At 51.4% G+C, this 116,297-nt stretch overlaps 3 protein-coding genes across 12 annotated transcripts; 1 reads left to right on the top strand and 2 right to left on the bottom strand.

Moving 5' to 3' along the window:
* Positions 1-1,268: 1,268 nt before the first annotated feature.
* GTF3C4 (general transcription factor IIIC subunit 4) lies at positions 1,269-24,099 on the bottom strand. 4 transcript variants are annotated; one of them, XM_045467356.1, is made up of 5 exons: positions 23,608-24,099; positions 14,973-16,793; positions 11,558-11,688; positions 9,501-9,589; positions 1,269-7,502 (listed from the first exon to the last, which is right to left on the bottom strand). In XM_045467356.1, the coding sequence occupies exons 1-5, from the start codon at positions 23,962-23,964 to the stop codon at positions 7,438-7,440; spliced, it is 2,463 nt and encodes an 820-aa protein (XP_045323312.1). In that variant the 5' UTR covers positions 23,965-24,099; the 3' UTR covers positions 1,269-7,437. The 4 variants fall into 4 exon arrangements, with proteins under 4 accessions (XP_045323312.1, XP_045323313.1, XP_045323314.1 ...); XM_045467357.1 differs by having other exon boundaries at positions 1,269-2,752; XM_045467358.1 differs by lacking the exon at positions 11,558-11,688.
* Positions 24,100-24,537: 438 nt separating this feature from the next.
* Positions 24,538-97,508, top strand: DDX31 (DEAD-box helicase 31). 7 transcript variants are annotated; one of them, XM_045467349.1, is made up of 21 exons: positions 24,538-24,828; positions 29,743-29,999; positions 30,106-30,181; positions 31,131-31,174; positions 32,551-32,621; positions 33,599-33,663; positions 39,742-39,786; positions 41,152-41,193; positions 41,917-41,981; positions 43,552-43,671; positions 43,779-43,885; positions 44,914-45,149; positions 45,986-46,162; positions 50,023-50,082; positions 59,119-59,169; positions 60,767-60,906; positions 65,976-66,057; positions 67,699-67,830; positions 72,671-72,782; positions 79,358-79,526; positions 95,944-97,508. In XM_045467349.1, the coding sequence occupies exons 1-21, from the start codon at positions 24,637-24,639 to the stop codon at positions 96,167-96,169; spliced, it is 2,469 nt and encodes an 822-aa protein (XP_045323305.1). In that variant the 5' UTR covers positions 24,538-24,636; the 3' UTR covers positions 96,170-97,508. The 7 variants fall into 7 exon arrangements, 6 of the variants coding, with proteins under 6 accessions (XP_045323305.1, XP_045323310.1, XP_045323311.1 ...); XM_045467351.1 differs by having other exon boundaries at positions 24,548-24,747; XM_045467354.1 differs by lacking the exons at positions 67,699-67,830; positions 95,944-97,508 and adding an exon at positions 66,905-67,029 and having other exon boundaries at positions 79,358-79,518.
* A 3,290-nt stretch (positions 97,509-100,798) lies between these two features.
* Positions 100,799-108,133, bottom strand: BARHL1 (BarH like homeobox 1). Its single transcript, XM_045468723.1, has 3 exons — positions 107,651-108,133; positions 103,443-103,665; positions 100,799-101,807 (listed from the first exon to the last, which is right to left on the bottom strand). The coding sequence occupies exons 1-3, from the start codon at positions 108,114-108,116 to the stop codon at positions 101,513-101,515; spliced, it is 984 nt and encodes a 327-aa protein (XP_045324679.1). The 5' UTR covers positions 108,117-108,133; the 3' UTR covers positions 100,799-101,512.
* Between the last annotated feature and the right edge of the window lie 8,164 nt (positions 108,134-116,297).

Genomic DNA, 116,297 nt, shown 5'->3' with positions numbered 1-116,297 from the left:
TGTCCGCCCGCCCCTTGCCCTCCAGCTCTCCAGTCCTTGCAGCTTCTTGGATCTTCCTTCCACCTCCCCCACTCACCACCACCCCCCCCCCCTTAGCATTTCCTTTAGTGCTGATCTGGCGGTGATGCGTTATTTCCCGTTTTTGCCTGAAAACATCTGACTTTTCATTTCTTTAAAATTTTTTTTTAATTTTTTAAAATGTTTTTAGTTATTTTTGAGACAGAGAGAGACACAGCATGAGCCGGGGAGAGGCAGAGAGACAGGGAGACACAGAATCTGAAGCAGGCTCCGGGCTCTGAGCTGTCAGCACAGAGCCTGACGTGGGTTCGAACTCATGGAGTGTGGTATCATGACCTGAGCTGAAGTCGGACGCTCAACCGATTGAGCCACCCAGGTGCCCCTCTTTAATAAAAACTTTAATGTTTATTTGTGAGACAAAGAGTGTGAGCGGGGGAGGAACAGAGAGAGAAGGAGACACAGAATCGGAAGCAGGCTCCAGGCTCTGAGCTGTCAGCACAGAGCCCAACACGGGGCTCGAACTCATGAACTGTGAGATCACGACCTGAGCCGAAGTCGGACGCTTAACCGACTGAACCCCCCCCCCCCCCCAGGCGCCCCTGTACTTTTCATTTAAAGGGCATTTTCATGGAGTTGCGGATTCTAGGTTGGAAGCTGCGGTCTTCCCGCCCCTCTGCAGCCCTCCCACTTTCCCATCCGCATCCGGAATTCTTCTTGAAGCCTTACTACTGCCCCTTTTAAGGTACCTTCTCTTTCTGCTCCTTTTAAAGTGATGTCTTTTTCTTTGGCTGCTTCAAAGTCTTCTCTTTGCCTTTGATTTTCAGCAGTTTTACTCTTACTTTGAGGAGGGTCATTCGTTTTCTCATCCTGTTCCATCTGTCGCTTTGCTCTCGGCAGGGCTCCGAGTTACGAGTTTGTCGCTGCTGAAATCCTGCAATCAGAACTTCGTTTACAAACTCGCCAGGTCCTACGTAGCTGACGTTGCCGAGGACATACGGTGTCCCACGCCACACCGAAGCTCTGATTACTTCCTCTTACGTTCCTCGTACCTTTTTCTGGAATAAACCAAAGGCACACTGAATGGATTCTGCCGTGCTTGCTACTGGCGTTTCTTTAACACCCACGGCTCTTTCCTCCTCCTCTGCTCGTGCCTGGGCATTACTTACCGCTGCTGGTGATGGTGCTGGGCCTCAGGACGTTTCTAGACTTTGCTACAAACCATGTGAACCTGACAAAGTATGCACACAATATACAAACAATTCTGTTATTTATTTATTTTGAATAAAAAAGTGGCCAAGATAATACTGCGGCTCTGCATACAAAACACCACATGTTCGAGGTCGTTCCACATTTACAAAACTGCCGTTATGTACAGCACCGGATATTCACAGCAACTTTACTAGAAGCATACGAGCAACTGAGGGGCGTCCAAAGTGGGAAAAAGCTAAAAACCAACCATCTTTCATTAACTGGAAAACCGGCCAACCAGCTGACCGGTAAAGGAAACGAGTACCTGTTAGGTTTTCCTTCTTCAGCAGTGACTAAAGAAAGACTGGCCCGCAGGGCTGTATGCCGACAACACACCCTCCACAACCTCCTCTTTGTTTTTTCTCCGCTCTTCTCCACTTCAAACTTGTCCCAGCAACCTTTGCCCTAGTATTAAATAAAAGCTCAGGACAATGGGATATGATCTTCAGGAAAAGGCGGCGAACGAGTGCTGATGATATGGCGTGGCCTGGTTCAACCCAGGAAGCCCAGTTCGAACCCAAGCGGGACTCTGGCCCTCTTCGGGTCGGCAGTCTTTGCAGTTTCGAACGCGCTGGAAAAAGGGAACCATGCTCCGTCTTGAAGGTGGCAGGAAGTGACTCATTCTAAGCATCAGGAGCACCTACTCCGTGCAAGGCACTTGACATTAGGTGCTGCAGGAACTACCAAGATGAAGCAGACAGTCCCTGCCCTTGAGGAGCTTACAATCTAATCATGAACACTATGTACATATATACAGTGCAGAGAAGCAACCAATTTTTCTGGATGCGGGGTATTCCAGGCCAGAGGTGTTTGTTCCTGTTCTTAAAGTTTCCTTTAAATGCCAAAAGTCGAAACCACACCACCCAACCAGATGGTAAGCACTGAGAAACTCTCTCTCTATAACCTTAAGATTTTAGATGCCTGTTCTTTTCTTTAAAAAAAAAAAAAAAAAAAAAAAGTCCTGTGTGAACATACATATAATTCAAAGCTGAGCACGAAGATTAGCACAGGCATTGGGTAAACATAAACTATGTATCACTATACACAACACACTAATTTTTCTATGCGGTCTTGTTTCTGTATAAACAGGTTTGATATTCATGTTCCTTTTGTAAAGTACAAATCTGAGTCAAAGTCCTGAAGAAGCCATAATAACCCATTTTTGCTTTTAATTTTGCATTAGCACCCAGACCAAAGCGCGCGACACCCCAGCAGTCTGGTCGCCAAATGTAAAACCGATAAAGCACGAAAGCGTCTCGTAGCCATTTTGCCACCTCTTCCGGAGTCCAGCCTGACCACCTTATGGGATCTTTCTGCGAGAGTAACGGGATGTCGTGATGGCGAGGGAAGCAGATTTTTACCATGGAAACGAACAAGATTTAGAGTGCCGAACTTTAAATGAACCTCCCCGGCCCAGTTACGGCAGCTCACCTGGACGCCCTCCGCGGCGGGCAACATCTTGCCTTCTTTTCAGCTCCTGCCCAGCCTGGAACAAATGGCACCGTGTTGGCCATCTGAACAATCCTGCCCTGAATAAACTCATTCACCGACTGGGACCTCAGGCTGTATATTAAGACCCGCCCCACCCCAAGTATAATTATAACTCAAAAAAAAAGCGAGGTAAGAAAAGCTGAGTCACCTAATCAGATAAAGACACTGGGGGAGAAGCAGTCATATTCTAAAAGGAATAACTTCTTTATAGGATTTTTTTTTAACAGCCATTCGCCCCTTAAATTGATTGGTTGAAACACAGCAAGTTTTCAGAAGCAGCCCTGCTGTAACACAGAGTACATTTGCAGAGGGAGGCCGCAGCCTGCCTACGAGACTCAGCCTGGCTAGGAGGCTTGATACTGATCTACAGCAGCACCTGGGAAACGAGTGCCCAGTCTTCTGAAAAACCCCCCTGTTTCATCAGGACAGTGACGCTACAGTATTTCAGACCATTAGAAACAAGTCTGTATTTTGCAAATTTGACTTAATTCCACTTAAGGACAGTCAGATTTCACATGCTCTGTAATCACTTAAAAAGTTTTTTTTAACGTTTTTTATTTTGAGAGAGAGAGGAAGAGACAGAGAGCGGGGAAGGGAAAGAGAGGGAGACAGAATCCCAAGCAGGCTCCGCGCTGTCGGCACAGGGCCCGATGTGGGGCTCGATCCTATGAACCGTCAGATCATGGCCTGAGCGGAAATCAGAGAGCCGGACACTGAACCGACTGAGCCACCCAGGCGCCCCTGTGATCACTTTAAATAGCAGGTATCATCTCAGCAAATGTGAAGATCATAACTCCCCAAACCTTTCTTAGCCTCAAGAAAGAGCGGTTTGAAGTTTAATAACTATCAGACCTAAGACACACACCTGCTCTGCTCGAAGCTGTGCATGCTTCCACTAACGACTAACATGAAAACAAGTCACCGCAGTTAGATCTTTTAGAGGCACCCGTAAAACCGACAACCTTGAGGGATGAGGTTAGATTCTTGAGACACGCTGGAGCCTCACCGAACTGTGCGACTCCACGGACACACAGAAGGGGAGCGTGTGAGCAGAGAGGTGTGTTCGTGATTGATCACGGGAGCCACGTGGACGCCCTCAAGGGTCCACGGGGGGCTAACATTAAGACATTCATTCATTTCTCTGCCTATTGGCTGTTTTCGCCGCCCAATCTCTTTTAAAAAAAAACAAAAAAGGGCACAATATACCTTTCCCTTAGAAAAACTTAGGCCGGCTGACTTCTCCTACAACCCGTTCAGCATGGCGTCACCAGAAGTTCTGCTTGTCAGGACAATGCTGGCTTGGGGAGGGGGGTGGGTAGAGTAAGGAGCTAACATTTAGCAGACTCTACCCCAAAGCCCAGCCAGGAGCTGCTGAGCACTCTGCCACGGAAATAACCAAGAGTTTCGAAGAAAACCAGATACAGTTTACCAAGCTAACAACTAACACTGTTACCCTTAGAAAGAAGTCACTGTGTGATGCCGTCTCTTCTGGGAAGGGAGACCTACCGTGTGATTTAATTTGTACAGATTTTATCACTGATCTGTCGTTCTTTCAAGCATGAAATCTGCTAGCTCTGGACGTGTCCTAAAGCTGAGAAAACCAGAGGAAGGGAAATCAAGAGGAAGGACAGGCAAGAGAGAGGAATCAGGAGCAAGAAGGCTCTGGACCTGGACCGGTGGCGTTAATTCCTGCGGTAAAGTCACTAAACTCAGAAGCGGTTTGACTGTTGCAAGCGGAGCAGGTGTTCCTTAATACTCCCCGTGACAAGCACCAATAACCACCAACTTCTTCTGCTTCTTAGCTGATAGTGTTATAGTTACAACAGAATATATTTTAATATTCCATTACTACCCTTTAACATTCCATTCACCTGATTAACCCACGACACTCACTACCAGGTCCAACCCGCACGTTTCAACATTAACATTCCCAAAAACTTCTTAGAGAGAGGCAGAAAAATGTCACACTCAACCACACGCTTCGCCAGTGGTTCTAATAAGTCCTGACACTGGAAAATAATTGGTAGTTCTGGCAGATACAATAGAGGTAGAGGCTGCTTGAAGTCTGGGTGGTGGACACATGAGGATTTCAGAATGAATCTCGAGCATACCAAGCTATCAATTTCTTATCTAGAGTAATGGGGACAAATTAACCCCGGGCGGAAAGAGCGCGATCCAGGTGTGGCTGTCAGACTCCCGAACGCAACGTGTTGTAGCTGAAAAGGCCTAATTGCACACAGTCTTTGCCCCCGTGCTCCCGAGCAGTGCGACACCGTGGCTTCTACCGCTTCTGCCACTTCTGAAACGGTTGTTACAGTGACAGCCGAGAGAAACTCAAAATCCACTCACCAGATCAGGCAGATGTGAGGAAGCAGGGAGGGCATGACAAGTTTAAGCCGCGAGAGACAATGAGCCGGAAGATTCCAGGGGTCACCCCTGCCTTCCCAAGGTCCCACTGACCGGCGCTCTGTCATCAGGTGCTCTGGCTCTTTGTGAAGTCGGAAGCAGACTGCGTTTGTGATGCTGCCACGAGGTCACAGCAGCCTCCGTGGCTGAGGGGGTGGGGCTGGAAGAGGGGGAGACCGCCCAGCTCCACGCAGAAACGCGGGCCGAGCAGGGATCGGGTGGGTTTCGGAATCTGAAGAATGCCCCCGGGCCTAGTCCCGCGCAGAGACGAGCCAGGTTCTAGCCCAACAGTTGCCATGTTTACTCCTACATAGACACACAAAATAATTTGGGAGACCCTTCTAGTTAACTCCCAAGAGTTAAATTCCCCCCAAACGTACAACTGTTTTAAATGAAAACTTAATGTAAGTTTTAAATGGCAGCAGCACAGAAGTCCCCAATCGGAACAAATTGAACACTGACCCTGGTTGGAACCAAAAATATGCGAGACTAAGCATCCCATGATTATGAAAACTGCAATAATTCCTTGACATGGTCTCAATTTTTACCCTCCTATTTGCTGTCATGTCAAACAGCTACAGGCACAAACGACCACGGCCACACCGCCTTCTGAGCTGTGTCACCCACCCGTGACCTTAATGCCGCCTGATTCTTTCCTGAAAACCAACTTAACATGCCAGACGCTGGCATCTGGATCAACACTATTCTTGAAGTCACCAAGAGGAGAAAGATAAGCAGAAGACTCCAGAAAATACAGATTTGAACACAGGAGACAAAGCAAGATTAGAACAGGAAACCAAAGACATTTCAAGGCAGACTGGCAGCACCTCTGAAGGGCTCTTGGCTCTCAACACGTGAGCGGAGGGGCAAGAATGCAGTGGTGTGGGGGGCGTCCGGGGGCATCTCGTCCAAACAGCAAGTATTTCCGAAGCGAGGCCAAGATGTCTTTCTCTGAGCGATCACAAGAAAGGCAGGAATAAATGTCAGAATAAAGGCCAGACAGCATGTGACAGAAGTGGCAATTTCACATTTTGTATTTCCTATCCAACTTCCCAGAAATCCGCACCATTTCGAGCTGTGGGCATCGCAGTCCTGTTGAATAGCACCAATCCCTAGGACACTTACTTTGTAATCTGGCAACACTGTAATTCCTGAATGTCCATCTTTAGTTTTAGACTTTAAGGCCAATTAATGTCTAACATCTCCTCTTAACAGCCCAGAGGAAAATACCAGTATTACAAATACCAAGGACCTTTATACTGAGAAGAAATTCCCAGGCTCCCGTCAACTGAGCCGCACACACCTGTGGCACCAGAGCACATCTGGGCTGCCCACTGCTTTCTGGAAGTTTCCTGGAAGTCTTTAGATGGACTGCACGTTCTCATACTGGATATAAATGAAATGTCTGGACATGTCAACATTAAAAACACTCCCAAGTTTTAAGGAGAAAATATTCTTTTTCTTCTATGTACAAAAACCTCACGTAGGCTGTGACAGTCAGTCTGAGGCAGGGAGGTGTCACGCGTGAACGGGAATACCAGATGTCCTTTACACATTAAGGACAAAGGACAGGAAACCTGCTAACATGGGAGCTCACTAAAAATAAGTCACAATTATTAACTTAGGAGAATGACCTGATCTTTTGACACATTAAAGCCAACTTTAGTCTTGGCTTCAACCTCTTAAAAATCCAGTTCTGTGAGAATGGTTTCAATATGCATGAGAAACAGGAACCCTCGGGATACAGATCTGTGGCTGTTTGTTCGGAACAAAGCATCAGGACCCTGTGCTGTTTCCGACACTTTTAACGTGTGCCGGAATACCGCGTACCATGCACCGCGCGCTTAAGCTCTCTGGAGCAGCAGCTCGGCACCAAGGCAAGCGTTAAGCCCAACTTGGTCCAGCGAGGCCCTTACCCCAGCTCTCTAGAAGAGATCGTTCTGTTCCCAGAGATGATAGGGCATTCTTGTGGTTCAAACTGCTTCAGTCAAAACACTTGAAAAATAAGTGTTCCTCACTGGGTGAGGAGGCGGGGGGCTAATGTTCATCTCAGAATGACTTAAAATCTCTGCATTCAGTTGTTTTAAAGAAATCCCGTAGTCCCCGGAGACAGAGACCGTGCTTCAGAAATGAGTTCCCAGGGCCCTATCTACACTCCTGGAGAGAGCCTCGCCACCCGAAGGCCGGGATCAGCCAGCGCGTCCTACGTCTTCAGGCCAGAGGGCGTTTTCTGTAACAGAGTATGTGCCCTTCCCATCTTCCCACCGCTGACGTTCAGAAGACGGGAGAATCGCAGAAAGGGCAAGGGCTTTGCAGTAACCTCTTAATCCAGTCAGGATCTGCAAAGGAAGACAAGTGGCATTGAGTGTCGGCTTCGGAGCGGGTGGGCTGAGGCCTGGCCGGACAGCATGAACGCACAAGAGGCCTGGTCCTGGCTCTGCGTCCTCAGAGCACCTCGCGCCAACATCCTAGACCAGCTGGACTAGATCTGTGCTTCCCAAAGCTAAGTGTGCGATGAAATTTTCATCCCTCTATGATGGAACAGGAAGAGAAGGGTAATGAATGAATGATTCATACAGCTAAACTTATTCAGTTCAAGGAAGGGGACTGTACTTTGTTCTGGGAACATAGCCTTAGTACACTGTTAATGCTAAAATTTTTTTTAAATGTTTATTTATCTTTGAGAGAGAGAGAGAGAAAGGGAGAGAGAGAGAAAGAGCACACAAGCGAGGGAGGGGCAGAGAGAGAGGGAGACACAGAATCTGAAGCAGGTTCCAGGCTCCGAGCTATCAGTCAGCACAGAGACCGATGCGGGGCTTGAACTCATAAACCTCAAGATCATGACCTGAGCTGAAGTCGGACACTTAAATGACTGAGCCACCCAGATGCCCCTAAGATATCCTTTTATAAAATTACAGTAATGGTATTTTTTTTTAATGTATTACTTGGAAAAAAGCATGACCACACTGGCTCAACACCGTCTCCCCCTTTAAAAACTCCCCTAATCTGTAAGTGCTTTATTGTACGACTGCTCTCCAGACCCACAGACTCTCATTCTTCCTAAAGCTGTATGTAGCTCAACTCAAGGTCAATTTGGCAGGTGTATTTGTTTCTTTGATTTGTCTCAATCTTTTCCTGATTTCCTGTCTAAACATACCAATTCTCAACTGTAGTGAGTGTTTAAAGTTCCCTCTAATTTGTTTCAAAATAACACAGTAAGAGGAGGAAAGCGAATGGGGGACTACAGATGAAAGAACAAAAAGCCACGAGCTGGGGTGCCTGGGGGGCTCAGTCGGTTAAGCGTCCCACTCTTGATTTGGGTTCAGGTCATGATCTCCCGGTCTGTGAGATCGAGCCCTGCATCGGGCTCTGTGCTGACAGTGTGGAGCCTTGCTTGGGATCCTCCCTCTCTGCACCTCCCTTGCTCACACTTTCTCTGTCTCAAAATAAATAAACATCAAAAAAAAAAAAAAAAAAAAAAGGCATGAGCTGACAATTTCTGAATGATGGCTACATGAGGATTTATTATACTCTCTACTTTTGTATGTGGCTACATTTTCCACAGTTGTTCCATAGTAACAACTTAAAAAGAACACAAGCTGCCAGCACACCAACTTCTCAGAATGAGACGTTAGCCAGTTTGGAGTAAAAATCAAGAAAAAGGGCATAGTTTTGTGGAGAATGTTTTGTTTTAGTTCATCGAGACCACAAATTTCCCCCAAACATGTAGATAATTATATACGCTTATGTCTAGTTAGCCTTTTTGGTTAGAGTGCGATGTGATGTGAATGAGCTTTGGGTCATGAATCTGACGTTCATGTGACTATTTAAGTCACTAATTCCTTGCCCGCCTCTATGATCTTACTTCCAACTCATCATCTCAGAAATGTGGGCTTTGTCACCGGGCCCATCAGGAAAGAGAATACAGGCTAACCAGGAAAATCCCGTCATGGCTTTTGGAAGAATGAGTCCAAGCACACACCGAGTATTCTGGCTTAGCAATGCTGTCTTCGTATACCTCATCATTTGTAGAATCTCCATCCAAATATAATCCACACGTGCCATCTAACACAAGCTCTGACATTTTTCTGAATGAATAATTTGTTTGCAGTAACGGAACAGCAAACTGCAGCCCTACTCACACGCCAACATGCAGTAACTATATCCTTCCACGTGACATATTCCAGTTATCATTTTTTCATTCGTTGTGGTTTCATGATAATACTGCAAAGAGCAGAATGAGCCTGCTGACGGTCCCTGGTGGCCCAAGATCCTGCAGATTGAGCCTGACCCAAGCTGAGTCAGTGCCACCCTCCCAAGGCTGGGCAAGCACTCACCTTCTGGAGCTGGGTGGCGGGCGATGCTGTCATGGAGCAAACACCTTCTGTAGATCAGACTCTGGCAGGACTGGTAGGTTAAGAAGCACCTGAGAGAATACAGACTGGATCGTCAGGAGCAACTCGCCACACAGTTCCCGTAAAACCATCCGCTAACCAAGTAAAGCACGTAAACGGTGCTCACGCGCATGGCAACAGGGTAGCCCTCTGCACACCTGCGCTGCCCCACCCTTAGTGAGGGTCCCCGCTCAGGGGCAGGTTGCTGAGCCAAGACATACAAAGCTTCCAGTCCAGTCGCTGCCACTTCTTGTTGGCCATTTGCGTCACTGGGAAAGCGTTTACTCTGTCCATACCTGTCCATATTTTGAATTTCTGACATGTTAAAAAAGACGATCAGGTATCATATGGCAAATTATTCTTGTATGTGATTTTGAAGATTAGATCTAAGCACTGTGTTTAAGGATGTGACAGTACAATGGGGAAAACCTGAAAGGTACAGAAGACAAAGTTAATGGTGCAGACAGACGGGACGTGAAGAGACGTCCCCAGGTTCGGCCCTGTCCTGTGACCACTCGCTAAACACCCATCAGGACCAGGCTACAAAGGGCAGGTGGAGTGGGTACCTACCAAGGACCAGGCATTGTTCTAGGAACAGCTGTGGACACAAAATTCCCCATCCTCATGGAGCTCTGTATCCCAGAGGAGAGGGAGAAACAAACAGTAAACATCTATGAAGAGGCGGTGACTGCTAGGGAGGACAGCAAGGCAAGGAAGAGCGACAGGAAAACCAGGAGGCAGGGGACGCCAGCAGGGGTTACGGTTCCAGGTAGCGTGGCCAGGAAAAAGGCCTAACCGAGAAAGGAACGCCTGAGGAAGCCACGCGGACACCGGTTAGAAGAGCATTGCCAGGCAGCGAGAATGGCAGTGCAGACATCCCGGAGGAGGAGGGGTGCCGTGTGTACCTGAGGAGCACTGAGGCCCGTGGGCTGGAGTGAAGCAAGCGAGGCGGAGAAGCACAGGAGAGGAGGTCAGAGAGGGGATGGGGGCCAGGCTGTGCAGTCTTGGTCACTAAAGGGGTTTTGGTGTTTACTCATCCCAAATGGGCAGCCTCTGGAGAGTTCTGAGCGGAGAGAGGGGTGACATGAACGGATGAAGTCTTAGTAGGATCACAATCATGGCCACACTGACGACAGACCGGAGGGCATGGGAGGAGGCGGGGACACCTGCTGGGAGATAACTATGTCACCCCGGCAAGGGAGGATGGTGTCTTCACCAGGACCGGGGAGGCGGAGGCCGTGAGAACAGGCTGGATGCAAACCGGAAACGCCTGTTAAACGTCCAAACACAGACACCGCACAGGTGGTCGGACACGAAAGTCTGGCTTTCGGGGGAGAGATTCAGGCTAAAGCTCTCTCCGTTTAAGTCACCCGCGGACAGGTGGTGTGTGACCGCCAGGGAAGTGCTGACAAAGGAGAAGCAGGTCCAGGATGGATCTCCAGGGGACGAAGCAGAATCAGCAAAGACAATAAGAACGAAGCGTCAGAGGCCGGAAGGAAACCAGGGAGGACGGTGTCCAGGAAGCCGGGAGACGCGGGCGCTTCAAGGAGCAAGCCGGGGAGTGACGCCCGGTGTCGAACGCGGCTCACGGGTCTGTCGGATTTGAGCACGCCCAGATGCCCTCTTCCAGTGAGAGCAGGAAGACTTCCACCTTTCAGTATGAAGTCAGACCCAAACGAGCGCACGACCTCTTTTATATTCCACTAACTTCAACAGATACTACTTTTGTAATACTTTACAATTTTAATGCTCCTTCAAAGGAAAACCGTATCGCCAGAATAAAGAAAGCCCTCTGTATGTCAGGCGGTAAAAACATGGTCTTTAGAGAGCGTCTGGCCTTAGTAAGACCGATGAAAGAAGTCTATGCCTGGTTTTTGCTAGTGGCTTTTCTCCAACCGAGTGGCAGGGGCGACACGTTTTAGACACACACTTTACCGCGCTCAGTGCGGCACAAACCTGGAAGAGGTGCACAAAGCAGGGGCTGGCTTACAATGGCTTACCGGAGCCAGATGTGGCCATTGGAGCAGACTGCCTGTTTGCGATCTGTGAATGGCAAGATCTCTTTACACAAACTACAGTGCTCAGGGAAGGTCTGTTTGTTCATCTTCTTTGAGATGTGTCCAATCAGCACCTAATGAGACAAAGCAGTCGGCAATGTTTAGTGGGGTGAGTGTAAGACTTGTCAAAGAAAAAGCCTACTGACCCAGTGGAGGAAGGAAAACATATGCCGTATGGATGGGAGATCGGCATTTCCACGCAGGCCGCTCATGGTGTCTGAACGTGACAAAGCCAGACCTTCTCCACGTGCTGACTAGCTGAGTAAACTAAATTCATTGAGGGACCCTCTGATAACAGGGTGAATGCTAACCACTAAAGAAAAAACTGTTCTGAAAATCAAAATCTTACCACTTGCCTTGTTTTAGCAGCTTCTGAAACCAGGAATTCAGAGTTCTGTTAGAAGACAAAGTATTTAGCTATTCTTTTATAATAACTTAAGAAGGGAAAGCATAAAGTCTACGGGTGAAGTATTCTGTGAAATGCTAACTTTGTAAGATTGTACAAATGTCCGTTCTTTAAGAGAGGCTTACAAAGTATAAGCAGGATTAAAAAATAATAATTTCCCTTTTTGATAGCCCCAAGACCCATGACCAATCTGATCTAGCAGCCTGCCATCTGTGAACCACTGGGCCCCCCTGCAGAGGGGCGGTGGGGCCCCCCGTGGAGAGGTTGACAGCACAGGCTCTAGAGCTGGTCCCTATTTCGGCTTTTCTCTGCTTCATTAGGATCATAGCACAGGAAAAATCAAAGTCTAAAAAAAGGTATCTACTTCATTACTTTGTTGAAAAAAACCTTCACTGGCTACATCTTTTGCAGGCATGGATACAACGAGTCTTTAGAACTTCCTCGTCTTACTAGGAGATAAGGTCCTTCAAGCTTTTTAATCCATTTATACTTAAGTTCTGGCGGAAGAACTCACATTCAGCCACTCACTAAAATTAGCTCCCTGAAGTTCTGAAGGGTATCTTAACAGCTCCAAAGGGTGTCTGACCTACTCAGTACGTAATTTACAAATCTAAAGCCCATTACCTTTTGGCTTTCTAGGTTTTTTAGCCTTAAGAATTCTAATTTTTGGTCCCTCATGCAGCGACAACCACCCCTCCCTTCTTTTCCAGACAGGTCAAACACGCTGACAGTGGTAGGACAAAACCTACTCTGGACTCCTTCAGGAGAGACACACTCCAGTTTTACACAAGGAAGAAGTGCTTCTCACTAGCCTTGATTGTGCAAGCCCAACTGTATTAGTGTAACTCCTACATTCCCAATGGGGGAGACACTGTTCCTTCCAAGGGACAAATACTTATTCTTGGGAGGACAAGAATTCTTACCCTTTTTATGCATAAAGCACATTGATGTATGTAATCTGTATCAAAACACATGCACAATGTAGCTGTATTATTAGTAGGTTACAGGCAAGAACAATTAGGGGGAAAAATGCCTAAAAATGCTGGGGGTGGCGGGTGGCAGTGATAGTCTTAACTACACCAACATATCAGGCTGAGAATCTCAGAAACAATTTGTAATTACTAGATCAATGCGCTAGGTTTGAAAAGGTTCGTTTCATGTATATAGTGGGATTTTTTTAAAGACATGAAATGTAGTGTTTATTTTTTTTTTTTAATGCTTATTTACTCTTGAGAGAGAGAGAAACAGAGCTGGAGCAGGGGAGGGGCAGAGAGAGAGGGAGACACAGAATCCAAAGCAGGCTCCAGGCTCTGAGCTGTCAGCACAGAGCCGGATGTGGGGCTTGAACTCATGAGCCATGAGATGGTGACTTGAGTGGAAGTGGGACGCTCAACCGACTGAGCCCCCCGGGTGCCCTGAAATGCAGCGTTTCTAATCAAAACTCAGTTTTACCGATAACAGAGGTGCCATCTTCCCTCCTTTCCTCTGGCTCTGTTGGAAACACGTGACTATGCCAGTAGCTTCCTGTGCTCATTGCCCACCTGGACAATTACCTAAACTACGACCACCAACTTCCACCACGTACTTCCTAAAATGTTTTGTTAATCTTTCACCGACTCTTGTAACACTCCTGCTAGGTCCAGAAAACTTCCTCGCAATTCGCAATTGGAAGCACAATGGAATACTTTTTAAGAGCGGACTTTCGGAGATGAAAAATCAGTTACATGAACAGTACATTGTAACTACTCTTGAAATTTTACTGCAGATATCCTAGGCGTAGTAATTTCGGGGTGGATATGCACACTTTCCAACAAGAAAATGCAGCAAGGAGTTTGTGAGCAGTTTAACATTAGGCATGAAGATACCTGAATTTACTACCTTCGATTTTATTTTATTTAAGCTTATTTATTTATTTCGAGAGAAACCGTGCACGCAAGGGGTGCAGAGGGAGAGAGAAGATCCCAGGCAGGCTCCGTGCTGATGCGGGGTATGAACTCACTATCCGTGAGATCATGACCTGAGCTGACATCAAGAGTCAGGTGCTTAACGACTGAGCCACCCGGGTGCCCCTACTGCCTTCAATTTTAAGACTCTGGGCAGTGAGAAGGAGTGTCAGTCTTAAGAGTAAAAAGGAGCACGGGCTTTTGTAGTTCTGAATACGTTACTATAAAGTATATTCCTTGAAACAAAAGTTCTTCAGGGTTTTAGCAGCTGTTACTTCACAGAGAAAGGTTCCCTGATGTCAGGGTAACAATGAAGTACACAAAGTCAAAGGGTTTCTTCTCTGCAGGAATTCCCAGAACCATCAAAAGGATAAGGTACACTGGGAGCCTCTAAGAGGAGGACAGAATGTAACCCTATCGTTCTATCAGGGAACTTGAATTCTGCGGAATACGTTTCGGATAAGGCTCTAAGATGCTTCTAAACCAAAATAAAGATTAAGCCCAGTTTTTGTAAAAGTAAACATTATGAGTAATAATCTGCTTACTTGACATGCCCTTCTTGACTACGTCAAAAGGCCTCGTCAAGTCTTCCCAAATGTGCGCAGTCCCTGTGCGGCCACCGCCGCCCCGTCTCCCAACCCCAGAACCTTCTGCAAACAGGGAGGGAAGCAAGCAGGGTGTCACATTTGCCCTGCTGTCACTGCCCAGTCACATACGACTCGCTAAACGAAGCCTCCTCCGGCTCATCCACAGCCGGGGGATCTCAGCCCGCAAACCTTGCTTATCCATCAGGCCGCGGTGGGAGGAAACATCGAAATGTTTTTTGTATGATTTGCAAATGTCCTCTGCATTAATCCACGTTTCCTATTTATTCTCCTGCACCTCACGCCAATCAACTCCTTACAAAATATCGAAGTCAAAGTTGGGTTAGGAATTGGTTCAGACCACTTCCCCCTCATGCAGAAAGCAGACCTCTTACCGTTCTCGTGCTTCCGCTAGAAACACCTACCCGTGCCGTGCGGTCATCGTACTCCTCGTCAGACATCAGAAAGTTGCAGAGGCCCCTGGTGGGGATGCTCGTGTTCTCTGTGATCCAGGTGTGCAGGTACACTTCTCCTAAGACCCGCTTCATGTGCTCCCTGGTCAAGTGCATTTCCACGCCTTCGATCTTCCCTTGGATCTCCAGGAGCTTCTCTTCCATCGGCTCCCGGCCCCCGGCGTCTCCAGATGGGGTCAGTGAGTCGTCGACGGGGTCCTCGGGATCGCCCTCTCTGCTCCTCTCCTGAAGGCCCTGCCTACTGGCCTGTCTGGAAGTGCCTTCCTCTTGTTCCTCCTCGGCATTGCCCATCCCAGGGGAGTCAACGAGTAAGATTTTGGAGTCCTCGTGGGACGGTTTCCATAATGCTTCTGAAGGGGTTTTCTGCATCGACTGATACAAAATCCTCAAGAGGAACAGTTTGAAACGCCAAAAATACGTGGCCCCGCTGCTTTCGATCTTTTTTTCCAAAGCTTCTTGTAAAAACTGCGGGATGTGTTTATCTTTTAGAATCTTCCAGCGAACCAGATCTATTAAGTCAACCTGCTTGAAGAGATTCTGGACGGAAGACTCCAGGAGCTGAGCAGCTGCCTCTTCAAAGGTTTTAAGAGTAACGAACTGGACCTGGTGGTTTTTGTTAACGGGGTGGAGGCCGTTGACCATGCCCTCGGTCGTAATGACGGCCAGGTACGCGCCGCAGGGGCTCACCGCTATGCCGTGCGTCCTCACGGAGCCAAACACATCCGAGAGCTTAATTAGCTGGTGTTCAAACTTTAACGCCACATCTGTGAAAATGGGAATCAGCTGCCTCACCTTCCCGTCACTGGAACAAGTGTACACCGTCCCGTTCTGCTTGTCCGCAGTCATGGAGACGATGGGCAGCGAGTGAAGGCCCGTGACGTGGGAATTGTGAACGTTGAGGCCTGCTTTGGAGATCAGAAGAAGACACCAAAACACATAGGACCCTCTTGCTGCCACCACCAAGCTACAACTACACTTCTGGTAAGGGTGGTAGAGCGGGACACACTTAATGCTGTGCACTGGCAGCTGGTCCATCTCTTTCCACAAGACAACAGGCTGCCTTAGAGTGAAATAGCCTTTCACTGCTTTGAGATTGACGGGCAGGATTTTTACAGGCCCAAAAGCACTCCCCACGATGAGGCCGCTCATTTTCCGATTATTGTGCTCATATTCCCACCAAAACAAAACACTAGGAGAGTTGATTCCGGACTCGATCGTGTTGCATGAAGAGATGGATTCCTTCCCTACAAAGGGCAACTGAAACTGCCACACGGCAATGTCGCCGTTCTCAAAGAGGACCGCCAGGAGCACGCTGCCTACGTCCCGGCACTCGTTGTTATGCTTGACCTGCTGAGTGGTGCAGATGCCCGACCACTCCATCCTGACCGGAGTCTGCATGCTGTGTCTCCTCTGAAACTCCGCGAAGTCCCCGAGATTCCCTTCCGGAGCCTCATTTTTAGAGAGTCTGTAACTGGTCTCGTAAAGACGTTCTCCATAAATCTCTGTCAGATCGACCAGCTGGACCCACTGGAGTCTGTTGAGGTTAGCCTGGATGGTCAGGCGATTGTCCATGGTCAGTGCCGCCAAGAGGCACCTGCCATTTGCATCACAACCCATGGGGGACCAGCTAGTATATTTGAATCCCCTCATCGGCGGCAAAGCTTTCCCCTCAGGGTTGAACACCCTATCCAACATGAAAGTCTGACTGACTGTGGGGTCTTTCGAGGTGGCAAACTTCTCCTTACACTCAGCAACTTCTGCTTTAGAGCCAACCTGAAAATAAGAGATATAAAAACTATCAGATAAATATTTCACTCTAAGAGGAATATATTTACATTACTTAGGGTACTGAGTTATTCATCGGTGTCGACTAAGTCACATTCGCATATACAGAATTTTGTATCAATTCTCTTAATTTTGAAAGACATACGTTTAAAAGATCAAGTGTGTGTCTGAAAGTGAGTACTTACTCAAGAAATAAAGATTTTTGTTTTAAGAGTCAGAATAAACGTTGCCAGGATTCATAGCCTGGCTCCCACATTCTTTTTAGAACTGCCATAAATAATGGCCATAACAGCAATGTACTTGATCTTTAAAGCATTTAGAGCACGCAGCTGAACTACTCACAAAACCATAAACACGTTACATATTCATGAAAACACATACCCATATACATCTTTGATACAATTGGATATTTGGGTTTTTACAATTTTTTTGTGATACAAACACCAGCTTTAGGTTCTATCTAAAATTTCATCCAGAAACTATGCCAAAAGCCAACTCCAACTGCTACATCCACTGTTTCTATAGAATAATGTCCACTCTGGTTAGACTACTTGCCATTCCTTGAATATTCCGTCCTCTGCCTCCCTTGGCCCCTTGTCTGGAATGCTGTCTTCCTATCTAAATCCCACCTGTCCCACCAGATCTAATTCTCTCTCTGAAGCCTTCTGAGATCATTCTGGCTTTCACCCATCACTCCCTTCTCCGAGTTTGTGACATATATCAGTGGTGCTATTTATTTAGTGCTTAGCTGTTTGACTACAAGCTCTTAACAGAGACTTTAAAGGGACATTAAAGACAAAGGAAGAGATAAATGACCAAAAGAGAGTGGTTCAGAGCCAGGAAGGCTAGAACAAAACAAAGCAGGAGTCAACTGAACTGTGCTTTCTGTGGATATGTGAGGCCGGAAGAGGAAAGGACTTGACCCCACTGTCTTCAGGGAAATGGATCCAGAGAAAGAAAGAAGAATCTTTCAGATTTAGTGACAATCTCCTTTTACCTAGAGGCTGATCTTCAAATTGGAAAGGGTAGTTATTAGATGATTACAAAGGAATTCAAACCTAAGACATATGTAGACCTAATAAAAGTCACTTTAAATGAGTTTAAGTCCCCAAACCCAGAGGAATTACACTCCAGGACACAGGAAAAACTTGGAAGATGTTGCACTCCAAACCACTAACTAGTCCTCGGTAAAGTTTGAACTGGGAACGTGTCAGAAAACCAGAGTGCAATTAACAGTTTTAAAGTATCCCCTAAACGGTAAATGGGTAACAAAAATCGCAGACCACTCAGTCCGCTAGGGAATAAAATTCTTCAATTACTAACAAATAAAAGGTTTGTGTAGACAGAAGCAATCATTAGAAACCAGCACTGGATAACCAGAAAACTCTAATCTTATTTTCTGTCGAAACTGCTACATGACACAATAAATAAGCATAGAAAGGTAGATACCACGTTGTCCACCAAATGAATTAGACGACTAACTTTTCCTAAAGTGTGTTACGAACAACACCACCCCCTAAACTGTCCCTTGAAGTACGGCTGTGTGGCCAAGTCCTGGGAACGCTGTTTGCTACACAGCATCTCACTCTGAAGAGTCTTAGGAGCACGTTGGATGCCTTGGCCAAGGAGCTACTGAGAGCCTTACCTAGAGTTTTTGTTTTGTTTTTTTAAATTTTTTTTTAATGTTTATTTATTTTTGAGACAGAGAGAGAGAGAGAAAGAGACAGACAGAGCTCGAGAGGGGAAGGGCCAGAGAGAGAGGGAGACACAGAATCTGTAGCAGGCTCCAGGCTCCGAGCTGTCAGCACAGAGCCTGATGAGGGGCTGGAACCCACGAACCACGAGATCATGACCTGAGCTGAAGTCAGACGCTTAACCGACTGAGCCACCCGGGCGCCCCATTGTTTTATTTTTTTTAAACAACAGAACTTTTTCTGGGTGATGTCCTCCTTTATTATCCTAAAGAATACTCTGGAATCATGATTTAGAAAGGCATTTAAGGTAGCCTCTTGGATACATTTATGAACATGCTGGAGAAATGCAGACTGGAAACTCCAATTAAACAGAAGTGTAGCTGGCTAGCCTGTTGATAAAATAATGCTAATCAGAGCCCAGAGCTTTGTATGGGTAAATAAAATTTGAAATATGGCAGAATGAAGCACAACATAACGACTGAAAAATCTGTGCTATGAGGCCAAGACTACCTGGGTTGAAATCCTGACTCTATCACATAGCTTGGTGACCTTGCACAAATTCTTAAAACTTCTGGCCCTAATTTTCTCATTTATAAATAGAGAACAATAATACGAGTCTCATAGAGTTAGGAAGTACAAATAAAGATGTAAAGTGCCTTTTTTTTTGGTGATCAAGAGTCTCTACTGACTGGGGCAACGGGCGGCACAGTTAATCCTGACTCATGATCTCAAAGTTGTGGGCACGGAATCTCTGTAAGATTCTCTCCCTCCCTCTCTCCGATTCAGTCAATCAATCAAAAGAATCTCTACTGACTGAGCCAATCAGATGCCCATAAAGCATCTACTAATAAATGCTCAATAAATGTTAGCTATGATGATGAAAAATACTCTCTCAGGATTAAGTGTTAATGAGACCTAATAAAAGGATGCAAAATGCAGAGCAGATAGAAAGCTGTCCACCAAATGAAGGGAAGATACAAAGTCATTCACAAACCTTGTAATACTGTAAGCTAAGCAATAATTGTTAGAATAGGTAGATTTGCTACAAATAAAAGCTACTAAAGAACTACAAGTAAACAGCAGCAGAGGATGAAATCAAAGCAACTCTTGGTCCCACTCACTGTAGGAAGAACTCTTGAGAGGAGAGAGAGCAGCTTGGTTCTCAACCAATGGAGAAAGCCCGTGCGGTTTTGTGTGTATGAGTTTGAATGAGTACGCTGCCCCTCCGAGGAAGTCTCCAACTCACAAAACCAGCCATCAAATTAAAACATGCAGCCAGATGCTCAAGGAACACACACCACAGAGAGGAGCCCAGCTCCCAGAGGACCACACCCAGCCAATCATTTAATTATATACCATCCTGTTCCCAGCTGGCCACTATTACTGCTAATAGCTAATTCCTTTGTAAGTACCTAATGAATAGAAATTCACTTGAAGTTACTCAACAGGAAGCTTCTTGAAGGCAAGAATAGGATTCCAAAGACAGCCAATAGTTACTTAATGTGGAGTTAATACTTTCCCATACTCCTAAGGATTCATACAGAATAAAATTAGTTATACAAACATTAGAATTTGCAATTGTATCCAACTAGATGATTCACTGACTCAGCAGTCTAATGGGAAGAGAAATTGCAAATCGTTCTTTTTTTAAAGTTTGAGAGACAGAGATAGCATGAGTGGGGGAAGGGGTGGGGGGAAGGAGGGGGAGGGAGAGGGAGAGAAAGAGAATCCCAAGCAAGCTCCACGCTGTCAGCACAGAGCCTGACACGAGGCTCAAACTTATGAAACTGCAAGATCGTGAAAACCAAGAGTCGGATGCTTAACCAACTGATCCACCCAGGCAGCCCGCAAATTATTCTTAAATCCCAGTTTTATTTTTTCAGATCATTCACTTCTAGCATTTTCCTTTATATCATACAACCTCAGTGCCCAGGACAGTAACCTGCAAATAGCAAGTAGTATTTGAACTATTATATAACTGCATATGTTCCTGAAAGAAATTCATAATCTAAATAAAGGGTCATAGAGCAAAAGGTCCAGAGTGGCTCAGCATCTAGCCTTGTAGCAGTGCCATACCTTAAACTGATCCAGGCTGCAGACTGGCCCACCTTTTGAATCAGAGCAAAGGCAAGCTGGACAGCACTGAGCAATTAAAAAAAAAAATTTTAATGTTTATTTTTGAGACCGAGAGAGACAGAGCATGACTGGGGGAGGGTGAGAGAGAGGGAGACACAGAATCCAAAGCAGGCTCCAGGCTCTGAGCTGTCAGCACAGAGCCCGATGCGGGGCTCGAGCTCACAAACTGTGAGATCATGACCTGAGCTGAAGTCGGCCGCTGAACCGACTGAGCCACCCAGGCGCCCCAGCACTGAGCAATTTAAATCCTTAGGCACTGCCAATGGGTAGAGCCATCAAAGTACTGATACCAACTTCTTTAGAGTCCTACCATCATACCCCAGGGATTTATCCCACAGAAGCCTCTTTCAGAATTTCAGGGACAACTCAGCATTCACTCACCAGACGGTCGCAGTCTAATAAGACTGCTGACGGATGGTTTGTGTGATGTGCATTCCAAAGAACAGTACAGGAGGAGAAGACGCCACTAATTAACTTTGGACAACCCATCAATTACAAGAGGAACACAAAAGATTTGCTATTACTTGTTAGACAGTTGTGCAACCAACGAGAGTCTAATTTTTATCAGAATATTCTGGATATCTTCGTGTCCATAGCTACAGCGTTAATCCAGACCTGTATTCCTTCATACCTGTATGACCGCATTTATTACTTTAAGTACAGCATGTTGGGACCTGTACTAAGTGATTGTATGTGTGTGTGTGTGTGTGCATATATGTGTATCCATATATCCATACATACATAGATGTATTTAATTTAATCTGCCAAAAAGTCTAAACAACACAGGTTTCAGCAACCCCCTTGTTGAGAGTGTCCTATCTTGCTATTTTGTACCAAAGCCCAATCTCTTCACCTCTATTTTATACTGACCCCAACAATCATTTTCTTGATTCTGGGCCCACCAGATTCATAGTCCTGAACCATCCCAGGTCAGTCCATGTTTATGAAACTGTTACAGCCCTTCGGGCTTCTTAGAGTGAAGCCAACTTCTTCAGACCGTCAAAGTTCCCTAATGGGCTTCACCTCAATTTCCCTCCCTAGGAGAGCTCGGTCGACCCACCATTACTTACACAAACAATTAAGTACGTGCACGACTTAATTATGTGTGTAAGATGGACAGCTCATTCTGTTGCTTGGAGGCCCCTCTCCCATGTTCCTCTTTTGAACCAAATCCTACGTTCTTTCAGGACTGCTTCAGACTCACCAGCAGATAACATTCCCTGATGAACGTGCCTCCCTATTTCTTCCACTCTTTAAATTCTCTCTGCTAAAGTATTCAATCTGTGTCACTCTGGACACACACACTTAAGGTTTTCTCTAGTTCACGTGCACGTGAACATCCTTAGAAACAGTAGGGATGTACCTTTTAAAGCCCCTTTCTTCTGCCTCCCTCCCTGTTTCTCAATTTCACAGGAGTACCAGGGTCTACCCGATTTGTTTACACTCGAACCGATTTGTTCGTATCTTCTCCAAGATCTTACAGGGTTTAGCCATCCCAGTTTACCAATGATCTAATTCGATGACATGTTGTTTGCTTAAAACTTTCAAGTACGCTAAAAAAAAAAAAAAAAAAAAAAAAAAAAAAGTGGTGTGGGCTCCCTGCACCCTACCCACAGTGACTGATTCATATTTAAAATTGCTGGTGCAGGGGTGCCTAGGTGGCTCAGTCGGTTAGGCATCTGACTGCGGCTCAGGTCATGATCTCGCAGTCTGTGAGCTCGAGCCCCCCATCGGGCTCTGTGCTGACAGCTCGGAGCCTGGAGCCTGCTTCGGATTCTGTGTCTCCCTCTCTCTCTGCCCCTCCCCTGCTCATGCTCTGTCTCTCTGTCTCAAAAATAAATAAAACATTAAAAGTGTTTTTAATTGGTGGTGCAGAGGCGGCTTCCAAACCCTGTATGCGAAAGTCACATAAATACATTCTCTGGGCATAGACACTGATCTTTACAGTGCGTATCACTCTCTGTTATTACAGTAGTGCCTGTTCGCAACTTGCCAAAGAACGTAAGCTCCATGAAGGCAGGGACCTTGTTTTGTACACAGCTTTATTTCCAGAACCTAGATAGCACTAGGCCGATACATGGTGCTATTCAAATATCTGCTGAATGAGGAAATACACGTTTTATAGATCCCATCTAGGCATAAAGATCTATAAAGGAAACAGGGCAAGTTTTTGTACTTGAAACCACTAATGAACGATAAGATTTCCTACTCGGGGAATAAAAAAAAAAAAAAAAAAAAAAGGAAAAACAAATTGGAAAACAGTGATCTCCAAACAGTAGAACTTAGGAACCCGAAAGTTCTGAAGGCAAACTTAGTTGGTATGAAGTTGAAAGCACTAAATCTACAGAGACCTTGAAGTTTAAGAACTGCATTTACTTCCAGAGGCTTTTCATGCTACATCCCAAAGATGTTCAGCTACAAAAAAAAAAAAAAACGAAAGTGCTCAGCGGCTCAAGGTGAGAAGGACCATCCATATAATAAAGTCGCTAAGACAGCCGACACCCTGAAAAGGACCAAATTTTCTTCAGAGCTGAAGAGGCACCAGAGGAGGGCACATCACCGTAAACAAAGCGAGCGGAGGGCCTCGGGGGAGCCGATTCCAGACAATAGGAGCAACTGTGGAGGCAAGGTCTGGGGTTGGGTCAAAGGGGGTGGAGTCTCAGAAAGCACCAGAGAGTAATCAGCGCCAGCAGTGGGGCAGACGCAGGGCCGCAGGCAGGACCTGGCTCGGAGGAGAGCTCCCGGGATACGAGTGTGTGTGTCGGAAGGGGGTGGGTGATCTGGAAAGCCGGGAGCAAACGGCCGTGAGGTTTTTTGTTTGTTTTTCAAAACACGGCGACCCCGGCCACTCTGGATGCGACGAGGGGAATCCCCGGAATAGGCGCAGGCCGAGATTCCCCAGGGACCCATAACGCGGCCGCGGGAGCGCGGCAGGAGGAGACCCCGGGGCTGGGGCCCAGGGGGTGACTTACTTTGAGGAGGCAGCTGTTGAGAGGAGCGGGCACCGAGGTGCGGTGGATAACCAGGTCCTGGCCCGGGTTGTGCACGTCGCAGATGAGCTCCAGCACGGCGATGCTGCGGGCCGTGGACACGGACACGCGGTGGTCCTCGGACCAGGCCAGCGGCTCTAAGCCGCTCACTGCATACTGCAGCTTCACGGCCGGCTCCCGCCGAGTCACCAGGAAGCGGAACGCGGCACTGGGCCCGGGGGCCGCGTCTGCAGCCGGCTCCTTCCCGCCCGCCTCGCCGCCCCCCTCGCCCTCCTCCTCCTCGGGCGGCGCAGGCCCGTCGGCCGCGAGCCCCACCCGGGCCTTGTCAGCCGAGCTCATCTCCCCTCAAGTGCAGAGGCCGGATCCCAGGGCGCGCCAACCTCGCGCCGCCGTCCCGTTGCCGCCACTTGCGCCGCCGCCGCCGCCGGCCCCCAGCGCCCTCCGCAGCGGCTTTCTCCCCTCAGGCCCGGAGCGCCGCCGAGCCAGGAAGGACCCCGCCGTTGCTAGGCGACCCAGCCCTGCCAGGTGGCCAAGGCGCTGCCTGTCTGGAAAGCGCGCCTCCTCGGCGGGCCGGACCGAGAAGCGCCCTGACTCGGCCGCAGTGGCCGAAGGGCAGGGAGCCTCGAGGGCAGCCGAGCCCCAGGCCCCTGTAGAGGCCTCCCGCGCCACTGAAGTGCTAAGGGAGCGGCAGCGCGGCGGCAAACGAAGGAAACGTTGGCAAGATGGCACACGGCCTCCGGTCTCTCAGAGACGCTCAAAGAACTTCACAAGCGCGAACGCCAGAGTGTTCGGTGGCATCGCCCGCCACGGGCCGAGCCGCGAGGGACTCCCCGCGCAGCGGCCGCCGCGGCCCGTACGCTCGCGGACGCCTCGGCACCCGGAAGGGACGCGGCCGCAGGAGCCGGCGGGGCAGCTGCGCGGGGTCCTCGCGCGCCGCCCACGTGGGCCCAGGCCGAGCCCGGTTCTCCCGGTCCCGCCGCGCCCGCCCGTGCCCGCGCCTCGCCGCGCGCCATGGCCGCCGCCGGGGGGCTGCTCCTCCGCGCTGCCGAGTCCCCGGCCGCCGCCGCCCCCGCCCCCGCCCCCGAGACGCTCACGGGACCCCGCCGGGCCCAGGCGAGGCGGGTGAGTTCTGCCCCGGCTTCGGAGCCGTCCGCACCTGAGGCCCGGCCCGCCGCACCTCGCGAGCGGCCGCCTCGCCGCTGGGTAGGGTTTGGAATTGCCGCCGGAGTCCGGGGCGGTGGTTGGGAAGCGGGTTATCTGGCAGATTCTGGAGGAGTCGCAGAGGGGCACGTGTCTGAGACCGGAACGTCACCCCGCGGGGATGTCCCAGGAGGGAGCGGCGCGGGCTTGGAGAGACGTCCGCCGGCTCTCGGGCTGCGGGTGGCAGGGGTGAGCGGCGGATCCCGTCGTCCCCCCACCCCAAGTTAGGACCTGACACCGGGGCGAGTGCCCGCCCGGCCTCTTGCCAGCCTCGCCTCTTTGTAACTTGTCTCAGCCACCGTTGCCTCAACCAGGGGTCGTTTGTTGCAGGAACGAGGACTGGAGACTAGAGAATTTCTTCATGAACTTGCAAAAGTGGCCTAGATTCTCATCCACGGGCAGTGGGGAGAGAGAATAACGGAGCATCAGTATACTCCGCTCACTAGGGAGGGGAAAGGTGCCTTCAATTTAAACCAAGCCAGAGCTGGAAACTGGTTTCTAGGACGGTTGACTTCTCTCCTGGAAAAGAGGAGGACTGCAGGGTAGAAAGCCCGTTGTAGAGTCATAAGTTACAGGACCTTGGGCCAAGGAAGGTGTGTGTTTTCTCCAAAAAGCAACAGGTGATTCCGTTGACGGATTGGTTGCTGAAGGTCAGTTCATCCAACGTGTTGAAGCTGAAATTCCTGGAGTTGGTATTAGGGTTTCTCTTTGATTTTTCAGTGATAATCAAGCTTTAGGATTTAGAGGTTTGGGAATTGGAGTTTTCAGCTAGCCAGTGGGGTAGCCACCTTTCTGGGAGGAGGAAGGGGAAATACCGAAGAGCCCCTGGGACCCTGGGGTCTGGGTAGGACAGACCTGAGATTAGAAGCCAGCTTTGCAGCAGGCTGATGTTGTAACCTTGCAGGGAGGTCTGATCCTCACTTTTCCTACCCGTAAAATGGGAACAGTAGTTTTTACCTCGTATGAAGTTATTTATGAGGAGTAAACGAGATCATATATGTAAAGATCCTATGTATTTTGTTGCCCACAAAAGCACTTGATAAATGCCAATGATAGGTAAAGTCGTATTGGCACCATTTTGAGTAATGGAATCGCTACATCCAGAGGCCAGTGGGATGCTTGTGCCATACAGGAGCCTAGTGACAAGTGGGAAGCACTGTTGAAACTGTTGAGCGCCTGGCTGGCTCAGTCAGTGGAGTGTGTGACCCTTGATCTTGGGGTTGTAAATTCGAACCCCACATTGGGTGTAGAGATGAGTTAAGAATAAAATCTTAACTTTTTTTTTTAATGTTTGTTTATTTTTGAGAGACAGAGTGCAAGCGGGGGAGGGGCAGAGAGAGAGGGAGACCCAGAATCCGAAGCAAGCTCCAGGCCCCGAGCTGTCAGCACAGAGCCTGACGCGGGGCTCGAACTCACAGACCGTGAGATCATGACCTGAGCTGAAGTCGGATGCTCAACCGACTGAGTCCCCCAGGCGCCCCCAAAATCCCCAAACTTTGTTGAGTGAGTTGAATAAATAAAAATAGGGTGTCTGGCTTTATGATTGCCTGAACCACTGTGTCAAAGGATATGTATTAATAAGGTCATGACAAGGGTCTGTGGTGCCCTTGTCTGCATCTACATTTTTTATGTCTTGAATGAGAATTATAGATACGTTGATCAAATTTGCCAGTGGCCTGAATTTGGGATGAGTAGCTAATATTCTGAACTTGGAAAGGCCTCAACAACATAAGTTATGCTATTTATAACACTACGTAGAATGTTTTCTTTCTGAAAATGTTTTTTGATGATTCAATTAATACAAATTTATTGTAGGAAATTTGGGAAGTATGTTAAAGAAAAAAAAAATCCATAATTGCCATACTCCGATATAACTCTGGTTAACATTTTGCTGTATATCCTTGTAGAAAACAGCTCAAAAGAGGGACCAAGCTGTATATGATGTTTTCTAACCGAGCTGGAATTAAAAAATGGTATTATAGCACAACCCTCAGGAATCCTGGCTGTGGAATCAGTGCCTGAGCAAAGCCTGTATTGCTCGGTGACCCTGGGACAAATCGCCTCATATTGCTGCCTCAGTGATCTCATCTTAAAATGGGATGATAGCAGAACCTGTATCGATACATTAGATAATCCACCTAAGTACTTAGCGTATCGCCTGAGCTATAGTGTATTTATTAATGTCAGAGGTGTAGTATTTAGGCTTTTAGGCCTAGGCGGGCTCCTAAAGGTCATCCGCCAGAACGTCCCTCGTTTTACAGGTGGTGCAGGACCAGAGACTCAGAGGAAGGTGATTTGCTTAATGTTGTAGAGCTGATGTTTTAGTAGATTCAGGTATGTTCTTTGCTCAGATGCCACCTCCTGAAGCATTTCTGTCTCCTGGCCTCCTTTCCCCTTGCCGCAGGCCGTGGGAATCTTATTTTGTGCTTTCACGACCCTTTGTGTATATATTTTTTCTGAGTACAAATGCAGATTTGAGTTTGTGGTTTTATACATTGCTCTCTTCCACTAATCTGTGCGTTCTTCAAGGGCTTGGCTAATTGTCCAGCCTTGTGTTCAGAATCAAGCTACTTGATAGCCACTATGTAGTAGGGTGTTTTAAATGAACGTGTTGTGGATGTGGGGCAGAAAAGCTAACAAGTAGGGGAATAGTGTCCGGCTTATGGAGAGGGATAATTCTATTGGGTGTTGTCATCTTGTAAGTATTTATGGAGCACTTACTTTGTGCAGACATGAGTTCATACAGGGGATTCAGTGCTCTACTGGGCAGACTTGTCCGTTTCCTTATAGAGTTTGTGGTTTGACGGGAAGATGGACACCACATAACAAATTACGTTTTATGCTTGTTATTGTATCGAGTGCTATAGAGAAGAATAAGGGTGCCAGGAGAGCCAAGAGTAGGAACCCTGGCTTGACTACGTGGAGAGAAGAGGTCAGGAAAGGTTCTTCTGAGGACCCAGTAAGCCTCAATCTGAAGGATGAGTATGTGTTAACCAGCCAAAGTGAGGGTTGGAGACGTGGGTATGGGAATCGCATGTGCAAAGGCCCTGAGGGAGGAAGGAACATGGTGCCTTCTAGGAGTTAAGGAAGATCCAGGACAGCTGAGACTGGTGAGATGGGCAGAGGCCAGCTTCTAGAGGGCTTTGTAGATCATGTTACAGGTTTTTTAATTTTAGCCTAAGAGCAGTGGAAACCCTGTGAAATACCGTGCTTGATTCTGAATACTTGCTTTTAAAGAAAAGTTGACCTGAGCATAATAGGTGACTGGGATGATAAAGGATCGAAAGTTCATGTCCTGTCTGGGATATTTATTCCAAAGGAGAAAGTAAAAGATTTACACGATGTGTGAAGGAATGTTATGTCCCAGAGGAAATAAGCTTGTTTTGTGTTGCTGCAGAAAGCAAACCTCAGACGAGCAGAGAGATGATCAAGGGGGCGGCTCTTGTCTGAATGTCAGAAGCTGCTTCCTAACCCCTAGAATTCGGTCTGCCTTGGTGGATGGAGAGCAGTAAGTGGAGGTGTGTAGGCAAAGCCTACTGCAAGGCCATCTGTCTGGGGGACGGTGGTAGAAAGTCTGTTCACGGTGGGAGTGGCCTTCAGGCCTTTTTATGCTCTGAGAGTCCCTAGTTCCATAAATCAAGGAAAGTCTGCACATTTCATTGTGCCTTGCAAATGATTCAGCAGACCCAGAACTTGACTTCATCTGTTTCTTTACTCTGAACATTCACGAACTTGGGACTTTGTAAAAATAAACTTGTAAAACGAAGGTTATTTTTAACTTAATTAGTAACACTTAACTTTATTAATATTAAATACTCGAAGTTGTATTTATTGAATTATTTGAGTATAGGAGTCCTGTGGTGCCAGGAACAAACAACTACTGTTATTGGTAGGTTAGCCTGAAGCTGACAGTCATGGCTAAAGCAAGCTGATGTGTAAATGGAATTCATCATTTTGAGCTAAGGGGAGAATAACATTCCAAGAGAAATGAGAACACCAGGATAATAAGCACTAGCTACTCACGGGATGTTTTTGTATCCGTGTGTACATTGGAAGAGAAGGCAGAAAGGAAACAAATTTCTTTCCAAAGAAAATTGGATGCTTCTTCTCTTAGGAGAAGTTTGGAGCAGGTAGCCAGATTCATGTTATGGAAATGAGAAGCAACAGGCAAAAAAAAAATATCGAGCGTTGTAGCCTGCAACCGACTATCAGATGGGGAGTCGAAAGGCAAAGAGAATTGGAAATAATTGTGGTAGAAGTGATGGATGGAGTAGAATTCTCATTTGGAATGGAAACGGCGAGTAGGAATCGTCTCCAAGCCATCTGAATCTGGGGGAGCAGCGTGAGGGGAGAGAGTGACAGCGATCCAAGCACTCTGGGGTAGAGCGGTAATGAAGGTTTCCGCTTCCTGGGCATGAGCTGGGATGCAGCCTCCCATGTATAGTCACCAACAGGCTTTGTTGGTGGAGAGAGAGGATGCGCTCCCCTCCCCTGTTCTTGTTGTGTAGGTGGACATCCAGGGAAACAGATTGATCTAGCGGGCACACTTCACAAGGTGGGTTCTCTCTTCCCTTAACGGAGACTCCCATTTGGTAATATTCAGCCCCCGAAAGGTTTCTCCCTTCTTTATCCTTACCCTCATCTTGGTTGAGTTGATAGTTAAGATGGATGGTGAGGTCTAGGGGATGAATGAGCTGAGATTTTTGGGGGGATTGGTTTCTTTTTTTTTCTTTTGGGGGGGGGGGAAAGCTGAGTCAAAGAATCTGATTGCAGACCCTAAACTGTTGCTCGACATATGGGGCGTAATGATCTCTGCAGGGAGAGAGGCAATTCTGTGGGCAGTCAGGCTTCACTGTGAGGTCTGTCTTCATGGACTAATGCATCTCTTGTCGCTCTTTCCTTTTGGGAACAACGCAGCAAGCAGAGGCTACCAAAAGAAAGTACCGAGCATCCAGTGAGGCTCCCCCAGCGAAGCGGAGGAACGCGGCGGCGTTTCTCCCAGCCAAGAAAGCTGCTGCTGAAGAAGCACAAAGGACTTTTAAGGGGAAGGCACAGAAAACATTTTCTCCGAATGAATCTTTGGTTGGCGTGAGCGGTAAAAACCGAGAGCAGAAACCATGCATTAGGACTTCTTCGTTATTTAAAAACAACCCCGAAATTCCAGAGCTCCACAGGTATGTTCAGGCACAGATGCACTTCGGGAATAAGAGGAGTGAAGTGTATTCCGCCTTTTGCTCTGTTGGTTGGAACTGATGCCCGGGTTTTGTTCGTCATTTGCAGACCTGTAGTAAAGCAGGTGCGAGAACAGGTGTTCACCTCAGACGCTTTTCACAAACTGGACCTCCACCCACATTTAGTAAGTATCTCTCAGTGTCTCGTGTGGTCGGTTTATTCGATGTGGTTATTCATTTGGAATGTCTAGAAAGAAAAAGAGTGGTTATTTCTGCTCCCAGCTACCTGAGTGAAGTCAGACTGACGAGATGCTCTTCTGGGATAATCCCAGTGAGCTTACGTTACTCTCCACTGTCCCAGCCTCCATCCGCACCCGCTTTTTAAGGAACCAAACACTCTCCTCACCTAATTCAAATTCGGCCGGACAGTTCACCTAATGTGCCTAGGACAGGCTCCTAATCATGGGTAGATGGGACGCGGAGGCTGATCTGGATAGGAGAGGGAACTGAGCTGGCATCTTCGTCTCAAGGGTAGCCTGTTACAAAGAATTGAAGAAGACGGGGCTGTTTTAACACACGTTTTCTACAAACAGATGGACCCTTTTTTTTTTTTTTTTTTTTTTTTTTGATTTAACCATGAGTGAAGTTTCCGCTCTTATTTATGAGTAAGGAGAGAAAAATGCGTTAACTTTTAGGGAATCTGGTTTTCCTTTGCTCCCGTGGTCACAGCTCACTTAGTCCTTCAGGGTGCCTTACGTAAGCTGTTTTCGCACCTACGGGTTTGAGCAGGGACATCTAGCAGGGTCGTGCTGTGGGCATTTGGGGATGGATAACTCTTTGTCATGAGCACTGTCCTGCGCGTGATAGGATGTCCAGCAACACCCGTGCCTCTACTCGCTTGATTCCAGTGGTGTCCCTGGCCCCACTTGTAGCAACCAAAAATCTCTCTAGATGTTGCCACCTGTGTGGGTGCAGGGGTGGAGCAGAACCACCCCCAGGCGAGACTCACTGGGTTGGAAGAACTTGACTTGAACATAGTCATCAGTTTTTTCCCAGTATCTTCTTTTTTCATTAAATGGGTTTTTACCAAAAAGTCAGAAGTTAAAAATATTTATTTTTTGTTTTCTCTTTTAGATTTCCACGATAAATACGGTCTTAAACATGACTAGCATGACCAGGTAAGGAAGGGTTCGAGGCCAGTCTTGATTTTCTTAAAACTTGGATGGCTATAACCAGATGAGATCTGAATTATCTGTGGCATACAGAGCACATTTTTGTCTTGGTGTTAGAGAACACTGCCAGATTGCTGCCCATCGAGGGCCTGACGCATCACTTAGCCACTCAGTTCCCTCGCTTGTTAAATGGAGAGGCCGAGTGCCCATCTACTTCTGTTCTCAGCTCTAAACTGGTCCAGATGCTGGTCTCCATGTGATCCTGCTGCCGTCCATGCTTCCCTGAGAATAACATGTCCACGATGCAGAATTTCTCGTGTCATTGTTTACTAGTAAGAATTAGAGGCAACCAAAAAGACAGGAGTAGGTATTTGATTGGATAGAGCGGGATACTGAAAAAATTTTTTGGATGTTTAATAGTGACGGTTCTGGAAAACGGAACAGTAAAAGGCGTAGAGCAGAGGTGAACTTCCTTTTTGTTTTTTTGGTTTTTTTTTTTTTTTTTTTAATTTTTTTTTTTTAATGTTTATTTATTTTTGAGACAGAGAGAGACAGAGCATGAATGGGGGAGGGTCAGAGAGAGGGAGACACAGAATCTGAAACGGGCTCCAGGCTCTGAGCTGTCAGCACAGAGCCCGACGCGGGGCTCGAACTCACGGACCGCGAGATCATGACCTGAGCCGAAGTCGGCTGCTTAACCGACTGAGCCACCCAGGCGCCCCATGAACTTCCTTTTTGTGAGCACCTATGCGTGTTTACGTTTTATTAGTCATCACATTTTACTTATAGGTGCTAATTGATGACTATTAAAGAGTGAAATAAGGAGCCCCCTCCCCAATTTTTTTATTCAGTTGCATCAACCAAATGTAAATGAATTCTGTGCCCTTTTTGTTGTTTGTTTTTAAATACACATGTGGGCACATCCTAGTGCACCTTGGTTTTCTGGAGAGTGAGAAGAGCTCCAGGCTATCAGGATGGCTCACAAGATTTCTTGTACCCTTTGGCGTGGGACTCTTTCCACAACGTCTGCCACGGGAGGCAGGTGCATGTGTGCTATGCTCTCGTGGTAGCTCCAGCTTGTCACCACGCCTGTCCCTTTGTTTTTGTTTTTTTTTTTAAATCAGCCTGCCAGAATGGCCAGGCTCTGGCTTGCCTCAGCATTTTCAACTGAGTTCCAGAAATTTAATTGAGGTTTTACTCCTCCAGCCGTCAGAAGCTCCTCAGCAACTTCGCTCGAATGTCTCGATACTCCAGGGTGGCAGTTGGCAGACAAGCGACGCGTGGGGGCGGTTGCGATCTGTGTGTCCTGCTTCTCTGCCTGTAAACACGACAGGGTAAAACATTACATACGAGCATGTGTTCTCTCTTCTGGGTGGCCCAAGCGTTCAGAAGCAAAGTATTCCCGTGTTGCTGGAGGGCAGAGATGCTCTGGTGAGGTCTCAGACGGGCTCAGGTCAGTCATCATTTAACTTCTGTCCTTCTTCCCCCCGATACCAAGGCCACAGTCACCTTATAGGTCACGTAGCGAGATGGCTATCTGTGGTGGCGGCTGCTTTGCTTTTTGGGGGGAGGAGGGGAGGCCATGCTTGGCTCTTGATTAGGGCCCTGAATTTGTTCTTGTGGCGAAAGGAAGGGGGTGGCTGATGGTGCTGTGATCAGGAGTGATCCGGACGTGGCCAGGTTCTGCTCTCGCTCTGCAGAGCCTCTGTCAGGGCTCTGCCCAGTCCACCATCTGTGGCTCGAGCTGCCCGTCCTCCCTCCAGTGGGGGATAAATAGTTTCTTAGAATAAAGCATGGTTCAACATGAGCACGCCCTGATTGGATGCTAGTTGTTTTGCTGCAACGTGCAGCACAGATTTTGCTTGTTCCACATTGTCTGTAGACGTGTTCTTGTGACCTCTTGTGCCCTGCATGGGGCTAATCAGCTGTTCTCCACTCCCCCCAGCTCAGCCACCCACCTGGTGGCTTTTGCCATTCCTTGGTTTCTTCCTGGTCTTTAGAGGCCAGCTCTGGGGTTCAGACTGGCTTCTAAACACCTCGGTGCTGCCCACATCATTCACTTGACCAGGAGGCTCATTTGAGTGATTAAGGATGACTTTAGAGGAGGAGTTTTCTGGCTTTGAAGGATAGTCATCCAGTTGAGCTTTTGTGTAACTTGGGAAATGTGTCATTGTCTCCCTTCTTGGCTGGAGAAAGGAGCTGAAGCTGCAGGGTGTTTTTGGAAGTAGTGCGTTCACAGAGCAAAACTGGGAGTCATGGCAGGGGGGCAGATGCTGTCTTTAGCGCTCTTGGATGTAGGACTTAACACTTTTCCTGTCCCTGGCTTTTAGTGCTGCCCAAAGATGGCAGAGACCATTTTCTTTACTGTCTTCGCCCTCCCTCCATCTTCTAGAGCCTGTGATTTTAATTGCTTCTGTACTTTTTTAAAAGGTAAAACGCTTGCCTACTGTATCCCTGTGGTCCAGTCTCTTCAAGCAATGAAATCAAAAATACAGGTGAGTATAGTGTGTTTCTTTTACTGCTCATGGTACGTAAGCAACCATGGAACTGAACCAAAGCAGGACCACTGGGACCAAAAGACTCTGTTTTCATTTAGCGTTGTTTTCTTGCCTCTTTTTTAATTCATTCATTGATGTTTATGTCCTATAAACATGTTGCATCTGAAGACTGTGCCCAGAGTAGAATAGAATAACTGTATTTTGTAATCATCACAGCACATCCAACAGGGAGCGTTTGTAAAATCAATGCTCCTTGTGTGTCATACACTGTGCCGGATGCTTTGCCAAAGTGTCATCTTCTCAAATTCTAGCCGCCGCCCCCCCCCCCCCCCCCCCCCCCCCGCCTCCCCAGGCCCAACGAGTTACAGGTATTTCTGTTCATCTAATTTTACAGAAAGAAATGGAGGCTCGGGAACAATGGTGGAGTCTTGTCTTTAGTTGGGAGGCACATTTAGTTAGCGTTTGGGCCGAAGGGGCCAGAATTGGGTTCCCCAGGGGGCCAGTTAACTGCCAGGCTCCGGGGGCACAGGTATCATCTCAAAATCCCGCCCAGAGTCCCACAGATATGTCCCTGGTTATCCTCAGTAGGAAGGACAGGGCGAGACCTGAAATAGGAGGTGAGGTGGGTGCACAAGCAGCTGAGAAGAGCTGATTGGTTACTTTTCTTCTCGGTGTGAACGGTGTGAACACACCGAGTTAGGCGTGGACCAAGCCTACCTGATACTGAGGGACTACACAAGTAGCGATAGCATTGGATTGCAGCCCAGAGGCTAAAACCTATACCCACCGGGACAAACGGATACAAATAAGTTACTGAATAAATAGAGAAACGGGAGAAGGAAAGGCCTTCCTTCCAGTAGACTTCCTCCGGACATCCACAGAAGTGACGGAAGTAGAATGTCGCCATCTGGCAGGTGCCTTAGTTGTACCGCCCCCACGGGGATCGGCACGCACTGAAAGGAGTGGACGAAAGCGGCATGAGAACTGGGAGATTTACTGGGTCTCCAAGCATCTCCCTGCAAGACCCCTCTTAATCCCAAAGGGGAAGACAGTAATTCTACGATGGGGAAGTGGCTGTCACCGCCTTCACCCCGGTGGTCAGCGTGGGCATCACCGGTGCGCAGATGTGCTGACCTCACGCACCTCCCTCTAGATAGGTGCCCAGAGGGCACGACGTCCCTTCTGTGGCTTTCTGGCCCAAATTTAATCATGAGCAAGCATCAGACGAACCCAAATCAAGAGACATTCTGCAACGTGACTGGCTATTACTCTTCAAAAGTATTACGGTCACAGAAAAACAAAACAAAACAAATACAAAGAAATGCTGAAGAACTGCCCCTGGTCAGAAGAGGTGAAGGAGACGTAGTGGCCAAATGCAACCACATGGTTCTGAATCGGATCCTAGTCTGGGGAAAGGACATTAATAAGTCAGTCAGTGAGACCGGAATACAGTTTGTAGATAGATTCACTCATAGTAGCTTATCAGCGTCGATTTCCTGGGTTTGATCCTTGTACTGGGATTTTGAGAATCGATACTGCCTAAGGAAGCTGGGAGCAGGATATAAGAGAGTTCTTTGTATAATCCGTGTAATTTTTTTGTAAGCTTAAATTCATTTCAAAGTGAATATTTAAATTTTACTTAAAATTTATTTACATAATTTTAAATCAATAAAACCGAAGTCCGGGGCGCCTGGGTGGCTCAGTCGGTTGAGCATCCGACTTCAGCTCAGGTCATGATCTCGGAGTCTGAGTTCGAGCCCCAGGTCGGGCTCTGTGCTGACAGCTGAGAGCCTGGAGCCTGCTCTGGATTCTGTCTCCCTCTCTCTGTTCCTTTTCCACTCGTGCTTGCTCGCTCTCTCGCGCTCTCTCTCTCTCTCTTGAAAAAAAAAAGTAAAGATTAAGAAGAAATTAAAAAAAAAAACCTGAAATCCTACACAACATCCAAGTGATGGAACCTTACATAGCCATTAAAACTGGTATTTTTTTCAGTTACCCTTTGTGAACTTGACAGGTGTTTTTACACGTTAATCAAAAAAGGGCAGAGGAGGGGCGCGTGGGTGGCTCAGTCGGTCGAGCGTCCGACTTCAGCCAGGTCACGATCTCGCAGTCCGTGAGTTCGAGCCCCGCGTCGGGCTCCGTGCTGACAGCTCGGAGCCTGGAGCCTGTTTTGGATTCTGTGTCTCCCTCTCTCTGACCCTCCCCTGTTCATGCTCTGTCTCTCTCTGTCTCAAAAATAAATAAACGTTAAAAAAAAAATTTTTTTTTAAAAAAAGGGCAGAGGATAAAACAGTATGTACTGGATGATCTGGCTGCATAAATAGTACTGTGTGTGTGCGCGCGCGTGTGAAGAGACAAGAAAGATACTTGAACTGCTGATACCGATTTCCTCTGACGTGGATGAGTGAGGAATGTATTTCCTACAGGTGACCGATGTTTTCTTCCCATTGGGCACCTCACAGTAAGATAATTCATACAAAGGACTTGGCGTTGTACGCTACCCAGCTGGAGAGGAGAGGCCAAGTATTGCAACGATGTGGTAAAGTCTCATCTGTTTATACGTGTTAGGACAGTTCCCTGAGAGCAGCGGGTTGTTATTTACACACGTATCGTTGAAGAGCTTGGGACTATTTGAGCCGGAACGGGTCCTGTGGTTCCAGCCCCACCGTCTCGTCTCATAGGCCCGTGGACCGAGGACGAGAGAGATGGGATCACGTACCTGAGGCTGGTGGCGTCCTGGGTCTGGGTGTGTCCTCGGGCAAATCTTTCCATCCCTCTGTGCCTCAGTGATGTCACCGATGGGGTGGAGCCGACGGCAGCGGGTGTCCACCAGGGTTGCCTCGAGCTTCTGAGCCGCGAGCTTCTGAGCGGACGCATGTGGACGCTTCGGAAGCATCACCACGTGGGCGCGGGGCCGGTTTGCAAGGCAGTGATTTTCTCTGCTGCTCTACAGAGACGTTCACAAGCCACTTGGTGGTTTTTCTTTACTGCGTGTATTTTAATGTCAGTAACGGCTCATTCTATTCAAGACTGGAGTTTTCTGTAGAAAGAGTTCTCTAAGCCCAAATTTAATTCACTCGTTTCAAGTAATATTCAATAGGGACCCTTGGAGTTCATTGTGAAATGATTTGACCTGTAAAAAACCGATCTGGAGGGAGCAGGAAGCTCAAGGCACCCAGCAGAGTCTTAAATTACTTTGGCGATGGAATGAGAACGGATTGGCTTTCTGTGTTTTCGCTCTTTCTGTTATTTGGGCTCTGATTTTTTTTTTTCTTTTTTTTTTTTTAAACAACACAACCATCCGTCTTTGCTCGCTTCTGCCCTGCGAGGAATTGATTTTTCTTTCTTCTTCTGTGTGTAGTAACACCTTTTGAAATGTCAGAATCTCGTAACGTCACACTGTGGCACGCTGATACCGTTGTACTAACATGTTTACCGTTCTTGCCTGGGCCTCAGCACAGCCTCGCAGACTTGACGTCGAGGATAGGCGGCTCTAGTTTGAATTCCAAATCCTTTCCTCCTTGTGGGTAAATGTTTCCAATGCAAAACATGAAATCCATACTTGTAATTGAACCTGTTCTAAATCCACACTTAGCTTCTGCCCTGACACGGTTTTGATTAAGTCCTGAGTGTCTGTGAGCACTTTGGAGGTGCAAGTCACCGCTGACTTTGGGGCCTTTCTCAGGGTACTTTTTGGGTTTTTTTACACGTATATTTTTAGATACAGTGTACGCGTTACAAGATTAAAAGAGTACCAAAAAATACACGGTGAGAAGTCAGTCCTCACAGTCCCTGTCGCCCGCATGGCAGGGCTCTCTGGGGACGCGATGCCCTTGTGCTCGTCTGGTGGCCCTCCCAGGGCTGGTCTCTGCAGAGAGAGCGAGTGCGGGGGCGCACAGGCCCCTTCCCCCTCAGCCAGAGCTTCTGTGTTTCTTTCTGTTGTGTTTGGGGCGATAACACAGGAGGTTGCTTGCCGTACATGATGTTTGTGCCTTGCTAGTTGGTGCTCACTTAACACGCTTTGGGATGGCTTCTTAGCAGTACCGTTCCCACGTGCCTTGTTTTTTCACGGCCGTCTGGTGTCCCACTGCATGGGGGTACCCCGAGTTAGGGCGTCAGCCCCTCACTGGTAGGACTTCCCTTCCATCCAGTATTTCACTACAAACGAGACTGTTACAAATACAGTCTGTAAACTAGTTTACTTTTTTACGTACACTTGCGGGTGTATCTTTTAAAGAAACCCCTGACAGTGGGAGCGGCATTTTCATTCGGTGGGTAACGCCGCAATTGAACTTTTTTTTTTTTTTTAATTTTTTTTTTTTTTTTTTTTTTTTGAGAGAGAGAGAGAGGGTGCAAGTGAGTGAGGGGCAGAGAGAGAAGTGGGGCTGAAGCTCATGAACCTCACCCTGTGTGGGGCTCAAACTCACGAACCGTGAGATCATGACCTGAGCTGAAGCCAGATGCTTAACCCACCGAGCCACCCAGGCGCCCCGCCCCCCGCACTGAACTTCGAATGGGTTAAGCCACTTTGCGCTCTGCCCACAGCGGGCGGTACAGGAGTCCCTGCTCACCCGTGCCCTAGTGACACCATCGGCTGCTTAAGTTTTGCTCATTTGACAGTGGAGTTGAGCATCTCTTTGCATGTAAAAGCCATGGCTTGAATTCTCACGTCCATGAATTAGCTACTTGTGTCCTGTCTCCATTTTTCTATGTAAGTCGTGGTGGTCTTTTTTGTTTTCATTTTTTCATTGAATTATAGGCCTTTTGTGAACTAAGGAAGCTGGCCCTTTCTCTCCCCTCGTTTTGTCGTTTATTACTTGATTTTATTTAGTCACTGTTTGCCCGCCCATTCTAAAGTTAAAAGTTTTTATGTTATAAAACGTATTGATGTTGTATAGTTTCTGAGAATTATGTCATCTGTAAAATGGCCAACTTAATTCCAACTTTACTTCTCTAACTTTGTTTGCTTGTGAGGTCTCTGAACAATTTATCTTTTCTCTACTGATGCAAAATGCACCTTATTTCATACAATTCTGCATGTATTTGATTCTGTTCTAGACTCGGTTTGCTGCTGTGATCTCTGTATGCTGCTGTCCATTATTTATATTATGGTAGTTCTAAATCGTTTTAACATCTGTTGTTTTTCGGACATGTTTTGGTTATTCTTGCACGTTGATTTTTCATAGGAACTTTGAAGTCAGCTTGTCCACATGTGTTATTTTATATGCGCGTGTGTATACGTGCAGACTTGTGGCAGCTTTCTTAGGGTCGCGTTACGTTCATGGGTTGACTTACGATTGGCTCATTTGTGATAAGGAGCCATCTTATCCAAGAATAGGATATGGTTTCCCATTTATTCACATTTTACTTTACGCTCCTCAGAAGGGTTTTACAGTTTCTGTCACAAGCATTTTGTACATTTTTTGTCAGCCTTCCTGTTGTTCCCGCTGCTGCTCTTGGGGGATTCCCCCCTCCATTGTGTTTTCTAACTTTTTTATGTCAGAAGGCTGTAATTTGTGTGTATTAAGTTTGCATTCAGCTACTTGACTGAGTTGTCTTTTCTTGTAGTAGATTTTTGTTTTGTTTTGTTTTTTAGGGTAAACTGTCATCTAATAATGACTGTTTTGTCTCCTACTTTCCAGTTTTATACGTATTTTCTTTCTCTTGTCTGACCGCATGGGGCATAACCTTTAAAAAAAATTTTTTTTTAATGTTTATTTATTTCTGAGAGGAACAGAGACCGAATGCGAGTGGGTCAGGGGCAGAGAGAGAGGGAGACACAGAATCCGGGCTCCAGGCTCCGAGCAGTCAGCAAGAGCCCGACATGGGGCTTGAACTCACGAACCGTGAGATTGTGACCTGAGCCGAAGTTGGACGCCCGGCCGACTGAGCCACCCAGGCGCCCCGAGGCAGAACCTTTAGAACAAGGTTGCATGAGAAGAGTCGTGGACATCGTAGTCCCCTTCTCTCATGAGACACTTCTGATGTTTGCGAGTGGCCGCCCTCGGGTTCTGTCGACCGGGGTCCCGCGACCTTTGTTCGTTGACTCATGGCGTTTCTTTCCTTCTGTGTCCACAGCGCAGCGATGGCCCCTATGCCCTGGTGCTGGTGCCAACGAGAGAGGTAAGCGGCCTCACTGTCAGGATGCCTCCTAAGCAAGTGCTTTCCTTCTGAGAGTAAGACCCGTTCGAATTTAAAAGTGGGTTTTACCATTTTTCTCCCTGCTGCACCCTTACCTTGGCCTGGGCCCATCCCTCTGGTTCCTGTTAAGAAGAAAAATTCAAAGACTCTGTGAAAATCATAAGCTGAGTATGGAAAAGCATTTCCCTGGTGTCTAAAAACTAATGACACGATAAGCCTCTGTCCTTTTAAAAGGAATTAAAATAATGACATTTTCAGACTTTTTTGTTTCTTTTATAGCTTAATTAAAAATTGGAGCAGTCAGCCCTAAGGTGAACTTTTTTTTAAAAGAGGCCGTGGTACCGAGAATTTTACGTGTTCTTGCAAGTTAAGCTTCTCGACATTTTTCTTCTGTCTTGGTGGGAAGCTCTTCTGTCTGATCTAGTTTATTTGCCTATGATCTTATTTACTTGCCTATGGAGGCAAGTGTAGATTAGGGCACCGGTTTTCTCTATCAAATGCTAATCACTTCCTTGCGGAGAGTTGATCGCGGAGATGGAGGTTTCCAGTCAGCCTGTTAACACAGCCGTACACAGCCTGCAGTGCCCTTTCTCAGCTCGGTCCTGGGAAGGAGCAGGCGTGGAGCTATTTAAATTTTCACAGCGGCAAACTTGCTACTTCCCTGGGACGCGTCGTGAATACTAAGCGTGCGGGAACTCTGTACATGCGCTCGGATAAAGGGATTGCGTTGAGGCCTTCTTATGGTGGGGAATGGTTATAACCTACGTTAATTTTCACTTCCTCTGGTCTCCACTGGGCTTGTTAGATTCTGTTCCTTTAATAAACTCGGGGGTGACCGTCTCTCGGTGCTCCGTGGGGCGTACTTGAAGGATACCTGACGCCACCTTGAAACCAAGGTGCCCAGAGGCTCCTTCGGGTGACGCCTTCCCGCACGTTCTGTTTTCCTCTCTTCCTAAAGAGAGGCACGTCCGGGGCGATGCTGCTCGCTTCCCCATCCACGTGCACCGTAGGCTTGTGGTTCTCTGTGTGGCACTCTGGGAATTTGAGCCAGCAGAGGGAGCACACAACACTGTTTCTGTGTGTGTCCAAGGAATGGACGCGGCCTCTCTGCCCAAGTCTCCAAACTGGCAGCTTTCAGACGTAGTCTGAGAGCGAGCTATGTTCTCTGAGAAGATTCTGTGGATCAGATTTTTTTTTTTTTTTCCTGAAATCTTAACTTAAGGTCCAGGTTGGGATCTGATCACTTCGTGTTGTCTAAATTTTTTTAAAAGATTGGGGTGGTGGGGGCGGAGGGGGGGCGGGTGGGAACAACCTTGCTCAGTATCTGTAACTGCTCACTCCTCACAGCTGGCTCTGCAAAGCTTCAACACTGTCCAGAAACTGCTTAAGGTAAGGCGGGCCGCGAGTCCGGTTTTCTACCTTTTTTTCCTGACTTTTTGAGAAAAGAGAAGTCTGCCAGTCTTACCTTTGTTTTCAAAAAGCAAGGAATTATTTTAATTTCGCTTTGTTGCTTGGGCATCTCAGCTCTCCCCAGGTATAGTTTGTAGGTTTTGACTGATCCGAAGTTGACCAACTGCCGATTTCTAGCTTAGATTACTGGGGTTTCCTGGTGCTTAGAGTCCTGTAATGTGTTCACCATAGTCCCTAACAAGGTGCGCGTGGAGACTCACAGGTATAACCGAAGTGAGCACGTGGAAAGCTACCAGAAAGCTGCACGTCGGGTTTAAGAAAGGAGAGCCAGCGCCTGCCAAGCCCAGAATTGATCTGTCCTTCCTTCTGTCAGGGGTGGGGAGTAAGGAAGGGCCGTGCTTAGGTCAAATGTGTTCTCCACTCGGCCTCGACGGGGCAAGGCAGAGAAACTGTTTGAATCCCTGAGAAAGCCTCTGTTCCTCTCACGGCACCAGGAGCCAGTTCCGGAGCTGTGACTTAAGTGGCTGTTGCCCGTCACTGGGGCGGGCGATGCCCGGGAATGGCGTCTGCACAGTGACAGCGTCTGCAGTGAAGCCTAGGTCTTCCCTCCCAGCGTCTTTAGGGGAGAAGACCTTGGATTCGGTCTCTGTGTCTGCAGGGAAGGGGGCTCTGCTCTGATTCTCATCTGGTGTCTTCCTGTAGCCGTTCACCTGGATCGTGCCTGGGGTGCTCATGGGCGGAGAGAGGAAGAAATCCGAAAAGGCCAGGTATGCGGAGCCTGGTTCATGGTCCGCTCCTGTCTGAGTCTGTCTGTTCTGCCTTCCTATTCAATGAGACCTGGTCCTTCTAAACCTGGAGAGAGTCTTGTTTCCTCCTGTGCTTCCTAGTCCCAGAGCGGAGGGACAGATTGAGGCAGCGGGATCCTGTCACCTGTAGGCGGTGCTGTCTTATGAAATACCGACGAGCCCACAGAGGTTCCCTTCCGACGTGGTCGGTAACCATACTCCCCACCCACTTACCGTCCTCTCTCCCCGCCCAGCATCCCTTGGTCCCCCTTGTTCGGTATCCAGCCCCCTCGGTGACTCTTTTGTGCACATTGGGAGTCTGGGGGCTTGTCATTTGGCTCTACAAAGGCGAGGTACCAAACTCACTGTAATGCTTTACGCTTTGCTTTGTATATCCAAAACACTGATTCCTAATTCTGTATAGGAACTGGTGATGGGTAATTTCAGGAGAAAACGTTGCCACAGATAAATCCCACGTTGTCTGGATTCTTTTTGAAACATTTTTATTGTATTGTAGCTTAACGCTTAGTAGTAACACCCAGCTCTGTGTGTAGTTTGTAACTGAGGAGTAAATACTAAACTTGAAACCTAAAGGTATTGGTTAGATTTGGTTCAGCTGTAAGTAACGACAACAGCAAACAGCAGTGGCACAAACAATATGGCGGTTGTATTTCCCTTTCACATCTAAGAAGCCTGACGGTAACGCCTCCAGGGCCTGCATGAAGCTCTGGTGTCAGGAACCAGGTTCCTTCTGCCTTTTTGTGCCATTAAGTGAGGCTTCCATTTTTAAGTGTACTCCATAGTCTTAGCGAGTTGCTAGAGCTCCAGCCATTACATCTTGTTCCCTGCCAGCGGGAACAAAGATAATCCTCCCCCCTCCCTCCAGAGATATTTGTGGTTTTTGCATATTCCCTTTATCCTTTTATCCCATCCCTTGAACATAGGCATACGACCAAACTTAACTTCAAGAGAGGCTGGAAAATACACTCAGCTAAAAATTAGAAGCTTGTATTGCTATGGGAATATGGAGTAAAGGGTGTTTGGGAGTAAGAACTGAGATTTATTCTCCCTAGTCTGTGGGACAAAGTTAGGTGCCCGTTGTATGGAGGCTACAAACAAAGGTTCAGTATAAGAAACCATTCTAGCCATTAGACCACATTGGCCTGCGGTAACTCATTTAGACTGGAGTTTCCATGACGCAGAAACCTTCAAGAACGAACAGGCTAGGTGACCATCTTTCTGGAATGTCCTAGAAAGGATCCACGAACCAGGTAAAGGGCACCGGATTATACAGTAAAGATTCTTTTCAGAGTTATTGCATTTATGATTTTAATACGACGTCGGATCTTAATAATCACCTTCTAGGCAAGAGAAACTTTGAGGGAAATGGAAACTGAAACGTATCTTCGTATCCGTTTGTCATCCTGTTTGCCGTGACTTCACGCTGTGCACATTGGTGCTAGAAATGAATCTGCCTCCTGTGCCTTCTTCCTGTGTTTTCTGTTGATACAGCCCCATTTGATTTACTTTTATGATATGTAATTTTAAACAGACTCCGCAAAGGAATAAATATCCTTATCTCGACTCCTGGGCGACTGGTGGATCATATCAAATCCACAAAGAACATTCATTTTAGTCGGATACGGTGGCTGATTTTGGATGAAGCAGACAGGTGAGCCTCGCCCAGAAGCATGAACGGTAGGAGCAGCGAGCCGTTTGTGCTCTTGTTGCAGCCTTCACTTTGCATGCGGAGTAAAATCCCTTCTCTCGAAACCACAGAATCCTGGATTTGGGTTTTGAAAAGGATATCACAGTGATACTCAATGCCGTGAATGCCGAGCGCCAGCAACGACAAAACGTGTTGCTGTCGGCCACACTCACAGAAGGTGGGTTGAAAAGACACGCTCTTTGTTCTTAAGAGGAACGATCTAGATGTGATGGGCGTTGTTTGCCCGCGGTGGTTCTCAGCGATGGGCATAGAGGGTCAGGAGGGCGGTGTCCCTGAAGGACTGCCTTTCCGGACCCCTGCCCTGCAGGCCCAGCCTCCCTCTGCCAGTCATGCAAGGCTCTCCATGCTCCCCGGGGTGTGGGGGGAAGGGCAGGGCAGGTCCAGAGCTGTCTCTGTAAGGAGAGTGTTCCCGGTGCTCGTGGCGGGGTGAGAGGAAAGGTGACGGCTGACTCCCGTCTACCCAGAGGCTTCGTGAGCTTTTTATTGTGAGTGTTCTCAGCCCACCTTTCTGCTGAAGAGCCCTGAACCTCTTTAAGTTCCTTTCTGTCTTTCCGTCCTCACGAGATGGACGTTCCGAGCTCTCCTTTACAGATGGGGCCCTACGGCTTGGAAAAGTCACAGCCACCAGAGTCACCCACACAACACAGCCCCGCTGTCACGTTCTCAGGTCTGGCTTGTTAAACTGGCCCTGTTGCAGCACACGCATAGCAGTTCGCCAAGTGTATCTTAAGTAACCTTCATTTTAAGAGAAAGTCCATGATTCTGTGCTCAGAAGTTTGGGAAACGCCACATATTTCTTCCTTGTCTTAGAAATTCATGGTGCATGCGAACACAGCAAAGATCCTGAGAAGCCTTGTAAACCCACAACACCCTGTGATTAAGGAATCCCGTGACACCCTTTTATCAGGGTTTTCATAACTTACTTGAGCGTAGAATCCTTTCAGGGTGGGGAGGAGACAGCTGCTCCTGTCCCTTTCAGTGGCCTGCCTAGGCCAGAGTTTAGAAATGCTGGTGTGGAAGCAGTGCCCCCCCCACCCCCGCCGCCGATTGACCAGAGGGCAGATCTTGCTGCCCAGGTATTGCCCACAGGAGCTTCTTCATAAGCGTGGGACGTGGGATGTGGGGTGTGGGGTGCCCACACGGGACTGGTTTCACAGTGTTTGCCTATCTCACCTTTGCTCCAAGGTGTGACGCGGCTGGCTGATATCAGCTTGCGTGATCCGGTCCGGATTTCTGTCCTGGATCAGCACCACGGGCAGTCTGACCCGGAGCGAGGCACACTTCCCGAGGTTTCCCCTCTACCACCTGACGATGAGCTGGACAGCTTCGCGATTCCAGGAAGTCTTGATCAGCATGTGACGCTGGTTCCCAGCAAACTGAAGCTCGTCTCCCTGGCGGCCTTCATCCTGCAGAAGTGCAAGGTTGGGACCAGCTCAGTTGAGGGAAGAAGGTCCTGTCCTCTCTGTGTCTGGCGTTGATAGCAGTGAATTGAGGGATGCTCGCTCGCGCGCGCGCTCTCGCTCTCTCTCTCTCTCTCTCTCTCTCTCTCTGTCTCGTGCACACACACACACACACACACACACACACACACACACACACGTTTTCCACTGTAACTGTGTTTGCAAATGCAGACTTTACCAGTCAGCCATCCTGGGGTTGTGGTAAAGACCCAGAGGTCAGTGATAGCTGTCACATTAGACATGAAGTTACCTGAATCCTCTGCTGGGACGGAGGACCAGGAGCATCACAGGTGGCAGAAACCAGCTGCATGCAGGCAGACACGGGAGCCTGTGCTCCTGGTCTCTAAGAATTCGGGCATTTCTGTGCTTACTGGACGCACGTGATAACTTCCTCTGGGGTGTGGGAAAGTAGTGGGTGTAGGGGCTCGAGGAGGAAGCTTCAGAGGTACCGCCTGCGGGGCCCCAGCCAGGCAGGGGCACGTGCGGCAAGCCACGGGTGGGTGGGAAGAAGGGGAGCGCACGGCCTCGGTCCACGGCGCATCTGCGCTGCTCAGGTTTGGGAAGCCTGGCCGAAGTCGTAGCCGTGTCACTTTCCTTTCATCTACTCTTTGGAGCGTATGTTGTATCAGTGGTACTTTTTTTTTTTTTTTTTTTTTTTTTTGATTATTCAAAGCTGTCCGTCATCTGGGTTTCCAGATCCGGGCCAGCACGACTACATGTTTTAGAGAAGTACTCGTTTCAGGGTCACCTAATCTTAAACACGTGTGGTGGTTCTTTCCCCCTCGGTACCGACGTAGTTTGAGAAAGACCAGAAGATGATCATCTTTTTCTTGAGCTGTGAGCTGGTGGAGTTCTATTACCGCCTCTTCCTCCGGACCCTGCCAGCCTGCTCAGGGGCGCCCGCGTCACGGCAGCCACCATCTGCCTCCACGAGATTCAAATTCCTGCGGCTGCACGGCAACATGGAGCAGGAGGTGAGCTTCGCGCCCGTCCCCGGGAGCGGGAGCAGGCCCGAGTCTGACGACCGTGAACGTGGCCTTTCGGGGTCGGCTCTGGCTTCCTCCTCGGACTCCGCCGGCCGAGGAGGGGACGAGCCTCGGGCGGGCGGGCGACCCGCTGGACCTGGGGACAGATCGCACGGCTGCGTCGGTGCGGGCAAGGGCGTCTTTTGTTCCCCGGGTGTTCTTGCTCCGGGAGCTGCCCTCTTCCACCTGAGAGAGCTCGCGGCCCGGCTTGGCCCGAGTCTGCCTCAACCAGCTGTTAAGGCAACAGAGTACCACTAAGTAGCTGGCACCAGGGAAGGGTTTTGCCTTTTTAGTACCCAGTGTGTAATTAGGGCTTGATGTCTTCAAATTAAGAGCATTAATGGAGCTAAATTGTGGATCCCATATGGTACTGCTGAGCGCGACTGCTGTCATTGTCAACAAGATACAGCGCCTTCACTCTTAACACCGTGGTTGGGCGAGGGGCTTCAGGGTCTCAGTTGTGTCTCAGCTCTGAGTAATACTGCCGTTCAGGAGGGAGAGAGTCACGCCTCCCGGTTTTAGGTTCTGAGCGGCGCAGCCCTCGTTCCGTCCAGGCGATGGGCAGGGAGCCGGGTGAGGCGTGCGCCGGCGTGGAAGGCGGACGAGCAGGCCCTGCTAGTGGGAGCCATCTTGTCCTGGAAGGAGGTGACCGGGCGCTCAGTCAGGGCAAGGGAAGGACAACCAGGAATCGGAGCAAGGCTTGACTAGCTCCAGTTCGTAAAAAACACACCTTTAGAGCTGAGGGAGACGTTAAAGCCATCAGGTCCAGCCCCCTTCTCGTGCTCGCTTTTGTCAGTTTAATAATTTAAGAGTGTGCAGGCTCAGAAAAGTGAGCGTGCTCAAGGTCACTCAAGGACCCAGCTTCTTCTTTCCCACGGGACCGGATGGAATTTCCTGAATCGTCCGGCCCTTGTGAATGTTACGAACTTCAGGGTCCCTGATGCGGTGGATTCTGTTGATCCCATAATTTAATGCCATTTAGAGCGTTTGGTTTTTGGTAAAGCTTCGTTGCCTCATCCTCTCGGTCTTCTTCACCAGAGGCCTTGTGCCAGGCGGGCGTGAGGACAATGAGGGAGCCGGGTGTGGACTCACAAGGATCTAGGAATGTGCATTGATCGTGCAAAAGGCTCTGTAGTTAAAGGATCTCAGTCCGATCGACTCGCCTTCTGAGGGCGCTGGTCTTGCAGGATGCTCACAGCCGTGTGCTCTGGGACGCACTGCTTGCACGCTCGTCCTGGCTCTGCCTTTACTGGCGGTGTGACCTCAGGAAAGCGTGTCGCTAAAGTGGAGGTGATAGCGGTACTCACTTGATGGGGTTGGTGTGAAGGTTCATTCGGTTAACGCAGATGATGTGCTGAGTACGGGGCCTGGTGCGTGAGCGCTCCACGAACGTAGGTGCCGTTATTGTTACTGTCGTCTCTTTCCGGAACGGTTAGCGTTCTGCTTATTTCGTCTAGTGAGTGTTTAGCCTTCCCGGCCTTCTCATGACATGGGCAGAAGGTGGGAAGGAGTATTTCTGTATTTCGAGTTACTGGCCAAGTGTCTTGTCCCACGCTAAGCTAAAATAGTCCCAGTCCCGTCTGCCTGGCTCGTCACCCTGGCCACGGCTCTACACGACCTTGGTTTGGTCTCCTTGATGGTCGAAGTGACCCTGACCACATTTATGAGCATTAGAGAAAAGTTGCTGGGGTCTGTTTTGTTTTAAAACATTTCATCTTTAATGTTTGTTTATTTTGAGAGAGTAAGCCCCTCCCCTGCTCCTGCTGTCTCAAAATAAGTAAACTTTATTATTTTAAAACAATTTTTTTAATGTTTACTTTTGAGAGAGAGAGGGAGAGAGAGACAGGGAACATGAGTTGGGGAGGGGCAGAGAGAGAGGGAGGAGACCCAGAATCCAAAGCAGGCTCTAGGCTCCGAGCTGTCAGCACAGAGCCCGACACGGGGCCGAACTCCCAGGCTGTGAGATCATGACCTGAGCCCAAATCGGACACTCAACCAGCTGAGCCACCTAGACGCCCCATAAATAAACATAAAAAAGGAAAGAAAAAAAAAGTAGCTGCGTGACAGCTGTGAGGAAAGCTCCGGGTTTGGTCATTTTCTCCTTACCTCAAATCTGAATGTGTTACGTCGTTCGTAGGATGCGTCTTACAGGCTTTTATGAACTCTTCTGATTTATTTTCTGATTTTGACTCTACAGTGACCCTTACAAAGAGCATGCAGCACGCTGGGCAAATCCAGCTGTCCTCTCGAGGGTCTGAGCACTGGCTCTGGAACACGACTCCCTGGGTGTGGGTATTGCTGTGTGTCCCTTGGGCAAGAAGTGACTCCACCTTTCTGTGCCTCAGTGTCTCCGTCTGGAAATGGGTGTGGTGATAGTACGACCGCTAGGGTTGTCGTGCAGAGTGGGTGAAGTTCAGGCACATGGGGCGTAGGCCACTCTCCGGGACTTGGTAGCCCTCGGTGTGCTGGTTGTCGTTACCCACTGTCCTGAGTGAGGTGTGCCTGGAGGTTCCAGTTACGTGACGGAATGACATGCAGGTGAAGGACCAGAATGAGGTGCGCCCCAGTGGCACGGTGGCTGAGCCAGACCTCACTGGGAAGGTGAGACCTCACTTTTTTCTTTTTTCCAAGTTTTAGTGGCTTGGGTGTATTCGTTTTCCTGTCCCTGACAGACAGACACGACCAAGTCTCATCTCGCAGTGCTGTGACTTAACCCACGTTGAGTGTGCCCTCGGCAAGCCTCTCGAGCGGACGCTCTTCGGTGGGGCAGGACTGCCTTTAGGGTTTTAGCCCAAAGGGATAATTAAATACATACCCAGCAGACACTCTAGGAGGGTGTTTATCTCAACATTGGGCGCCAGGGCGAACAGTTGGAGACAAACCCAGCTGCCAGGGACGGGGTGTTGGACGACGGTGCCCATTCAGCTGAAGCCTCGGTAGCCACGAGAGGCGATGTGATTCGGGGTGTCGATTGGCACAGGAGGGTGTCCGTATTCTGACACGACAGCGTGGGAGCAGTGGAAGGAGCACGCTGCCATTTGAGAAAACACGTGTTTACGTGCCTGCGGAGGGTGTTGCCTCAGTTTCTTCCTCTGACTTAAAACGTGTATATAATTTCCGGGACGCCTGGCTGGCTCATTCAGTGAAGCGTCCACCTTTGGCTCAGGTCATGATCTCACCGTTCGTGGGTTCGAACCCCGTGTCGGGCTCTGTGCTGACAGCTCGGAGCCTGGAGTCTGCTTCGGATTTTATGTTGCCCCGTCTCGCTGCTCCTCCCCTGCTTGTGCTCACTTGCGCGCGTTCTCTCTCTCTCTCTCTCTCTCTCTCAAAATAAGTAGACGTTTAAGAATTTTTTATAAAACATGTACAATTTTGTATAGCTAAGATACGTGGTGATTGTAATTTTTAAATTTTCTTTAAAATTGGTTTTTAAGAAAATTTCCCTGTAGGAAAGGTGGTGGTTCTTTATTCCTCTCGACCTCGTGCTTAGAATAAATTCTGAGTTGGGAACCTGGGGTACAGTAACTTGCGGCCTTTGGCCTTGCCTGCTCTTGGTATTGGCCGTCCCGAGGGGTGTGCCCACCCTGGCCCTGTCTTACTGAGAGGTGCTGCCCTCAAATAGCCTGAGAAGTCCAGACCTGTAAGGACAGGGTCTTGATGAGATGTGAAGAATCTGCTTCTCTTTCTTGGAAAAGCCTCTCCATGCCTAAAGACAGAGCCCTGGGAAGTGGGGGGTTATGGGAATCCAAGCCTGCCTTGCTGGGACTGACCTCAGAGTTGTCAGCCCCTGTTTTTCCTTGTTTCTGTAGGAAAGAACAGCGGTGTTCGAAGAATTCTCACATTCCAAGACCGGCATCCTCCTCTGCACGGTACGTACCATTCTGTACTCTACGTGGGGGCCGAGAATTTCTGTAATGGTGGTCACGGGTTTTCGCCTCTGGACAGTTGGCCTTGCAGCCAGCCCCACGGAGAGCGGGGATATCGAGGCCTCTTGGTGTGGCTGGTTGCCTTGCACTTCTGGTTGTCCCCTGGCCGTGCCACAGACAGCCGGCTGCCACCGTGCAGAAGTCTTGCCGATTTGCTCACTAATAGTGGCAGCTGTTGGTCTGAAAATGTGTGAATCTTGGCGATTTCTATCCACCAAAAATGTGTAAATTACAGCTATCGGGGGTAATTAGAGCTGAGAAAGTCTTTTCGCCGCAGAGTCGCCCCACTTGCCTCTGCTCGAGCCTTCTTTAAGAGGAAGATAGATGTGCTTGGACAGATTTCTTTTGCTCTTGTCTAAACGCATCGTTAGCCCTGCGGTTTGGGGGCCAGGTCATTCGGCCCCGGCCCTCGGGGTTCCCCCGCCCCCCTCAGTGCAGAGCTGGCCTTTATGATGGGTCTCGTGCTCTTTTGAGATCGAAAACTCTCATCTCCCGTGCCCCCTTCTCTGGGACTTCACGGCACCACCGTTGTCACTGGCTCCTACGATTAAAGCCCCTTCTCTCCTTGTGCCCTCCTGGATGGTGTGACTTAATCCCCAGCTCATCTGAGAAGTCCCCGTGTGTGCAGTGGTGACATCGCACTGCTGACTGGGCGATCCAGTGGGCAGGTGCTGGGCAGGACAAAAACTGTTAGCTGTTTGGATACCTGTCTAGGCCTCACTTTTTAACACCGTTACTTTTTAAGGAACTCCTGCTCTGCATTCAGGTGACAGGTGTTGTTTTAATGGGTACAGCTTGGTTTCTTACGCACAAGGTGGCCACCCAGTCACCCGTTTATCACCGTGTGCCAGTTCTGACACGAGGTGTGGCAGACGGGGGAGCCGGGCGTCCGGATCTGAGCACGGTCACTCCTGGCACGCTTGCCTCCTGAGGAGCACTGAGTCTGACCAGGCGGCCCTGCCCTTTGTGGAGCCCATCCATAAATCAGATGCTGGTGTTTGCTCTAAACCGTTCTTTAATGCCAGCGCTGAAGTGAGGATGAGTCCAGATCTGCTTGGGAAAGAAGTTTGTCAAAAATCCTTACCGTCGCTAACGATACTCTCTGGAACCTGACCTCTTCCTGGCTCCTCAGCCTCCACTTTCCCCCTTGTTGCTGGCCTCGGCCAGATAGGCTCCTGCCTTGGTTTCCTGAATGTGTTGGTCTTCCTTACCTGGCCTTGGGGCCTTTGGACCCGCGTCCCCCTACCTGGGGCACCTCCCCTGACTTGCACTAGCCCTACTTAGGTCTCTGCTTCAGTTTCAGCTTTTCGGGAAGTGCACTCCCAGGGCCCACTTTTCCCCAGTAGGCCCTCCCAGCGCACCCCACACAGTACCCACCACACCTGGCCTAGATGTCCTCCCCCACCCCGAGCACGAGCCCCTAAAGGTGGACTGCAGGTGTGCCGTAGGCACTCAGGATTTGTGAACCGAGTGGGTGGGTATTTGGGGCCCAAGAAACAGTGTTGAGAACCACCGATGTCTGCCTTTTTCTGAAGACTGGAAGAGGCTGAGGTTAGTACCCTTGCTCATTGGGAACAGGTTCACTTTGCATATCCGTGCTGTACCCGAGGGTGAACGTTACAGGTTGTCTGTATTGAAACAAAAGACAGTAGGAACCTTTGTGTTGGAGTTTGAGTTGCGATAAGAGCAAAATGTTTTTATCTTTGACCCTTAAGATGTTGGGTTTGTCCCTGGTGGAAAATTCTCAAGTCTCCTGGTGTTTCTTTCAGACGTGGGTGAGCTCTGGGTCTCAAAGAAAATTCCAGGTATTTGAAGTTCAGTGTTTTGGTTGGTTTGGGTCTTGGTTTGTTTTGTTTTTTTTTTTTTTCTTTTCCAGTAGGTTTACGTGGAAGTAAAGGTCGTTCTTTTTAAAAGGTAATTCTCAGTGGGGTCGGAAGCCTATGATGAGTTTTCTTGTTTTGTCTGGCTGATACCTGCAGTGAGGTTGGCCAAACAGAGAGCGCCACTGCCTGGGCAGGGCACGGCATCCCCACCCCTCTGCCCCCCACCAGCCCCGGCACCCCTCCGCCCCCCACCGGCCCCGGCACCCCTCCACCCCCCACCGGCCCCGGCACCCCTCCGCCCCCCACCGGTCCCGGCTGCCGCGCGCAAAGCCAACTCGCGCTTGCCCCCAGTCTGATTTCACTCAAGTTTCTTGGTGTGTGCTCATTTGCTTGTCGAGGAACCTTGCAGCGTGCCGATCTTCCGCCAGCCCCATCCCTTCTTCATTCCGCAGCGAAGGTGACCAGAGGAGAGCCGGGCGGGGGCTCACTTCCTGCCATTTGGAAGCCAGGGAGCCAGCACGCAGTCCCTGGTGATGAGGAGCTGCTCTTTTACCCTCAGAATTCCCCCGCTTCCGCCGCATTTGTTTGCTTTGGCCTGAAGCTTCTGGTGTGTGAGAGCTGTAGGCACATGAGGCCCACTGCAGTAGATCGTGGCCGGGTTGGGGCGATGCTGTCACTGCATCCTTTTAAGCAGCCTGTTGCTTGCCAGGCCCTCTGCATGCTCTCCGGGAGTCTCCTTAGTGTTAATGAGGAACGGGGGCCACGTCAGGACAAGGCAGATGGAGAACTGGCTTCTTTTGATAAAGAGGAATCGTGTTGTTAATTGTTGCAGGGGGATTTTCCCTCCCCTTTATACCGTACCTTTTGCCACTTTGATTTATCATCCCAAGATCTTTTACCGAGCCCAGAAGACTGAATGTCTGTATGAAAAGTTGGGAACTGTGCTGTAACCACTCAGAAACTCACAATTATGCTAGTTACTGCTTCAAAATTCACTCCCCCCAATCCATTTTCCTCCCTCCTGTCTTTTCTGTTATTAGGAACAGTCCAGGATGTGTGTGTGTGTGTGTGTGTGTGTGTTTTCTTTCATCTTAATTATAAACATCTGAAAGCAAGGACCTTTCTAATTTCTTGCAACCTTCAGGACCTGGTACCTGGCTTTGTGTACTGTGGGTTCTCAACAAACAAGTGAGCCCATGGTGACATGAAATGTAGGCAGAAGCGAAAGGGCAGTTGGGGCAGGGGAGACCAGTTTGTGAGAGAGGTCCTTACACATTCAGAATGGAATTTTGTGCCCTCTAGAGAAGTAGATGTGAGAAGAAGCCAAGTTAAGGGAGTAGGGATTAGTGGGAAGGAGCTGGTTGAAAGTTCAAAAGCCCACTTTCCCAAATGGAATTAAGAAGTCAAAGGAGTCAGATAGGAGATAGTAGATCATCTACAAAGTTTCCTCCTGCTTGTGGTGCGGAACTCCTGATAAACCAGAGGTGGGGAGGGTGGTTTTCAACACCATTGTTATGTTGATCGGTCGATAAAGGGACGTACCACGGAGTAACTGGAAGATGATGATATTCCCAAGCTGCCTCTGGTTTTAAGGCCGACGCTGGACTTTTCCATTGTTGTACATGTGGCCCTCCCTGGCCATCCGTGGGTACCATGGATACGGAGCACAGTAACCTTTTCCCCGGCACAGAGAGGCACCCCCCGGCCTCGCTTGGTCTTCTGGCTGCTTCTCCGCCGAACTAGATCTTGGTTGTGGGGCACGTGCTTGCTTCAGAAGACCCCGAATCTGTGCTGCTTTCCTCCACCTTCTCCATTTGTTTTTTGTCTTGAAGCACACCTTTACGTCTGTGCGGTTCTTAATTTCCCTTCCTCCTGGGGAATTTCCACTGTGCCCGGGGAGGGGGGGGGCTGGGAGACAAAGGAGGCTAGGAGATGAGGCCAGGAGAGTCACGGGAATGTCACTTCACCACCGACAACACATGTAGACTCTCCTGGTTTTCTCTGGGGCGTGCTTTTGAGGTAAAGTTTAGCTTTTCCACTTTATTTCATTCGTGTTAATGGCAAGATCATTTGGAGATGGTTGGCTGTTTACTCGGTTACGCTAACTCATGTTGCCAGTTTTCTGGCGGCTCCAGCCAAGCTCTCTCGCCTCTGACAGCTTCTGCACTCTCTCCTTCCTCCTCTGATTACGCAGCCCAATCTGTCACCCGGACAACGGGGGCCTGTACCCCGCTGATGGCTTTCCACACACGGCAATAATGACTTTTGGCAGGCCGGGAAGGCGGCGGAGGCGAATTTGCTACGTCCCTTGCTCAGAGAGCCGGCAGGCCCCCTCTCCCTGTTAGTAAAAGCACTTTGTGAGGTTCTTGGGTAAATAAATGAGTCATTTTAATCCAACTGACAGGCTGGCACCTGAGCAAGCTGCCTTCCATCTGTACTCCTCGGTCTCGTGGAGGCGGCCCATTGTCAGGCCCCGGGCCTTCACGGCCTCACCGTTGAGTGTCTTTCAGAGCTGACTTTAGCAATTCTTTTGCCCTAATTAGCTTAAAGGAATACGGTTGGGCTGGGTCTAAGTTCTAAGAGGGGCAGAGAACCGAAGCCTTTGCCGAGACGTAGGTCAGTTTCCTGTGGACCTGGCACCCCCAGCGGACACCGTTGCAGAGAATGGAGCAGATCCCGGCTTCTCTGTGGTCCTCTGCCCGGGTCGGGTGCGCGGGCACACAGATCACCTCCTAATTGCCACCGTGTCGATTCCTTCTTCGTCGTGGAATGAAATGCTTGGATTTATAGTTCTCAACACACTTGCACAAACACGGTCCCGTTCGATCTCCTCAGCCACCCCGTGAGCTGAGATCAACAGGGTGGGTCTTATAGCCACGGGACGGGTGGGTAAACTGAGGGTCAGCGAGCCGCGTCGACTTGCCCAGGTGGTGTGGCTGCTACGGGGAGGCTGGAGTTCAGTTCTGTCTGTCCCTGGGCCACACAGGTTGTCCCTTTGTCCCGTTCCCTGTGGTATCCCGGGTCGAGGATAGGAAGCAGGATTTGCAGGACCAGCTTGAGGGAAGCCTGAGCAGTGGTGGCTGTCAGGGAGGGTCCCCCCCCTCCCTAAGACATAAAGCAGTGCTCGATGGGAAGGTGGTGTCTCGGCCGGTCCCCCGAGCGGGAAATAGAATGTCGAATGGTCCCGGGAAGGCCGCTGGCATTCTTCCTCCCCATTTCGGTATGTTTGTGCTCAGTGAGCTCCACGAACGTCACCTGCTGTTTTAGAGTTTCATCTGTGTTTCTTGGTTGAATTTACTAAACCAACGAGCATTACATTTTTTACAAAGTGTCTGTGAAGCTCAGACAACCACTGTCTACATGCATCTCCCGCTGCAGAGCACTTAAATAAAATAAATCATTTCTTAACAAGAGCTTAGCAGATTTAAGAACCCGTCAGTTTTTCTAAAGACATCAACTGTGGTTAGCGTAGAAAGCGATGTCTGCTTCCCTTTAAGATAGAGAACCCTCTAAATTGTGTTCTCAAAGGCATCAGCTCGGGAACATCCGCCTTCAGTTTTCAGGGCAGTGGGAGCTGTCTGCAAACACTTGGTAGGTGGTTGACATGGTTTGGTACGTTAACTTCCGCTTAATACCTCATAAATGCAGCCTAGCCACCACTCCGAGGAAACTTCCAGCAAGCCCAGATGTAATCAGAGTGAAGGCAGACAATTCCTGACCTGCCCTCAGCGGTCCTTGCAGGTGGGTGAGATGATGGTGGGACAAGATCTTCCTTGTCTCCTGCCTCTGACCCTGGGTGATACAGGGAATAGTTGGTTGAACGTGCTTTTTACAGACACTTTGCATAGGATTCTTGGTTTCCAGAAAAGCCTTATGTATGTAAATCCTTAGTGATACTTAAGGGGAGAGGAAGGCCAGCTGTTCTTGACGGAAAAATGGCAACCGGTAAGTGGAAGAAGGGGACGCCAGCTAGAAAGCCTGCGTCTGCAGCCGCCGGAGGAACAGCGAGGCAGACCGGCAGCGTCGCCAGATGCGAAAACTTGTGGGCAAAAGGATTTAGGAAACGGTCTCCAAGTTCCACTCCCCAGTTTACTGATTGGTTACAAAGGAGGAGGGTACCTTCAGGTGGAGAGAGCTGGTGGGTGGATGCCACTCCTCAGGGGACCGTGCACAGCATCACCCATGCAGGACAGATTGCCCTCGCGTGTCTCCTGGTGTCAGCCACTCACCGCCCTTAGGTCTTTCTGCCGGAAGGCTCCACCCGAACCTTCCCGTGGGGACACACAATTAGACAAATACAGATTCTAGGAGGTGCTTCAAGACACCTGGGCTTCTTCAAAATTGAGTTATCAAAAAGCTAAGTAAGTAAATACTGAGGGCAGGGATATCATTCTAGATCAAGGAAGTCTAGAGGGATATAATAAACATAGAATGCCTGATCGATGAATCATTTCCTGGGTTGGGAAAGAAAACCACTATAAAAGTCAACCTTAGGTGCAGTTAGAGAAATTTGAATATGAAACGATTATCAGGAAATAACATTATTTAATACTAAATTACTTAGGTATGCTAATGGTATTGTGATTACGTAGAGGAATGCCTTTTTACTTAGGAGGTACGTGCTAAAGTATTTAGGGATAAAATGTCATGGTATTTGCAACTTTCCGATGGCTCAGAAGCGTGTGTGGAGAAAGAGAAAGCAGGTGCAGCAGACAGATTAGCGGTTGATGAATCCAGATGAAGGATGTGCAAGTGCTCCTTGGTTTAAGTTTTTCTAAGTAAAGATTTCGGGGGGAAATAATATGCATTCGTGGTCAAAAGAAAGACAAAGCAAGCAACACAGGAAAATGCAAAGGGAAACGTAAAAATCACCAGAATCCCTCTCCCCAGACATAACCGCGGTTGATCGTTCGGGTGGGCCTCCTTCCAGGTGTGGGCTCCCGGTTGATCTCTCGGTTCATCTCTCCACTTAACTGTCTACCCATTTAATGTCTCGTTTTTGGTACCCGCTTTTTTTTTTTTTTTTTTTTTTCCGTGGATTTTTTTCTGGAAGAAACCAGACTTGGTGCTTTAGAATACTTCGCATGCGGGATGTGGCTTCCTGCGCCCTCCGGGTCCAGCCAACGTGCTCCTCTGTCCCCGACGTTTCCTGTAAAATAGGGGCTGGGAGCTGCACACCTGGTTAGATTTGGTTTCATTTTTGGCAAGAATACGTCGTAGGCATCACCAGTACTTCTGGTCTTGACAGCTCGTTGTCTTTCCAATTATGTCAAAACATTTACATTGTTTCAGAGTCAAAATCGTAACAGTCCATTAAAGGGAGTCCAGCTTCTGCCCCTGTGGGCGGCGCCCAGCCCCTTCCCCTCCAGGTGAACTGTTCTTGTAAGCTTTTGGGGTTTCTCCTCCGTTATTTCTTCTTGAGATGCAAGCAGACGTGTTTGTATTTCCCTCCTCTCGCACACACAAGCCTCCTCCGCACGCCCAGAACAGATCGTAGAGGTTCTCCGTGCCAGCACGTCCGAATCCCCATCCTGCTTCAGCCGTGCCACACTGCTGCGGAGGGTAGGTGCTGCCGTGCTCTAGTCACCTGGTCTAGCCCTGGTAGACATGGGGGGGGGTTTCCAGGCCTGCTACACATACTGCCAAAATCAGGAGCTTTGTGCGTGAAGCGTGTCGTATTCTTGCCAGTGTATCTTCGGGATGGATTTCTGGAAGTGACGCTGCATCTGGGCCAAAGGGCAAGTGCGTATGTAGTTGTGTGGGATATTCCCAAATTTCCTACTGTAGGGGCTTATGCCATTTTGCATTCCTACCAGCAGCTTCTGAGGGATGCAGCATCTTTTTGGTGGTGAAACGATAGGCTACGGCCTTGGAAAAGTAAAGTGGATTCAGGATTCGAGGGCTGCCTCTATGTCTTAACCGTGTGTCTCCGGACAAGCTGCTTGATCTCTCTGAACCTTGCTTTTCTGTCCGTCAAGTGGGGGTAGGAGTTGTTTCGGAGATCGCTCAGGATGACGCAGGTGAAATGCTGCAGAGTCTGGTGTATGGTGCGCGCTCAGTAAGTGTTGACCGGGGATGTTCTTGTCGTGACGGTCGTGCTCGAAGAGGAATGCCCAGCGTCATTTGTCCCTGAAAACTGAAAGGTGCCCACACTCTCGTCCCTCTGCCAGAACGGCCAGACACCGGAGAGCAGAAAGCCTTTGCTTTTTGGGCGGCAACCAGCTGAAAAGAAAAGAACTACGTCTCCTTCGCTTTTGCGGTTTTCATGTCTGGTTAAGTCTGTGGCTGGGGTTCTACTTTAAGTGTCACAAGAGGTGGGACATGACTTGATATTTACTGCTGTCTGAGGCTGATGAGCCCTCAGTGAATACTTGGCAACTGACCTCCACAAGGGAGCACTTTGGGGTGGTCTTTCAGACACGCGCCTCAAAGCCCTGTCGTTGTTGGGCATCGCTGACAGGGGAGGGGTGAGGATAATGACCCACCAATGCATTCATCTACCATAGAGTGGTTTCTCAGATAAAACGTGAAAGTAATAAACCACGCTACAAGTTCTCAGAATTTTTACATGACATACTGATGAAGACTTAAGTTCTTGAGCAAACATGCGGTTTATGTTCTCCTAGTAGGGTGAACATTTTGTGACTGCCTCACCAACATGTTCTGTAGAGCTTACCCCCTAAGTTAGAATTTTTTTTTTTAATTTTTTTTTAACGTTTATTTTTTCTTGAGAGAGACAGAGTGCAAGTGGGGGAGGTGCAGAGGGAGGAGACACAGAATCCGAAGCAGGCTCCAGGCTCCAGGCTGTCAGCACAGAGCCCGACGCGGGGCTCGAACTCACAGGCCGTGAGATTATGACCTGAGCAGAAGTCTGACGCTTAACCCACTGAGCCACCCAGGCGCCCCCCTCCTAAGTTAGATTTTTTTTTTTTTTTTTTTTTTTTGGTCTAAGTTAGAATTTTTAACCACAGATGGACTTCAGTGGGTCCCTGAAGTTGTATGTAGGGGTGTGTGTGTGTGTGTGTGTGTGTGTATACACCTGTGCACACGGGGGGGTGGTGAGCCCTCATAGTTTGCATTAGATTATCAGATAGATCTATGGCCTTAAAAAGACTCAGAAACTCAGTGGTAAGCCATATTCTCTTCTGTTTTAAAGGATGTTGCAGCTCGGGGTTTGGATCTCCCTCAAGTCACGTGGATTGTTCAGGTAATTTTTCAGTTAAGGTGTGAGCTCAAGGCAGGAATAAGCGATTGTGAGTAGATGAGCTGGCTTTAAGTGGAATAATTATTATTATTAGCCTCTCGGGTGTTGCCCCGGTAACCAGGCAACGACCAGCCTTATCTGCCCAATTCTCCAGGACCTTCCCCTAACACGGCCCACCTAGCCACTGTGGTGAAACGGCCAGGCTGAGCAGTTGCGGGAGGGAGGGGCAGACTCCCCTGCTCCCAGACTGACGCATGTCACACACAAAGTTTCAGCAATCTGAAAATAACAGGAATTACCCTGGCCCTTGGGAGGCCTCATTGTGTCCGGAAGGAGATGGCTCAGCCTGTCCTGAGAGCCGTGTCCGTGTGCATTGACCTGCAGGGGGCAATTAGGGCCTGACAACATCTTACACACACCTCTAGCCTTAGACGCTTTGCCAGAGGGCACAGGTGTTAGCACTAGAGTCTAGTGGTTTCAGTTTTGTTTTTTCTTTTCGTTAGTCTGCAGAATGGTATTTTTAAGCCTTTCTGTGTGGGGGCCAGGGGACACGTGCCCCATTTACGTGAGTCATGGTTTATTCACGTGTTAGTGGAATTGCATGCCTGTCACTGGCTAGGAAATCTGATCTGCTCGCTGCAGAAGACAGCCTCTTTTGGACTAGAGGCATTGTGGTGTCTTGCCTGATGGCCACACAGCAAAATAAAGATAAAAAGCAGGGTAACTTTAATGTGGGGGATGGGGCAGACACATAAACTTGATCGTTTAGAGCTTTTCTGTATTGTGAGGTGGATTACTTTCATATGTCTGACATCCTCGTATATTCTGTTCATTTTGGGCCTCTGATCTTTGATTTGTGTAGCTGCAAAGAAAAAAAACAAGGAAGAACGGAATATGGTCAGTTCCTATTTGTGATAAAGTTACTGCCACAGAAAATATGAAATGCTGTGCATAATGCATTCTGCTGAGTTAGAGTCTGCCCCCCACCGCCCCCAGGTCAGGATTGCTGTCCCCGGTAACGGAAGCAAGTCCTGCCAGAGGGGAATCTGCCTCACGGCTGCCCCGCAGCTCTCCCAGTTCCATTGGGATTGGGTGTCACTGCGGTGAGATGGTGGGCACCGGCTCCCGGTGGCCCGGCAGCAGAGCTGAGCTCTGATTAGATTAGCCAGCCCCTTCCTCCTGACCCCGTCCAGGCCTCTATGGCCTCAGCCTCATTGCCGCGTCTGCCGGCCAAGGTCACTCGGTCATCCTACCCCACCTGCCTCCGTGTTCACCTTGCACGGTCACCTCTGTGGAAAGATGCAGATAGGAGACTGAAGAGACCTGTGGAGAAGTAAAATTACAAAGGAGATACTGGGACGGGAAGGCGCTCGCTCATCGGGAACTTGGCCGCTGTTCACGCTTCTTGTCTGAGCCTCGTTATTTCCAATGAAGGCAGGGCTTTCAGGCTTGAGTGGCTTCTCCTTGGGGTTGCGTGAGGGTAACCATAGCACCGGGATTTAATTCTTGGGATACCTGGAGGCAGGTGAGGGGTATTGCACTTCCAATTAATGGCAATGCCTTGATCTGTGAATGCCTTCATTTTTGTTACCCTTTTTAGTACAACGCTCCGTCTTCGCCTGCTGAATACATCCACCGGATTGGGAGAACCGCCCGGATTGGCTGCCATGGGAGCAGCCTGCTCATCTTGGCTCCTTCGGAGGCAGAATATGTCAACTCGTTGGCTTCTCACAAAATCAAGTGAGTCAGAAACCTGAACGCGGTTTCAGCTGATCTCACCTAATTAACTTTCTGTCGCTTTCTACAGTGGATGGGCCTTGTAAGCTGACGAAGAGCCATTAACCCTTGTGATCTCTAAATGGGTCCCAGAATAGCCAGTGGCGAACACTGAGCCCTTCACGCCGTCAGCACATGACAGTTTTCACTGCGTTGCCACACAAAGTCACGGAGCGATCTGTTGCACTTGGTTTTTCTTTAAGATAGAGGTCCGTGTTTCCCATTCCTTTTCTGTACAATTCGTGTGCACAGCCCTCACAGCCAGCTTCCTGAAGACCTGCTTCATTCAGTTTTTATTTTTGCGCACAACGTTCTGTGCCTCTAAAGGTGATGTGTCTTAGAAAAAAAAAGAATGCTGGTGACTCATCACAAAGCCCGCCACCACCAGGAAGATGAACCCAGGGAGGAAATCTCTGGGGGCAGCTAAGGTGCCCGCGTAGCCTCGCAGCCGCCGTGCCGTCACTGCAGTCGGGGCCCCCGCGGACCCAGACCTCGCTCTGGAAAGACCAGCAGGGTAAAGACGGAGAACAGCGTCTCGACCGGGCCGAGCTGAGTATGAGGAAGGCAGAAGGAGCTCGCCTGGGCTGCAGAAACGTGTTCCGAACGGCGTCCGGCACCTGAAATCACCAGTGCTAGTAACAGACTGCTAAAGGCGTGCGGTTTTTCACACTGGCCTGCTCTCGAGAATTTCTCCTGCTCACGTAGCGCGGTGATGCGGAGCGTGGTTCGGAAGGCACGGGGAGAGCCCTGCGCGTGTGCCCAGGAAGGTAGGGCACGACTCGTGCCACGCGCGGGAGCCCCGATGGCCACCCGAGTGCTGCTTGGAACCAGCGCTGTGACACCAGCCAAGCGCAAGGGCCTCCTGTCCCGGTGCTTTGCCTCACGCAGCCCCACGTGTCATGTGAAGCAAGAGGACCACAGTCTCTCGGTCTAAAGTACACAGCTGGCAGGGTCCTTGCGTTCTGCATGTGCATCGCAGCTCCCAGGCAGGCTGCCTGGGACCTGGCCTGGGGACCAAGTGCAGGCCACCCACTCAGAGAGCTGCCTGGGGCCACCCCACCTGCAGAGCTCTCCCTGCTTCTCTCCTTCCCTTCCTTTCTTCCCTCCCTCCCCTCCCTCTCCTTCCTCCCGCCCTCCCTCCCTCCCTGTACCCTGGGCAGACCTAGTAGGGCAGCCTTGGGCCTGCTCATGGGAACATCTGTGGGCTGGGGCGTCCTCAGGAAATGTGCCTTGTGTACACCCTTCAGTGTTGAGGAGGCAGGAGCCTCATGGTGATTTCTAGTGGGCCAAACTAACACTCGTTTGGGTTTTCCTTTCGTTTAATGTCTCATCTTAAAACAATTTAGCCACCCAGAGAGTGGTTTTATTTGTTTCAGGAAGACTGCATATTTGATGTTACTTGTAAGAGGAATTCTGTTGGTCAGTTGGTCAATCATATTTCACCAATAACAACTTCTCGGGCTGGATTCTGAGTGTCTGGAGCTTCAGGATGGCCAGCCGTTCTCTCCGGTGCTTTCCGGTCCTAGGATGGCACGCCACTGGGCAGCTGTACCGTGGAAGTGGGGGGTTGAATGAAAACCCACGGACGTAACCCCTTTTCCTGTTGTCTCTTACCCCGTTCTCACAGGCTGGGGACCTGTCACGGCACTGCCGCTGTTTTCCTAGAGCACAGGGACTTGTCGAGCCTCAGAACACGTTTTCAGAGCTGTGTGCTGTCCACGGGAGGACATATAGTCCCTTCACCTTGGCGGCCTCTTATCCCCTGGCTGCTTCCCCCCCACCCTGTGTTCTAGACTTACAAGTTCACGCTCCCTGCGCTCTCTGTTCCTTCCTGTTCACGGCTCCTGGATGTTTGCCCGCGCTCATTCACTTTGACGCCATAAGCTCGGAAACGTGAGTGCCAACGGTCCTGCAGTCACATGATAATTGTCCAGCCCGGAGTTACCCGCACAGATGCCCCTGCCCTCAGGTTTCCTTGACAAACGCGTTCAGGCTGATGGCTCTGAAAGATTCAAATGAGAGCCTAAATTTTCAAAGGGAAAAGAAGAGCGCCTGGGTGGCTCAGCTGGTTGAGCATCTGACTCTTGATTTCGGTTCAGGTCACGACCTCACGGTTCATGAGATCGAGCCCCACGTCAGGCTCTGTGTCAACAGCGTGGAGCCTGTCGGGGTTCCCTCTCTGCCCCTCCTTCTCCCTCTCTCTTTCTCCCTCTTTCTCTCTCAAAAGTGAATAAATATTAAATTAAAATGGGAAAAGAATAGCCACGTGTATTTTGAAGATATAAAAAGCACAGTCGTTCTCTGTGATGGTCTCATCTGGAAAAAACTGTGTCGGCGGCATTGGTGGGAAATCCGGCATCCCGTGTTCACATTCAGGAGACCGCTCCGAGACTCCAGTGATTCGCGATATTTGGACTTGCAGGGGAAGTTCAGAAGCCTGAAGACAGAAGTACCCAGAGGAAGAGATTTGGGTCTCTTGTGGAGTGAACATCTACTCGAGGGGGGGAAAGAGCCCTGGAGGGGCCCGGCCTTGCTCGTTTCTGCCCTGAAAATGCACCTGCTGAAGCTTCTATACCTGAACCTGCTTTGTGGGCCTGATATAACCAACCCCCCCCACCCCCCCCAAAATGTCAGACCTAAGTTACAATGTTGCAGCCATGAATGATGCTTCCAGATTTGTGTCTGAGGAAGAGATCAATGTTGGGTATCTACATATAAGCTGTTTTGTACTTAATTCAAAAAATTACACCTAAGAAGAACTAATTACAAAGTGTGCTGTGGCAACAAGCAGACTTAAACCAAAAGTTACTCTGCTAAATATTCCAAAAAAAGAAAAAAAAGAAACCAAAAAGAGAAGGAAGATGTGTGTATGTATTGTGCGTAAGAACCTGGGAGCCGGGCAGCCGGATGCTGGGAAGGCTGATGAATTACAGGGAAGATTCAAGAAGGCAGGCTGAGGCGCTCGGCAGCAAGGGCCATCACAACAAATTGCTGCCTGCCTTCAGACGCCGAGCACTGTGGACCTCGCCCTGACAGTGTAATTTAGCAGACGGGGCAGGAGACAGGCGCCCTGGGCCGCTGCCACCTCAGCCTGAATGCTCAGGACTTTGTTTCTGCATCCTTTGGAGTCCCTTGTATATGCCAATCTCTTAACCGATTTCCGCTTCCCTTTTAAACGCATTTCTAATGAAAGTCGTCATTGGTTTGTTAAAATGTAAATGCAAACTGTGTATCTCTTAGATCAGGCATAGGACAGGTCCCTGAATTTATTTCTCTATCTTCTCATGGTAAGGCGGGGCGGTTCAGATCTGCCGATGGAACCATAAACAAGCAGAGTAGATTGCTTTGTTCCTCAGAAGCCACCCGATTTCTGAGAACAGGAGGAAGGCCCTTTTAAACTGTAAATCACTCCAGTTCTTTCTCTGCTGCCGTTCACTTGCGGTGACCGGCCCCCAGCACTGTCACAGGGACACACACGGCAGAGGGGTGCCCGGCCCGAGCGCCAGCCCAGACACGCCCCTGGAAAACCGCGCCTCTCTGTGGTGTGTTTGGTTCTTTGTATCCCTGACTCCAAGTGGCCTTATTCTTAGTTTCTTTCTCCCTGCTTCAGAATCTCACCCCGAGTCCTTCTGTTCCTTTTCCTTTCCTCCTGAAGAAAACGAGTGATGCACAGAGGCAAGTCCGTCAAACAAAGAAAAAGCCAGGACCGTGCCGTGCTGTGCGTTCACCTCCAGATTCTCCCGCGTCGACAAGAGGCAAATTCAGTGGCCACGGCATTTCTCTCTCTTATGAAAAATACATTTGCTGTGAAATCACGAGCATTTTCCCCCAAACTCCTACCCTCGCAGTACGTGCTCTGCCTCCTCGGGTTGACTCCTGCTGTAAAAAGATTTCACGGCTCCGTGGGGCTGTGAGCTGGCAGCACAGGGGGGAGAGTGTGGAGGGGCGGGGGCTGGGGGTGTTCAGGGAAGCGGTGACACATTTCAGGTAGATCGCTGTCAGAGACGTGACATTTTCATTCATAGCTTTGTCAGCGTAACCTTTGGGGGAAAGGGGGAGAATTGTCTTCTCCCACCTGAGAGGTTGCCATTCATGTTTTAATTTGCTGTTACGTTAAAAAAAAAGAAACAACATACAAGGAAATCATTTATCTTTTTATGATCTGTTTTTCTCCCAGAACTCCTCCTTCCCCTTTTTTTCCCCCCCTCCCTGGGAAGTATGTTTTCAGCAACTCCTGTTTCTTCCTTAGGCTGTAGTACTTGATCGTGTGCTCACTTGCTGTGTTTGAACGCTGTGGCCCGCAGACTGGTGGAAGCGGGGCCTGGGCCGCGGGGCCGCTGGGCCGCGAGGCGGGTCGACCTCTTCTCCTGGCTCAGGCTGGCTTCTGTTCACAAGTGAGGCCCAAATTCTGAGCTCAGCCGTTTGCACACAGCTCTGCATGCGTCAGAGGTCCTCTGTTCCTCACCCCTTCATAACGAAGGGGTGAGAGGGTAGACAGACCTCCGGATATGTGAGAAGAGAGTTCGGGGGCTGCGGTCACTTGTTGGCCTTCCCTGAGGAGTTGACCCCAACAGTTACAGACCTTTAGCCACACACTCCCCTCCCGCCTCCGGCCTGGCCTTTTTTTTTTTTTTTTTTAATATAAAACTAAAGGGACTATCTGCGTTGTTGTTTACTTTCTCATGTGCTCGTGTCAAAGTGTAGTCTATTAAGAAGCAGGCCTGCTTTGTAGTGTTTGAGACTCATTAAGAAATAATGGTGGGATGCCCACAGAGGAAATTCTAAACGTAGCCTATTTGAAAGTCGCCAGAGAGGAGGAGAGTGTTGGGAATATGACCCCTTCTGTCCTTGTCATGTCCTAGAGGTTGCTGCCTTCCAAACTCCTGAAGGTTTAGGAAACTGAATTCCTTTCCGTGAAGGTGTAGTTTCTGTTCTACATGGAATTAGCTTGAGAATAGGCCAGTTTTATGCATCGAGATTCCGGATGTTGCTGAAGGTAGCAAGTTTACCTTGACGTGCCCTTCCTTTTACAGCGTGTCTGAGATTCACGTGGAAGACATTTTGTCTGTTCTGACAAGGGACGGTTGTTTGAAAGGGAGCCGACGGGGAACCCAGGTGAGTGTCATTATTTATGATACTTGCGGTGAACAGACACGACTCACTTCTTGATTTGGGGTGGTGGGGCTACTGTGTGTGGGATAGTTAGTTCCTCTGTTGAGCAGACGTGTGTATCTCAGGGGCCATGAACGTTAGATGAGGCCACATCTTGATTGTGCTTTCTCCTCTCTGCTCCTGGACGCGTTTTCTGGTCTCATCCCGTTGACGGGTGACCGTCCATTCTTGAAGCCCGCAAGGCCGCAGCAGGCTCCCAGCGCGGAGGCCTCGTCCTGGCCCACAGTGAGTTTGGAGGCAGTGTTACCTGCTCAACCCTGGTGCCCCCATCCAGATTCTCAGCAAAGACAGCTGATTGGCCCATCCACCCGTGACAGCACGGAAGAAACTGGTGTCTCTGTGTCTCCATGCAGACACACGTAGCGCATCCGTTTTTTAATGTGTGTGCCACACACAGAGGAAGAGTAAAGTTGAGATCATCGAAAGGAGACATTGGTGTTATCCATGTGGTTCCACACGGGGACCCTGGGCACCCTATCCTGCGGCCCTCCTGTGACTTTCCCCCTGCTACGTGGCTGTTCTCCACTCCCACTTTAGCCCTGTACCCACTGTGTCACAGATATGTGTGTGTCACGTTGCTGTGTGTAGTTTTGTCTATGAAACATTAGTGATTTGAGTATTTTACATTTGTTTGTTTAAGTCTGAGCATAGACTGGAAAATGAGACCAAATAGATCAGGCTTAATTAAGAGTTTCTTTTATGCATCAAGAGGCGTCTTTATTTGGATCAATACTGTCCCTGGGGCTGGGACCTGACTTGACTGGCCCTGACTTAAGCCCTCTTGCTCCAGAAAGAACCTAAGGAAACGTATCAACGAAAAGGCAGGGAAACCGTCACAGCGTGTGTCCTGTGCCCGGGACTGTGCTACACTCTTCATGGTTTGGTCCTGTTTAATCCTCCCAGCAGCCCCACCAGGTGGGTGCTCTTGTCCCACTTCCCAGATGAGGAGACTGAGGTCCAGAGGGGTGAAGAAACGTCCACAGGGACGCAGCCTCCGGTGCGGTGGAAGCAGGCAGCCTGACTTCAAAGCACGTGCTCTTTGCTTCCATTGATACAGACGAAACCACGGCAGTGGCAGCGGCTAGCTGTTCAGTTAGGTAATGTCAGCCCTCGCTAGGTGAGACGTGGTCAACAGACGACGCCACAACAAATATCCCATAAACCAAAGAAGCAGGGAGAGACTCAGTTGATCAACAAGTTGTTTTAAACCATGTTTCGTTAGAAAACATCCCTGCCGCGCTAGACTTTGGAACATCCCATATTAATAGTTTGTTGTCAAGGGAACGGACCAGTCACCAAACAGATGCTCGTTGGTCCTGGCACGCTGCTGTTCTCCTGAAGCTACTGCAGATTCTAGGAAGGGTTTTTTCATGTTCCCTCAGACACTTCATTACAGCCCCAGGACCATGGGCAGTGTAGCAGAGGTTAAGGGCATGGCCTCAGGGTCCCCAGCTCTGTGGCTCTGGGCAAGACTGGACGTCCCTAAGCCGTGGTTTCTTCTTATGTAAAAGTGAGATCACGTTAGCATTCTTGTTAAGGAGATTGGAGGACTGAGTAAGAAATAACCCGAGAACCCCAACACAGGTGCTGAAGGGTGTTCATGGTCATCATCAGCTAGTAGCAGATGTAGAGTTCCAAGTCCAGACTCAGCGACACGAAACCCGGTGCTTGTTGCTGTGGCACCGGCGAACGTTAGCCTCTGCCTGCTGGCCAGAAGTAAGAGCAAGCGGTAAAGTTACAAGAAAGTTCCAAAGAAAGTAAAGGTTCGGTCAGATCTCCTCTTACACCATTTCTGGGACTGACTCTGTTGGTGTTTGTCCCTGAACCGAGCACACATTGTTCGGTCCAGGGAGAGCTGATCGTCACGTGGGTCTGCAGAAGGAGCGTCTCCTGCGGATTCCCCCCCGCCGGGGAGGGAGCCAAGCAGCCGCGGTGCCCTCTGCTCTTCCGCGAGCGAGCCACGGCCGTTTCCCAGTCCCCGGCCTTCCAGGGCCTTGCGTATCTACTCCCACGGAAGCAGAGGCTTCCTTGGCACGAGGCCGGCCTTGAAGCCTTGCTCGAGGGGGGGGCTCGGGGACACTTCGTGTAGGGGCCGGGGCCCCAAGGCAAGCAGGCTTGGGTTCCAGACGATGCTTCACGGCTGGTGGTTCTGCAACCAGAGTGCCCGTCACGTGGGTTGCTGTGGAGCTGACCTAAAACGAGGCGGGCGGCGCTCTGTATGCTTCTGGGCCGGCGGTTCATCCCAGCCCCAAGCTCCTGCCTTGATGGATGGGAACCAGTAGGATGTTTTTATGTTTTTAAGGAGTGGTGAGCTTTGTTTTTAAAAAAGAAAAAACAAGGGGCGCCTGGGTGGCGCAGTCGGTTAAGCGTCCGACTTCAGCCAGGTCACGATCTCGCGGTCCGTGAGTTCGAGCCCCGCGTCGGGCTCTGGGCTGATGGCTCAGAGCCTGGAGCCTGTTTCCGATTCTGTGTCTCCCTCTCTCTCTGCCCCTCCCCGTGCATGCTCTGTCTCTCTCTGTCCCAAAAATAAACGTTGAAAAAAAAAATTTTTTTTTTAAAAAAAAGAAAGAAAAAACACTCGGCGAGGTGGGCTTTCACTGACCCCAAACTAACAGGTTAGCCTAGAAAACTAATCGTACTACAGGCCCCGGGTGCCATGTCGATGAAAACCTGGCCTGTTTAATTAACCAAATTTAACTTCAATTTGAAGGCCAAAGGGAAACTCCGTGAAACTGACTCTATTACTAGTTGTCACACAGATCTACAACCCGAAAGAGTGTTTTATGTGTGTGTGATCCGCGTGAGTAGTGAAAAGAATAAAGTAGATGCTGGATACAACTTTTAGTTCTGTTCCTCATAAGAAACACGGCGTGTTTTAATTGCCGTTCTCCATGTGGGTGGTTCCGTCTAGCCCATGAACCAGTGCCGGACAGATAAATGTGAGCTCGGTAAATAGGCTTTTTACACGCATAGCCAGACACCTCACTGTAAGGCCTCTCTTCTCACTCGATTGAAGTCCATTGTAAATGTCCCTTTGGCACATACATTTTTGGGCTTCTGTGAACAGAAAGAGTGAGTGAAGCATCTGTAAAATGTATATTTCATATTTAGGTATATAAAATATATATAGCTACGTCTGGGTGTGCGAGTGTTCACCCACCTACAAAGAGAATAAATTTGATCTTTCAACTTTACTGGGAAGCACTCAGATGGTTCTAGGGAAGCATGAGGGTGAAACTCAGCTTGGCAATAAAGTGATTAAAACAGTCCTTCCGTTTAGTTTAAAAACACTTTAGAAGTTAGCAATGGGCATGTTTCCAAAAAAAAAGAAAGGAAGAAAGAAAAAGGCACCTCCCCTACCACTGCCACCACCTAAAACTTTTTACAACAACCACAAAAAATCCAGCCCAAGTATCTTCAACTCATGTGTTGCCTCTCGATAGGCATGAAATTTTCATCTTCAAAGTATGCGCACACCCAAACATGCTTTTTCTACGAGGTTTTTTTTTGTTTTTTTGTTTTTGTCCTCTGAAATATGCCTGTAAACGGACCTTAGCAAGAGACTGGTGCAGGGTCAGGTATTCAAATGAGATCAGCAGCCCCGTCCCTCCGTCCTAGTGCTCAGTCCTTGCACTCGGCTGTTCTCTCCAGGGTCGGTAGGGCTTTACGGACCAGGGAATGCTGAGTGTGGGCCGTTGGAGACGTGTTTTCCTAAACTAGCCCCGGCCTGCTAGTCCCAGGTTAGCTTCGTTAACCAGCACTGCGTCTGTGTGTCTTTGAGGGGTGGGTGTGCCTCCGGGCTTTGACCCGCTCTCATTACGGGAGTGTTTCACCTGTCGGGGCTGAGACGCTGGCGTGCACACAACTCTGCCCCTGCCTTCAGTTTAAATTTAGACCGTCCTCCCCAGAAGACAACTGAAAAACACCTCATTCTCAAGAGGGGTAATTTTAAAATAAAGTATTTCTGGAAGTGGAGGGGGTAGGGAGAGGAAGACGTGCTTTTTCCTGAGTATATTATGTTTTCTGCCATTAACTTTTCCTTACATTTTACTGAAACTGACCTCATCATTTCAAACGTGTGAACCTAGTCTTATTGCCTTTTCTCCACCTATTTCACTTGTACACACATTATCTATGTGTGTGTATGTATTTTTTTTTTTTGGTTGGGAAGAAAAGATGCCTCATTTTGAAACCTAAAGGGGGAATAAGAAAAGCCCTTTGTAATATATTGCCATATTATCACTAAATCCCCTGACAGTTGTGACACAGAAGTAAGTCACCTGTCACTTAAGCTTGAGGTCTCTTTAATTTTCTCCTGGAATTCGCACCAGGCTGTCTTTAATTTGAGGCCTTTATTGGAATTCTGAAACCTCTCTGCCTCCCTGGCTCTCAGATCTATTCTGAGAGCTGTTACAGAGTGTATACAATAACCAACAGAGGGATTCGAGCGGGCTGGAGCTCTGTTTATCTAACACTCTAGAGGGATTTTTGTGCTTATTCGGGCCTGGCTGCCCGGCTTTCAATATCGCTTTGACAACCATTCTGCCCTTCTCATTAATTTTAAACAGTTAAAACACAGGAAAAAGAGGAAAAAGTTTTCATTATTAAAGTGCTTTACTTTTTAATAACAGAGGATTCTGTCCGCCAGGGGAAAGGGCATCCTCGCTAATTTCACATTCATATTAAAAAAAACACACACACACAAGGAAGGTGACAGTTGCGTTGCTGAGGTGGCTTAACGAAAGGAGGGCAGCAAAAAAAGAAAAAAAAAGTTTGCATTTCACATCAGTTAAGAGGGTAAAAAAAAAAAAATCCTTGTTAATGACAATAGCAAATGTCCACTTTCATAACACAGCTCCTGAGTGACTTTTCTCTTGACATTTGAGTGGATAAAACCCTTAGGGGGACCATGTACTGTGAAATCAGCTAGACTGTCATCAACCGAACAGGTAGCAGGAATGATTTGACTAAGCTAAAAACATTTTCAGGTTGTTAAGTCTCTATTAATACAGAGACGGACGCAGACCCAGAGAATGAGGCTTTTTCTCCTCTCCCCTTTGTTCTTCCTCTGGCAGCCTTAAAGGCGAGAGACTCAGGAGCCCCAGTCAGGCACGGTCAGCCTGTGGTCAGCCAGACACAGGCGCGAGCCCCTGTCCTCTGCGGGGGTGAAGGGAAGCACAGACTGGCTGTTTTCTTGGTGACCCATGCCCGCAGTGGGTTGTGGTTACCGTAGAGGCTTTAGAGAATCACTGGGACAGTCCGCGTCTTCCAGGAGACCTACTAGCCAAATTGAGTTGGAGAATCTTCGTTCTCTGGCATCTCAGTTTCACATTCAGTAGAAAGCATTCATGTTTCTTTTAAGACGTAGGAGATGGGGGGCGGGGTGCGCCTGGCTGGCTCAAGTCAGTGGAGTGTGTGACTCTTCATCTCAGGATCATGAGTTCGAGCCCCATACTGGGTATAGAGCTTACTTTAAAAAAAAAAAAAAAAAGATACGGGAAACAAAAAACACTCAGTTTTAGGGGAATGTAAAGAAAGGAAATCTTGGGGCGCCTGGGTGGCTCAGTCGGTTGAGCGTCCACTTCGGCTCAGGTCATGATCTCACGGTTTGTGAGTTCGAGCCCCACGTCGGGCTCTGTGCGTCAGCTCAGAGCCTGGAGCCTGCTTTGAATTCTGTGTCCCCCCTCTCTCTCTTCTCCTCCCCCACTCACGCTCTGTCCCTCTCTGTCTCTCAAAAAATGAATAAACGTTAAAAGAAAATTAAAAAAAAAAAAGGAAATCTTTTCTCTGGGATTGTTGAAGAATGAAAAAGATACCATTTTTCTATTTTATTAACGTTTTCCATCCGTAGAACTTGAGTGTGTACAGATGTCGCTCCTGAAACCAGGACGGCCAGCTGCAGAGACCGAGTGGCCTTCTTGGAACGTGGTGTGAAGGGATGGCCCACTCCTCGATGGGTCCCTGGCAGCCAGCACAGTGGCACGGTGGTCCCAGGCTGAAAGAATGGATCCGAAACACAAGTCACAGCCTCCCTAGGAATGAGGGAGCATGCTCTGAAATTCAAGGATAGGCTAAATTTTAGGCAGGCCCCGGGGTAGGGGGGGGCACTCCCGAGAGGCTGTTCCCTTGTTCCCCTGAGGAGTGAGAGGGAGGGGGAGGATTTAAGGCATCCGTAAGACCCAAGTCCTGTGAAACCTACCCACCTGTCCACGTCCCGTGATGTTTTAAATGCCTGAATCGGACTCGGAAAATTCCAGAGTGTCTCCGGTGGGCTTTCATTTTGAACGTGAGTGACAAGAGGCCAGGAGGACCAGTCAGTAAACAAGTAAATAAGTAAATAGACCCGATCTGCTCCCTCACAAAGCCGTCTTCATCTTTGGTTGACTTTAACATCTTTATAGCTCCCGTTTTTCCTCTAGTAATATTGAAAGGATTACCCTTGTTGGCCCCTCAGTGGTTACCGAGTGATTTTACTGTTATTAAATCTATTATAAAGTGCTTCATTATTCCTGACTCTGACTCTGTCTCTTCTTTAATCCTTCCGCCACCCTCCCAGAAATCCCGTGCCGCTGGCCCCCAGGAAATCCGACAGCGAGCCACGGTCTTGCAGACGGTATTTGAAGATTACGTGCACTCCAGTGAGAGGCGGGTCTCCTGGGCAAAGAAAGGTGCGTGGATTTCATAGGTCCTTGTGGATGGAAAGCCCTCAGAGCTCTGTCCCCACCTCCACCTGCACATTGTCAACGTGCTGAGAGGCCAACCGGTGGTGGGGGGGGGGGGGCGGTCTCTGCTCACCAGCTAAAGCCTTCAGCCTCGTTCTGCAGGGTCTGGACGCAGGCGTGGAAGGCTTTAAAGTGATATTAAACGTTCACTTCATCCTTCCCCATGTTTTGCACAAATGAGGCTTTATCTTGGCTTACGTAGAACTAGAACTTTGACCCATGGATCTCAGGGATCCATTTTTCTCTTTGAAAACTGAAGAGACGTGACCGCGTCAGCAGAGACTGTTGTAGAGATGGAAATTAGGGATGAAGGTAAGGACTGGAGGCATCAGACCCGAGCAGTCTCTGTTTGGAAGTACAAAGGAAAGTGAGAACAGTGCTGAAGAAAGGCCATAGACCTTGAACCCAATTCCTAGGAAATTTACAAAAGACTCAGGTACTTATTTAATATCCAGGCCCTTTATAGGATAAGTTGGCACCTGGGATCACCAGGCATTAGTGGGGACTCAGTAGTTCACTGGAGAACACTGAGAGCGTGGGGGGAGGGGTCTTAGAACAGCTGGATGTTTCCTATGGCAGGAAGTCGCGTGTCGTGGCTGGTGATGGTCTTGTGTGTGTGAATGAGGTGCAGTCCACGTTGGAGGCCCCTCACTTCTTTTTGATAGTTACTTGCTGTTTTGAGAAAGATGCCAGGCTGTCTTGCCAGTGTGTAAACTCTATACCATCATCTTTTTCCTTTTATGAATTGAGATTTTTTTTATTTCAAAATTTTTCTTAATGTTTGTTTTTGAGAGAGAGAAAAAGAAAGCATGAGCGGGAGAGGGGCAGAGAGAGAGGGAGACACAGAATCGGAAGCAGGCTCCAGGCTCTGAGCTGTCAGCAGAGAGCTTGACGTGGGGCTTAAACTCATGAACCGTGAGGTCATGACCTGAGCTGAAGTCAGATGCTTAACTTCACTGAGCCACCCAGGTGCCCCAGTTGAAATTTTTAAAAAGTCATTTATTTAACAAATACTTATTGAACTGGGCACCATTCTAGGTGCTTGGGATACATCAGGAATCAAAGCAGATGGAAAACCTTTCTAATATTCTAGGTGGGGCACAGATAATGAGCATAGTTAAAATAGTCTTTTAAAAGGTGTTGAGAACTGTGGGAAAAACAAAGGTAAGAGAAGTGAAGGGGTGTCTGGGCAGACTGCGTTTTACATGGAGGGTCAGCGTGAGCCCTGCTGTGAGGGCAACATGAGCAAGTTGAGGGTCACCAGCTGCTGCGACAGAAAGGGCATTCCCAGAGAGGGCTCGGAGGTGGGCGGGGGGCAGTGTGTCCACAGGAAGAAAGGGAAGGCTGGCGTAGCAGAGGCAGGCTTGGAAGCTGTCGAGGGCTCTGGGGTCCCCTGAGTGCAATGGGAGCCATTGCAGGACTTGGAGCAGAGATGTGGCATGGTCTACAGGGGTCGGAAAAGATGGCCTATGTGAGAATAGAATCTGGGGGGCAAGGGTGAATGCTGGGGGACTGGTTACAGACAGTCGTGGCCATCAGGAAATAGATGACAAGAATGGGCTAGTCAGCAAACGGTTTTGAGTGCCTACCGTATACCTTGGCACATACGAAAGCAGCCCGTGGCTGTTGCCACCACACTGGACCAAATGAGAACTACACAGGAGAAAAGATGAAGTCCCGGCGGTGGCCCCGTCCCCGCTGCTCCGGAGGTAGCGTGCGTCCTGCTGGACGGGTTTCTAACAGCAGGCTGTCCTGACATTTCCCGAAAGTGAATTCAACAATTCCTGAGGGTTTTCCTAAGAACCTGCCTTCAGTGAAGTACCGGCACGTGTCTCCCGAGAGGAACGGGTGGCTTGTCACAGTGTCACTGGAGATCGGTCGTCTGTTGACAGGCGAGGTGAGCTTGCTGGGTGGTGCACGTCCAGCTGTGGCGCCGCGGAATTTCTGGCTTCGTAGCGCATTGCGATGAAAAGCAAGAAAGCCCCCCTGTCCTCTTCACCTTCGGTTTTGACGCCAGAGGTGGTTGAGGTGTCTCACTCTAGTGAGACTACAGCCTTCTTCAGGTGTCTGGGTCACCAAAGTAAGGCTGTCGTGGCGTCCTTGGAGAGTGTGGTTACCACTGAAGTCGTTAATACCAAGAAACAAGCGGAGCTCCTGGTTTTCTGTCTTTTTTTTCCTAGTATCACTTTTATTTTTTTTATTTCTACTTACTAAACATGACATGAGACAGAACATGCAAGTGGGGGGAGGCGCAGAGAGAGAGAATCCCAAGCACTGAGCACTGAGTCCGACGCGGGGCTCGATGCCACAACCCTGGGATCATGACCTGGGCTGAAATCAAGAGTCGGACGCTCGACCGACTGAGCCACCCGGGTGCCCTACTTGCCTTCCTTTTAAAGGGTACCTGAACGGGGCCACTCTGCAATGTTTAGGTACCAAGAAGGAAATAAACCTGCATTTCTCTTCTCTGCTAATTGATGGCCACGGCAGATTGGTGGTGGTCTGGGAGGAAAGTGCCCGGTTCTAGATCTCGGCGTCTCCACGCTTTGCTCCCCTGGTGCTTAGCATGGTGAGTTCTGGAGGTCTGGCGGGGGGGTGCGTACACGCACTTGCTACGGCAGAGGTGTTCGGTTCACAAGGGGACAGCGACCGCACCCCGGAAGTCAAAACCGTCTTCTGCGTTTCGTCTGCATATGCAGATTCCCCACTGCTGACTTACCTCCGTTTTATTTCAGAACCCACCTCATGAATAATTAACAAAGCAGCTGGGTTTTGCCTTTATGGCAGAAAAGTAGTTGGAAACTGGGCCAAGTATGCATTTGTCTTCCTGTTGCATTGTCTGGCCCAGTCATTTTTAATAACCAGCATTTAATTGTTGTCAGTTTCCAGCAGCAGTCGCCCCTTCTTACCCTCGTTTCTTTCCTTTCTTTCTTTTTTTTTTCCTTTTAGTTTATTTATTTATTTTGAGAGACAGCACGCGCAGAAGGGGCGGCAGAGAGAGAGAGAGAGAGGGAGAGAGAATCCCAAGTAGGCTCCATGCTGCCAGCGCAGAGCCCAACACAGGGCTTGAACCCACAAACCATGAGATCACGACTTGAGCCAAAACCAAGTCAGATGCTTAACTGACCGAACCACCCAGGTACCCCTTTTCCTTCATTTCTTGCCTCTGTTAGCTAGAGATCCCAGTGGTTAAAAACTGGTTTGAACTTGGGGCACCTGGGTGGCTCAAGCGGTTAAGCATCCGACTTTGGCTCAGGTCACGATCTCGCAGTCTGTGAGTTCGAGCCCCGTGTCGGGCTCTGTGCTGACAGCTCGGAGCCTGGAGCCTGCTTTGGATTCAGTGTCTCCCTCTCTCTCTGCCCCTCACCTGCTCGCGCTCTGACTGTCTCTGACTTTCAATAATAAATAAACATTAAAAAAAAAAATTAAAAAAAAAACTGGTTTGAACTCGAGACTCCCGAACAAAAGTTTTGGAAACTGGGGTCCTTTCCACACAGAAGACGGCTTTCCTGGGGTGGCCCTTCAGCCTCAGGTCTCCCTGAAGAGCAGGGACCACGTGCGGAGGAGCCGTGCCTGGCTTGCGGGGCTGTTGCTCAGAGTCCAGAAAACCCAAACCACCGATGACAGATCAGCCGCTCCCTCAGTGCAGTCCTAGGTAGGCAGGTACTCAACCGAGTGTGCCTTTACTCCGTACAGATGTGTGTTCTTCTGGGGGCAGGGCCGAGGTTCCCTCCCAGGCTAGAGTCTCACTCCTTCCTACCTCCTTGATCCTAAGTATCATCCATAAGATACTACTGTTCTTGGTCAGATGTCCAAGAATAAATCTGATTTTTTTTTTTTTTAACGTTTTTATTTTATTTTTGGGACAGAGAGAGACAGAGCATGAACAGGGGAGGGGCAGAGAGAGAGGGAGACACAGAATCGGAAACAGGCTCCAGGCTCTGAGCCATCAGCCCAGAGCCCGACGCGGGGCTCGAACTCCCGGACCGTGAGATCGTGACCTGGCTGAAGTCGGACGCTTAACCGACTGAGCCACCCAGGCGCCCCAGAATAAATCTGATTTTATGAACAAGGATGAGGTGTCCATTTGGGGTATTTTAAAATAGGTTTCCCTTAATGCATCTCCCTTACGGCTGTGAGATAGGAGCCCGCGACTACGGAGCGCATGCTGTAAGTGGCCACGGCTTCTTCTGCCATCTCAAGCAAATGCCTTCTTTCTCTGCTCTCCACTCCTCCGGGTCCCACAGCCCCCACTTCCGCCACCCGTCCTTGACACCGCCCCTCGGCAGGGTCTGCAAACAGCTTCTGCTGCTCCTGAAATTCCTGCTTCTCTGAACCATCAAAACGTGGGAGTCCATTCAAGGATGTGAGGACAGCCCAGTATCGTTGTCCCCAGTGAGACAGCCTTAAGGACAGGCAGGGTTGGTAAACATATGCAGTGTGAAATGCTGCCTGAGTGCTTGTGGAGGGAGAAGACACGTCTGCCGTTTCTTGGAAAACTTGTTAGCTGGCGCCCACGTCTCTGAGACAGAGGCTGTCCCTCCTTGGCTCCTCGGATTGGTGCGGGAATGGGAGGTTGATCTGCCTAAGTGGGACAGTGGTGGTCATGAGGAGGCCTGGGCCAGCGTTCGGGGGACTGAGATTGTAAAAATGCAAACTCTTTGGCTTGGCCTGACTTGGCATGGTTTCGGTCCGTTTTTTTTTTTTTAGAGGAGAGTAAATATGGAGGGTCTGGAAAGAAAGGGGTGTAGAGAAGAGGTGTAGAGCATCTCCTGGGCGGTAGCCAAGCGGCTTTCTTGAGACTGGAGTCTGGAGAACCTGGTGTCAGAACCTGCGAACAGCGCAGACCATTTGAAGTGCTAGAGATTTCCCTTGGAAAAGCCGGTCCCCGGTTATTAAAAAGGGGAAGCAGGCACAGATTTCAGAGAGGGGTGCAGACAAGTTGCCTTGGTTATTATTTCTCATCGATTGGGAAAAGGAGTTCACTTTACTCAGTAAATAGAGCTTTGATGGATTCCCAGGATCCTTCCAGCAGCTGATCTGCTAAAATGACACTTTTTATTACTGTTCATAAACGCCAATCTCCAGGTGCTGCTGGGATATTACGTCTAAGCTGTGGGCAAACTTGCCAGTCCAGTGGCTCAACAAGCAAGGGCGAGAGAGGCTGGTATTTAGCGCCCGCCCTTCCGTGAGATGCGCGGTGCTGGACTCTGGCTTGGCCGCCGGAAGAGCCGGCATTGGGGTCTTTTCAGAGCCGTCCCCTCCTGCCCTGTTGGAGTGAGGAGAGGTAGACACTTGATTTTCACTGGAATTGCGGTGTATTTGAGGGGAGCTGGGTGGAGGGACAGCTTTCTTTTCTCAGAGGAACGCCGAAAAAAGGTGTAGCCAGGGCTCCAAGCTCCTGGGAACCACATCTGCCTTTTTTCCAGCCAGTGCTGACTCTAGAACAGGGGCCTTTTTCTCAACTTTAAAATAGGGCTGAAACTTTCACGAAGGTGTGTCTGGGGACACCTCTAAATTGTTGGCAGTTCTCAAGGAATGAACTGTTTTGTGAGCTCTTTTAGAAACTTAATAACTGCCTTTCTCCTTTTTAAAACTTTTCATTTCCTTTTTTTTTTCTTTAAAGTTTATTTTGAGAGAGAGTTTGCGCGTGCACAGGGGAGGGGCAGAGAGAGAGAGGGAGAGAGAGAAAATCCCAAGCAGGCTTCGCACTGTCAGCACAGAACCCGACACAGGGCTCAAACACAAACTGTGAGATCATGACCTGAGCCGAAACTAAGAGACGCTCAACCGACTGAGCCACCCAGGCACCCTGCGTTTCCTTATTTATGCATTTTTCAAATGGGTAAGAAGCCCTTTAGCTGTCAATATTGGGTACTTTGGAATGAATTTGGTTTTAAAATCCCAGGGGTACAGGAAGAAGAGTCACCCCTCTGGATAGGGGCCCTGGAGGCGGGGCTTGTGGCGTGAACATTTATAGCAGGAGTAACAGACCGTGATGGGAAGCACAATAAACCCATGGGAACCTTTTGAATTGTGTAACATTTACATGTGTTAGCAATTGAAAAAATAAATTGAATTAGGAAAATTTTTTCCTAATATAAAAGTCTGATGATTTCATTTTTCATGAGAAAATACCACATTGATCATGTCTTAGTTTCTTCACTCATTCTGTCTTTCGTTTCTATGACAAACACTGACCAGCTGCCTGCTGCCGTGTCCCAGCTGCTGTGCAAGGCCCCAAGACCATAGTGAGGAGAAAAGAGGGCCGCTGCCCTCTAGGGTTCTTGCACACTACACAGTAAAATCTGAAATTCTGTTGGGTTTACTCAAGTGATACTTGTGTCCTGTAGATTTTTCTTTTGATGAATTAAAAAGAAAATACACCAGGATAGATTTAGGTTGTACTGTCCTGACTGTCTCAGGGTGCCTGGCAAGATAAAGTGCGTAGGACAGCCATTAGGCCCGGGCGCTTCGAGACCCCATCCTGACGGCCTCTCTCACCCTCCTCTTCCTCCCAGCTCTGCAGTCCTTCATTCGAGCCTATGCAACCTACCCCCGGGAGCTGAAGCACATCTTCCACGTCCGATCGCTGCACCTTGGTCATGTGGCTAAGAGCTTTGGGCTGAGAGATGCCCCCCAAAATCTTGGTGTCTCGGCTGTAAAGAGAAGAAAAGGAAACCTGAACAGGTAAGATGAGTTGAACTTGCCCTGGGACAGATGGCTGGAAGTGAGGTAGGTTTGGAGAGCTCTGTGCACACAACAGCAGGGCGGTGGTGGGGCAGGCTGCTGCGTGATGGGTGCAAACTTCCATCTTTGGGTTTTGTGCTGAATCGTCACCAGTGTCCGCCCCTCTCGAAGTGGGATAAGTGCTTGGAACGAGAGGAAAAATACTTAATCTGAATGTTTTTTGTTTTTTTTTAATTTTTTTTTTTTTCAACGTTTATTTATTTTTGGGACAGAGAGAGACAGAGCATGAACGGGGGAGGGGCAGAGAGAGAGGGAGACACAGAATTGGAAACAGGCTCCAGGCTCCGAGCCATCAGCCCAGAGCCTGATGCGGGGCTCGAACTCACGGACCGCGAGATCGTGACCTGGCTGAAGTCGGGCGCTTAACCGACTGCGCCACCCAGGCGCCCCAATCTGAATGTTTTTAAGGCACCTGCAGAAATGCAATGGTGTCTCCTGTCGGGTCCAGATGGTGGTGGGGTTTATTGGGGCAGCAAGACAAACCTGTTGGTTGGGTTGCCTCCACTGCCCACCAGCAGAGTAACGTGGGGCCTTGCTGGAGTCAGAGCTTCAGATGTGCTGTGGTTCACCCTGGACAGCCCTCCAGGACTTGTACGAAAACTTCTGGTGTGTTCTGTGAAATCAGTCTGGTCCTGTCCTGGGGAGGTGGGAGGGGCTGCGTGGGGACTCACTGCACCGGTCGCTCTCCTTGGTGCTGACACGTGCGTCTGGTGCCAAGCGCCCGCAGAGGGCAGAGGCCAGAGGCCAGAGGCCGGTGCGAGCGTGAGACTCTCACCCTCCCTCAAAGGCACGTGGTAAACTGTCCAGAGGTCCTAGTGAGAGTGAAGAGCGCTGCCCTGCAGGTCGGAGGCTGGGCTCTGGGTCCACCTCCACAGTTCCATGAGGTCCTGAGATGATTCCCCTCAGCAAAAGACATTTGTAAAAGGACCCAGCCCCTTTGCAGGAGCCATGGACCACTTGCATGGGGACTCAGGGACGGACTGCCATCACCACTTGTGCAGCATGTGAGTGGGAAGGAAACACTGAACAAGCAGAGAATCCTTGAATGCTCTGGACAGTTCTTTTGCATTGCACATCCTTTATTTGCTTATGAATTACACATGTCAAAGTACACTTGCCCTGACTGTGAGAATCTGGGGGCGTGCCACACTTCCTGCGAGTTCCCGCCACATGCCCGCTTGCTCGTGCACCATCACTTGTCAGGGCCCAGGTTCTCTGGATGCAGTGACAAAAGGCAGAGTGGACCGCCTGGTGTAGGGAAACGATCGCTGGTCTTAGATGCAGGGGACTTGGACTTCAGTTCCAGCTCCGCTCTGATGTGAGCTTCTGAGCTTTGGGCCGTATCTTTGCTTTACTTCTCAGAGCCTCAGTTTCCTCAGCTACAGCAAGGAGAAGGAAATCAGTGTTTTGTAGCTATTTCACAAGGTTGTTTTGAGACTCAGCATTAGGATGGGCCGCACAGATGAATCACCTTAGGACAGAAATCTGGAAACCAGATGGGTTAAGATTCTGGAACATCCAACCTGATCTGTTCAGGGTGTGGCACCTACAAGGCTCTTAGTAATGGATAAAGTTTGCCTAATTCTAGTCCCATTTTTGGAATTTTTAAAATGCTTGATTTTTTTTTTTCTTGTATTAACACCTCTCCTGTAGGACCGTACCTCAGTAATTCTGTCAGGCAGGTAGTTCACATGCCGCTGTTGATCCGTGCCCAGACAAGGCTAAGACACATCCAGCTCTCGTGTCTTCCAGGCGGTTTTGAGGTTCAGGGTACTACCCGCTGCCCCTGCTACCTGTCCTGGGCACGGCTGTGGCTAGAGACTTCTCTGCCCGTCCTCCCGGGAGGTAGAAGACGCCTCAGATGTACAACGGCTGTGCGCCAGAGTCAGGTTGCTGCCCTGGGGTCGGAAGTAGCTGGTATTTCCGCGTGCCCCCTTTGGTTTCGAATGTGTGAGGCTTGCAGTCAGGTCTGAGGGGGACCTCCTAGTGATCTGGAAGCCAGGCCATCCTGCCACCGTCTCTGAAATGTTGGCACTTCGAGAAGATCGGAACACTCCTGCCAGTTGATCGCTGGTGAGAAACAGATCTTGCCGATTCCTATCCCCACAAATCAATGCAGTCCCGATATTTCATTGTTAGCGGCTCATCTACCGTTATGAGTGGGAACTTCATTAGCAAGTGTTAATCCAGAGAGCAGCTCTTCAGGCTGGGATGTCCGCAGCTCTTACCCAGATCCTGGAAAGCAGAGCAGCAAGGCAGGGAGGCAGTCGGGAGGGGGACTCGGAGCCAGCCAGCATTGTCCTTACCTTGAGAAGCCACTAGGGAGAGAGCAAGCCGCCGCCTCCTGCTTCAGCTGACCCTGCTAGCAGATGGGCACCAGGACTACCATACCCCTGTGAGCAGGGGATTTAACAGGGCTTTATTTAGGGAAGAATGGGCTGATTAGCCGATAAAGAGCATGTAAGATGGTATGGGGCAGCCTTTGATGTCTGGCTGGCGCGGCAGGGAGCCGGGTGGTGAGTGACAGCAGTGTGTCACAGGATTACTCCGCCCGTGACAATACCGCTCTCTGTTCTGGCCATGTCACCACTCAGTTACAGCTACTTTTTCGGTTGTTATGCCCTTCTTTTGAAGGCATTTCTCGCTGCACTCTTACATCCTCCCACCCCACCCCTGCCTTGCGAACGCAGACGGCGCTCAAGGATACAGTAGGCACCTTTTTTTTTTTTTTTTTTTTGGGGTGGGGGGAATCTTGTCACTCCTGGAAGAAGAATGACTTGGCAGCTAATGTGCACACGGACCGTATAATTGTGGTCAGGGTGAGCGGCAGAGAAGACGGGACAGATTTTCCGCACCTCAGTCAGGGCTCAAGCAAATGCCAGTTGCTGCTTTTTGAGGACTGGGAAGAAAAGTCCGTTAAACACCACAAAGTGCAGAGAGTTATGCTGTGGCCACAGTGATTGTTCTGAGCTCAGGCGTCTCCTCTGAAATCCATCTGTCAAGAAAGGGAGTGGTTCCTTCTGCTTTCCTGGGGTGGACCAATTTGGAGCACTGAATTCTCCAAATTATTCTGCATTCTGTGTCATGGGGTTAACTGCCTAGAGTAGCTCTACGTTATGTGCAGACCTCTGATACCTGTGGACCAAATCCATGCCACTGTGAGCAGAATCCTGTCTCACCTCGTCATGCCCCAAACAAGGGGTTCGTCTGGGTGTTAAAACATGAAGCTAAGGAGATGGTTTCCACGCAGTGACAAAGGGAAGTTTTATCTCATCCGTATGCCTTTATTCCTTTACTTGACCACTGTTGAGACAAAAAAAGGATAACATTCCCCAGATGAGATCTTTATCACCAGGTCTGTATCCCCTTTTCAGTCCTTAGTTCTGAAAGGGAACACAAAATGCTTCTCCCCTGCACACAGATGCAGTCGTAGTTACAAAACTCCTCTGACACCGACACACAGACCTGCCAAGACAGCCCCCCACCCCCCACCCCAAACACCGACACAGACGTGCACACAGGGAGTCGGTGCTGTTGGTAAAATATTGAATGGCCCCTTAGCAACATCCATCACAAACACAGCATTTTCCTTCTGTGAAACGCGGTTGTTCTGATTTTGAAGCTCGGTAGATTCCGCGGTTCCTGAGAAGCAAAGATAACATACCTTCCAAAATTTCCATCTTCCCAGGAGACGGGGGGACCCGGTACCGTCTGCTTCGCGAGGGCAGAGTGGTGTTGTCGGCCAGGGCGTCTGTCTGTCTAGGCGGTGACACACACGAGTGGTGAGCAGGCCCGCCGTGCGGGGCTGCGAGTTCCTCACCTCCCTTACACGCTGTGGAGAGTGGTTTAAGAATACAATGCATTACGGTGTCAGTGCTACTGCGACAGTACGAGAGAGCGAGTCTGCTGTTTTTAACCAACTATCTCGTGAATTCTGTGCTGTGATCATGAAAGCACTGCTCTGCCCCAACGATGTAATTTGTAGCTACCCGAGACTTGTCTACCCCTGGCTTATGCCACCTGTGTCTTTCTGATGTTTTCCTTCGTGCCTAGAAACATCTTGGACGTCGCCTTTATCAGTAATCCAATAACTATGCTCCTCTGTTCTCGGCTCCCTCCTTTTAGAATTAGTAGAGCAACAACAGTCCAAGTTGTTGGCTGTTCTTAAAAGAAATGCAGTTTTATTTATGCACATTTCCTTTTTCTCTTTCACTTAAATGTTTGCTTATTTTTGAGAGCGTGCCAGTGTGGGAGGGGTGGGGGGGGGGGTGGGGACAGAGGATCTGAAGCAGGCTCCGCACAGACAGCAGAGAGCCCGATGTGGGGCTCGAGCTCACAAACCACAAGATCATGACCTGAGCCGAAGTCAGTTGCTCAACTGACTGAGCCCCCCAGATGCACCATACACATTTGCTCATGCCAGCCTGGTCAAAGTGTGACCACGAAGTTCCTGCTCTTACCAAACAGGTAAACCATCTGAAATGAAGGATCTCTTAACCCTTCACTACTGGGTCTGGGTGTGCTGGGCCTGTGCTCGGCGGGCCGTGGTCAGTGACAGGAGGGTACACGGGGCTGGCTCCCCTGGGTCCTGGCCTCGGGTCAGAACCCCCGGCACCTGGGCACCACAGAGCATCTGTCCCCCCAGAGTTCTAGATCCAGTGTTTTCTCTACACCAAGTAGACGTCCTCGTGTGGAGGTGCCTGCCAGAGTTTTCTCATCTGAATTGTCACAGATTTTAGCACTAACGTTCAAACTGGAGGTTTTGCACAACCCCACTCGGGGCATTTTTCCTTTTTGAAGCCTTTGCCCTGTCACTTGTTCCGATTGCCACCGTCGCCTGTCCAGTGGCTGTTCGGTAACTGCGAAGGGCTCCCGTCCTCACTGGTGCTCTAGGGCCTCTGGTTCTTAGGTGCCGCCCAAGGGAGGGCCACACAGGGGTTGAGCCAGGGTTGAGCCTCTTCTGTCTGCCCTGGGACAAGTGACTTGGCGACTCTCTGCCTAGTCCCCTGGCTTCCCAAACGGGCACAGGAGCCTCACAGTGCTGTGTAAGGACCACGCCAGGCGGTGAGTGTCCAGCATCGACACGGGGTCAGACGTGAACACACGGGAGTGACACGGAACACACGGGAGTGACACGGGAGTGGCGGTGACAGTGCTGGTGGCTCTTTCTGCCAGCCTTCACCGCACCTGTGAGTATCCTGGGCCGGGGGGTGGGAAGTGCGGTCAAGCGGTCAGCTTTTCAGCACCCTTGAGCTTGTCGCATCAGGAACAACCTTGAAAACGTGGAACCGGTCCGCTCCAAGATGGGCATCAAGAAGCTGCAGCTGCACCTCCTGTAAAGCAATATTCTCATCATTAGGAGCAGCTTGCCTGCCAATTTCTATGTGGCATTTACAACCTCCCTCGTATCACTTAATTAGCTGAAGGCACACCTGGAATCTTGCCCACTGTGAAAATTCTCTCAATCTCATTGAGCCAGTTATTCTGTAAAAGATTGGCCAAACATGAGATCAGAGGCGACACAAAGCCACGCTAGAGAACGTGGGGATCTCTGTGTGAACCCCCTGCGTGCGGGTCAGATCCGGAGCAGCGCTACTGCCTCTGACCCCTCTGGTCACCTCCTGGTCTCTTCCCTTGGCTTCTCACACCCGGCCCCAGGCCACAGAGCCTCTGCACCCTCACCTGTCGCCCTTGCCGCCAGCCTTGCGGTGCATCTCCTTGCTCTGATGACTAAGGCAAGTGACAACGGCGAGCCCCCTCTTCAGCGGCCTTGCGTGGCCCCCGTTTTCCCCATTGTCTCAGGGCCTTTGCCGAGTGCCCGGGGGACCTGGGCCTCTCCCTGCTTTCCGTCTTTGGACTCAGTGCCTCCTGCGAGGAGGTCTTCTCTGGGCCACCTGCCCGGGTTGGCACCTCAGCCTTCCCTCACCCCACACCGCCGTCTGTGTGTGCGGGTGGCGCGTGTCCATCTCTCGAGTGCAGCTTGTGGTGGAGACCCTGTCTGGTTTTTCTCCTGTCATCCCCAGCAGCTCCCGTGGTGCCCGGCACCACGTGGATAGATAAACAGAACCTGCCGGCGGCCTGTAATTCTGAGAGGAAGGGCACAGTGGGAAGGAAAGAAAGATAAGAAAAAGAGGGAAATGCCTCTTGCCTGTTCAGTGGACCCAGCAAACAGCAAATCCTGCAAGGGGGTAGGGGGACACCTGCTTTTCAGAGCACACTGCACTCAGCCAGGCTGTCCCGGGAGAACAAGACGGGGCCACCTTCCTCTGAACCAGTGTCCCTGACTTCATGGGTGGAGGCGGCTTGGGGATCAGCCCACATAGCATGGGCGTGAGCAGGTTCAGGGCTGGGGCCTCTGCCCTGCCTCCACAGGACCAGAGCAGACGCCCCACTGGAAGGTCAGATCACCCGGCTTCAGCCTGGAGACCAGGGGAAACAGCTAAGGACCGCCAGAGGTAGCCTCAAGGGCAGAAGGTGTCCTGTGGAGCAAGGGAGCAGAGTCCGCTGTCAGACTCCCCTGGGGAGCTATATACAGTACAGGTGCCCAGGCCCCATCCCGGGAGACCGTGCTTCAGTAAAGTCTCAAGTCCTGAAGAGGGGGATGGAGGTGGTCATAAGTTGACTAACAGTTCTCAAAAATGTAGACCCAGGTCCTCGGAGCGGGCGATGGGGTGTCCTCCTCAATGCAGCAGGACAGCCAGATGCTGGCCGAGTGTATGTCTGATTCAAGTTAGGATTAATTAATAATATTTTAACGTAGAACCTGGATGAGCTGCATGGATTGTAGACAGGAGCATCTTCTGGCCTCTCTGGCAAGGCACACACAGGATGGGTCTCTTTGAAGTCCACACTGCGTTATCTCTGTGGGACATTTGTATGGAGGAGAATATACTCTTGTCCAGACGGGGCCAGGGGACAGGAAAAGTTCTGTGGAACGTGGCCACGTCCCTTCTGGTGGGAAACACAGCTTGCTCAGGGACTGCGTGTCAGCGAGCCGCCTGTAGGTTAGTGAGCTCATCACGGGCACGGGCACGGGCAGCTCCAGGAAGCGGCAGGGTGTGGGCACAGGCTCCCGTGGAGGGCCTGCCTCTTCCACTCGGGTCACGCGGTGCAGATCCAGTTATAATTCCCTTCCCTCCTCTCCGCTCAGGTACCGTGGGCCCTGCCTTTCCGGGCTTTGGCTTAATTACTGCTGTGCACACGCAGCTTTTACATTTGGCCTTTTGCTGCTACCGCTATTTCTTTCCCTCTGACACCATGCAATTACCAGCCCTGTGCCTCTTCGTGGAACAAACACACCCTCATCCCCACCCGGCTAATGAGGCGATTAGAGGGATTTCACGGTGACCCTGCTCTTTCTCCACACCTGGGTCACCTGCAGACAGCGGGAACCACAGGGTGTGTTTTCAGTCAAGCGGCCAGGCCGATAACAAAGAACAGGAACCCAGCCGGCCTCTCCTGGGAGGGTGCTCGGGCGGTCACATTCACTGTTGGAGCCTTCCGGGCACCGGAGGTGGAAGACGCAGCTGGCCCAGCATGAGTCGGCGGACGGCAGTCGAGGCTGCGGGCAACAGGAGAATGCCCGGCTCTTCGTTACATTGGCCGCGCTCGGAGCTCTCCTGGTTCGCGCCATCGGAGAGCTAGGAAAGAACGTGACGGTCCCAGCTCTCCCCTTGCTACACGTCACCCTGAACCCCTCCTCACCCCTCCTGGGGTGACCCACGCCTCTGATCTATCCCCGTGATCCACGGGCCCCTTTTTGAGTAGGAAGGTGTGCGTCCTGCTGTAGCCCATCACGAAGTGACTCTACGTCTTTTCCAGATGTCCCTTTCATTCTGGCCCTGGTGTTAGAGCCACGGTCTGAAGTGGAGAGTAACATCTTAACTAGTTAGTAATCGAGAGGAGGGACGCAGTTTGAGCAGTGGCGTGGGACCCTTAAGGGCTTCCGTGCGCCCTCGGCTCTGCTGAGGCCCTGTGTGTGTCTCGCTGAGCCCCAGGCCGGTCCCGCGAACCCAGGGGAAAGGGGGCGTGCCTGCTCCCCTGACCCCAAGTCTGAGAGAGCCTGGAGCCCACATCCCAGCACTTTGTTGCTGCCTCACATACCCCTTGTAGAAGGTTCCAGTTTCTAGAGTTGGCGTTGGGCAAAGTAAGTATTTGAGCCCCACCGCAGGTGTTTTCCTGTGTGAGCAGTTGTTCCTGTAACCAAAGAAACGGACTTAAAGCAGGAGTCCATTTGGTTACATATGTGGAAGAATTTGATGTGAAACCGTCAGGGTAGCAACCCCAGAGTGGTGGTGGAAGCTTTATGTTTGCCTCGAAAGATCTCTGATAAGAGATGATCGCAGGGAGGATCTGGATCCCGCTTTTTCCCTGGTGTCCTTTCAGGTCCAGAGGGTGCAGTGCCTGGGCCTGAAGTCAGGTGTCCCCAGCTTGATCCCAGCCCTGGCAACAACGAACCTGCGTCGTGCAGCCCTCAGGGCCCTGGAGTGTGCAGAAGGGTTCCGGACATGTAGCCCGGTGCTGAGCCTGGGGTGGCTGCTCGGTAAATGCTGCTTTCTCCCGCCCCCCCCCCCCGGGACTCCCCCTCTCTGAGTCTGTAAGAGGGGTGAGCGCTTATGGGAAATCTTCCCGAGGGCTCCCGCCACACTCTGCCCTTGACCTGCCTGTTGCATGGCTCCTGGGTCCTGAAGGCCTCTGCTCCAGGCCTCCCAGCCGTGGGTGCCCGCCACCTGCGCAGGGGGGGACTCTGCTCCCCGTTAGAGCTGCTGAAGTTGAGCCCCCATGGACCACTTTCATTTTCCACTCTGTGGTCTCTGTGAGATTCTAATGCTGAATGTGCATGATATGCAAACAAAAATACAAGGTGTTGTTATCGTTGAGCAAAGCCGTCCCTGGTCCACATGATACGTGTCGGGTATCTGATGATGGCTCCTTGTCTCCTGCCTCTCCTCTTTTCCATACTGTTAATAACAGTAACAGTCAACGCTGGATGGGGGCTTTCACAACAGGCACTGTGAGAAGCACCCCGATTCATTAGTTCCCTGAATCCTTTTGAGAGTGAGCAGACTGGCCCGGGGAGAGATAGGGCCTTGGCCAGACTCAGCCCCACAGCCCGTGCAGGACGGCCCCGGGGTCCTCCCCGTCAGAGGGACTGGCTCTGCCCTGCGGCACCAGCATCCCCAGCTGCTCGTCCGTCACAGTCCGTCCTCTGGGCGGCTCTTCTCCCAGCCGGGGTTCTTTTCCAAATCCGGGTCATGGAACTACCCAAACGTGCAGGAGAGACGGACCAGCACAGAAGAGGAGAGCGATCACATCTGTTGGCTTATTAACGGTAGGAGCAGGGACCGGGGCTACCACTCACACGGGGCTCAGCACCAGCCTGGCTCCCTCAGTGCGACGAGCACCCTGGCCTCCTGGCTCCAGGCCTCCCGCATTGTTGGCATCTGGGCCGTCCTGGGGCTCAGGTTGAAACTGGCCAACCGAGTCCCTGTTTGTTTGCACATGTGAGAGTTCAAACCACCCAGCTGCTCTGCCTCAAGAGCAGGACGGTGCACGTGCCCCGGTGTTGTTCACCCTTTAGCCAAGGCCTGTCCCTTTGGCCTGCCAGGGTGTTGCAGGTGTTCTGTCGTCCAGGGTGTCCGCTGTCCCTGCAGGCTGCTTTTCATCTGCCGATGTGACAAATATGCCTCATAATATCATCCAAGACATCGATCATGTCAAACAGGATGGGCCCACAGGGCTGAGCTCTGGGGTTTGGTGCTGAAATGCTGTCCCCAGCTTATCAGTCTCAGGCAGCACATTTAGGATGTAGTCAGACCGGTTACAGACACACCTGACTGTTTCCATGCCCACTTGGTATTTCTCCATCGTCATATTTTCACCGAGAATTAAAACGTGTCAAGCACTCGGTCATGCCCGTTAGGCCTGTAGGTGGAGGCACTTTCTGACATGGGGGGGAACCTAAGCTTGGAGAGAGCTGTTGACTCCACGGGGACATCGGCTAGGCATGGCCACCCTGCCTGGTGATGTCCGGGCCCAAGTCCTGCCAGAGCTGTTCTAACAGTTTCTGCCACTTGGGCAAATAATCTTGAGGTTCCCGTCCAATTCTGGGATTCTGATTTCTCTCTTCCCTTTTAGGCCTCTGCTTCCTCTGAACATTATCTCTGTCCTCTCTTTCATTGTGCGTGCTCTGCCGGGCAGCAAAATCGATCATGACGTCGATGTATTGATTGCCTGTGACCTGCGTGGCCTGGCAGCATGCCTGCCCTCAGCCCGGGGCTCAGAGCTCTTTTCTGCTTTTCACTGGGTCTTGTTCTTGGATGTAAGGCGGAAACCCGCTTTTTATCAATCTCTGTGTCCACAGAGTCACTCTCGGGTGCTTTTCTGCAGTGACCATCCGCCACAGCATGGCTCACCTGGGGTAGGGCGTCTTCTGGGGCCCCGGTGGTCTTACCGAAGCTAACGTTGGTCTGGTCCTAGGAAATCACAAAGAAAGCGCCCTTGAGACGGTCCGCCGCCAGCTTACATCTCTGCCGAAACAGAACCCAGGGGTTAAAGGAGGCTTGATACAGCTGCTTTTTCCTTCAGTGACCGTGAAAGGCTTGATAGCGTGTGGGCTGAATTACCACCCGCACTAGCGGGTTCCTTACCTGAGCTGCTCGGTTGCACCGGAGGGACTGCCTGTCACATTCTCCTTGGAGTTGTGTGCGACTCTGTCATCCGAGAGCCACCAAAACCCCACTCAGACACTGCTGCCTTTCCTTCACCCATGAGGGCGAGGCGGGAACGGGGAAGCTGTTGAGGCTGCCTCAGGCCTTCTAAAAGCATCGCTGTCTCCTACTGGCATCACTTAGGACCCAGGCTCTCCTTCCAGTTGGGGGGCTTGCTTCCCTCAGTCCTTGGTGTGGGGGGGGGGGGCAGGGGGGGGTGCTGTCACTGTGTCCCTAGGTCATTTGCTTACATGCAGAAAGAATCCTTCAGATCAGAGAATAAGTACGTTTTACTACTCCTCAGTCTGTCTGTTTCTGTCTTAAGAGAAAACTCTCACACAAAATCAAACAAACTAAAAGCGAAAAGCCAAAGAGGTTTTGATAAGTAAAAGTTAAAAGACTTGGATATTTTGGCATAGGGCAAAATTCGACCATTTGATTTTTTTTTTCCCTATAACAAATACACTGTTCTTTATGGTCATAAAAATAATACGTGTTCATTGTAAAAATTCAGGAAATAGAGAAGAGCTTAAAAATCACCTATCTGGGGCGCCTGGGTGGCGCAGTCGGTTGAGCGTCCGGACTTCAGCCAGGTCACGATCTCGCGGTCCGTGAGTTCGAGCCCCGCGTCGGGCTCTGGGCTGATGGCTCGGAGCCTGGAGCCTGTTTCGGATTCTGTGTCTCCCTCTCTCTCTGCCCCTCCCCCGTTCATGCTGTGTCTCTCTCTGTCCCAAAAATAAATAAACGTTGAAATGGGGCGCCTGGGTGGCGCAGTCAGTGAAGCGTCCGACTTCAGCCAGGTCACGATCGCGCGGTCCGTGAGTTCGAGCCCCGCGTCGGGCTCTGGGCTGATGGCTCGGAGCCTGGAGCCTGTTTCCGATTCTGTGTCTCCCTCTCTCTCTGCCCCTCCCCCGTTCATGCTGTGTCTCTCTCTGTCCCAAAAATAAATAAACGTTGAAAAAAAAAAAATTAAAAAAAAAAAATCGCCTATCAGCCCACAATCCAAGTTAACCTTGAGTCACAGTATTTATACCCTGCAGACTTCCACGGCGAGTATACTTACATGGTGTCCATGATGGAACTGAACAAATCGTGTGATTTTTTTTAAACTGCCGTTTCTCACCTAAGTTAATTCAACCTTCACTTTTCAGTTGCCCTCCGTCGGGGCCGCCAAGAGTCTTTGAGATTTTGAGATAACACGAACATTGTCTTGGCATAAAAACATCTTGTGCAGGAGGCTTGCTTCTGGTTTTGGTGGAAACCTAACAGCACGGCAGTTAAGTGCACGAGTCATGGGGTCAGATTTCCGGGACTGGAGTCCCTGCTCTTCCGTCACTGGTTTGTGACCCTGGGCGCCACCTCCCTCCCCTGTGTCTCTGTTCCTTCACCAGTAACGTGGGGGTGCTAACTGTGGCCGTTTCGTGGGGTTGTGGGTGAAGTAGACGAGTTAAACACCTGTCCAGTGCCGAGAACAGCGCCACGGGAGTGTCGGCAGGAGAATCATCATGGAGGTCGGTGGCCAGTTTGAAAGACTGCCCTGTTGTATCTTTAAGTCCCTTCACCGCCCCCGTCAGTGGTGTTTGCTCACGTGTTGTTTTGATGTATTTGGTAGATCTCTTCAGTGTTGGCCACTGTCATTCTCATCATCTCTTCGAGTGTCGCCTACAGGAAGTGTTCTCAGCATCAGAGAGAGTCACAGGGGTGCGTTTCAAGTCCTGGGGAGCAGATTTATGGTCCTCTGACTATTGTGGATAACTGTTGGGAAGGAATAGTTAAACCAGAATAAAATCTAGATGGAATTACAGAAGGCAGTAGCAGACTAAAGAAAAATATGCTTGAACATTTTTTTTAATGTGTATTTATTTATTTGGGGGGGCGGGGGGGGGACGAGCATGAGCAGGGGAGAGGTGGGCAGAGGGGAAGAGAGAGAGTCCAAGCAGTCTCCACGCCGTCAGCGCAGAGCCCGATTCAGGGCTCCATGCCGTGAACCGTGAGATCATGACCTGACCTGAAATCAGGAGTTGGACACTTAGCCGACTGAGCCACCCAGGCGCCCCTGCCTGTACGTTTTTAAACGCTAGCATGAGGAAGGCTTCTAAGTGTGATCCTAAAGCTGTAAAACTTAGTCAAAGAAAATACCGATTGACCTGACAGTACATAAATTAAAGAAGGTAAAGTGAAAAACTCTGTCCTGTGAGAGGATGCCATGAGCACAGTCCTGAGCTGGGGCGGCTTCCTACCTGGGGTAGCCTTCTGTGAATCTGTCCGTAAAGGTGCGAGAAGGTCCTGAGGCCCCTCTTCTGCAGTGGTCACCCTAGTGGGCATATTGATTTACTAATTAGGCTGTGATTTCACCTTATTGGCAGTGAAAGTGGCATCTGCCCATCCTGCAGGGTAATCCAGCCTGGTAACCGAGGGGGGTTATTCAGCCTTCACTACAAGGGAGTTCCCTGTGGTTAGATAAACTGATCTGTTGCTTGGTAACTGCGGGATTACTCTGGTGGACTGGGAAGTCCATTTGAGAGGGGTTTGAGTATTTGGAGGGCAAGGAGGGCAAGAAAGTTGGCAAGTCCCTGGGAGAAGTGCAGCTTGGCAGGAGAAGGAGTCGAGAGGCCACATGCGCCCAGCGCGGGTCTGGGTTTAGAACGTTCCACCTTCCCATCTGTACTTTGCCTTCTCGGCACTGGGCCTCAGAACAAAGGAACAGCAGACAGCCAGCTGGGTCCTGTTGCTCCCACAGCGGTGGGGAAAACCCTGCGGGGTCGACCCTGAGGTTCGGGTCCTGGGGAGGTGGTCTGGGTCTGAACGACGAAACCCCGCTTGCCCTCTGGACCACCAGGAGCCTCGGAGCTTGGGTTTGGGTCCCAGGTCGAAAGTACGTTGCCTAGAAGGAGATGCTAAGATAGGACGTTTTGAGCTCAGAAGCTGAAGGCGGGCAGGACCATCTCCCAGATGCAGTTCCAACGTGTCCCCCACCACGGTGTGACCCGAAGGTCCTTAATAACCCTGCCCACTCAGTGCCGTGCTGCACCCGCCGGGCGGGAGGGACCTCGCGCTGCCCGGGACCCAGCTGTATGTGTCTGGGGAGGGACGGGGACGGAAGGGCGCCCGTGTGGTGCCCCCGTCGGTGTGGTCTCCCGCACCGTCCCTCCGGCTCTGTCTGCAGGACCGCCAGCCTGCGCCTGAGCCTGCAAGGGTGCCGCTCCGGCTGTCTGTGCCTGCTCTGTCGGCAGTTAGGGTATCAATCGCCCCGATCAGGTTCTGGTTATTTATTTTGCTTTAGCGGTGGCAGGAGCAGTCACAGAGCCGATGCTGGGGAGGATATTTTGACTGAAATTTTGCATATTTTGAAACTCGGGTTGTTAGATTTAAAATTATACACATTGTGAGTACCTGGCTTCAAACGGGGAAGAGGAAGCATTTCTTCCTGTCAGAACCTTCTCACTCCGTCTGTCATGTAACCCGACTAAAAATAAACTACAAGCACAAGGACTGGCAGCCTTCAGTTTGGAACAAGTTTAGTGCCCTCAGCTGCAGGCCTGGCTCCCGCCGCCTCCCAGCCACGCACCAGCCCCTTCTCCCCCCCACCCCCAGGTGCGGCCCCCTCCGCCGGGCACAGCAGGGTGCACGGTCCACCACCCCGGGGAGTTAGGACGAGTGCCCTGCGGGAGAAGGGGGTGCAGCCCCAAATGCCCCGGCCTGGGCATCGAGGGCCCCCGGGGTCAGGCCTGGCTCCCGTGTGGCCTTGGAGAGCCTCTCGGTTGGCACCTCCGGACCTCAGTTTCCTCATGTTTAACTGATTGACCGAAATCCACATGCCAGCCACCCGCTAGCCGCCTGTGCGTCTCTAATCCTTCCAGCACCTGTGAGCTTTGTTCTAAGTATCGTCCCCTTTGTTCAGGTGAGGAGACCGAGCGGAGAGCCTGAGCTGTGTCATTCGGCCTCCTCCGTCGTCAGCTCTCCTCTTTGTCCCCACTTGCCCCTTACTCCTCTGTCATCCAGATGCTGCCCCCACCGTCCCCCTGCAGCATTCTCATGTGAGCACAGAACTCCCCCGTGTCTGGCCGCGGTTCTCTGCCACCCTGGCTCCTGCCGGATCTTCCTAAGTGTTTGTCCCTGGACCCGCAGCCTGCCGGGAGGAGCGTAGGCCTGAGTCCATCCGACCTGTGTTTGCATCTCCGCTGCTGCACCTACGAGCTCGATGGTCTTGGGCAAAGTACTTAACGCTCCTCCAGAATAGTTTCCTTGTCTGTGAAACGAGGCTGCTGTCATACCTCCCTTGTCCGGCAGACGGCATGACTGTGGAACCCCGAAAGTACTTCCTTGTTTGCTCCCCGTCTCGCAGGGCACTGTCACTGACGCATCCGTGCACCCTTATGACAAAGTCTTACCCTTAACGTATTCTCAGACCTTTTTTCCCAACAAAGGGTGACCGTGTTTTTCCCTGTGCGTCCTGGTGGAAAACCATGCTAGGCCCGTCGCACCGTTGCTTGAGCCCCGCCCTGTGGAGGAATTCGGTGTAATTGCCTTAGTCTGGTCCAGCGCCGTCACGGGACTCCACCACCTTTCCTGCCAGCTCAGGAGCGCAGTAGTGATCCCGTTGCTAATTCTGGAGTTTTCAAGGAGTTCCGTTCTATTTTGAGCACAACTTTAGTCCACTTGAGCTCCGACGATTACCAAGAAAACGCTGTAACTCTACGTTGCAGAGGGCGACGTGTGCCTTTGCAAGAACCCTAAGACCCCGCTGTCGGGAGTTGAGGGAACGGCCGGCATAGCAGTGTGGGTTCAGTGGTATGGCTCTCTTGCTCCTATTTGGGTTAAAATCCTGTCCTGGGGAACGTTTACTCTTAGACATTCATAATCATTCTTCCTGTGTACAGTTGAACTTCTACCAATTTCTCCCTCTGATCTTCTGATCAAATGGTGAGGCTGCTGTCTCTTGAAAACAGTTACTGGTATTCAACGCCTGAAATTGATTTTCAGCCTTTTGCACTTTCCTCGTGGGTTGGGGCAGGGAGCCCTCCCTCTCGCTCCGCACCCATGCCTGTGGTCGGTGGAGAGCGGTGGGCCTGGCAGATGCCGTCCCGTCGGCCCATGCAGACCCTGGGTTTGGGGTTTTCAAGGTCAAAAATATCTACAGGAGGCTCTTCAGTCAGCGAAGAGGTGTCTGCGACCGACACCCCACCCCCGGGCGCTGTGTGGGCCCCGTCAGGAGGACGGGGCTTTGACCTACACGGGGCTTACTTGCCCAGAGTTGCTGGCCAGCTTTCACCCGCTGTATGTCGTTGAGTTTCAAGGCGGGTTTTTCCCCCCATCCTTTGGCAAACTGCTGTATCATACACTTCGTTTGCCATCAGAGTGTGAGTGCGTATCGTTCTTTTTTTTTCCGTGAAAACAACACAGAACAAAGCCTCACTTTTAAAAATGCCATGATATTTTGCCACCGTTATGAAAATCTGTCAGCGCCGTATCTAATCTTCTGGTGCATAGAATATCAAAACAAGCACTATTGAAGGGATTGTACTTCTGTTAATACAAAAATGTCAGTTCCACAGTCTCGGAACCAGCTGCTACCAGCCTCTTTCCAAATGGGAAAGAAAAAAATAATAAAGTTTCCTTTCCCCCCTCTGCTGTGTTACTTTCTTCAGGCCTGACCTTCATAAGAAGACCCGGGGTAAACACCGCCTTGCTGAAATCTTGCGTTCAGAATACTCAAGTGGGATTGAGGCCAGCGTCGCCAAGGTCAAAAAGCAAAACAAACACGCGGCGCCCGGCAGCCAGCCATGCAGAGCCATCCGCACCGGGCGCCCAGCCTCGGCCGTGGGAAAACAGAAGCAGCACTCTCCGTGCAACGGAAAAACCCAGAGAGACTGACTGGGGGCCGAGACTTCCCAAAAAAGTTTTTTGGTTTTTTGTTTTCAGCTCTGCCTCCACAGGCCTGGGGCTTGGGGTGGATCCTGGAGGCCCGGAGACCTGGGCTGATGGCCCTGTTCTTGTCAGGAGCATTGTGGGAAAGCCTGGTGCCCACCCCCCGCCCCCCTTGCCCTGAAGACAAGCCCCTGACCCAGAGAAGCCAGGCCCTTATCCCGTGGGGGGCGGGGGTCAGCATAGTGTAGACCAGCCAATCAGTGCACCAGAGCTGCACCCTCCCCCCCACCCCCAGCCTCCAGCAAGAGCCTGGTGGTGTGAGTGGCAGCGGGAGGGCCCCATCCTGCCTCCTGGTGACAGTGTTCTGAAGGTGTCTCAAAGTTTTACTTTAGTTGCCCCATCAACACATTGCTTAACACGAATTTTGTAAAATAGCGTTGTTAAAACTGGGATGCAATTTGCCAAAGAAGAGGGTAAAGATCAACACGTTTTCTCGATGTACAAGTGCTTTGTTCAGAGGGCTGACTGGTTTTGGCGTGGGTCGGAAGCCTCCGGGTCCGTCCGAAGGCAGCTCCAGGCCCCACGTCGCATTCACGTGCCTGGCCGCCTCTTTTATGTCCTCGGAAAACTTCCTGTCTCATGGCTGATGGATTTACTGGTGCCTTTTTTATTTATTTATGCTTTTTACTGTTGCCTTTCTATTCTTTGCCTTTGAAGTCAAAAGGCTCCAGTCTCCCGAGCATTTTCTCCCATAAAGTCCCATCTTGCCTTCAAGTCTGGGGTCCGGGGGTCCTTGTAGTGTGGCCCAGGTCACAGCTGTCCCTCCCCCACTGTGTTGCCCCAGAGGTTTGAAAGCGGCCCCCCGGGGGCGGACCGGTTGCCAGATTTGGATGCGGGGATTCCAGAGGCGTCCGAAGGAGAAGGGCCAGAGCTCAGCACCTCTGTGCCGGGAGGTGCTTTGTTCTCTCTGTCTTCTCGGGATTCCTCGTCTTCCAACTCCTGTGATGGATGATGAGGCCCCCACTTCAGTAACCAACCCTCCAGATCCACAGGAACCAAGTGGCCAGGAGCGGATGAGAGTGCTGCGAGATGGGCGGTCTGCAGGGTCCACAGAGGGGCCAGCGTCCTTGCCTCCGACCCTCTCTGGCAGTGGAGGGTAGCTCGCACCGACACCAGAGGCCCCAGGGAGAGGGCGAGTGTGAGCCCAGTGAGCACTAATCCTCTGCGGGAGGGAAAATAGGACCTTCTCACGAGGGCTGTCACATACGAATTCTTAGGGACGGTTGGTGAAGTTTCTAACAACAACAACAGTAATAATAAAGCCCTGTAGCACTTGTCAAGCGGACTTGGGGAAATCTGCCACCTTTCTTTTATTTCCGTGTGTAATGGGTCACATGATTTGGATGAGAAAAGGAGGGATCAAACTTTACAGACAAAACCCAGCTGTGTGAGAAACAGGATTAAAGGCAGTGATTGGGGAGGATCAAAGAGAAGCCCTGCTTCCCCCACCCCCCATGCACTCATTCCTCCAGAGGTCGACTGGGCCCTGCATTCCTGGGGGGGCGGCGTTCGGGAACCTTCCCGGCAGAGGGTGTAAGGGACTCGAATTTGGAGATGGAACTTCAGCCTAATTTGCAAGCACTTAGGTGAGGGTTTCTTGCCATAGATGCTTTGTGGGCCCCTTTCTAAGTAGAATCAATATATTGCCCCCAGTTAATAAACAAACATGGATTTAACAGATTTAGGGTTAATATTATCTAAATTTAAATAACCTTAAAATAAATCTCTTTCTCCTGTTATGGCTCTTGACAGATTATACGTTTCAGGCATCAATTAGGCAAAGCTTTAGCCTAATTCCACTGTACATATTCTAATTTTGTGCGTATTTTTAATCGTCCCTCTTTCTCCGATTTCCCAAACTTTCCCGTTTCTCTGTGTCGCAGCCTCATCCCCGTATTGAAAGTCACGGAGAATTTGGACATCTCATGGAGTGTTGCAGCCGAAAGCCTTTTCCCCCGTGGGCTTGTCGGATGCTCGTTCTGCACCCCAAACCCCTTCATGTTTGCAGCTCTCAGCGGGTTGCCATTCTTCAGAGGGGCTTCCGTTCTCACCCACCGAAGGGCAAAGAGCCCTTGGCGAGTGATTAAGTCAGCGCTGATGCAAGGCACACAGCCTCTTCCACTCTTGGAGAAGCAAAGAGCCAACCAGAGCTCAGCAAAGGACATTTTGACAAAGCCCAGTGGGTTCCTTTGATCTTTTTCTTCTTCTTCTTTAGCGAAGGGAGGTGAGATTTAGGGAAGAGGGGAGTAAATGAGAGCCCCTTAATGCAGGTACATCCCAAGCCGCTAGTGACCTTGCTAGTTAGCAGTGCGGCCCTCTACATGAAGTCAGGGAAAGCCGTTAGAATCCAAGCATCGATTCCACGAGACAGAAATTTAAAGCTTTTCCACTGGACAAGTGGCCCTGCCTGAAAAGGGCACCTAACCGGTCTTGTTAAATTGCCCGAGTGACCATCTCACCTTCTCTCTCAATCTGCTCCGCCATGAGAACAATTCAGAACGAGACCTGCCGGGGGCGAGGGGGGTGCAGCGGGGCACCCGCAGAGCCAGCCAGCCTCTTCAAAACTGTCCCGAATCCTCGTAACAAGGCTCACAGGGCAATCTCAACTTCCTTTAAACTTTGCCGCCCCTACCCTGTGGAGCCCGGGTTTCCGAGGGGCTGGGGCGGGTCGCCGCTGGAGCGGAGAAGACGCCTCCTGGGAGCCTCTCCTATTGTTCTGCCCGCCGGGGGTCTCCCCGCCGCTCCTTCTTTGTGTTTCCAAAAAGAGTTCACCCAGCCCCGGGGTTGGGAACCGAGAAGCCAATTTAGCCTTCGAAGCGGATGAAAGCAGAAACCCACCTCACCGCAAAGGTTGTAGTTATTATGACAGATGGGAAGTGCAGGACAATCTAAGATATTGTAATTATAAACTTGTAGGGAAGCCTTGTTCTTCATTAATGTAAGATATGAAGTCGCCTCTGAGGTACAAGGACAATTACACAGCTGAGAATGTGTCTGTGGTTTACACTGCCGCTGTGTAAATGTAAGAGGGTGGTTGCTCTGCTCTGCCTCCTTCACTTTCACAAAATGAAAAGCACACCAGTGCAAGTTGTCCTTTGATAGATTTTTAATATGATTTTAAAGAGTTTTGTTTGGTCTCATTCTTATTCAATGAGATTAATTTAAAGCACTTATCCCCTGGGCTTAAGTCAATCCATGTAGGATTTGGGCTGGGTTTGTTGCATGGGGGGTTTTGTTTGCAGGAGGCTATGAGAGACTCCTTTCCCACTTCATTAACCCTGAGTTGGGGACAGTCTCCCCTCGCCCCCCACCACAGCCAGAGCTGGGGATTTACCAACCCCCATTCACATGCAAAAGAACTCGAAAGCCGAGAGGCTCCTTGACTTAATTAGCTGCTGTGCATTTTGCAAAAACTAGAATAATACCCTCACCGGCCCGGGAACGAAAAGCAGTGGTGTGAGGGCGTTGGGGCGGGTGGGGGGTGGGGGTGGGGAGGGGGCAGGAAACAGTAGCACGGTCCCCAGGGGTGGGGGAAGCAGTTTAAACATGCCCCCCACTCCTCCCCCAGGAGGCCGCCCTCTCCCAGAGCGATCCTGCCACAACTGGAGGGGGCTCAGCTTTGCTGGGCCCCAAAACTTCCCAGCCCTGGGCCTGTCCTCTGTCCCGAGTGCGAGCTGCAGGTGGTGGGCGGCAGGGGAGCACCTGCGCCCACCTCCCCCAGGGAGGGAACGGCCTCAGGAGGTGACCTTGGCCCTCTGAACGTGAACTGGAGGCCTCGAGTCTGGCTGGAGCCTTAAACCCCCTCCCCTGAGATCCCGGAGCCGCTGGCTGGGGCACGGGGCAGACGCGGGGATTTGGCTCCCCTCTCTGGGGCTCATCTTCGTGCTCCCTCCCGGGGTAGAGGGGGAAAGATACAGGATTACCGCTGTGGCGTCAGGCTCCCAGCGAAGGCTCGACGGGTCCTGCCGGCGCGGGGGCCGGAGCCGCCTGGGCGCCCGCGAGCGTCCGGAGCCCGAGCGCGACCGGGGCGCGGGGCGGAGGGGGCCGATGGGGTGGTTGGGGAGGCGGGGGGGGGGGGGAGGGGGGGGAATAGCCTCGGAGCCCATCTGTCGGCCCCGCGCCCAGCGGGCCGGTCACCAGCTGCCGGCGCCCTTGTTGCGGCCAGATGAGCCGGCTCAGCGAGGGCACCGCAGCCCGGCCCGCAGCCGAGCGAGCCCAGGCTCCGACCCCCGCTCCGGCCCCCGAGACCGGCTGGGAGCAAGCTAGGAACCAGATGGAGAGGAAGGGGGTGGGGAGGGGGGCGCGGAGAGCCGCGGGCTCGCCTCACTGTAGACACGGGAAGACTGAGGCTCGGGGTGGCGGTGGGGGTGGGGGTAGGGGTGGGGGGGGAGGCCCCTGCCCGCGGACCCCCAAACGAGTCCGGCCCCGGGCCCCTGCCCCCGACCACGGCGCCAAGGAAGAGAGGAGAACAAAAATATTTCCTTGGTGAGGGTGGAAGGAGGCCGGGTCCCGGGAGGGGAAAGTGGTTCTTAAGGAGGGGCGGGAAAGAAGGGCTGAGCGCGGACAGGCGCGTGGTCATTTGTAAGAAGTTTATTTCGACATTTAAAAAAAAGAGAGAGAGAACCCGAGGGCCTGCCTGCCCCCGGACGGAGGCTGGAGGTGGGGGCTGGGGGTCGGGGCGGTGGGCAAGCCCCCTTGACCCCTTCCTGCCTCGCCTGGGAGGGAAGAGGGCACAGGCCACAGACTCACTGATTCACGGACACGGTCACGGGCTCATGGGTCACGAATAAATAACTTCATATACACTTTGCACACCGTATGTACAGGTCTGCCGCGGGCCCCGGGCGCTGGGAGGGGGGCTCCACACTCCCCTCCGCCTGGAGGGGGGCGGGGAGAGGGCTGGGTGCACAGCTGGAGCACGGAGCGGGGAGCGGGAGAGAGTGCAGCGTCGGGGTCGCCCCCACCCGCTCCCAAGGAGGGGCGGGGGAGGGGCGGTGGGGGGGGGGAGCGCCTTGGGGAGCCGGCCGGGGGTGGGGGCCTGTATGTACACCCGGCGAGTGGAGGCGCGGAAGTGGCTCCCTGGTGGCGTGGCCGGGACAGAGCACGCCGAGGAGGGTCAGGGAGGCTCAGTCCGGGTCCGGGCCGCAGCAGACTTGGCATCTGGCCCTTCGGGGGACTCCAGGGAGGGCCGGCCAGGGGGCCCCCGGGGAAGGGGCGTGGCAACCCCGCGCCCGGGGAGCGGCAGGCGGCAGGGGCCCACGCAGAGCCCCGGGGAGGCGGGCGGGCGCTTCACCGAGGCTGAGCGGCGCGCGGGAGGACGCCGGCCAGCGGGGGCAGCGGCGGGGGCGGCTCGCTGGCGCCCTGGAGTCCGTGGATGAGGATGCGGGGCACCAGAGGTCTCTGCAGGGCGGGCGGCGGCGCGCTGGGCCCGCGGTACAGATACAGGGCGGCGCCGGGATCCAGGTTGGAAACTAGACTCTGCGGGTAGAAATAAGGCGACGGGAACATCCGCTGGAGCGCTGAGTAATTGCCCGCCTCCGCCAGCAGCTCCAACCCGACTGCCGTCTGTCGCTTCCATTTAGTCCTGGGGACCGAAATAAACGCGGACGGCGGGGTCAGGGCTGGGGCGGCCCCAGCCCCCTGCCCCTCGCGAGTGCCCGGCCCAGAGCGCCTGCGGGGAGGCCAAGAGGGATCGCCCGAATTGGTTAATAAATAACATTTGTAATGTGCAAATAAATAATTCTCCCGTGTTCCGCGCATCGGCTCCTTTCATCTTCCACCGGGCCTTCCGTGGTATTAACCCTATTTTACAGATAAGAAAACTGAGGCATGGGCCGTTTAAGAGCTGGTATCCAAAGAGGTAGAGCCCGGGCTGGCTGACCCCAAAGACCGGATTGTCACCTCACTACACTGTGCTCTGGGGATGCAGGGGCCCCTTGGAGTTGGGTGTTGGGGCTCCAACACTGAGGAAGGCGACCACCAGGGAGAGGATGGTGGGGGCGGGAGCCGTGGACTGCAGAAGCCGGTCCGCTAGCCGTGGAGAGGGGCGCGCCGCTGCAAACACCGCGAGGCGCGAGGCGGTGGTGATTCTGACACCCTCTTGGCCACACCGGCTGCCCCCAGATCCGAGGCCCGGGAGGAGCCCCGCAGCGGACTGTGTGGCCCCGAATTCAGAGACCACCAGCTGAGTGTCCTCCGGGGGCTTAGGGGAGGCAAGGAAGTCGAGGCCATGCTGGTTCATTGCCTGAGCTTCAGCCGGGATCCCTGGGTGCACCTGGCCGGCGAGGCTGGCCCAGCCGGCCATGGGCCCACCGAGGCTGGCTCAGCCACACCAACCGCGTTTCCCTCCCTGAATTATTCATCATCATCATAATTGTGTAATTACTGTAACGGGCCTTAATTATTGATGCCCGGAGCAGTAATCGGTATTTATTATTAATGGGGAGACGTGTTCTGAGGCTTGTTTATGGAAAGCACCACTCCAGCCTCCACTGAGTGTGTGAGCGTGAGTGAGGGTGTGTGTGACTGTATGAGCTGTGTCAGTGTGTGTGTGTGTGTGTGTGTGTGTGTGTGTGTGAGTGTTTTCATCCTGTGAATGTATTGTGGAGGGAGGTTAGGAAACGCCAATCTCCCAGTCACCCTGTCCCCAAGGAGCCAGAGCTGGGTCTGTCCCTTCCTTGGGTTTCAGGACGGGAAAAGCTGCGGAGGCCAGAAGAGCAACCCCCCCCCCCACCCCACCCGCCGGGAGAGCTCAGACAGTGCCGGACAGCCACATCAGGGCTCCCCACTAGCTCCTCCCTGCCCCTAAACCCGTTCTGGACGCTGAGGCCATCACCCCTCCCCAGGCCTGGCGCTCCCACTGGGGGAGCTCAACGGCCCCAATATGGGCTAAGGCTGGCACCCGGGGCAGTCATCAGGACGCTGGCGGGTGCGGGCAGGCCTTAGGCCTCTCTGTTGGCCTGTGTGTCTGTCCTCCTGTTCTGGGGGGGGGGGGGGGGGATGCCCGGGCACTGGAGACCAGTCCAGTTCTGGCGCCCTCCCTCACTGTGAACTTGGGGCAAGGCCTTCTCTCCTGGAGGCCTCAGTTTCCTTACTTTTGCTGAATAAGGAAAGCTCGGGGGCCCTCCCAGCGCCGCGCGCCGTGGACTGGTGGGTCCCATGGAGGGGCAGTTCGGAAAGGAGGCCCTTTGCGCCCCCCACCCCCACAGCCAGGCCTCACCTGCGGTTCTGGTACCAGGTCTTGACCTGCGTGTCGGTGAGGTTGAGCGAAGCGGCGAGCTCCATGCGGTCCTGCACGCTCAGGTATTTCTGCCGCTCGAAGCTGCGCTCCAGCTGCGCCAGCTGATGGTCGGTGAAGGCCGTGCGGGCCTTGCGCGGCTTCTTCAGGCGCACAGGGGGGCTGTCCCGGGAGCTGGAGATCTCGCGGTCGCCCTCCTCCTTCACTGCGGAGACACAGCGGCGCGTCAGGGCCGGGCCTCGCCGCCTGCCCGCCGGCGCCCGCCCGCCCCAGCCGCCGGCCCCGCCGGCCCGCGTAAACGCGGCTCCCGGCCGCCGCGGTCCCGCCGCACTCCAGCGCGTGGGCCCGCGGCCAAGCCACTGTTAGGCGGGACCTCCGGGGCCCCGAAACCAGGCCGTGAACCCTGGCGGAGGAGGAGGACGGATACCTCCGGGCACAAATGACCCAGAGCGAGGGACCAGGAGAACTCGACTCGCTCGCTCTCCGCCGCGCTCCCTGGAGGGATAAACGGAATAACCGTGATGGACCCGAGCGACCGGCTGGAGCCGCGGCGGGGAGAAGGGGAGGGTTTGCAGCGGGTGGGCTGCTTAGGTGCGCGCTCAGGGGTGCGGGTCTGGGCCCCGCAGCTGCACCCCGATCTTCTGGCCGCGTGTGGACCAGGAAGGGAGGAAGCTGAGGGCCGGAGTGTGGGGAGAAAAACCCGCGTGGAGAGACAAAAACCTGTTCGGCCCGCCGCGAATCGTTGTCCTAGGAAATAAATTATTGTCCGCACATCTCGCCTGGCCCTGTCGGACGCGAATCCGTAGCGATCGCTTCCGCCGTCCCTAAGCCACCTACAAACTGCGCGGTGGAGGGCGGAGCGCCGGGCGCCGGAGCCGGGAGCGCGAGGCGCTTGGAAAATTACGCGGCGCGTTCGCCCCTCAGATGCGCGCGTCGCCGTGGTCCGAGTTTCCTTGTCCCTACGACGCCCGCTGTCGTGTGTTTCCGCCCCTCGATCGGGACACCCCGGCAGGGTCTCCCCCGCTCCGAAGGCCCAAGAATGGAAAGGACAGGGCGGTTTCTTTTATCCCCCAGGCACCTTGGTTCTGGGTCGACGGCACCGAAAACGCACGCTCGGGAGAGCCAACTCTGTGATCTCCCTCCTTCTCTCCCTAAAGTGACCCTACAACCCAAAGACCATGTCCCCTAGACTGGCTGCGCCAGCTGGGGCTTCCCCCTCGTTTTCTCTGTTTTCTTTTATGGTGAGTTTCATTGTGCGTGGCGTTTGCAGTGACAGGGTTCAGCTGAATGCAAGTTGATTTCTCTCTGTAGGAAACAATAATCCAGTTAATTGAGCCACTAGGGAGGGAGACTTTTCAACCGGAAAGGCAGAGGTTCTGGGCCGGGGAGGGCCTGGGCCCCGGGTACTGGAAGGGAGGCAGGCGGGCAAGCAGGGAGAGCGACTGGCTCCCGAGAAACCCGGCCGTTGCCTCCCTCCCTCCGGCCTCCACCAGACTCCTTGCCCCCCGCCCCTGAGTTGAGGCCACCGTGGGGCATGGCCACCTCAGGAGGTGTGTTGGGGTGGGCGAAATTTGGGTTCTGTCTGTGCCCGAAGGTAAAGTTGAAACAAATGTGAGGAAACAATTATTCAAATCTCAAAATCGAAATCGTGGAAACCTTACTTTTTGATGGAAATGCCCGGACTATGAAAATCCCCAACTTCTTGGGGCTGAGGTGGGGTGTGTGTGTGGGGGGGGGTGGGGGGGTTGTTGAATTTGTGATGTCAGGAAGAACGGGGTGGATACCCGGGCTTTCCTCTAATCCCTCTTTGGCACCGGCTGGAGCCTTTGGGTCCGCACTCTGTGCCTCTCAGCCTCAGCCTCCAGAACAGTCTCAGCCCAATGGGACCCCGAACTGTGGTCTGGAAGCCGAATCTCAGTGCCCCAGAATTCCAGGCCCACCGACCCAGCCTACTCGGAGCAAGGCACGGGCTTGATTTCTCTATGGACATTGGCTCCAACAGGCAGGACCTAGCGGCAGACCGCCTTACTTCAAAGCCTGGTCTCAGTTCCTTTCAGTGTGATGTTTGAGGAGCCTTTGATGCCGAAAACTCAGGATGGAACAGACCTTCCCTCTGTACCCTTCTTGGAAGAAATTATTCTTAGCATGGAAGGTGGATGGTAGTTGAATTGTTTAGATGCCCAGCCCAGCTGGCTTGTGTGCTCGGTGTGTGCGTCTCTCTCTCAGCAAGGTTTCCCAACGCGGGCCCTGAAAAACTCACCTCCACATTGGAGAACCGCTCCAGACATTGTCTTAGAGCATGTTTCCACTTTCTTGTTCACCCTGGAGCTTTGTAAGTGCAAAGACAGCAGTGCCTGGGGTGGGGGGTGGGGGGTGGGGGTGGGCAGGGGTGAGGGAGAACTTCACCCCCCACCCCTCCTCTGCTCCAAACCTATTTAAGTGATACGTGGATAGCCGGCCCTCATCACCTCCCTGATCAGATATCATTGGGGACAGGGGAAGAAAATTGATATTCCAATTATCTTAAACGAAATCTCAAAATCCCACCTACAGGCAGCGATATAAAAGGACCCAAGAGCCAAGCTGTCTTTGACCCCCACCAGCAGCAGGATTCTTGCCCCTTACTCTAACCATAAAGCTGGGGTGTTGTTGGGAATTATAAATAATAAACTACCATGTTATAAATATATATTTACGTTGCCTACCTCCCCCCCCCCCACCTCCTGTCTTTCTCCCAGGCAAGTTTTCTTTGCCTCTCTTAAACAGGCCCCAGGGGGAGGGGCAAGGGTCACTGGGCCACATGCCTCTGGACCTCCTTTCTGGGTTCTCCAGCCCAACCAGCCCTTTTTCTAGGCATGGCTGGCCCCGGGGAAGCTGAAGGAGACTGGGCAGTTTCTGTGAGGAAGTGGGGGGCAGTGGGATGTGGAGTCAGGCCCCAAATGGGTTTTGGTTTGTGAACAGGGCTCGTCCAGAAATGAATTCTTAGTTGGGAGGAGAGTGTTCAATGAGCTTCCCTTAAATTCATATCAAGACTGAGTACAAATCAGGTACAGCGGGTGCAGGGCTCCTCATACAATAAAGAGGTTGCTTGTATTAGGGAAGGTTTGTCTCACGAAAAGGTTCCCAGAATTGATCGTAAGACTGAAAGAGCCCCACCAGACTCTAGTTTTCTGCTGGATGGGGGACACAGGGCTTTCTCCCTTGACACTCTGAGACTCCTTCCCCTCCTGCCTTCTGACCTCTTCTTAGAAAGAATTTTGCGCCCCTGGCCTCACCAAGGTGGTGGCTGGGGGGTGAGAAACAAAATTAGGAGCTCTTTCCTTTCTTTCGTCTTTCCTCCCTTCCTTCCCTCTTTCCTCTTAATCCCAATCTCCACTTCCCGGTCAAGAGGGGACGTAAAAGAACCCACGACAACAAAAAAGATTCACAGAAGGTAAAAAGGCGAGCAAAGGGGCCCCAACCCCAATAGAGGGGAAGTGAGGCTGGTCACTTGGGAGTCTCTGGGTCCCATACACAACCTGAAGTTGGATGCACTTGAAATCAAAGTCAGTGAGAACCGTGGGGGTGGGCGCAGGGTCCTCCCCTCTCGACCAGACCTCTGAACCCACCAGCCACCCGGCTGCTGTTTCTACTTTGAAGTGAGCCTTTCTTTTGCATGATTCCCAGGGCCCACATCACATTGGGCCCGGTGGGAGGGGAACTCAGTTTCCCGCCTGGAAGTTCAGATTAAAGGGGGGAAATGCTGATTGTTCTTAAGGCTCCACCTGAAATGTCCTGCCAGGTTTGCACTCTTATAAAAGGCTGTTCAAACAGAACCCTTTGGATTTGCCATTGCTTCGGCAAGATTTTTTTTTCCCAGAGAACCGCGAGCCTGAGAGGAACCTGTTCCCGCCCGCCAGTGCCGCTGGAAAAGTGGTCCCAGGTGAAGTTTAGAAAGTTGGTTTCGTGCATTTTTCAGACTCTCTCCTGGGGCATACAGTATCCCTCTTCTGCTTTCTCCGCCCGACTCTTTTTGCTCAAAGGCATAGCCATGGGGCCAGCTCAAAGGTTCAGACAAGACCAAAAGGTTCAGCCTGAGCCCCGGGGAACTCCAAGTGAGCACGTACATGTCCCTGTGCGTGTTTAGAAATATAGCAGTTCTTAGAAATGTAGCATGCCACCCCCCAACGTTTCTCCTCCCGTTTTCTTACCTTTATACTCAGAGTCCGATGAGGCGTTGCTGCCACTTTTGTCCAGCTTGTCTCTAAAGTCCTCCCCAGCCTTGGCCACAAGACGGCCCCCAGGCTCAGGGGCGGCCGGCTGCCCGCTGCTAGAGTAGGGTGCACAGGCCGCTAGTGGTTTGCAGTCGGCAAGGATGTCCCTGATCAGAAAGGAGGAGGTCACGGTGCGCGACTGGGCTGGGGCCGAGAGCTGCCCAGGCTGCAGGTGAGAGTCCAAACCTGGGCCTGATGCCCCGCCAGGCCGCGGGGTGCCCGTCTCCAGACAGTCCCTTCCTGGTGAGGCTGGTGAAGAGCAGTCGCTGCTGCTCTCCGAGCGCGGACTCAGCTCCAGGGGCGAGCGGCAGTCCCCAAGCAAGGGGTCCCCCTTGGGAAGGGCGGGGCTGGCCGCACGGTGGGAGAGAATGGAGTCGATCCCAAAGCCATTGGAGCCTTCCATAGCCAAGCTGCGACCTGTCCTCCCCAAAAGCTCCCCACCCACCCCCAACCCCAGCCACCGCTGCCCCTGCCCCTAGCTGCGGGCTGGCATGGGGAAGGCGGGCAGGGAGCCTGCGGGCACCTTGGACGGAGTTCAGCCTTGGGGGAGCCGGGGAGCTCTGGGCCAACCTCCTCTGCGCATTAGATCCAAAAGGGCTCAGCGCGTCTTCTGCAGCATCGCGCCGAGCTGCCGAGCCGAGGGGGGGTGGTGGGAGTGTCAGGGAGGAATGGGAGGGAGGGTGCGCCAAGTTGGGGAGAGCAAAGGGGGAGATGGACGGCCTGAGCGCCCCTTTGGCACAGAAGAGATGCGAGGATGTTGGAATCTAAATAAAGAACGGCGTAAAAAAAAAAAATCCAAACCGCACGCTTCCTCCAGGCTAGCAGTGGCCGAGGGCAGCGGGGTCAGAAGCGCGGATAGCTGCGGAGCCGCGCTACCAGCCGGCGGAACGGAGCGCACCTGGAGGCGTCAGCACCGCGGATAGCGGCGGCGGCGGCGGCGGCCCGCGGCGCATGACGCTCCACCTGGCCAGGGAGGTCCTGTCGCCGCGCTCCCTCCGCTCCGGGGGCCCGTCAGCACCGAGGACAGCGCCTCCGGCTCCGCGGTTGCAGCTCTCAGCGCGTCCTCCGCGCGCGCCTTCGCCTCCCCCCCTTCCTTTAAAAAATGAACTTGTGTCACTTTTACTTTGGGGCTGGGGTTTTTTTTTTTGTTTCTTTTTTTTTTTTTTCGTTGTGTTGTGTTTTTTTTTTTTTTTAAAGGGGACTCGCCCACGTGTCCCCGGAGTGATGACGCTGATTGGCTCCGGCCGATTTTGGGGGTGATGTCACGGCTCCTCCGCAAGCCGCTGCCCGATTCCCTTTCAGTTTGATTAAAAGAGACACTGAATTAATTACAGCACAGACCCAACTGTTTACCGGCGATTTCCACACGGTTTGCTTTCATTAGGCCGGTGATGAGGCTCCTAATGAGGGTGATTAGCCGAGGGGGGCACGGGCTGGCGGGGAGGGGTCCGAAGCCGGCTGCCGCTGCCGCTGGGTCGGGATGGGAGGTTTTTTAAAGTTTTCCCCTACCCTCTTCTACAGTTATTCAAATTACTCGTCCGTGGGGCTGTCAGAGATCCTTTCTCCACAACCACCCCCCCCCAACCGCCCGCGTTTTTCTTCCTCCAGAGAGAGAAAGGGACTAAACCCAGTAGAGAAAGAAGGAAGTGTGTGTGTGTGTGTGTGTGTGTGTGTGTGTGGGTGTGTGTGTGGGTGTGTGTGTAAACCCTAATCTGGTGTGGGGAAGAGATTTCGGTTTAAGACACATTGTTTCGGGGCGCTTCCTTTGGGCTCTAGATGTTTCCCGCCTAGGACTTTTGCAGCCCTCTGTCTGCTCTCTTTGGACCCCGTGGGCCTGGCAGGGCTTTGGGAAAGCCTGGTGTCAGCCCGGAAACGGGGCGGCAGGATGGTTTCGTTGCGGGGCGAGAGCGGAGAACGTGGGAAGATCCTGCCTGGGACATCGAAGACCCCGAGAAATGTGTGTGGCCCCAGGGAAGCAGCGCCCCGAGCAAAGAAGGCAGGGACCCCGACCCGGCCTGGTGTCCCGGGGGGCACCCACCGGCTGTTTTTGTGCCTCCTAACAAGGACGCGAAAGAGCTTCCCAGGGCGAGTGTAGACGTCTGCAAACGGCTTCTTTACTCCGCGCGCAGCTGGAGCTTGCCCCGGGATGTGTTTTCAAGGCAGCGCTGGAAACAGTCTTTTCATTGTGAATAACGCGCCCCCTCGCCCTCCCCACTGCCCCAGCCGCGGTGCTCCAGTTAGGCGCCCTTCAGGGGTTGGCCTCCGGTGTCGGGGCCCAGGGCGGCGGGCAGATCTGAAGGGCGTGTGGGGCCTGGGTCCCCTTGGCACGGCCCCAGGGACTGCGACCCGAGTCTGTGGTCGAGGGCGGAGAGAGCCGAGCTGGCGCGCCTGCAGCCGGCCCCGCGGGCCCTAGGCGCCCTTGGCCAGCTCCGTGCCGGGAGCCCGGCCTTCCCGCGGGCCTGCGAACGGCCGTTTCCCCTTCCCCACGGGCCCCTGGAAATCTACCCGGACCCGCGTCGGAGACCGCGGGGGAACAGTAAGGCCCCCGCATCCTCCCCCCAAACCCGAGACTCGGCCCGTGGGAGCCCCGCGCGGCCCGGCGAGCAGAAACTTTCTTCTTCCTCCAGCGAGGTTGGCGGTGGCCTCACGCCTGGCTCCCCGCGCTCTCCCCCTGCGCCCGCCGGCAGATTGGAAGCGGCCTCGCCGCCGGCCGGGCTGGGAGCGAAGACGGGCGGCTCCCCGGGGACCGCGGGCCCCGCTCGGCTGCAAGCTGTCGGGGAGGCGGGAGGGCGGGCGCCGAGGGGCCTCGAGCAGACAGGCCCCCCGCCCCGGCTGGGCCGCGGTTGCAGTGGGCGCCTCCCCACCGCAGGCCGGCCGGCAGGTCGTTCATTTTCGTTAGGTGGGTTGGGAGGGGGACATAAATCACAAGGGCCCGGCAGCCCCCACCTTGGGCCTGGTTCCTGCTCTGGGCGCCTCTGGAGGCTTTTCCACTCCACTCTCTCACCCCACCCCTGCTCTTGGGGCCTAGCGGCTGCATCTCCGGAGCAACCCCACCCCCACCGGGTACTCAAGGTCTCAACTCAGGTCAACAGGATCCCCCAGCCTGGGCTTCTTAGAGGTCAGGCTGCTCCCCAAGGCCCCGGTTCATGGACCCCACCGGGTCACGAGAAAAACACTGTCCTGCTCTGGCCCACAGGTGGGTCTTGAGCGGCCCCTGCCCTGGGCAGATCTGCGTCTGGCAGAGCACGGACCTTTTCTGGCCTCCTGGTCTCAGGCTGGGGTTTGGATCCCGCACCCGGCGAAAACCAAGCCACCGCGAAGCCTTCAGTAGCGCTGGGCACCGCGTCCGCAGGGGGATCGGAGCCACAGCAGGATGTGAGGTGTGCGCGTGTGCGAAAGAAAACCTTTTACAGTTGAAAAGAACAGCAGGAACCCCAACTTCCTGCAGCCCTGGCGGGCTTCTCAGCACTCCTTGGAGCCCAAGAATAGTTAGCAAGTTGTTAGGGTACCATCATTAGTGTTGAATTATCACGATCTCTTCTAATATAGAACACGGTAGGCAATTTATTCCATTTGGAATTTTGTCTGACCTTCAGCATCTCTCATTAATCTCGTTTTATTCCTATCTGGCTGTTCCCAGCTCCACCACCAGGCCTCCCCCTGTCTCTTTGCCCCATCCCCTCTCTGGCTCTTGCGTGGAGGCCTGTCCAGAGCCCCAGAGGCTTGTGTGTGCTCCCCTGAGTTCTTGGTTAGCTGGGAAGGCACCCAGGAATTGGCATTTGCCTAAGCTTCCCCGGGGGAGGGGGGTTCCTGGGGGGATATAAGGGCTTTGAGGTCCAGCAAAGCTGAGTGTGGACCATAACAAGTGACCTAATATCTGAAAGCTCCCTTTACATAGCAGGAAGCAGACCTCTCTCCCTCTCCCCAGCCCAGTCCCCTGCCCTTGGCTGTCTTGGCTCCCCTCCCCCAGGAGGGAGAGGGCCTGGTGGAGGGGCATGGGGCTTCGAGGGAAGTAAAGCGAGGGAGCGTGACAAGGGCACCTTCTCAATGGAGCTCCCAGGACTACTCCGTCTAAACCAAGGGCTGGAGCTGCTACTCCAGCACCCAGGCTCCCTTTTCTGGATTCCAAACCCACCTCCCCACCCTCCCCAACTCATGCTCTGTCTCTGTCTCTCTCAAAAATAAATAAACATTAAAAAAAAAAAAAGTTTATTTATTTTTGAGAGAGACAGAGCATGAGCCGGGGAGGGGCAGAGAGAGAGAGGGAGACACAGGATCCAAAGCAGGCTCCAGGCTCGGAGCTGTCAGCCCAGAGCCCGACGTGGGGCTCAGTCCCACGGACCGTGAGATCATGACCTGAGCCAAAGTCGGACGCTTCACCGACTGAGCCACCCAGGCACCCCTGAGGTTGCTTTCAAAAACAAACAAAACCAACTTCAGCCCCCCCTCGGACCCAGGTCCCAATCCACTTTTCCACGGACAGAGAGATACCCACCGAGGAGGAGCTGTCACTCTTCTCCTGGGGCGGGAAGGACATCATTGGAGCAGACCAGTCTTCAGAAGGCCTGAGCCCTGGCCCCGCCCTTACTCTGGACAGAGCATCTCTCTTGCCTGGACCTCAGCTTTCCTTTTTTTTTTTTTTTTTTTTTTTTTTATTTTTTTTTTAAAATTTTTTTTTTTTTTTCAACGTTTATTTATTTTTGGGACAGAGAGAGAGCATGAACGGGGGAGGGGCAGAGAGAGAGGGAGACACAGAATCGGAAACAGGCTCTAGGCTCTGAGCCATCGCCCAGAGCCCAACGCGGGGCTCGAACTCACGGACCGCGAGATCGTGACCTGGCTGAAGTCGGACGCTTAACCGACTGCACCACCCAGGCGCCCCCTCAGCTTTCCTTTTGATACAAAGACATTAAACATCGGAGGTTTGTAGTGAGGGTCACAGGTGGAAGAGGCCCTTGGATGGCAATGAAGCGGCCTGCCTATAGAATCTGCATCCTGCTTCACCTGGAGCTCTTGGCTTGGCTTTGGCCTTGGGTCAGGGATGGGCCTGATTGCTTCCGGGCCTCCGACTGGGCCACGGTTCGTACCAACTCCTTCTTCCCAGCTTCACCTCTCTCTCCACTGAATGCTACCCGCCCCCAGCATGGAGGAGGGATTGTCCTGGCCACACACGGGGCAGATGTGCCCAAAGCTTGCTGAGAATGATCCTCAGGTCTTCTCGGCTCACAAAGAATTGTGACTTGAATGCCACTCAAGGTTCTGGGTAACTGGGGCTAAGGGCAGGACAGTGTGGCCTGGGAGGGTGCTTGGCCAGATGGACTGTGGCACTGGCTGAATTTGAAGCAGAATCCCGGCTCTAGAGTCCACGCTGGGGCTAAGATGGGACACGTGAGGTGAGTCACAGGGATCTTTACTGAAACCACGGCTATTTGGTCCATCAGTGGTTTTGAAATTTTGATTAAAAAAAATATATATATATGGCATCAGGGGCGCCTGGGTGGCTCTGTTGGTGAGGTGTCCGACTCTTGATTTCAGCTCAGGTCATGATCTCTCAGTTTGTGGGTTCAAGCCCCGCACAGGGCTCTGCGCTGACAGTGCGGATCCTGCTTGGGATCTTCTTTCTTCCTCTCTCTCTGCCCCTCCCCTGCGCTAGCTCACACATGCTCTCTCAAAAATAAGTAAGTGAACTTAAAAAAAAAAAAAAAAAGGAAGGGTTCAAAAAAATATTGCACTGAAGTATTGTTTGTCTTGGTTCCTGAATTGGGGGGCAGTCCTGTAAATTTTGTGCCTTAGGCAAGGGCCTTATCTGCCTTAGTCCCAGCCGTGGTCCGCGGTCCCAGCCCTGTGCTGTAACCTTGAGCACCTTCGGAGCCGTGTTTTTTTCAGCTGTGAGATGAGGATGATGTTGGCCACTTTACGTGGTCTTCACGAAGGCTCCGCCCTGGGCTCTGATCCTGGAGAACAGTGGTGATGCAATTCGTGGTCCCAACAACAACCAGAGACTTTTCTCTGGCAGGTTATCTTGTCTCGCTAGCCCCCACTGCAGAGGTCAGCTCCCCTCTTTGCCCAGGGCCTTCCAACTAAAACCTGTCTTTAATGTGGAGTGGGCACGGGACCTGGACGATATAGGCCAGGCCCGGATGCTAATAGCTCTCTGCTCTGCAAACAGATGGGCTGGACAAGGATTTGGGCAATTTGTGGGCCGTCAAGGTCACGCTGTTCTCAACCATTTGTGTTGGTTTAGCTCAAAACCCCATGGAGCTCCTGAAACCAGAAAGAGAACGTATTCTCTATCTTCCTCTCTTCCTCCTCCCCTCTTTCCCACCTTTGTACCCTCCCCGCTTTTTCTTTCCTTTCCTCCCTCCCTCCCTTTTATCCTTTTGAGCATGCACTCTGGCCTGTGCAGCATGCTAGATGCTGGCGATGCCAGATGCCATGGGGAATGTGACAGAAAGGCCCCGACTTATGGATCCAACAAAAGCAATGGTGCCCGTCAACCCAGGCTTCTTTTCATAGATAATTTCTCATCTGTGGATTCAAATTTAAAAGTTACCGGGGCACCTGGGTGGCTCAGTTGGTGAAGCGTCTGACTTCAGCTCAGGTCATGATCTTGAGGTCTGTGGGTTCGAGCCCTGCGTCGGGCTCTGTGCTGACAGCTTAGAGCCTGGAGCCTGTTTCGGGTTCTGTGTCTCCCTCTCTCTGCCCCTCCTCTGCTCTCGCTCTCTCGCTCTCTCTCAAAAATAAATAAACATTGAAAAAAATCTAAAATTTACCTGCATTCAGTCCTAGGAACCTGTGTAAAAAGCCAACCTAGTTTCCTCCTTCCTTCCTCCCTTCCCTCCTCCCTTCCTTCCTTCCTTCCTTCCTTCCTTCTCTCTGTCTTTCTTTCTTCCTTTCATGATTTCAAGCATCAAAGCATTTCCCAAGCACAAAAGAAATGCAGCAAAAAGATTGTTTTGGTCCAAAAAGCCCAATGCGAGAGAAGGTAGCTGTTTGGAAACAGACCTGTCTGGCTTCAGTGAGGTTCACTTGGGCACCTGCACGGCTGGTCTGCTTGCTGCCATGGAGATGTGCCTTCCCTAGACCCCAAACCTGTGATTTCTAAACCAGCACCAGTTGAGGCGCTGGGATGGATGGGTGAACCAAAAAGCCAAACCATCTCTGTCTAGATCCCGGGGCCAACCCTGGAGACTGGGGTTTAGATCTATGACCCACCAGTATGGCTTCCTCGTCAGGCTTCTGGCCACCCCCTGCCAGACAGGAGCAGAGATCACCACTGGCTCACTGCTCCCAGCCCTGATAAAAATGCCGCACAACAGACTCCAGAACCCCATCTCTTTTCCTCTGGCCAAGGAAACAATGGATCTGGTTCTATGTCGGAGACGGAGATGGAGAGGGAGAGGGAGAGGGAGGGTCGAGAGGAGAGAGTGAATGAGGCTTGGGCTCTGGTTTGAAAATCCGGAAGTGGGGGCATCTGGGTGGCTCAGTCGGTTGAGCATCCGGCTCTCGGTTTCAGCTCAGATCATGATCTCATGGTTCATGGGTTCGAGCCCCACATTGGGCTCTGTGCTGAGCCTGGAGCCTGCTTGGGCTTCTAGCTCTTTCCCTCTCTCTCTGCTCCTCCCCCGCTAGCTCTCTCTCTCTCTCAAAAATAAACTTAAAAAAAAAAAAAATCTGGACGTAGACTGGAGGCCGTCTACGAAAAGAAAAGCTGACCAACCACCCAGGAGGTCTGTCCCCATGCTACCTTGGCTGCTAAGTCACTCTGCAACCCTCCAGTCTTCTCGGGCCGGACTGGATGCTTGCTCAAGCCCTTCCCTGTTCACGAGTCCTGTTTCCAGAGTCCCCGTCTCAACACCTCACGCCTGCACTCGCTCCCCTTTTTGCCGAGTGCTCATCGGCACAGACACAGCCCCCTCCCACCTCAGAGGGCACTTCAGGGCATTTCCGGCTGACCAGGTGAGGGTCCAGCTGCTAAGGACTAAGCTAAGCTAAGTTCTCCCCATTTCCGCCCGTCTCGGAGAAGTCGTTTTAGGGGCACGCTCTGGGCCATGTGGTGGACTGGCCCCTGGCCTGGGGCTCGCTCACTGACTGCCCCCAGGCCTCCTGGGACATCTGCTTTGGGGTAGTCAAGGCCCCTCCTGGCTGGAACCTTCAGGGACTGGACCCCGGGTCTTGAAGGGCAGACACAGCAACCCCAGTTGTGCTGGCCCCCTGCCCCCACCCCCGCAGCCAGGGTCCAATGCAAGCAGCACAAATGTTTGGGGGACGCAACGAGATACCCAAGACAGATGAAGCAGACCGGAATCTGACCCGGGGCTCGGTGTGGGCACGAATAATTAATGAGGAGGGAAGGACGGAGCTGGGGGAGGGCGGTGGGGAGGGAAGGGCCAGGGACTTCCGCGGCTTCCACTCGGGCCTGCCAGCGGGTGGCGCTGTAGGACAAGGAGCTGAGGGACTCTCGGAGGCGAGCCGCTCAGGCCTGGGTGGGAAGCTCCCAGAAGCTGGGACCTCCAGGACAGGACAGGGGGAGCCGCTCCCAGGGCACCTGTCACTGCCCCAGAAAGTCTCCCAGCACGGCGCG

Source organism: Leopardus geoffroyi, chromosome D4, assembly GCF_018350155.1.
Source record: "Leopardus geoffroyi isolate Oge1 chromosome D4, O.geoffroyi_Oge1_pat1.0, whole genome shotgun sequence".
NCBI classification, from domain to species: Eukaryota; Metazoa; Chordata; class Mammalia; order Carnivora; family Felidae; genus Leopardus; species Leopardus geoffroyi.
The sequence above is the reverse complement of the archived record's forward strand: the minus strand, read 5'-3'. Positions and strand labels throughout refer to the sequence as shown.

What these genes read in the sequence shown, in the direction of transcription:
- BARHL1 (XM_045468723.1), bottom strand. Translation starts at nt 108,116, where the DNA reads ATGGAAGGCTCCAATGGCTTTGGGATCGACTCCATTCTCTCCCACCGT. An exon ending in ATCGGACTCTGAGTATAAAG is followed by an intron (nt 103,666 to 107,650) that starts GTAAGAAAACGG and finishes GTGTCTCCGCAG; the next exon opens with TGAAGGAGGAGGGCGACCGC. An exon ending in ACCTGGTACCAGAACCGCAG is followed by an intron (nt 101,808 to 103,442) that starts GTGAGGCCTGGC and finishes TTCGGTCCCCAG; the next exon opens with GACTAAATGGAAGCGACAGA.
- DDX31 (XM_045467349.1), top strand. Translation starts at nt 24,637, where the DNA reads ATGGCCGCCGCCGGGGGGCTGCTCCTCCGCGCTGCCGAGTCCCCGGCC. An exon ending in GTCGGCCACACTCACAGAAG is followed by an intron (nt 43,886 to 44,913) that starts GTGGGTTGAAAA and finishes CTTTGCTCCAAG; the next exon opens with GTGTGACGCGGCTGGCTGAT. An exon ending in ACGGCAACATGGAGCAGGAG is followed by an intron (nt 46,163 to 50,022) that starts GTGAGCTTCGCG and finishes TTGTTTCTGTAG; the next exon opens with GAAAGAACAGCGGTGTTCGA.
- GTF3C4 (XM_045467356.1), bottom strand. Translation starts at nt 23,964, where the DNA reads ATGAGCTCGGCTGACAAGGCCCGGGTGGGGCTCGCGGCCGACGGGCCT. An exon ending in AATGGCCACATCTGGCTCCG is followed by an intron (nt 9,590 to 11,557) that starts GTAAGCCATTGT and finishes GTATTCTCTCAG; the next exon opens with GTGCTTCTTAACCTACCAGT. An exon ending in CCGCCACCCAGCTCCAGAAG is followed by an intron (nt 7,503 to 9,500) that starts GTGAGTGCTTGC and finishes CTTCCTTTGCAG; the next exon opens with ATCCTGACTGGATTAAGAGG.